Source organism: Schistosoma mansoni, chromosome 2 (assembly GCF_000237925.1).
Source record: "Schistosoma mansoni strain Puerto Rico chromosome 2, complete genome".
Lineage (NCBI taxonomy): Eukaryota > Metazoa > Platyhelminthes > Trematoda > Strigeidida > Schistosomatidae > Schistosoma > Schistosoma mansoni.
This window is the reverse complement of record NC_031496.1, coordinates 28,806,633-28,950,811: the sequence shown is the minus strand read 5'-3', so window position 1 is coordinate 28,950,811 and position 144,179 is coordinate 28,806,633. Positions and strand designations below refer to the sequence as shown.

The window sequence follows — 144,179 nt, the reverse complement described above, 5'->3', positions numbered from 1 at the left end:
TTAAGGTCCATTTTTCTGTACAGTGTACATTTTAAATCATGTTTTAGATCATATTTTTACTTATTAACTGTCTCTATGACCCTCAATAGGGCTCAAATCTAGTGCCGTCTGACATATTAATGATTTTGATTATTTCGTTAATAAATAATGCATAGGTGCTAAATACGAGTACTTACCTTGCAGACAGTGTTTTGGTTTGGAGTCATGCAAACATTTGGTACCGACAGCACGATAATATGATTGTTTTGACAAGTTTGAAGAATTTTTCCATAAACATACATTGGTTGTAGCATTAATGTAAACTAAATGGAGAACTAGACAATTGTCTTTTTTTAACCGTTTACTAATCTAATTATGTAATGAACACAGGTTGGGAAAACCAACGTATTACAGGAAATCTTGGTAAAATATGAGAACCATTCAATAAATACTTAATTTGTCTTTCATATTCTGCATGATTCTTCCGATTCACGATTCCTTCCTAATTCCATTCCTGTTTTCTCCAAGTCAACACTCACAGCCTTCTACTGCCAGGTTTTCCACTTCTAGTTGGTGCTACACATTCCTTATGTCGACAGATATAAGTAGTATACATCACAGTTATACGTGCTGTTTGTTAATTGAACGAATTAGGCTTTATAATCATTAAAGCAAACGATTCATAGTCGAGTGTAGCATTTTGTAGCGGCATATCAATTTACAGTTCACAAGCTTCGATCGATTATCTCAACAAAGCCAGTAAAATTACAAACTTCATCTATAATAATGATAATGATAATAATAATAGCAATTCGTATCAAATATTTATCATTGATTCGGCTATCCATTTGTTCACATTTTATCAATAGATCTTTCGAAACAGGTGAACTCAAGCAATTGGCGTCATCGTACTGATCTTCTGTTGCAAACTGCTGAAGCTCATGTGAAATTGCTTTCCAATTTGCTTGATGATCTTAAATCTTATTGCTCTTCAAATGTCTCTGAATTATCAGATAGTAAGCTGTTGTTTTCTTTTTAATTCTGTTAACTGTCTTCGGTTTTTTATTTGCTGCTGCAAAATAAAACATGTTTAAAGGAAATGCAGGTCTTCGGATATGAATATCTCTTATATAATGTTTATTTGGAGTGATTTTTTAACTTCACTAGTAAAAAAATAAGTATTACATTTTGTAGTTTATTCTAACCCAATCGATATCTATAAATATATTCTAGTCTTAATTTAACTGTGATATGAATTGGAAACAGACGAGTTGTAGGCGGATAATTTATTTATTTGGTGGTTAGAGTAGCGGTATACATTAGAAACAAAAATGAGTTGGAAGAAATCGTTGATTTTAAGTGACTGTTGATAGTTAGAGATGTAAAAAGACAATTTCAAGTCCAATTACCACTGATAATTACAAATCAATGGTGCATTTCAAAGCATCGTGCTAGGTAAATGTTCACAACTCTATGGGGGACGAATATTCATATGAATCGAACTTGGTTCCTAAAGTCAGTTAGACCTATGGTGGAAAACTTGTTGTCAGCATTGAATGGATATATTTTATCTTTATTTTTAATACACCTATGACTCAATGAGACCCTATTTCATGTTCTTCATTGTTTTTTTGTCTTATCGTTTGCAATGGCCAAGGTGCATCCACTCTTTATGTTCTGCTGAATTCTAATCTTCTGAATTCTTCAGTCTCTATCTTTTTTCTCTTTCCAAATTTATTTCATTGGATTGTACTCCTTGAATAACATGTTCAAATCCTAATCTTCCACATAATGCTTATACTCTTACTACTTCTACCAATATTGGATTTGAATCGACAACTGCATCTCTGTGCTAATGTGGTATGGCGACTCGAACTGATGTACGTACTTACGAAGTTCTACGTTGTGACTGACTGACTTTTCTTTATTAAATTGGAAGACAATCTAATCTATTCTACATATTTTTAGTTATTTCCACCCAGTATATTTCAGTGCATGGGTTAATTTAAGCAACGCCATAGGTTACAGCTAAATTTATTTATCACTGAATAAATTTAAACATATTTTGTTGTAAAACCAATTTTGAAAATTAAATAAAAACGTCCATTATTTTTTCTTTATCGATAAAGGATTAGCTTATCACTGTTTGACGTTTCGAACTTTCACAATCATAATGTACAGATATCACGACATGTGATGCAGCTTTAATGAAAAGTTCATTTTAAGGATTTCATAAGATTATAAAGTAAATTGAGTAGACATTAGAACATATATTGTATAATATTAAATATCATTATGTAACTGTAAATACGGATTAACTGGGTCTACTTGTTATATTCTCAGTTCTAAAGTAGTGTATTATGTGACAAATATTCTAATAAGTTAATTATTTGAATGAAATTTCTTTTAAAGTTAACAATCATATTTACTAGTCGTGGATAGTTTAAATAAAGACACACTGTACTCATGTTTTCAAAGAAAATCTTGCGTGCAATAGAATAAATTTATTCTTTGAAACTCTACTTCCTTTTCAAAGCAGTTTCATTAGAAACAATCTATTATATGTTGAAAACTTTTTATTATGGATGTAAACACTGGACTTTGTCATGGTCTTACTTATTTCATTGGATAGAAACCTGATATCATGTGTAATAGATATCTCATCAGACCGTCTAATTTATTACATAGTTGTTAATATTAGTAATTGATATTAAACAATTGAAGAAATCTGTCCTCATTGAAGTTTCGATAGATTTTAAGCACATCTTATCTGCCATGATATCATTAAACGAGTAATTTCATATTAAGCGTACACGTCTATGTGAAACAAGTAAATCTGTCGAAAATTTTCAAGTGGTTGATGTTATGTTAGTAAAGTACTACTCTCATTTAAATAAACACTGTGCTTTTTTTGACTAAGAGTGTATTTTATTATACGAAGGTTTGATTTTCATACATTGAATTATGTAGCGTCGAACAATGGTAATATTTGATCACTCAAGAATCACTATAACATCACGATATAATCAATTCGTGCTTTGTTTAAAAAAACACTTTCACTTTGTTGATAAAATAACTTACCTGTGCTAGTATGATGAACTTATTCATAACGAAGGGCTTTTAAGTGCGATAAATTTATGGATTTTTTCGTGAAAACTTTCTTGATATGTTTATTCAATCATCAATTTTGTAATTTTCATCATTATAGATAGATTATCAGCTTCATTTATTCAAGATCTAACACCCTGTGAGGATGATAATAATTATGTTAAAACTGATAATACTGATGATGGCCATCATCACTCACCATATCGTTTAATCATTTTGAATGCTTTAAAATTAAAATCACAATGGATTAATTTCTCATCTACTGTACGTCTTATTTATCAACAATCAAATCAATATGAAGCATGGAAGAAACAGTTATATATTCTTCAATTACGTATGCATGATTTAAGTAGACTAACACGTCAAATTGGTCTGTCAATGTATACAAGTAAAGAGGTGAATAGTGCAAATCCCAGTAACGTCGATACTCAACATATTTCTGATTCGATAATATTCGATGAAAATCAGTCAGATAAAATAACCTGTGGCTTCAAAGTAAGTTGTACAAGACGTGATGAAATACAGTTTTTTCTGAAATAAATTTTCAGAAGAAAATATTTTGCGAAATTTTACAATAAATACATGCAAGTATAACCTCTATATTAGCCGACAAAGAAAGAGAAAGGACTTGTTCAAATCTCACTGGAAGCATTAGTTCCCTCAAGATTGCAGGTATTTATTGTACTAGCAAGACTAGCATGAAACCTAGGTTCAAATTTGATCATCCACCACCTAAAACCATCAAATATCAAAGCTTAGTGCACGTAATGTCGAGTCATTTTAACTAGTGCGTACATTGCAGCTTGATGAATAGAGTTTGACCAGCATTAAAGAGCTAGATAAACATTATTCAGTGATCGACCAATATCACATATATTGTCCAGTATGACTGAAAAGTCTTTTTTAACCCTACATCATCACGGTTATAATAGATATACATTCATGGTTAAGTTGTATTATAATTACGCAGAAGCTCATACCTTAATGATAAAACATTTGCTCATTGATCATTGACTTCCAGAAGTGGATTTGAAAAAAGAAATTGTAATGTTTTGACGTTAACGGTATTAAGAGTATTGTCTCAAATTACTAATAACGTTAAATGGAGATAGGTTTATATCAAGATTTAACTGAAGATGAATATTATGTAGCCAGATCTTGCATTCTTGATTTCATCCTTGTGTTAGATTATGAGTATGTTTTGGTGAAGTTTTTTAAAGGTGGGTAGGATTACTATTCAATGTCTTTTGGTATTTAGAAATTACTCATCTATTTCTCAGTTTATAATAAAAAGTGCTTCAGTGTATATGAAAATAGGTCAACGAAAATAAAGAGAGTTTTTCTATTATAAAGTAAATAGGAGTAGTTTAGGAGAAGGCCATGTGAAGCCAAACTAAGCTATTCTATCAATCTCTGAAGACAACAACTGTTGGACTTAGCCATGTAGGTAGATACAGACTATCTAGTTAGGGTCCATACAGCTGCACTTCTTAAATGAACTTCTCCAAATCAATCAGTGAATATTGCTTGATTCTACTTTACTTGAAAAGATTCAACAATGTACTGGCTTTAATACATTCAGAATCAGAATCACTGACATCATATTTATCCCGTGATAAACACCTTAATATTTTGAATAGAAACATGTATGCAGCTAATTTTTTTTTCAATTTTAAACATAAATCATTTACAGTCTATCTGTCAAATATAATTTGTATCTGATTAATTGATTGATTAAACACTAGTATAATAGTGTAAACATATAAGTTTTATTTATTTCAAAGATCAGTAACAAAGTTCAAATACTTTTAATAGAAAGAAAAATTTTTCAAAGAATTACATTGATGATTGTGTTGTGAAACGGAAATAAACGTTAAATCAATAAATAGTGTTCATTTCAAAGAAATGTGAATAGTTTTTGTTTTCTCACAGAAAAAAAGCATATTAGATATACCTGATTTTTGAGTAGTCTTTTGTTACTAACAAACAAATGACATAGAAAATAGATGGATCATGACTAGTAATGGAATCCAGGACGAGAGTTATGTTCTGTTTGGGACTCATCTGTATGAAGTCATTAACTCAGTAGATAACTTGTTGGTGTTTAAAGCGAAAGATACTGATTTTGAATCCCTAAGTGAACAGTAACGCTAAGGCTCAGATACATCCAGATGGTAAAGATATTCTGAAGTCTTTATATCTTGCCACGATGGCCCTCATATAACAGGATTGCTACATATACGTACTCTACATTGTTTAGGTGATCTATCAAGACAGGATATTAGTCCAAGGAAAATCGTAACCAAATAGTATCACTGTTTTCTCAAATTTGAATGGGTATGGTGATATTTGAACAACTTCACTACTGTCGTCTCAGGTGATACTTCTTTCCAAGACTATGTTTGGCTATGTGTGGTTGAATAGATTGAGTTATTTAGTACTATAGGTGTCTTACCAGTCATTTCGAAGCTAGACATCACCATAAGATTCCTTAATCAACTGGTTCACGTATCACTATGAAATAAAGGCAATTGATATTTGTAATTTTATTCTTAAAATTGTAGAGAGTATATAACGCTTTAGCTCCATCATTATCGTTCACTGGTTCCAAGTCCCTCCATCTATGACATTCTACTCATCTAGTTTAAAACATAACAAACTAGTTGAGTACGTTATTATATGAGTCAAGCACTGAATATATATATATATAATGAGTTTTATATATGTCTAAAATTTAGTGCTTGTTTTAAATCTCCTACTTTATTATCTTTTTTCCACACGAAAACATGTACCCATTTCAAACCTAAGTTTCTTTTTTTTATCTAGAGGTGCTTTCTAGAAGTGGATAGTTTGAATTTTGCTCTGGAGGAAATACAGAGTGAGTTGAATAAAGAAAATTGTCAGATATCAGTAAATAATAATAACAGTTCAGCTACAATCTGTAATACAATTAGCTTGGATGGCAAACTACTTCATGAGATTGATCGTCTTTCAAGTCAGCTGGCTATTAATCGATCAATGTAAGTGCTTACTTATTCCTAACTAGTTATTGAGCTAAGAAAGTCATTGTTTTATTAAAAGCATTTATTGTTCTCTGATGATATGCATTCATAAAAGCGCTTTAATCTTTATTGGTAAGACCGCTGGACACCTATCTGTTGGACGTCGAGTTCAAATGCATTTCATTCAGATCGGCACGTGCAGCCAAATCTTGTTTTATAGTGTTCCTTCAATGATATCTGAGAATATTGGTATCTGCTCATGCATTATTCTCATGCTTCATTTGACAGTCAGTATTTGAAAGTACCTTTTCCAACCACATTAAAAATTAGAGAACATCTAAAGTGGCACTTACAAAACTGTCCAAGTTTTCACAAAAGGATAGTGATCAACAGTGTTTCATTCTTCTTTTCACTTGTGTAATAATATTTGTTTTCTTTAGTGAATCATTAGTGGTAAACCGAAGCTTTGCATTTACTTTTATCTTATACTTGTAACTTGTGTCTGCCTGATTTAACGTTTTAAAAATGAGGCAGACGGCGGCAAAGTTATGTCATTTGTTCGATTATGAACTTACTAGGGTGAACATCTTTCACCGTATAAATGTTATTCGTATTTCTAATTTTGCCGTTTGTTTATTTGTTTTATTGCGCCAATCAGCTTTTGTTGATTAATTCCCAAATTGTCTTCTTGTATGAGTCAGTCAGCTACAACGTAGGACCAGGCACACATATGCATCGGCCAATTTGCCATACCTCATCAGCACAACAAGATGAACACCGAATTCATAGAAGAAGTTAATTTAATGGTGGTAGTATATAAAAAAGAGATTGTGTATAAGGATATAGTACAGGAAGAAAGACAGATATGAAGCAATTTTAATCTCACGGTTTAAGGAAAGTCGGAGAGTGTATACACCTGTATACACCATTGTGATGGATTCTGAGTCATGTCGTCTTGTATGCTTGATGTAAATTCAATGATTTTACAGGAAACACTAAAAATTAAAAATTGTTATGTACTGTATCCTAATTATGTTTTATAATTTTTATTATTACAATTTTGAGTAACTTTTTAGACGTAACCTTTGATGTTCTGTTCTTAATTTAACCCGAAATAAATACCAATTGATTGTATATGTTGGTTATTTAACCAAAGTTTGAATCCACAAAATATGTAAACCTATCTCTTTTTATAATTCCATAAATTAAAATTTATATGATATATTACTAAGACATGAGATATGCTACTGATTATCAGCGATAATTTTTATCTTTTTCTATCTTTTTTGTTGTTGTTAGCCTTCAAAGACTTATTCGATTGTTTGAATCAAGTCATTCAAATAATTCTCTTCCTCATCATCAATTAGATAATGAATATTTAACTGATAGTATAGAAAATCAATTAGAAACTTCTATTGTTAATCCTGATAAAAGTACACTGGAACAACAAATCAATGAAGTCTATACAAATGAGGTAACTTAAAATTATTCCATACGATGTACAATTTTTAAAAAAAAACAAAACATTTTATTCTTATTCTCTTGACAGTGATTGAATACTTGAATGATTCCTAAGTGATTTGAAGAAGTTTTGATACGTTGGTCATCTGTAATTGTCGCTGAGTCATTGAAATACTATGAAATATATATGAATTACAATTATTATTATCATCATTATTATTCTCCACTTTACATTCTTTTAAAATATCTAACCAAGCATTATTTAAGTGAACAAGAGATAGATAAATAGATTATACTTTTACATGTTTAATCATCGTCTTACTTAACATTGTGGTACTGAATAGAACACTCTCACTTAATTGAAGCAATTACATCAAAAATTGTATATATGAAGTCATTGATTAATGATTTGAATGGTTTATATTGTTGCTGCAAAAGTAATCCATTGACATAATTGAACATATTTTTGTTATGATAACTTAGTATCTTATTTTAATCAAAGATAGATGGTAGCCAGCAGTGGGATCTAGAAGGGATGTTTAGTCCTAGTTGGTACTCGTCAGTTGGATGTACCTGCATCCCATATGAATCACTATCCTATTATTTAAGTTCTATGTTTTACTGTGTTCTTTTTATTCTAATTCCATTGTGTTTTAACTTTTTATGAGGTGTTAGGATGTTTGGGATAGTAGGAAACCCTTGGCCTTAGTTTCATCCTACTTGGCATCCTTCAAGAAGTCATATATGAAACTGATGCTTCCTTTAGGGTTTAAACCCGTCTTCCAACCGCCTAACATCATAGCAAAGTCTATACGATATCTATCCACTTGATTTATAGAATTTGATCAACACTAGAAGTCTAGACATATATGACATCAGTTTGGTGATACATCGGTGATTAGTGAATAAACAGGTCCTTATCTACAGTCTTCCTTTCTACATTACGTTGGGATAGTGGTCTTATTCTATTGTAGTAAGTCGTAAGTAGCACTTATTCCACAGTCGTGTCAAACAGTCATACCGACATCAGTATAAGTATTTTTATTAAATCATAACGATTTTTGTCAAATTATAAATTTTCTTTTCTTTCTTATTTTAGCATTTATTTGAACGTAAATCAGTCGAAAATCATGATCATCAACAACATCCTGTTGGTGTTTCAACTTCTACAACTGAAAAAACCCCATCTATATATTCATCCATTTGTAATTTGTTACATCGAATATTGCCATCCACTAATAGTCAGAATTATTTTATTCTTCTAATTAGTGGTTTCATATTCTTAGCTTATTTATCCTGTTATATTTTAGGTAGATTACTTGCATGTAACAATTATTCTCGTCGTCCACCTTCTTCTAATACTGTTTCTTCATTACGATGCTTTTTTAGTTTAAACAATAATAATAGTGATGATAATAATGATAATGTTCAAGGTGCTACCACATTCGGTAGATGTCCATTAGAAAGAGACAGATTATCAAATATCATTGATTATACTAATGGAGCACAACCTTATTAAATCTATAAAGTCAATTATCAGTTTGTGCTCTTTTTCATAATCTGCGCCAAATAAGTTTTCATTTCTAGATTTATAAAAATTAAATGAGAAGTATATTAATGTACTTGATTACTGTACAAGAACGCAATGAATATTTCAAAGACGTTTATCTTCAGTGAACATATTTAAAATATAAATTTCAACAATGTTACTTCATCAGTGTATGCACGTTGTCCATGTATGTGTGTGCATAATGGCTTTCATAGATAGATGTGGCCTTAGACGCCGATCAATTCTCCTCTTTTTTTATTGATCAAACTAGGATTAAATCATGGATGATCACCAACATTTAGGCAGAACATTTTCACTTTTTTTCTAGCCCTTTTTTGTATTCCCAGTGCTATGATGCTATGAAACATTAGTCTGATGATATTTAGTTTGTAAAAACTTCGCTATTTATTAAAAGAATAGGATCATTGTGTACCTCGTTGTAAATATTAAAAAAAGAATGATGTTATTAGTCATAACTACTAGCACTACTATTACTACGAATCCCCCCTTAAAAGTGTCATTATATAATTAATACTCACTGTATAAACCTTTAGTACCATTGTCTATAATTATATTCACAACCATTATCAGTTACAAGTAATTTTGTATCTTGTCTTCATTCTTTTCTCTTTCAATTTGGCATTTGAATTGTGCAATGACAAATGATATATCACTATTATTCATAATATTTCTAAAATAGGCATATATAATGCATGTAATATTGTTATTTAAAGGCATGGATACAATTTTTCTTTCCTCAGTTTTGATATTGATTTTTTTCTCTTCTTTTTTTTTGTTTTTCTATGAAAATGATGATCATTCACTTATCTAAACTTTATATATCTGTGCATGTGTATACTTCACTTTTTCTCATGATTTGAAAAGAAAAAAAAGAAATTATCGGAAATTATATTCTCCTTTTCAAACTAAACTAGATGTTATTATTAGTTATTAGGGTATTAGGTATTTGTAGTATGTCTTATTGAGTTTAGTAGTATAGATTATCTATATTTATACAAAACAAGTGTGTATATGTTGTCTACTATGTAACCTAGTCAAATACACTAAGTTTCCAAGCTTAATGTTATAACAATCGAGTGTTATATGGGTGAGAATTTATTATTCTTCACTATCTGAGGATGGTTACGTAGCAACGCTTATTAATGTAGACTTGGATAGTTGACTGAGTACTAAAGCTGGGAATGATAATCTATCGACTAGTACAGTGAATTTGATAAATAATTGGTCATATTAAAAAGAAATCACTTGATATCAAATCGTAGTTTATGTCTCAATCCCATAGAACCCCTCATTTGAGACTGGGATAAACAGTGACATCTGATGAGAACTTGTTGATTAACACGCTTCACGTGTGTTAGAGATAAAGGTGAGAAATTACTGACTGAATTTATTGTCTTTGAGACACCAGAAGTTTATAGGTGGAAGGAGTTGTGTACAAATAAACTATCCTATGTTTCTTTCAGTTTTCCAAACCGATCGAAAATTGTGTTCGATTAAATGATTCTGTGGGTAATTAGAAGTCATGATTTCAGATAATGTATGATAGGGGAATTGGGGACACTAGTGAATAAAAGCATTCCAGATGGAAACTGTTCCTACGTTGATATATTTTTCTACCACTCGATGTAATTGCTACCTCATATTTTGTGATAGAGATTGTTCATATACTTTCGGAGGTACATATCACAGTAGTAAAAGCTGTATCCAATAGTAAATCCGTGCTGAAAGGAAACAAACTAGTAGACTAATCACTAAAAATAAGAGATCTGTCTATGAATTTGGTATTTGTGGAAAATATCTTTGGATAATGGTGGAACATAGTTCCTGATGTGCTGGGATTTGTAGTGCGTTTGATAATCGATGTTTAGTGTCACTGTTTGTTCGTTGTTTTGAATTCATACCTCAGAAAACATGTAAAAGCTATATGAATTGAGAGGACTCAGTAAACAGAATATTAACTGATCCTTGGGTAAATAAATATACCATCTCTGTTCTAATTCTAATTTGCCGTTACAATGTTCTCTTGAATCCAAGGAGGATTATTAGGTAATTGGCTTATGTTAGCTCACCGTTGGGAGGTCAAACGGAGATAAGATTATTGTCTGAAAATACTGTTACCTTCTGACGCTCAGAACTCAAATATTTATCTAGCTGTCAAGAGACCAATAGGAAATGGGAACGACATCTCTTAAACAAACTGATACTGTATATTAATTCTATGACAATGATACAATGTACACTGAATCGATGTATATAAACTGATCATACTTCTGGAACCTTACTAATGACTGATCAATCAGCGTTAGCCTTTTTTGATATAACGGATAGTTTGAAATATTTTTCTTACTCTCAGGTATACTAAGATAATACGTTAATAAGATAACAAGGTTGGTCACTTTATATCAGATACAGGATTCACAACCAAGAATAGAGAACCAGATTAAAACTGGATAATACTTTATTCCACACAATTACAAGCAGTCACTCTCAATGAGTCCGGAATAGAAGTCAGTAATAGTAAAGGAAATCACATATTTGTTAGTCCATAGGCTAAGTGCTTGTTTGTCCACGCAGGAAAAATGAAGATACTGTGTGTTGTTTGTATAGCAAAAGTCCTCATTTGAAGCTTAGCTTTCACTCTTAGTAGAAGTCGTTTTCTGAGAAAACATAATGTTTTTAAATTAGTGATTCTATCACTGTGACGCTTGAGCGCAGTGACGACACAGAACAAAAGACAGCATTGGGTTCAAGTCACATCTCTTTCATTTCAACGATCTTAACCGCCTTGTCATACAGAAGTTATTCCATATTTTGGGTAGCTATGGACGATGGCTTCTTGTTGGACCGGCTTAACTTTGTAGAGTAAATTAAGAGGTTCTGTATATAACACCATTGTCATTCTACTATTCAATGAACCTATTTGTAATCGAAGATGTTTTGATAAGTTTATTGTTACGAAAATTAAAGTAAATTAACTCGATTGTTTATTTCTAAATATTTCAAAAATATTGCCATAACAAGTGAAGTCTGTAGTGGTATTGGCTCTCAGCTATACAAACCCTGACAATCGATAGTCTACATCGTAGAGAAGGCAAGAAATGGTGAACACGGGTACACTTGATCGGTAAGGCATGGCTCAGCCATGCAAGTATGATCACCACTATGTAACCTCTTGCTTCCACATTAAGTATATTATTCTCTTCCCAGCCCAAATGTATTATTTAGACGTCTTCAGTCGCAACCACTTGCTGTCATGTTAAAACGAGTCAGAAGAGTTAATGATATGACTTCCACCTAAGGTCTGATAGATTAGTTAGTCATGTCATGGCGAATCTACAGTTGTAAAGTATATATATTATTCTAGTACTACAGGTAATTGTTATAATGCCAACATAGACCGAAAATCTAACAAATACACGGACACAATTTCGGCTAACATTTGTCCCATATAACAATGATGATTGCACTTCACGTTGTTGCACGCTTAACCCAAATTACAAAGTGCCACAGTTCTTGTGCATTTTGACATTTCAAGTGGAGACGTCTTTAAAGATTACATGCAACTATTTGGAATCTGGTTCACAACTGTAAAAAGAAATATTGATTATGATGAATTTGCATACTAAAGGTCACTTCGGGATGTTAAAACAGCAGGCTTCGAAATTTCTGATACATCACACAGTTGTCAGGATGACTCATATTCTCAGGTCCCCGCAAGTTTGTATTTGTTTAGTGATGATCTTCACGTTATTAAAGGTATACTCAATAACTTGAAAACAATTTCAAATCTGTGTATAGAGGTGAGCACAAATCTTTAAAATTATTTATGCTGTGGTAAAAGCTCATTCTTGGAAAGTATGTAGTGACCGGCCAGTCTCGATAAGAACACTATTGGAATAACAGAAACAATTATTATTGTTGTAACCAATTGTACCAGAGATTGTTTTACTGTATTTGTTTAACTGTATCAGATTCACTTCTTGTTTCGCTATCCGCCTTGTTTGGTTCGAACTTGCTCACGCTCTGCCCATCTTGCCTGTACCCTTTGGCACGTCTCGGTATTATTTCGATACCACGAGATCGCCAATAAATATACTTGATCTGGATTAATAAAGCCTTCTGATTTACGAGTTATCAAAGGAACCCAGTCGTTTTTGGGTGCAAAATCGAATAGTAATGGTGATCATAGTCCGTCTTCGACTCGACACCCACTACATCTGGTAATCCCGACAAGCGAACACGCAATACATCTGGTGAACCACAACTGGTAACCCAATTCATGGAGCACAATTCAAACTTGGCCAATTTTCCAACCCAGATCAATTCGGTGAGTCTGTTTATCTATCCACTTCTGTTGCACATATTCGTATTGATATTTTCAATATATAATATTTTGGCAACTTAATATGGTGGATAACGATAAGAATAACATAAATATAAAAGACTCCGAGGTACAGGCTATTAGTTTTCGACCGGTTCCTTTCATCCCTCATGATCCAGAAGTTTGGTTCGCGGCACTGGAATCTCAATTTGAGATCCGCCGCATAACCAATCAAAGGCAGAAGTACGCCTACGCTTTGGAATCATTGCCCGGGGATCATTTAACAGCTGTTCGTGAGGTTGTCCTCAATCCCAACGTTCCAAACGTTTACGACCGTCTTAAGGATGCAATCCTTCGACATTTCCTCCCATCAAGAGAGGAACGATTGAGGACTCTCTTAGCACGTCACCCTATGAGTGATGCTAAGCCGAGCCACCACCTCACGCGCTTGCAATCCCTTGCAGGAAACTCGACAGCCGACTCCGAAATAGTCAAAGAGCTGTGGCTCGAAGCCTTACCAGCGAGTATCCAACCAACTCTTACGGCTCTGTTCGAGGACACCCCGCTCAACAAGGTGGCCCTCATAGCAGATAAGATTCTAGCACGAGTTAACACCAAAGACGACTATTTGGTTGCTAGTACTTCCCGTTCTAACGTTGATCTCGATGCTAGGCGACCTACGGCTCATGGGGATAGGGATAAGTGTATCCACACCCGTCTCAGTTTTCGAGACCGTTCAAAAGTGCCAGATCCCTACGTCCCCCGACCCAGGTCACGATCTCGAAAAGCCGTAACGACTCGCCCCAAGCGGGCATCTTCCAAGCCACGCCAGAAGGCGGTTTCGGAAGCGAGTCCAGGTTGGTGCTGGTTTCACCGTGCTTTCGGAGCCGGTGCCCGTCATTGTCGAGCTCCCTGCTCATACAAGGCGGGAAACTCCTCAGCCGGCGAGTAAATGCGGCCGTACTCGCCGGCACTTCACCTCAGGTTGGCCGTTTATTTTACGTGCACGATTATCGCACTAACGCTGGGTACCTTGTGGATACAGGTGCCCAAGTTTCTGTCGTACCTATCGGTAACAGTAAGTCTCAAGCCACTATGCTTCGACTACGCGCTGCGAATGGCTCAGTCATTCCCACCTATGGTACACGATAACTTACGGTCAACCTGAGCAATCGACGATAGTATCTGTGTACGTTCATCATTGCCGATGTTCCTACAGCTATACTCGGTATCAATTTCCTACAGCACTATAAATTGCTAGTCGATTCACGTAGGCTGCAGCTAATTGATACTTCGTCGAACAGCAACTTTATGGGCTCTAAAGCCCACACAAACGCGTACCGAATCACAGGTGTATTTCATTCGCGTGACGATTTATTCCACGCTTTATTTCAGAAATTCCCCAAATTAACTAAACCTCTCGAGGAGACTCCATCGGTGACCAATCGTGTGGTACACCACATAGTCACCCGCAGACCACCAGTCACGTCAAGACCTCGCCGACTGGCACCGGACAAATTAGCTTTCGCTAAACGTGAGTTTGACAAATTACTAGCTACTGGTATTATTCGTCCTTCTCACAGTCCTTGGGCCTCACCTCTCCACATGTTGCGAAAAAAGGATGGGGTTAGTTGGAGACCATGCGGAGACTACCGAGCGTTAAACACAGCTACACGTTTCGATAGCTATCCCATCCCCCACATACATGACATCACGGCATCACTCAAGGGCACGACAATTTTTTCCAAGATCGATCTGGTACGAGCATATCACCAGATCCCAGTCGCTCTTGAAGATATAGAGAAAACTGCCATCACGACTCCTTTCGGTTTATTTGAGTTCCTACGAATGCCATTTGGATTACAGAATGCTGCTCAAACTTTCCAAAGGTTTATCGATAGCATAGTACGAGACCTAGATTTTGTTCACGTCTATATTGATGACCTGCTAATCGCATCATCAAACGTAGATGAACATTATCAACACCTGACGCTACTATTCCAGCGCCTTTCGGATAATGGAATAATAGTCAACCTCGACAAGTGTGAACTCGGGAAGAAGGAAATAAAATTCTTAGGTCATGTTATTAAGCATGAGGGTATTTTACCTTGTGAGGATAAAGTACGTACTATAATGGAGTAAACTGTACCGTCCACACTCAATTAACTGAAGGCATTTCTCGGTTTGGTCAACTTCTACCGACGCTTTATTTCGCACGCGGCAGAACAGTTACGACCGTTAACCGATTTACTTCGCGGTAATCCACGCAAACTGGAATGGAACGACGCCGCATGTACTGCATTTTCAGATATCAAAACGGCCCTAGCTCAAGCCACACTTCTCGTGCATCCTGACCCATCAGCCACGCTTAGTATAGCGGTTGATGCATCGGATTTCGCCATAGGAGCCGTTATGCAACGGAATATCTCCGGTAGTTGGCAGCCCCTCGAATTTTTCTCACGACGCCTTACTCCCACGGAGACGGGATTTAGCGCTTTTGGTCGCGAACTGCTAGCAGCCTACTGCGCCATCAAACACTTCTGGCACGCTGAAGAAGGTCGTAATTTCATCCTATTCACCGACCATAAGCCCTTAACGTATGCTCTGCATACCAAGTCTGACCGCTACTCATCACGAGAGTGCAGACATTTGGACTATATTTCTCAGTTCACGACAGACCTTCGTCACGTCAAAGGCGAGTCGAACTGTGTTGCTGATGCTTTATCACGTATCCAACTGAATGCAGTTACTTTGCCAGTGCTCGATCAACCTGCTATGGCCGCCGCCCAAGCAAACGATACTTCATGCATGGAAGCGCAGCAGTCTACGTCCCTTCAGTGTCGGGAAGTACCCCTAGCTACTAGCTCAGGTACTATCCTATGCAATACTTCCACGGGCCTCCCTCGACCCATCGTGCCCTCGGCTTATCGCCGTCTCGTCTTTGATGCCCTTCATGGTCTATCTCATTCTGGTGCCGCAGCCACACTACGCCCCGTCGCTGCACGATACGTTATTTGAGAATAAATTATTATTATTATCATTATTATTATTATACGTCTGGCCGTCCATGAATAAAGATGTCCGTATGTGGGTAAAGCAATGCTTACAATGTCAACGTTCAAAAGTGAACAGACACGTAGCTGCCCCTATTGGCACTTTCGCTACGCCTGATGCTCGCTTCGATCACGTTCACATAGACATTGTAGGACCATTACCACCATCGCACGGGTATGATCACATACTCACGTGCATTGATCGTTTCACAAGATGGCCCGAAGCTATTCCCATCACGTCTATTACGGCGGAGACAGTCGCTCACCGCTTCGTAGAACGATGGATAGCTATGTACGGTTGTCCCTCGACTGTCACGACTGACCGAGGACAACAATTTGAGTCCGCATTATTCTCCTCACTAACACGGCTGCTTGGTACGGAACGCATACGCACTACCGCCTACCATCCAGCATCAAACGGTTTAGTTGAACGGTTTCACCACCAACTTAAAAGTGCTCTTCGAGCACACGAAAACGACAATTGGTACGAAACCTTACCGCTCGTTTTCCTGGGTATCAGAACGAGTCTAAAGGCAGATATTCAATGTTCCGCCGCTGAACTTGTTTACGGCACGACATTGCGTCTGCCTGGGGAATTTTTCACACCACGGAGCAGCACTAAGTTCGGCGAATCAGGCTACGTCCAACGACTGCATTCATGCGAACACTAACTCCGGTGTCAACTCGTATACAACATCGACAGGTCGCTCTCCCCCGAGAGTTATCTACCTGCTCACACGTTTTCATGAGAGTAGATTTGGTACGCAAACCTCTACAACAGCCTCACGAAGGACCTTCTCACGTGATTTCCCGTCACGAAAAGACCTTCAAGGTTGATCGACATGGCCGCGTCGAAATAGTCAGCATTGATCGTCTCAAGCCAGCACACGTCGATGACAGTGCTATACCTGATAAGCCGAGACCCAATGCTAGACCCATCAAAGCTTCAAGCGGGATCTCTACATCTACTTCGGATCCCACGCTAGATGCACCTGAGACCTCATTCTCACGTCCCAGTCAACAGCACGTGTCATCTGCCCCGTCTACGGACGAGACTTCCGTCTCACGTCCAGACCTGCAGACCACACCGCCCTTGACTGCGGATGAGATTGCAGGCTCACGAGGTTCGAACGAGACTACCGTCTCATGTTCCGGTCGCCGAGTACGCTTACCCGTACGCTTTCGCGACTAACCTCATAACCAACTGCGGATACAGTATAAGACCCTACCCCTATACTACACGAATGCTACACTTTTCTCTTTCATTTTTTTTGTCTACCCCGAGCCTACGCCTCCGACCATCGCTGTTTTGGTATCGTCGACTTCAGTCAATCTTGGCGAAAGCTGGCCTGATCACCCACGCTCTAGTCAACGCACTCAGTCGATCTCTCTGGCTCCAATACGTATGGTATACATTTGGTCCCGAACATGGTTATTCTGGTCGCATCTGGTTCCTTGGCCCAATCTGGTTTCGTCCTACGTCTGCAGCGTTTCTGGTCCGGACCTCTACGAAAGCAATCTTCAGATTCTGGATACAAACCATTCCGGTGTAGCATGCCAATCCAAACAATCAATACAGTACGTTCCTTCTGGTACCGTTCTACGTCAAAGACTTTTGGTGGCAACTCGAGGATCAACGATCGCTTCCTGTTCTGCCAACGCCTTCGTCCTACAATTGCACGTTTCACGATCAGTCCCGCGAACGAAACCGCTACGTATCGAAAGTGTAAACCCTTTCTAGCGGAGGGCTCCTGTAGTGACCGGCCAGTCTCGATAAGAACACGATTGGAATAACAGAAACAATTATTATTGTTGTAACCAATTGTACCAGAGATTGTTTTACTGTATTTGTTTAACTGTATCAGATTCACTTCTTGTTTCGCTATCCGCCTTGTTTGGTTCGAACTTGCTCACGCTCTGCCCATCTTGCCTGTACCCTTTGGCACGTCTCGGTATTATTTCGATACCACGAGATCGCTAATAAATATACTTGATCTGGATTAATAAAGCCTTCTGATTTACGAGTTATCAAAGGAACCCAGTCGTTTTTGGGTGCGTAATCGAATAGTAATGGTGATCATAGTCCGTCTTCGACTCGACACCCACTACAAGTATATGCGTTTCATGGTAGTAAATATTTTAAGTATGACAAAACTTGGTATATCAAGTCTCAACAGAGCAACTACTATTTCCTCTGTCAGTAGTGATAAACACTACAAATTTTGGTTCATTAGGGCGTCAGTTTCTAACAATTACATGATTCCCTGTGTATTACCTTTAATTATTCGTACTCATACAACTACACGTAGCCAATAATTTTTCTTATGGCCTCATGGTCGACACAGAAGGCATAATTACATTGTTTCAACTAAACATTTAGTCACTGTGAGAAAACCTGATAACATCGTTAATATCACTAAATGTACATCCCCTGCTTTCGAATGTAGCAATTAACTGAATAAAAATTAACATGCCCCGTTAAACAACTGTGAAATATAATCACCAAGAGTGAACCACATGTACTTGGGTCACAGAAATCAGGAGTGATCCAGGTACGACTTACGTCTTTGACCATAAAAGATATATCTGAAAAATCTTTAGTAATATAAATATAACGTACGAAGTGTAGTCCATAATTCCAAAACACTCTCACTCTAAACAAGAAAGCTGTAAAAACATACAAGCTGTCTCGTTTTCGGCACAAGACATAAAGAAGTGGACTGAGTGAACTAATTCATTCAGTATACAATAATCAAACTTTAAAAAGCACGAAGAGGTGGAGAATTCATCAAGATAACTGCGCGCATAATTTTAATTACGCATTAGAGTGCTTCCAAGTATGCTTACTGCTTCCAATCTGACTTGAATGCTGGTTCATTCGAAACTTTTAAAATGAGACTCGGGTGTCCTCAAGAAATACTACGGTCAGGTTATCTCGCGTAAACTTGTAGGTCCACAAAACCTTGTTGTGTCAATAATGTTGTAGAACATTTTCCAAGGAAACAGAGCTGGAGGAATGTTCCAGTTTTATTAAACGATGAGAGTAGAATGTGATAATAATGTCAAATACTCAAACGTTGAAATAAATATTTCATAGGTCAAGCAATCTCGTAACAACGTTATTTCCTAGTTAGTTTAAGGATGTCACGACTATGTAAGTTTTGATCGGTATTTTGTCGATAACAACTCCATAATCGAAAGATACCAAAATCAGTCAAGCCAGAATTAAGAACCCGATCTCCTGATTTTGGGGAAATTCTGTGGAATTTTGAAGCGAAACCCCAAATCCATGTTGCGCAGCTTTTTGAACAATAATTAATTATTAATGATGCTATCTAAACCTTTTCAGGAATAATTACAACTATTCATACATTTATGTTACACGATGATCAAGTTTACTACTCATCCAGTACTAATGTTTTGATCTTTTAGCATGTCAAGTAGACAAGACACATAAAAGCATCTGTTCCACGACACTTTTTATAAAAAACTCCGCTCCATGCAAGTGAGTTGTGATTATTGTTACAAACTTCGACTGCTCCCTTGGTGAAGCCTAGCTTAAGCCAACTGTTTATTTCGTAGTCAGTATCAAAGTCTTCATCATCGTGGTAGGAGTTCGTTATAAAATCAGTCAATAGATATGTTGAAAGTGCTTCCGTCAGAACCGAGTAACTATATACACTTGGGCACTTCTAAAAACGTGATTTCTTTGTGGAATAATGAAGCAAACATGTGACTAAAGCGGATGAATTCATCTATTTTCGCATTCATATGTGTAGCCGTTAGCTGCTGTATGTAACACACGACTAGTAACTTTTAATGAAAATGTCCTTCACTGCATGAGGTTTCTGTTTCAAAAGCAACTGAATGAAAGTTGTTTTTAATATACTTAGATCCTGTAGTTCTGCATGATGAGTTGCCAACGTCGTCAAACATAGTTGTCTAAAATCATTCTCAGCTTTTCCTTTTGAGTCGCATGTGAGAGGAATTAGGTGTTCAGTACACTGCGGATTCGTGGCAGCTAAACAGGTCGCAGGGACATGTCGAAGAAATTTCTTAAAACTCCACTGAATCACGGCATGTCACATGATATGAATGGGTCTAAAGTTAGTCACGATTTCTCGAAGGAGATCAATGCCTGCGGAGACTAGAAATTTTCCGCTACTAAGCATTATGATGGGGTTATTGGAAACGGTCTGCCTGGGTTCACTACACCAATTATTGAGGCGGAAGGATTAGGTTTCTGGCATTCAGGTAACCCCTTGAAGTCATTTCTCTAGGCCCAACATTCATAGAATAGTTCATTGTAGTAGGTCTGCATGTTAGTCTGTGTTTAGGTGTCGTTCACTGGAAAGTTATTACGAATGTCATGGAGCTGCTGGAATAAGTGTTTTAAAAATTTCTAACGCCATTTCACTGACTTATGATTTATTATACCCTAATTCGAGGAAGGGAAAAAATCAAATGTTAGTAGTCACTGACAAATGACTGATGAAAAGCAACTGTTTGTCTCCAGGGATGATCTCACTCTGACCTGTACTGTTGATTGAATCGACCCTGATGGTCACTTTACCTTGAGATCATGCGTCGTTTTGTATCATTTCATTAAGTTGTCACCATTTCAAAATCGTCACATTCAGATGACTACAAGATAGCTGAGGAACTGAAAGTGTTATTCACTGGAGTACTTCATTAGGGAAACATGATTCTACACAATGATGACGCGCTTCCGTATGGGACGGAGAAGCCGGAAAGGCTAATTTATAGACATATTGTGATGTTTAAATAAATCAATGACTTCTTCGTATTGATGACTGTTGTAATTTTGAATTCCAAATACAATACATTCGTTCGGGCTCATCTAATACTTCTTGATTAAATTGCGTTATTCCTGAGATTACTAGTTTATACTACAATTCAAATACTTCTGATTATCATTTTGGCGTCGCGATTGAGCCTGTAATGGAACGGTTGAATATAAATTCAGGTTTTAATGCTTTTGAGGAGTACATGGAGAGGTTCGAAATCTGGGCTATGACCAAGGAAGATGATGAAAATTTTAATATTGTGGCCCATTTCCTTACATTCATCGGAAAAGAAGCATACAGCCTTATAAAGACTTGGCGCTTCCAGATAAACCGATTTCACTCCCCTATACAACTCTCAAGCAACTACTGTTGGATCGTGTAAAGTATACAAATTCTGGATGCGGTAAGAGAGAAAAATCCGATAAAATGACTTGACAGAACATCAGGAATTCCACTACTTTATTAAGTCGTCGCAGTTCGATGCGTAATAAAAGTTATCCAGACAATACTTCATTGAGCTTTGAAACAGTCCATGGAGATGAGCACGAGATTAGTAAATGCGTGTTCTGTGGCAAGTTTTACCCACGTAATTCATGTATATTTCGTAATTCTAAATGCTTTAACTGTGGTGAAACTGGACACATTCAGTCAGTTTGTAATACCACGCTTCATTTCGCCGAAACTAATGCTAAGATGGATGCTTCTAATGATCAGTTATCTTTATTTAGAAGTGATATAACGTCACATAACAGTTCAGAGTTGAATGAAACCCAGAATCATTGTGAGACAAAAATTTTTAACTAACAAACTTATCGGATTTCTCGTGTCATTGAACCAGATGTGGTTTGTCGTAATAATTCACATACTTCTGATGGAATTTCTTACAACTCTGAGAATAGAATGTTAAATGAGTCAAATCATGATCAAAAACCAAATTCAGTCATGGAAGATGCTGAATTCCCTGATGATCCATTATTCTCTAATGAAACTCTTAATCAATTTGAGGAAAATATTTCAGAGAAATCGAATTCTGATATCATATCAAGTGTCAGTGGTCCTCACAATCAATTTATCTCTAATGATATTCCTAATGAATGTGAAAAATATGTTCCGAATGAGTCGAATTGTAGTCATATTTCTGATGTTATTGTAGCAGATATTGGATACTCTCACGAACAATGTATGTTGAATAGAATCCCTAGTCAGGGGTATAATGAATCAGAGGGGATAGTAAAATTTACCGAAATAATCAGAGAACCAGCTTGCCCAGAAGTGAAGTTTGCACAGACAGAGAATCCAAATCAAGTCCAAGGTTATCCTAATGAATATGAGGCAGATGGATGCTTTCTATTCGATTGTTTCGCAGGTAAATCAAGCCTAGTTGAATCACATGTGTTAATTACATATATCAATGCATACCCATCTGTGTATTCTAATATGAATAACAAAAAGAACATGTATCATGATTTTTATTCAAGTCAAAGTCACATGATGGAATACCTCGAATTATACATCAGTGTTTATCCCAAAATACTCACATACAGTAGTCGATGCGTGAGATTTGAGAAGATACTGCAAATTGGGAATGTCATATTGGCTGAAACATTGCGACCTAAGGACCCAACATTATTTCGTGGGAGAGGATATTGTTGGAAAGTCTATGATGCAAATTCTAAATATCAATGGTTTCACTACACAACCGACATTCTGATTGTATACAATTCCAGAACCCAGGTGAGTCTGTCCCAATTTCCGTTGTTAATTCTAATACTAATGAGTGCATTCTAGATAATACAGAGTGTACATTCAATACACCATCGGACAGATGTAAGATGAACTTAAGAAGAAGATGAACAATCGATTACAGACACTTACACTTCAATTCGAGCTGTGGCGGATGTGATGTTTAAATAAATCAATGACTTCTTCGTATTGATGACTGTTGTAATTTTGAATTCCAAATACATTACATTCGTTCGGGCTCATCTAATACTTCTTGATTAAATTGCGTTATTCCTGAGATTACTAGTTTATACTACAATTCAAATACTTCTGATTATCATACATATGCAACTCACTAATTGGTACGGATGTCAAACGCAAACTTAATGACTATTTTTGCACCTCTGAAAAATCAGTGGTTGTTGAAATGGATGTGTTCGAGTTGAGTTTCCAGTTGTGAACATTTTGACTGAGGACCTTACACCGACAGCTATACAAATATCATTCAATACATGTTCATGAAGCAGTTCACCCAAAACAAGGTTTTCACCACTGCTTCCGCCTTCTATGGCTGTTGGTAACAGGTACAGTGAAATATTAGTAAGCACGATACCAATAGGTTGCATACTGATGACAGTAAAATACTGAAGACGATTCTGAAAGCATTCACTGATCTGTCCAGCAAGATCGACAAACTACTTACATAAGAAGTTCATACATCACTGTGAAGGACAAGTGTAACGACAGCATATACACTCTGAGCCACGTATTCTCATTGCAAACACCTGCAGAAATGTGCAACATCAATAATAGATTGAAGGAATAACCGTTAGTCAGCTTAGATCGAATGCTTCTAGAGATATAGATAGCCTTTCAAATATAACTCCGAACCTTTTCGCTTATGACTTCCTATTTGGCTGGGTTATTAAACCACGATTTTAGAATTCGTTATTGATAACGGCGTTGTCAAACTCAAAATGCTTGTGGAATCTTTAGAACTATTTATTATGCGACTTATTTCACACCACAAATTTATGGTACACAGAAAGCATACGTTCCATATAGACTTCTGTGAGTGTCATGGATATAGTTTGTAAGCCAACCTTTTCGAAACGACGAAGCACCCAACAAAGAATTAAACCGCAAGTATTTCGTAGCTTACAGAAAACTTATATGCATCTTGTATATATTGTTTTTCTTTCCTGTCTACCCTAAGTGTCCGCCCTTTCACTCCGATTAAGTGATACGACCAATAAAACGTAGGATAATGTTGACCCATGATAAAGATTCCACAAACAACTAGTGAACAGACTATCTCTTTAAAGTTATGATATATTGAATTTTCGATGGTATTTTCACAATGAAGTTCAGTTAGTGGAACAGTCAGATAACAGAGATGATCTATTCTACATGGGTTTCAAAACAAACATTCATGCTCGACTAATTTATTGCGAGAGATGATTGGGCAGCAACCCCAGATAACGGCTAGATGTCGATGTGATATTCATAGACTTTAAGAAAACGTTTGACAAGGTTTCATTCTTAGGTCTTATGAAGAAGCTCTTGAGCTTCGGAATAATGGGTGCTGTACAGGAATGGATAGGAAACTTCTCATGTAACTGCTGATAGAGTGAGGGTTAATGTAGTGTTTATATGAACTAATGATTCCTTTGTACTTGGTTTCCAAATCCAAATACAATAAATTCGTTCGTGTTCATCTAGTATTTCTTGATTAAACTGCGTTATTTCTGAGATTCCTAGTCTATACTATAATTCAAATACTCCCAATTATCAAAGTTAATGGAACGCTATCTGAATGGAAGCCGTTCAAAAGTGGTGTACCCCAAGGCACAATCTTAGGTTCCTTGCTTATCCTTCTATATGTCAATCAATTAACTCTATTGCGTAAGTTGTCGACATTATTGTTTGCAGATGATGTTGAAGTCTGGAGAACAGTAAGATGTGAGGCTAATCATTTTAATCTTCAAGCTGACCAAGACGAATCAATTTGAAAGGTTCAAGGTTGGGGCTCAGAAGTTTATTCTAGAAAGAGTGTTCTCATGAACATCGGACACGGTAATAGTTACTATCACACTATTGATAGTATATCTCTTCCATGTGTTCGGAAACATAAAGATTTAGAAGTAATAATAAGTTCTAACTTGAAAACAACTACACATTGCAACGCGACCTCTGCCAAATAACTTCGTACTATGGTCACTTCGTCGAGCATTCAAATGCTTTGACAAGATGTTTCGGATTTTATATCCCACCTATGTAAGACTACACTTAGAATACTGTATCCAAGCAGCTGACCCATGTCTGATCATGGATACTACCTCATTTGAGCGTGCTCAGCGTGTGAAAATAAAATTAGTGGAGGGTCTTTCTACGATGAACGCATAAAAACGCCTAAACCTTTTCCCCTTATCTTATCGTAGGACTCGAGGTGACCTTATACTGGCATTTCGCATCTTTAGTTATGATTTGGGTGTTAATATGTCCTATCTTTTTGCTCCCTCCAGCACTAATAATCTCCGAGGTCATAGCAAGAAGGTTCACAAACCGCGACTTAATAAACTTAAAGTGGGTTCTGTTTTTCACATCGAGTGTTCAATGACTGGAACGCCTTACCCGAACAAGTGGTATCAACCCTATCAGTGAACATTTTCAAGGAGAAGAAGGACCTCCACTGGAGAGCAAACTGTCAGGATTAACACAGGTTCATCAACCCACTATCCTTATTACTGAAGACTGAGGACTGAATGCCATAATGATGACCTTGGCGACATTTTAGTTTTGTTGTCACTGTTTGCGATCGCTTTCGTAGTATAATATAAATAAATTCTATGTGGTTGATGGTTCATTGGTTAGCTTTCTTCTTGTTATTTTGTAGTGATTCTTTTATTACGGTACTCTGCACAATTCTTTCAGCATCTAAAGTACTTTCAACCTTCGTGACTGCTTCATAGTTTTCTATGATTTTGCAAAGCCTTACCATTTTTTCCTACATTACAGAGTACCCTAATCACTTATTTATATTTTATTCTTCAGTGAAGTGTGCAGAGAACTAATTTATAATATGGCCAAATGTTAACTGAATCTTAAGAAATATACTGTACATTATTTTTAGGTGCTCATAGGCACCTAAGACTTATTTAGAAGTTATTCACTAAAATTGCATTGATCAATAACACTGACAGATCATAAACTGAATCTTTTCAACACAATACATGTTTGTATTCATAGTTATCACTCAACCCTGTTCTCATGAAAAAGCTGAAAAGAACGGAGTGACATCTTAACCTACCTTTTAATCATCGGTCTGGCCATGCTTTAATACTTAGACTTGTGTCTACAGTGAGTTGATCGCAACATCAAACCAAGTCTCCTATTAATAGGCTTATGGAAATACCTTTATATCTCCAAATTTTCAAATAAAATTTGACATTATTTCTAGCTTTAGTAGTTAGCCAATACCACGCATGTCAACTTCCTACTGACGTTAGGTGATATGAATCAAAGTTTGTAGCACTGACTCAGTTGTGGCAGCTCTCTGTATTTCTCCGATACTTGAGGTGTATCATATTTTTTAAATCTGTGTTTCGAGTTATTTTAAAGGATATCTCCCGTGTTTAGAGTTCTTTTGAGATTAATATTATTTTTCGTCCTTCGTCAATACTCTTACAGGTTTCACAGTCTCCTGAACTTTCCAAACAGAATCTCAATGTGAATGTAGCTGTAAATAATTCCCCAAAACCAATAGCTCTTTAAGTGTTCAACATTGGATGCTGACCACATTGTTTTAAGTGGACTTGTTTAACTGAAGGCTTTCGGTCATGCATCCGTACCACATCACGTTGCGACCCATCGTGGGACACATCTCCTACGCTCACTAGCCAGATTAGAGTAAACGCTTCTCGATATATTGATAACGTATCAAATATATATTTCCGATCTCTTCGCATCTGACTTCTGATTTCAACTGGTTGGGGAACGCTTCGAATATAGAAGGTGTTACTGGTTGCTAGTCGCCAAACTACAATACCAGTCGTATCTTCATGAATCTCACCTTAAAGGTTCCTCTCTAGCTTTACCGATGAGGTTTGACAACTTATACTGTTATATTTTTGTGCCAGGTTCTACATTACTTTTTACTATATAGTAGAAATTACAGTCCATTGTTTTTTTCAAATCTTACTTTGCGTTTCACTTTCCCATTTCTTACCAAACGACTTTTTAGCTGTATCATTAAATGACTCGATCCAATTATTATGACGAAATTTCATATTTAATAACACGAATCCATGAATGGTAAATATACACTTTTTCAGTATACTTTTCATCACAAACACTCATTAGCAGGGAAAGGCGTATGGAACTAATGAAAGAATATGCCCTAATTCAACAAACCGACTCTTCTGGGTAAGTAAAGAGATAAAAATAATAAACTCAGGTTTTTGATGATAGTTGACAAAGAACTCATATCTAAAACATAATTTAAAACGTGTGGGATTCGATTTTTTGTTAGACATTCTAATTGTCAAACTTTACTAAATAAAAGCATCGAACCATATATTCCTTGAAACCTGCTTTTGAGTTGTGGGAGAAGGTTCTTAAAACCAACTGGTTTTAATCCTATAGGGACCTGAAAAGTTAAGTATTAAATACGCATAAATGATAGGGCAGTAACACCTTGGCTAATCTCCATCATTATCGCCCTAACTAGTGTAAATATTGAGGCTTTTTATTAAGGAATTACCGGAACCTAATCTCCCTATTTTTAATGAACGGCATAAAATCCCCGAAAATTTGCAGATGTCTCGAATATTTCGTGGATTTCCTCAGAATATTATAACACTTTGGGCGAATGTCTTTATTCATTGATAAAACTCAGAAATTCACGGTTTTCCCCTAATATTTTCGACAACCTTGGGGAAACCCATCTACGTTCTGTCACCAAACCCCAATATTTTTCTCGCACTTTGAGGACGTTTTGCACAATTTCGGGTTTTCTCCTATACCGTATTCGGAAAAACCACTAGATTACAGATTGTACAGAAAAGCCTATCAACTTAATAACAAGTTCCCAAAACTTACTGCTCATATATCCATCTTTTTTGGTTAACTTCGCAAAGTGAAAGCAATTCCAAAGAAATATAACCACAGTCGGTAACAGAAACCCGCCTGTCGCGATAGATAAGCATTACCGCTGTTAAAAGAATGATGCGTTAATGATATTGTTTATTTAAGTTTAAAAAAGGAAAAATGATTGCCCATTCGCAATTGAAGTCTTTCAATTCTTAATGATTGTTATTGCGTTTCCATTTGGTGTATCAAGTTGATATTGAACTTTCATTCAGTATTCTATAAAAATAAGGAAAAATTACTTTTCTGCATTGCAAACGCAGCATCAAAACAGCCTAATTGCTAATAGCAGACAAACAAATGCCCAATGTCATAGCAATCATCCAACCTATGAATCCATAATTCCATGTGGAACGTTGATTATGCACCAATGGTATGGGTCCTGGGATTTACCTTTGGCTTTCTCACCGCTAAGTTAAATTCCAATGTGTCTTTTCAGTATGGCTTTTCTGAGTCCAGTGAGATGCAAGTAAATGCATGCTCATATTGAAGCATGATCAGAGTCTGAAAATGCATTCTAAAACGAGTGGCAGTCTTCTATCGAGCATCTCCATTGATGACTGAAGGCAATATGGTCTATTTAAGTGCATCGTTGGTTTGGTGCAGGAGGTCGCTAAGTTAGGTGATGTTTCTCTTTATGTTTACAATTAGTGCTTGTTAGAAATAAACGATTGTCTGAGCACAGCGGTAGTAGATGACCACCATTACCTGTTCTCTGAGCCAGAATGCCGAAACACCCACCTAAACGTCTTTCTGTTTGGTTTAAGTTACCTACCTGGGCATTAAAGACACCTGCTATGAGTACTATGTCTGAGTGTTTGGCTTTCTGTAAGATCCATCATTCGCTTCATCTGTGCTGCAGTCAGTGGGAGCGTAGGTAGAAATGACAAAAAGACAACTATGTGTGTCCCTATCCTTCCGAGTTCTTATGGAGCCGTTTGGCCGAACAGCTCATGGACGACTGTTACACAGGGTTCCATTCTAATAGTGCTTGTTCTATTCTCATACTTAGTGCTATATCTCAACCCTCCAGTTCACGAGAACTAGCCATCGGGTTGCTAGATACACGGAGGGTCTATCTCGTCGGCTCCTTTTCTAGGTTAGGTGACGTCAAGTGACCACACTAGGATCATGTGTGTTTCGAATGCACAGCATACATCATTGGTATAATATTCTAGGGTCTTAGCCAAGGAGACCTCGGACAACGTATGAATGATTGAACTAAATCATTGATCGGTTGAAGTTAGACTCTAACATTGTTGAATGCCGGCTCAGTGGTCTGGCGTTTGAGCCTTCGCTCGCGAGACCGAAAATCCTCAGTTCGATCGTGGATGTGCACTGCTGAAGAGTCCTATACTAGAACTAAACAGCCATCCAGTGCTTCCACATTGTCAGTGGTGGTCTAACACTGGTCGATTTATGATTTCAATAAAAACTCTACATTCTCCACAATCCTATACTGACACCTATGAATAATTTAGGAGTCAGGTTACCCAAGATGTTAAACAGAAACCTTATTTTCGAGTGTGTACTTTGTTCTCCCCAGAATGTCAGTTGAAGAAATATCTTGTGCATCTCACAGAATAATACCTTGGTCCTTTATCATCGAAGTAAGTATTTTTGCAGAGTTGTCCAGAAATCGATGCGTCGAAGTATCCTTACTATTTACCTCTGGCGTTCTGTTTACCGGTGCTCATAAAGAGGATGATGTTGGTGTCACAGTAGTTTTGTCTGTTCGAACATTTCTGAGCAGAAGAGATAACTGTGATACATTGTAGCTCTTTTCTTACCCTCAAATAATTCGTAAAAACAATAAAAAGAAAATTTAATTGAGGTTAAAACTTTGTGGTACTCTACTTGATAGTATAGACCGATCCGACAACACAGAGAGAACTTTGAAGGCTTGTAATCTTTTTTATTATTCAGTCCTATAGCCAGTTCATAGAACATCCGTTGGTACTTAGTCATTTCAAGCAAAGAATTTTATTATCAACTAATTTGAATCCTTTGAAGAAATTCGGTAGGCCTATTTACACAGAACAGGTATGCTCCATTAGCATTGTTTACCCATTCCAGGTAGTTAACTGGTTTTATCATAAGATTTACAAGAAAGAATATAGCCTCGTAGTTCAAACGGAGTAGTTTTTAAGTAGAAAATCTTTGAAAGATTCATCTATGTACCTCTCTTGAGCTTTCGAATCCTATATCACTTGATAATTTAGCTAGAGATTTGGCCATTATAATGCTTTCCATCAAATATTTTAGTAGGCCTAATTATATAAATAAGCCATTGTATAAATATCATATTGATGAAGCAAAGAAATGTTTCTGGTAGTATGAATGATAAAACTGTGATAATTAGGAGTATTTGAATTAAAGTATAAACTAGGGATCTCAGAAATAACGCAATTTAGTCAAGAAATACTAGATGAACACGAACGAATTTATTGTATTTGGAATTCAAAATCAAGTAGTCACCAAGCACAAAGGAATCATTAGTTCATATAGACACCACAAAAATCCTCAGTCTCATTCATTATCTATGCCAAGAAATACTGATTTTTTTCGTATAAAGTTCTTCATCATTAGTTTCGGATTTAAATATGATCATATAATGACAACCTACATGTTTTGATTATCTCATAGATTATTACTTCTATCTACAATATATTTACTTTCTGTTAATGAATTTTAGTGGATATGAAACACCGGTTTTGTATTTTCTATTGATATTGAAAAAGTCTCCATGACTTTCTCGAGTCACCTGGAACTTTCATTCTTGTTATATCTTGTGATGTACGTCTGTGCCCTGTTTGATATAAATGGCGTGATGATCCCCGCCAATCAGAGAGGAGTGAGTTATCGATTAGAGCAATGATACACGGAAGCCGTATGAGCAATCTTGAGTACTTATCAGTCCTGCTTTCTGCCTAGCCCAGCCAGTTAAGTCCAAAACACCAATAACATCCTCTGCAATATGAATCCTTATTCTCAAACATGCTGGGTTTATATACCAAACAAACTGACCACATCGTACCATAAAATAGAAAATAACATTTGTACAAGATTCAACTAAATGTGGTTGTGAATAGGGGGGGAACAGTAATTAATAGACATGGCATAATTCAGGAATGGTAAATCGTACAGTCGTGGTTTATGGGTCAAAATAAAGATCATAATAAGAGGAACACGAATAAGAATAGTTTAGTTACTTTAAAAGCATACAATAGGAAATATACGTATCATATTTGTCCATAAGCAGTCCTCAAAAGTTACCATTCATAATTCTCTTCGGGATAAATTTGATCAACAAGATCCAATCAGTAACTAATGTTAATAATAAGGACATATTGTTTTTCTAAACATTTACAGGAAGAATTCCCTTTCAACTCAACTAATTCAATATAACATAAATTTGAAAAGATTAGATGAAAATGTAAGAAAAGTAGAAAGAAAACATGAAATCTTAAAATGTCAATTTGAAAAAATTAAACAAAATACTAGAGAAGAATCTATATTGGATATGAATAAAACATTGAATAATTCATTTAATAATCAAGAAGTTAGTTTGATTTGTCATATAGTAGTTATTTTATATTTATTGTTGTTTATTAGCACTTATCATTTTCAGTATCATCTTTGTTGTTAAACTTAGTTAACAAAGATATAATCGTTGAAATCATGAGCCAATTGAAGCTGGACCACCATGCAAAACCTGGAAGCACTGGACGGCCGTTTCGTCCTATTGTGGGACACCTCAGCAGTGCGCATCCATGGTGGTCTAGCTTCAATTGACTCATGATTTCAATCATAAAATTACTGAAATCTCCACAAAACCCCTTCTGATAAAGACATCATGATCGAGAGATCAATGAAAAGCAATTTAAAATTATAATCTAATAAAACATTAAAACAAAAATTTACTAACAGATATCATGCTGAAATTCACTTTGAATGTTGTAAGAACAATACTGAAGTATTAAGCTTTCAGAGATTATTTTTGCCTACGACATATTTATCATACAATAGGATAGATATAATAGATTTAAATGATTGATACGATTGATAGAGTGTAAGGATTTCAGAAGAAATTTTAAATGTTGATAAATAATTCTATAAATGAAATCACTCAAATGATATTAACCTATCAATTTTTAATAAAGATTAGTGTTATACATTCATAAATAATAATCTAACTGTTCGATAGAGAGTGTAGTGCCGTGCGTCGTTCATCGTTCACCTCGATAACCGTTATAATACAAATCTTAACGGTGTATAAAATCAGAAGGCAAAGAGAAGCGGCAACTACAGTTTTATTAACAAACGACGCAGGCCAGAAATTGATAACCAAATATCAGCGAGCGAAACAAAAATGACATGCATTGGAGATGGCGGGTAAGCCAACTCACTTTATTCAAGCGTTAATCAATATTTATACACAGATAAAAATAAATGACAGATATGTAATAAATAGGATAAGAAGTGTATACTCACATACACTCATAGAAAAAGTAGTCAGGGTTAGTAAGTGAATAATTAACAAGGTGAAAACATGACTCAAGATGGATAGGTAAATTGGCTTGTCCAGAAGCTAGAATAAAGTATATGAGCTTAGCATATCAATCGATGCTACAAGAGTCAAGTATAGGCTAGAACAAGAGTTCATTAACAGAAGATATGAAAGGTAGATTAACACATGATAAAATAAATCGTTAATTATATATGATTCAGTAAACATACCTTTCTGCATTCTTTGACTAATCACAGATTACTTCAGTTAAATAATGTCAAGTAGAACTAAGTTTCAGAAGACATGTTTATTTTACATGAAACTAATCATTTAGATTTGTCTGCATTCTAAATTTATTATCTCCCTTAAGATTCAGGTAAAGTACTAGTCACTTTAGGTGCACAAAAGTTTGGAATACATTCAACCCACTTTCGACACTGGAAATTATATAAACCTATTTTTCAATAGACTAAATAATAAGATAAAACAGAAAAGAATCAGTAAGTAGTAAGAACTTTTGAAATAAAAAGATAGGATGGAATCATGTGTATTAAGGAATCGGACTTGCCGCTTTTTGAACAGGATTGGACTGGACAATTACTAGAGCATCTGCTGTGTGTAAATTACTGAACCATATTCGCTTCGTGCTAGTTTGATTTCCATTATTTATCTTTTGAAAGTCAGGCTGATAGTTACTTCAGACACCATTAATGACAACTTTCACTGCTCACATATCTGGTGTATAATTGTCAGGCTATATCAAAAATTAATTTTTATGGAAACAGAAGCATTAGATACTGACCTAGTAGTTTTAATAATCAAAGGTTATTTGTGAAACCTGTTTGCCCTGAGTTCTATCCCTGGTTGAGATCTTGTATAATCTCATACAAGAATGAATCATGTATACAGTGCTCCTTACTCTTCAATGTTATCTCAACTGAGATCAATCTGTGATGAATACAATAGACAAATTAAATCAGTTTTCATGAAACCTCTCAAAGTAAAAAAAAAACAGTTTTCCATCTTTGTTATCAGCTTCAACAGGTAATTAAAAGGACAAAACAAATTTTAGATGCACAAGAAATAACGTTGAAATCTATATCATTTAATAACAACGATGATGATGAATATGACAGTGTTGATAATAATATGAAACATGAAGAATTATACAAGTTATCGTTTATTAACAAAACCAGGATCGAAACACCACAAAAAGATGGTGATAATAACGAGATGAAGAATAAGGAAGAAAATGACAAAGAGCTAAGGAAGGATGAAGATGAAGAATTGGGACAAAGAAGACAAATCAATGAAATAACAGATGATGATGAATCATCGAGTCATGTTGTCCATAAAATTAGATCACCAATATTTTCGGAAGATCTAAATTATTCATCTGATGATTTTTATAAACAATCTAGATTGTTTCATTCAAATATTTTATCGAACAATAATAGTAATGGTGTGAAATCTAACAAGAATAATGATTCACAACAAATGGTCATAGAAGAAGACGAAGAAACGGAAGATGATAATGATACTCAAGAAACAGAAGATGAAAACAAGGTAGAATTAAAATGGGAAAATGTTTATCCAACAGTTCCAAATAAAAATGAAATAATTCAAAAAGGTAATGTATAGCTACTGACGAATGTATTCGTTGTTATTATTATTACTGGTTTTAAACCTAGGTGATATTTGGAAGGTTGATTGTTTAACCAATGAAGGAGTATGATTGTTTATTATTTCCGTTAGTTTATTTTCTATTTACAGGGATGCTAAGCTTATGTGTAGATTAAATGATAGTTGAACTGTTTGATAAAGAAACACTTGAAGAATTGATTTAGGTATAAGTTCAGCTATAATATTTACAGCTGGACGATAACCTATCGTGGCTTGAACATTAAACTCCTTAAGGTTGTTCTGTTTTATTGAAATTAAAACAATCAACTTGAGACTAGGCGCAAGTTTGTATCGATTCCAATTCTTACACTTCACAAGAGCAAAGCTGTTAAGAAGCATAAGAATAGAGCAGTATTAAATACAATAAAAATCTCAATATAAGAATTATGTTTAACAATCAAAAATTCAAATTGGATAATAGAAATTTTGTAAACTCACCAAACTCATTTTAAGCAAGATAAAAAAGGGAATCTAAATGTACCACTAAGACACTTCGCCCAGCATCTCCAATTGGAGATTATAAATACTGTTCAGATCCTAACACAAAAATCCCTAACTACTGATACCAACTCAGTTCAACAGTCTACGAGCATGCTCATTGGTGCTATGTTTTATTTGCTCACTTTTGAAGATCATTCAGTCTGCTCATATGACAGTCATCAAATGTCTAGGTAGGTGGTAGCTAGTTACGCACAAAAAATGTTACAATCATCTTGCTCAATGAATCTTTATAGGTCAATCAATCATTTACTATTTTAAGTAATATTCTAGAATTAAACTCAGCATTACTTTATCAGACAAGAATGGTGCTTTAATAACACAAATAATAGAATACTTACCACATAGATAGGAGAAAAGAACATTTGATTATATAATCACTTTTGAAACACTTGTATACTTGTGGTTCACACGATGACCAAGCTCAAATAATAATAACTAATTTGAAATTGAACCTTGGTTGGTTACCAGGTGTTGGGTCTTAACAGTCGGTAGTAAACCTGGTTCGACAGCCTACTAGGCTTTGTAATTAAATCCTGTATTGAATAGAATGACCATTTCGATTACATACTTCCGTTTTCTAAAAAAACACGACGCCGTTGTATTTTTTCTTCTTGAAACTAGAATTTTACTTGGTGTTGAGTGAACCATTTTTGTATCATACCACAAATAGGTTAGATAGTAAAGTTACACAATCATGAATTGAAGGAGCGCACAGGTGTAACAGCTTCAGATGAATTCATTACCTAGTAAGCCATCATTCTGAATGCTGTTTCACCTGATTCTAGTGAGAGGAGAAAACTGTCTTCGAATGGACGTAATATCCCTGGAAAGATTTAACTTAATAAAATAATAGGGCATATATAGTGATAGACAGCGAGGAACTTCCTGGGATTGCTTTTTATGGATTTCGATTATAGAAGATATTCAATGCTCGGATTCAATAATTTTCTTTATGATTATTATTACTGTTATTTCTGTTGTTCCGATTGCTGTCCTATTTATGCTTACTATTATGTTATAAAGTGCAAGTATTCCCATCTTAATGCATGATCTGGCAATATAGATTAACATGTGACAAGTCATTCTATAATTTCGAACATGAAATTATTGTTCAAGTAGACAAATATACTATCTGCCATACCTCTGTATTTGTTGGTTATTTCCTAGCTACTTTGTTTCTTTAGGGTAGTAACAATTTCGATTGGATGTATGCTAATTTATTATTTCTCTTGACACATTAATTTCGAATACTTTGCTTGAGTTCACGAGATACTGAAAAAAAGGAGGAATTTACATTCGATCAATTAAATGTTTACATTGTTTGAACGGTGTCTTTTATCCATCTAGTTTTATGTGCATAAATGTGAGTATTGAACATTGATTACCCTGCCATTTCAAACATTCCTTTATCTTACACAATTAATATACATGAAAATGAGTTATCTTTACCGAACTTAGTTCTTATTTATAACTTCAGTTATCAGTTTTAACTGATTTCGCAAGGATACAGTTGATGAAGATTTATAGTAAAAATTTAAGAAAAATCATGAAGAATTCAGGCAATATAACAACCTGATTATCAAATAAATGAACCATTGTCCTGAAAACAGTATTTCTTCTCAAAATAGTCTCAATTTATGACAATACATTTCATTAACACTATTCAAAGCATCTATTTACATTAATGTAGAATAGGTGAGATGTGGCCAGTAGTAGAATTCAGGATCTCGTTTCGTCCCGTTTGGGACTCACCAGCCGGATGTACCTGTATTCCAGAGCTAATGTTTGGTCCTGGACACGGAAGCAGTACCATTTGCTTCAAACTCTACCACATCATCCACTTAGCTACTGAATCCAAAAAGCTACTCACTTGTAAAGTGGGTATGAGTTTTTAATTCCATTTGAAATGGTTTGAATAACCTCGTTGATATTTTTTAACTGAAATCTGGTCAGTCGGCGTTGGTATAGATGCATTCTGTGCAGATTGCCACGACATAACCATTATGACATAACTTAGTATGCAACAGATTGAATGCGGCTAGTAGTGGTATCCAGAGTCCACATTTTTCCAATTTCGGACTCGTCAGTTACATCCCAATTACAATGCTTACTCCAGGATATTCAATATAATCCATATTTACTTGTATCGTAGTGGTTAGATTAAAGCAGTCTGCACAGGATGCATATATACCAATCGGGACTGATCAAATCACAGTCGAAAATATCAACAGCGGGATAATCCAAACCGTGTCAAATAGGATCTGTATACATTTTTTGAACTTCTTACCCGTTAGCCCAAAGTTGATTGTTTTAACCGTTCATTCCTTTGATACTACTATATATTCAGGTATATATAATGTTAACTACAAATTAAAAAGTCTAAGCAATCATCCCATACTGATAATTTTTATCTTATCATATTACGTGATTTTATATGGGTTTAATGTAATGCAATTTTCCTACCAACTACATCCAACCACCTGAAATTTCAGCATCGTATAGTTGATTCATTTAAACTAGTGACCCCTTTGCAATTAACTAGGAAGGAACTTAAGTTCAATGTTTTTTTTCCTTTAGATATCATCCTACCACCCAACAACTTAAAAGAAATTTACAATATAAACTGATATTGGTTGAATAAACATTAAAAATCTTTTAGTACTGGATACCCGTTTAAATCTAATTCGGGATTATTAAACTAACGACTATTTGTAATTAGTAGTTATGACTACAAATTACCACATACTTTCACTTCCATTACAACCATCATTATCACGTAAAGTAAACAACTAAAAATATACTGAAATATTTCACAAATTAACATTAATAAAAAGCCGAATACTCAACATACATTTTTCCACACTTTTTTCCCATCGCACTGAATAATTACAAATAAGAAGAATGTATAGTTGAGTTTAAGTTGATAGCTTCTTAAAAGTTAGTTCATCAAGAAAGGTTTCATTAGTAATCAGTACTAGCTAGATAATCAATAAAAAAGATCCAATAATTTAGTCCTGAGCAATATAAAACCTATCACATATGTCAATCAGCACAAGTTACCACACAATGTTAATATAGTCAAATAAAATTATTCATACAAATGCCTAAGTGGTAGTGTAGTGTGGTCTACATATATCCTCATAAGTAGTATATGGTGATGGTCAGACATAAAATGTATTTGGGCAGAAGATCGATAAGGAAAGAGCAGGAATGAAGCGCAATCAGTAGGAAAATGCAATGAAATTAGAGAAGATGGACTGATATTTGCGGAAGGAACAGTCAAGATTGAGACAATTGATTGTTATTTTGCAAATTAACTGTTGTCAGATTTCAGTGAGATAGTCTGTAATTCGTGCTTAAATACATTCGATTGTCCCCACCCGTGTTCTTGTTTACTACAGTAGAACTATGAATAATATCAGTGGAAGTAGGAAATACAAAGCTCAATTGATATGATTTGAGAAGAAAAAATGAGTATTAAGATAATTTCAAAACTCAAAATCTTAGGGAAGACAAGCAATTTATTTCCGATATGTACTTTCTAAGTCAGGGTAATCTAATCTACGCGTGATTGAATCCACAGTTTTCAAGTCATATGATAATCATACAAACATTACATTACAAATCCAAAAAAACGTGTGGTTGATCAGTTATCAATTTGCAGCCATCGTTATTCATGATTTGCATAACCCGATGTATATGCCTTTATTTTACAAACTTATTTATAGTTATATCATGGTGTATTCATGAATTGTGACACCTTATAGCAATACATTAGGGTGATTCTTGCTTATGCAGCAATATTAAAGTTTAAGTATTTTCATTGACATCATGATCTGATCAATGTTAGATCACCATTTAAAATCTGGAAGCACTGGATGGCCGTTTGGTTCTGGTATGGGGCAGCTCAGTAGTGAGTATAGCAGAATCTAACCCAGCTCCTTCGGTCTCACACGCGAACCCCAAGTCTTTGGACCACTGAGCCGGCCTCCACTGGCGTCGGGCACATATTTCGTTCTGTTTGGGACCCGTCAGCTGGATGTACTTGCATCCCAGAGATGGTGTCAACTCTGGAGCTCCAACCCACGCCGTTTGCTTCAAATACCATTGCGTTATTCACTTAGCTGCTGGTACATCCGGCTGACGACTCCCAAATAAGACAAATTGAGCTCCTTGGATTTCACTGCTAGCCACCATCCATCTCTGCTTAAAACTGCTTGTGACTCAGTGGTAATATCGAGACAATCCGCACAGGATGCACATATACAAAAAGGGACTGATCGATTACAGTTTTAAGCAACAACGGCAATAATCAAACACCTAATATATTTGAAGTAACAAAAATAGTTTTCCATCAAATCACTCTACTTATTTCATGTTTTATTAATTAACTTTACAATAGTTTAGGTCAATCTTATGAAGAATTTTTAGCAAAAGCAACATTCAGCATTGAAAATTCAACTTATGATCCAGTCAATGAGTCCAATGAACATGAATCTGAATATGATTCAACAATATTAAGAAATAATATGAATATAAATGAAGATATGAGGGTTTCAAATAAGTTATTTGGTATGTTTATTTATATAAATAGAAGTTTACATTATCCGTTTTATATATAATATAAGTTTATGTAATAATTTATTAATAAAGACATCATTACAAGAGAAATGAAATAAGCAAAGATGGAAAATGGCTAGCAGTGGAATCCAGGATCCCCGTTTCGTCTTACTTGGAACTCGTCAGCTGGTTGTACCTGCATCTCAGAATTGATGTTCGCTCTGGGACTCGAACCCAGTACCTTTTGCTTCAAACGCCATCACGTTATCCACTCAACTACTGATTCCTAATAGCCACTTGCTTGTGCAATGAGGTGAAGTTTAAATCCACTTGGTATTGTTTGTTTGGATCTTCCCATTGATGTTTAGGACTGCAGCTGGTCAGTCTCTAATTGGCATATTTGCATACTGTGCGTATTGCCTCGATATAAAATTAATTCACCGGCATCGTAAGCAAAGATGGATTGTGGCTAGCAGTAGAATCCAGGACGCGCGTTTCGTCCTGTTTAGGACTCGTCAGATGAATGTACCTGCAATACGCACAGTATGTGCATATGCCAATTAGAGACTGATCAGTTGCAGTCCTAAACATCAATCGGAAGATTCAAACAAACATTACTAAGAAATAAAATAGTTTATTTTATAATTAGTTTGGAATGTTAAATGAAATTATATAGAGAATTACATTTTTTAGGTTAGCGTTTTTTTGGCGGGTTAGTTTTCTACGAGATGGGGTCGCTAACCCCATGCCTAACCCTCTTCCTTTATCCGGGCTTGGGACCGGCAGCAGCCCCCGGAGGAGCTACAGGCGGAGTTATATAGAGAATTATTGAAAACAAGTACAAATCAAGATGTTTTAGATAGATATTTCATTTGAATTTTGAAATTATTCATTGACGCTAGTTCTTGATGTTAGAAGACTAATTACTATTAGAATACACCTCCATATGTCTCCATAAAATTAATTTAAACAAAAATTGCAATAAAATTAGTGTTGTGTAGTAATGTAATAATTTCACATGTAATTAATTGCTAAATCTTGTACCCGCCTGTTAGAGAGCAGCGTTTTATTGATTGGACCAATGATACACGAAACCCGTACGAGCAGTCTAGAGTACTTGTCGGTCCTGCTATCTGCCTGGCCCAGCCAGTTAAGTCCAAAACACCAATAACATCCTCTGCAATATGAATCGTTTATTTCAAACATACTGAGTTTATATACCAAACAGACAGACCACATCGTATCATAAAATAGAAAATAACATATGTACAAGATTTAGCCAAATGTGGCTGTGAATAGGGGGAACAGTAATTAATAGACTGGGTGTAACTTAGGAATGGTAAATCGTATAATAATAGTCTATAGGTTAAAATAAAGCTTATAATAAGAGAGACATGAATATGAATAGTTTAGTTACTTAACAATTATACAACAGGAAATATACATATCATCTTGGTCCATAAATAGTCCTCAAAAGTTACCATTCATTATTCTCTTCGGGATATAACATTAATGAAATAATGTTAAATAATTCAGTAATTAGAAGAGGGAGGATGAAGTTTAGAATAGAAAACTTAAATATAGAATTGCTATTATTCCAGTTTGTATTTAAATGAATGAAATCGATAATATAAAGTTCGAATGTTAACAAGTTTGAGTTTAGAATAGAAGTAAATGTGACTGTGAAAAGAAGTTTGGATATGTTTATGAAAGGATATGAAATAGTGAAGAACAAGAGAAAAATATAAACTGATAACTTAATATAAGAACATAGATTGGACTTAAATTTAATGATCAAAAACAATCAACCCTATTTGGTAGTGTGCATACGTGAACTCAAGATGATCTAGCAATTGAAACTAGACATCGAGGATAGGGAATTTTTAAATAGATTAATGTATTTTTTCTTAGGTTAATGTTTGATGGTAGATTAACTAAGTTTTTAATACAGACTAGGATAACCGGGTAGGTAATAGTGAGGTTAGACACAGGGTATTAGGGAATGATGGTAAATCAGTTGATGAGGTTGTGAATCTTCATCGACTGAGATGGTTGGGCCACATGTTACGTATGCCTGAACACCGATTACCACGACGCGCTATGCTCACTAGCATTGGGAATGGTTGGAAGAGAGTTAGGGACGGTCAAACCAAAACGTGACATCAGTGCTTGAAGTCACTAACTTCTAGTCTGTGCCATGTTGGTAGATGCAGATTACTTGGTTGAGGTCCGAGTGACTATCGTAACCAATGGTTGGAGACTCTAGGTGACATGGCTCAGAATCGATCACAATGGTGCAGTTGTATACACCCTTTATCTTCCCTTAAACCTTGAGATCAAGATTGCTTCATATCTGTCTTCCTTCCTATACTATATCCTTATATACAACCTTTCTTTTATATATTACCACCACTAAATTAATTACTTCTATGAATCCGGTGTTCATCTTGTTGTGCTAACGAGGTATGGCAACTTGTACCGATGCATATATGTGCATGGTCCTACGTTGTAGCTGACTGACTAATACAAACTAAAATTGGTTACGGGAACTACAGAAAAACGTAGAATTAATTGATTAGTTTTTCATTCTAGATATGAATTAGCTTATATTCAACTTCATACGTCATAAAACTTATCTTTATCAGCCAGCGGATACTCATGTCAACTTTCAGTAAGTCAGAAGGAATTCAATACTAAGTTATTTTCGATACTGTAATATAACTTAACATATTCGGGCTTATGTACACTGTTACATCCCAAGGAAGAAGTAAGTACGGATAATTTACGGGACCTAATATTGGACTATTATTCTATGTATATTCCTATTGCATAACTATTCAGTAACTAGATTATGTATATTTATATTCATCTTATTATAAGCTTCATTTTGACCTATTGATTATTATTATATGATTTACTATTTCTAAGTTATACTCAGTTTATTGATTACTGTCTCCCACGCTCACAGACACATTTGGCTTGATTTTGTACAAATATTATTTTCCATTTTATGGTGTGATGCGGTCTGTCTGTCTGGTATATAAACAGAATGTGCATGAAATAAATGATTCGTATAACAGAAGCTGTCATTGGTGTTCTAGACTCAAGTGGAAGGTCTAGGCGGATAAACAACCAATAAGGACGCTTGATTACTCATACTGATCGAACGTCATTGATTGTCACAGTGTTAAGGTCGTAGAAGTCGTATTCCCATTGGTGGATAATTAACGCGAATAAAAGCCGGACATAAAATCGATAACGAATAAGCACACGTCTTTTGTTTATTTTGATAAGACATAACATACACTACTTGGGTGTACAGGCCAGCTGTTCAAAGAGAAATAGGCTCATCACAGTTTGGAACTCGAAATTGTTTGCTGAAAGCCGATTATTTTAGTCACAAGGCCAGTGTAATAATGATAATTTAAACCATTTACTAAGTCCAGGTTAATGTGCTAGCCTTCAAAATACGCATTTTGAAGTCAGTCTACAGAATACACAAGACAATAATTCTTCGTTTAGTCGTTGTAAAATGTAAACAAATAAACTTGTGACTACTAGTTAGATGGCAACCTACTTATTATGAACCTAAAGATTCTATGTAGATTCTTTCTTATGGTGTTAAATGTGAAAATTACTGAGAAGTTAGTTAATATGGATTTATGAAAAACCAGAATAACATAGAGTGTGGATAGTCTTTATTTTGAAGATAACTTACATCAACCTCCTCAAACTTTCAGTGCTAATGAAGGCCTTGTACTCACTGATAACTAACTTTGAAGAAAATCCATAAAGCTCTAGTACGAAGCTGTAACCGGTGGATTTCAATTGTATCGGGAGTCAAATAGTCATCATTGATGACAAACACTAGTACACTACCGTAGCTTCTATCTTGACATCGTGGTCTAGTTTCCTTATCGTAGTGACCTAATCGAGTTATTTTACCTGTGATACTTTTCCTTTTAGGTCCTAAAATGCTGGCCAGGTCTATCGGAATGTAGTTGGACTGAAGGGTACAACTTAAGGTTCGAGAGAAAAGTTGAATTTTAGTTCCTAGTGGGATTTGACTTCAGTAAGGCTAATTTAGTGGTCTAAAAATAATATGCCCAATGCAAGCGTTTGGGATGGATGAGGAAAAAAAATTAGTCCAATGCTTTGTGATTTTGAATGAATGTCTGTCTAAAGTATTTTCATAAAGTGTAGACTAAGTGATAAAGATGATTATTTTGAGTACTAATTACTTGTTTTCTCAGCAGTTTGAACCTTCTTATACTGTTAGGGACCAAGCACAAGACCGTCAGGTTTCCTAGGTTATCGCATTAACTTTAGAATACTGGGTTGAAATCATACCCAATGTAATGTAATCCATATCTTCAGTTCTTTTGCCAATTCGCAATATTAACAAGACATCATCCAGCGATTTTCTTTTCAGTAAACTGTGCGGTTTTCCCGGCTATTTTAAACTGTTTTTTTTAGAAAGTGGAAAAACTAATTAATCACTTTATTCTTCAATTTTAGATTCTACAAATGCCAATCTACTTTCATCATGGACAACATATAAAACGGACGACTTAGAAGATGACAGTTTCTATGATTGACAAATAAAAATGTCTATGTAACACATTTCTTTTTTGTTGGGATAATGACGATAATGTCAGTGAAATAACGCTCATATTTCTCCTTTACACCGAGAAACTAAATTGCTTGAGACTGGCAACAAATAATTTGTCTGAGTATACAATCCACTCGCTCTATACTACATTCCCATTCAGCACTGTTCTACAAGGCCTCAAAACAACTCAAATTACGAACACGTGATTCACCTGACCAGTACGCGTATTGGTCAGCAATTACCAACCTACAATCCAGTAAGTACCCGGGTAGGGAAATACATAAAACATATCAATTACCTATCAGACTAGCTGCCAATCTGTCTAGGACAACAACCAATCACCATTTTCTTTCACCCAGACTACAATCGGTGTGAGTGAAATTTCGTCCCGTGTAACAATGTTTAGTGAAGAATAAATTATATTGCAAATGAACAGACCGATACAATTCCATATCCTAAAAAATCTGATTTCCGGAGTCGATCCATTACTCGTGTGTATAGATCTGCTTATTTGTTTTAGATTAAGAATATTAATCGACTATCTAGCTTTATCATTAACAAATCACATGATATCAAGAAGTTTAGTTGTACAATAATGAATATCTGACTCATGAACATGAGAACATTTCTGTTAATAGTTAAATCACCAAAAGTTTTTTTCCAGTCTTAAGTACCAAGGAGTAAGAAAGTCACCTAGATAAGTGTATATTAACTTGTTACTTGTGGAAACAGTATAAGGTTTATTGAAGTGGCTGACCACCCTGAAGTAAAAAAATAGTGATGATGTGTCTCTCTATATATAAACTTGCGGAAGAAACGAATATTTTGTGTAATGCTCTAAAGAAAAATGAGTACTCGATGGAATACTGTAAACAAACATGACCATGAAGGTAAGCAATAGACAAAGTCCCAATGAGTCAATTGAAGTTAGACCTATTTTACTGATCTCTGAAAAATTCCCATCATATTAAAACACAATTATATGAACGAAGAATATTCTTTTCAATAATTTCTCATCAGGTTCTACAATTATAAATTAATAATCCATAAAAAAATTGGCCAAGTTTAAGGCAGAGTACATCATTTAAGAAACTGTAATATGTGAATCAAGGATTGTTTGTTTTAGCCCATTTAGTTCAGACGGGACATAGAGCTGACATCGAGCAATCTTTCACAGTAATCTATCGTGTTAATAGCAGTCTACCTAATTCTGTCATACAGAGAATCCTGCAGACGGCTGAGGCAATTGCTATTCGGATCAAAAAGCCAGAGCTCTGCATCCAAAAGAAATATGTCCAGCCGCTCCTTTTACCCTAGCCAACTTCAGGGTCAACTTGTTAATAATCAATTTTGTAATATGGTGACAATTTGACTAATGTTCATTTTTATATCTTAAACTCAGTTTATCTACACATCTTGTCAGTCATTATTCTCATTATTTTTCAAAGTTGAAATCATGAGTCAATTGAAGCTAGACCACCATCGAAAACCTGGAAGCACTGGACGGCCGTTTCGTCCTATTATGGGACTCCTCAGTAATGCGCATCCACGATCCCGCACTCGCGAGATTCGAACCCAGGACCTACCAGTTTCGAGCCAGAGCACTTAACCGATAAACCACTGAGCCGGCATCCAACGGTGTTAATGTCTAACTTCAACCGATCCACGAATTATGAGCGACCATTCACCAAATGCCTTCAGTGAGTTGTTATCTCACAACAGACGTGGTTATTAATTATTATTATCGCACCTGCTAACCTTTTAGAGAAATTTATTCATCATCCACCCCCAATCTACCACATCTGACCTAATTTATATTATTCTACATATTACATAATTTCTGATTTGTAATCCCATTTTTTTATCTCTCACCCCCATGTCAACTATATATATTCTGATAATTTATCTTACGATTTTATTTCACCTATAAACTGATTCAAGTTAACACTTCATATTAGTCAGCTCCAACATTAATGATTCGATCTTATTTTTATTTTATATGACAAACAATCCTTGATTCACATATTACAGTTTCTTAAATGATGTACTCTGCCTTAAACTTGGCCAATTTTTTATGGATTATTTATTTTACTGATCATTTTAAAATAGAAAAGTTTGTTATTATTTAGAACTTAGAGATCAAGAATAAATTTGTGTAATAGGGGTTGAATACACAATTAATGCTTGAAAACTACTAAAATACTGTTTGGAAAGCGCTGTCCGATATCTTATCATTTTGATCGTATTATACGTTTACCTATTGATTCTTATTCACTTCACTCTAGTATTTGACTATAATCAAAGTTGCGCTTCACTATTTCGTTCACAAAATGTGTTGTGTGATTTCTCAACCCATTCCTTTAATGGTACCGTGATTATGGGGTGGTTACATTTAAGTAGTTCATCTGTACATGTTTCGTAGACATTCAAGGAATTATCATTAATGTAAAGTAAATAAAAAGGAATGATAAAGATATGGAATACAGTTGGTTATTGTAAGTAATCCAACTGATTGTTTCACTTTCAGTTGTTTAGTATCTGCCTCATAAAATGAATTCATATCTGGTAGTTGATTTGAAGAGATCAAGCTAAGATTATGCAGCATTAACGAAATAATCCAGGAGATAGATAAATATCCACCAGATTAATATTTGTCTAGTTAGTTGGTTTTGGCAACTCAAGAAGTGTTTTTAGCACATGATGCAATTACCTACATAGATATGTTGATCCGTATTCCTCATGAACAAAACTGGGGGAACTATAGTATACGGACATGCCAATCAGAATGAGGATAGTGCCTCTTAGACGTGAGGGAAATTTAAGGGGACATGACGAATAGTTTGTGTCACACCAGAAGCCGGGTAAAGGTTCCCTATATCTAGTTCGAAGGATACTCAGAACCAATAAATATATCTGCTGTGCAACCACACGGCAGACACTTGGTGTGAAAGCTCCTGCGCAGATTGCGTCACCAATAGGGCGCACTCGATGTGATGACGAAAGTATATTGTTCTAATGGTCTCGAGACACTCACCAGCCAATCAGGAAACAGTGTTTGGTTATAAAACAATTACCAATAAAATCGCAGTGAACAAATATGCTTGTTATTATTGGTAAACCCTTACATCAGGAGGATTAAACCATGTTGATGGTCTTGGGCGATTCTAGAAAGGACAGTGAGACTCACCAATCGGAGTGTAGTCCTTGGGAATGAAATAGACATCTCGAAAAAAGACGATAAGATTACAAATATAATGAAGTCATGGAATGCTAGTAGCATAATTCTATTATCCTATAAGTAAGCCTGACCATCCTAAACTTAGTTCTTTAATAACATCACTGGACTTTACAACTTACTTTGATATTTTCAATGGTCAAACATTCTTCAGCTGATCTACCATCATCCAAATTAGCTGAAAGGCCAAACTTCATCACGAGATGATATCCAGAACCAGACTATTTATGATTCCGTCTTAAGTATTGTGTATAAGCTCGACAATCACTGACTCCATCTTGATTGGGCGGTTCTAGTTGTTTCAGGGTCATAAGGACAGTTTGGATAAGCAGCTATGTTTTACGGCACCTTCGATTTCGTGCGAAAATCCGAGGAGATCTATATTGGTTGTGATTGACTTACTCAAAGTCGTTAGTATAGTATACTTCTACTGATGTGACTAAACGCATAGTTGAGGGTGTTTGTGTGGTTTCCCAAGATCATGGGTTCATTATGACCTAAGCGATACAGAATTATTCAGAGACTACCATATATAGGGATGTTATATCCCCCGGTGAATTACGAATGTTAACTTTTAGGTCTATTTATCGACCAATGTATTATGCCTATTTCCTATCGTACAATTGTTACGTAACTAAACTATTCATATTCGTGTTTCTCTTATCATGAGCTTTATTTTGATCTTTGATTTATTATCATACGATTCTTGAGTTATACTCAGTTATTGATTACTTTGGTTTGTATAAAAACCCAGTATGTTTGTAAATAATGATTCATACCACTGAGGCTGTTATTGGTGTTTTGGACTTAACTGGTTGGGCTAGGCAGATCGCAGGACCGGTTAGCACTCTAGTCTGCTCGTACGGGTTTCGTGTCACTGTTCCAATCGATAATTCGCTGCTCCCTGTTTGGCGGGTCTTATCGCGTCACACATCAACTAGTCATCCAACTCTTCCACTCTACTACAAGACATAACAAGGGATGACTGGAGAACGCAAAGATTACAATAGTCATCGTTCACAAGCGTTCTTCTGTTAATCCTAAGACTGGAGACCACAGTAACAGTGCTTACGCAGTGTGGTGAAGACTATAGAACTATCCTCGACCTTACGAAATCTCTAGAGGTAAACTAAACTGAAGTCATATAGACGAACTTTTGTATGGCACCTGCGTTGCACACTGATGAACCTACTGCGAACCTTAACCAGTTTAATAGAAAAATAGCAAGTATAAATATATTCTAATTTTCGGTTTTCGATAACAAATGACTCATTTCTGTCACCTACATTCTGATTGGATAAAAAGTCTCTTACGGTCTTCCATACATTAAAGTTTGTACTGTATAATGACTACTTACTGAAGTAACTCACCAAACACAGAGTTGTGTAATTGGTCTTGGGTCATACTTTGAGTAAAGACTAGAATATTGACACTGTCTACTTAACCAGACCGAAGTAAGTGGAGGAGGATTCAAACCTGAAACCTAATGGTTGGAAGGCAAACGCTTCAACATTTAAGCCACAGCTCAACCACTTACTGACGTGCTATATGGTTAGTCATCATCAAAATTACAAGGTAAAGTAGTAAGTTTAGTCTACTTTTTGTGAAGCTGATCAATATATGGTTCCAAAACTTTTAAGCAGTGTCAAGGTGTAGTATATTACCATGAACAGGAATTGATTGAGATGATTTTATTATAGGCTATCAAGAATTGATAAGCAGGGTACATATATAAAGTGAAGAAAACAACCATTCTCCACCACTAATTTTATTTACAGAGTATAAAATTAAAACACTAGATGTAATATATATATATATATATATATATATATATATGAGCTATTTAGTGGTTTTCGGTATATATAAAATAGTGTTAAGAATAAAAGTTTGAAGCGAACTCAATATCAAATATTCAATATAATCACAGTTACAACAGGAAACTGATGAACACATCCAAACACTATATATATGCATATATATATATCTTCGAAGTAAGTAACCATAGTATTAAGAAAGGAGCTTTAAGTATAGAAATAGTTAAGAATTTTTACGATTGCGATGGTGTAATGATTCTCCTGACGTAGAAGGACTTGGATTACGTTGATTACGAGGTCCAGAAGAAGTAGATCTGGAAGGATCTGGTAAGTCAGTGAAAACACATTCATCTCCAGACAAATATGGTGTGCTTAATCGGTTGGCATTTACTATTTCCCTAGCTTTTGATCTGTCACTTTCTAAACAGCCATAGTTGGAAGATTGTATACACGGTAAGTTGGAAGATAGATTATTATTTGAATCATCATTAAATCCATTTGAGTTGGAATGAGTCGCTTCTTCGATTTCTGACTGTTTACACACTGATGTTGTACTATTGCTAGATGACTGAATTGTGGACATTTTTATTCCAGCTACACCCTTTTTTTCGCAGGTTAGCAAATCCCGTTTAATTCGACGTAAACGGCCAGAACGATCTTTCCGTATCTTCAAAAACAAGAATGTGTTACAAACATAGTAAAAAATGACAACTGAGACATTCGATAAGCTAAATGTAAGGTGAATAAAATATAAACTACAAAATGTACCAAATGTATTTGAAAAAAAGTAAATAAACTAACGAAATGCGTTTTTTAAAAACCCTATGAGCAGTGTCTATGCACACGAAAGGAAACATATGCATAAAAAATATAAATAATTTAATTTCAGTAATTAATCCAACTTAATAATCAAGTCCACATCTTTGTACTGGGCTTTACACTTTTCATTGCAAGAGCGAGTAATAATCTATTCAGATTCCTAAAAAAATCTGAATTGGCTTTGAAATTCAAACTTAATAGTAACAAATCGAGAGCGTAAACAATTAAGCCACTAGCCCATGAAAGAAGTATAACAGGCTGTGCGATAAGGAAGTACATGACAGTCGACAGCCATGGTGGAACGAATAAGGTCATGGCCAAACTTATTTATTAAGTTGAACACATAAATATTGGTACAAAGGGGCACCGAATACATATGTGCCACACAAGTCACTTGATTTGTGTGTCGGCTATGATACTACCCGGGTGCCCAGATTGAAGCAGGTGGTTTTCTTAGAGGGCCACACCTTGAGCCTTTGACCTAAAGGTCTGACCCATAAGGCAGTGGAGCAACACCAGAAGATGCAGACCCATGGTAGCCGGTGACCAACGATTGGTTCACACACCATTTGTTCCTTCAGGATCCTGAAGCCCATATGCACCATTGGTTTGGATTAAGGGTTTTCCAACTCCCCTAGGTAAACCCTCTGCATCTACTAACCCGGTAAGAGCGCCTGATATTCGCTTTTTGTCTTTCCGATTTCGTGAACAACACTCTTGCCGCGAGAAGGCAGTGAGTGGGACTTCTCTTTCAGTGGCTGTATACGCGTGGTAATGTGTGAGTATTTCGAGAAGGAGAGCGAACTCTCCCCACCCTCGGCCGTATTAGGGTATTTGATCAAACAACAATGTATTGGTTTATGCGGACCGAGATAGAAATGACCAAAAAATGATATAATCAATATTAATTTCCTTCAGTAAACAGGACATAATGCTAGATCTTAGATTTATTATTATTTGTTACAGTTTCATGTGTTACATTCGATTACTCACTATATACTAAGGAACTAAAAGGATGTATAATTCTCACAGAATTTTATTTTGAGTTACTTTGTTAACAAAAGTAGGATTCAGATTTGAGAAATCACACAGCAAATTAATAATCATAATCAATGGACAAGTTCTACAAGAATGGAGAGATTTATTTAATTTTATTTAGTTTTTTGAGCTCATTAGTGAACTACAAACAATGGTTACATTAGATAGCTTAGCTTCATAAGAAAACTGTATAAAGCATTAACAATAAACTTTTATTTACTAGTTACATTTAAGTGAAATAACGGAAATATAGAGTTGCCTCCACCGGGAGATACAAATAAGCAATTGTCTACCAAACTATGCCAAAAATACTCATGTTATTTATAGTTGATCCTCAACATAGAGATACGTTGAAGTGTCATGTACCTCAGTAAGTCATATCTTAATCGCGCTTACAGTATAAACTGAATTAGTAAAGGTCGAAATACTTTGTAGATTATTATGAAAATTAAATTATAATTACTAAAATATGAAAAAGTAACTCTTAAGCAATTCTTCTTACTTGAGTCATATTTTTCAAATCTATGCTGTATACATAACCTGCAATGGTCAATTCATATGACGATAATTGTTTATTAAATGCATTCTCCAATTCGTTACACGTACGTTCATCGTATTGCCACCAACCTTGAAAACCTTCATAGAACCAAGAATAACTTGGTAATTCATTAGAGTTTGAAGCATTGACTGATTGAGGTAAAGTTGACAAGCGTTCACATAAATCAACAATATGACTTAATTTATCTTGATCGTTTTCACGTAGATCGCAAACTGAAATTTAAAATAAAATCTTCAACATTAAGCATAAAGCTTAATGATTGACTTATTTCTGTAATAACGGACAGTTTAACATTGAACTATAATTTGATATCATACAGACTGATGGAATCCCCTTTAAATTGGTGACTTAACGGCTAAAATATTTAAGTTTTAATCACTGGATCACAGATTCAAACATCATTTAGTCTACTTTGCTGCCTGATAGTATCACTAACACAATGAAACGTAGCCTGGAAGCCGACTTCGTAAATTTAGCCTTGATTACAGAAATGCATTACACTTTTGAATCAGCATTTACATTTGATTATTTGAATACAAAACGCTGGTAACCATAATGTCTGCAATGAGTTTTGAATACATTCACTTATTGTAAAGTATCAAATTATCTCTTGAGCCATGCTGGTAAGTGTAGACTACCTGGTTGGGATTTGCGAGATGATAGCAAACGACGGTTAGATACCTTGAATGACATGGCTCAAAATCGTTTACAATGGCGAAGGTGTATCCACTCTTTGTGTTCTCCAAAATTCTAATCTTCTGAATTCTTCATGTCTCTATCCTTTTTCTCTTTCCAAATTTATTTCACTAGATTATACTCCTTGAATAACATCTTCGAACCCTAATCTTTCACATTATTGCTTATACTCTTACTACTTCTACCACTATAGGATTTGAATAGATGACTGCATCTCTGTGCTAATGTGGTATGGCAACTCAAACTGATATACGTAAGTACGAAGTTCTACGTTGTGACTGACTGATCTCTTGAAAACGGTGTAGCTAATTTGTTGGTCCAGATAAAAATAATGAATGGTAACTTTGGGATCCATTTATGAAACAATAATATGCATATATTTTTATCGTATAATTGTTAAATAACTAAACTATTCATATTCATGTCTCTCTTATTATAAGCTTTATTTTGACCTATGAACTACCATTTTCGAATTATACCCTAACTACCATTTACTATCACCCACATTCACAGTCACTTTTGGTTAAATATTGTACAAATGTTGTTTCCTATTTTATGGTACGATGTGGCTTGTCTGTTTAGTATATAAACTCAGTATGTTTGAAATAAATGATTCATACCGCAGAGGCCGAAATAAGTGTTCTGGACTTGACTGGCTGGGCTGAGCATAAAGCGGGGCCGACAAATACTCTAGACTGCTCGCACGAGTTTTATGTGTCATTGTTCCGATCGATAATTCATTGCTCTCTAATTGGCGATATTACCACGTTATACATTAACAGAGTATCCAGGCCATAAGTAATAACAGTCACCAAACGACAAGATAAATCTGGAGAAAACCAGGGCATCATTGCAATCCAGATGGGTACTTTAGAAAAAGCGAAAATCTTATATGCATCTGAGCCAGCAGTAGCTGATCACAAAGCGACCAACTTGAGCTGTAGAAAAGAGACTTCTAGTACCACATCAGTGATAACTGTGCTGCAAGTTGGTGTTAAACATCAACAGGTTGTCATCTGTACGAAGCTGAAGGTGATCACCGTTATCTGACCTGAGACCATCGAATCCCCTTGGTAACCCTAAAGACTCACTTCAATGCCGAGATCAGATATGTGAATTTAAGTACCGAGGTAGTGTCACGGTATCTGCTGAAAAGGCTCTTTTGAGCAAGTCAGTTAACCAATGATAGAAATCATCACCGATTTCATCCCAAATTCTATCTGTCAGTAAGTAGGCGAAGATTACAAAATATCGTTTCTTACTCCAGTTTCTCACATTGACTGAGGCTCCTAGTCTAACACATACTTGATTATTATTGGGGATCTAGCCGATGAGTCCCGCCTCCGCTCTAGAGTTTGTAGAAAGTCGACGTTAGAAAACTAAGAGGTGATATTACAGTATACCCAGATAAACTCGTATAGAACGAGCTTTTTGAGAAGAGAAACGAGAAACAGATTTATAGTACACCACTAGTGTCATAAATACGCGTTCCATATATATATATATATATATATATATATATATCACACTAATACCAAAACTCGAAAGACAAAATCGAAATTATCTTCTGCATCAAAGTGCAGACGTCGGGGAAGGAGAGTTCAAATGCTAAAAATAGTCTCGTAAAAGTGCAATAGATTCTTAATTCAATGACAGCATCTATAAAAACGACCGTTTAGCGACTTCAGACTCCTTACGCAGGACAGGAAACCTAGCAATTACGGCATAGGTCAATCCAAAGACATTAAGGAACAAATTCTCTTGGTATTGTTTGCTTGTATCTTCCCATTGTTGTTTAGGACTAAAATTGATCTATCTCTTAATGGCATATGTACATTCAGTGCGGATTGCCTAGATATTGCCTTAAGTCACAAGCTTTATAAGCAGCCCTAAACAACAATGGGAAGATACAAGCAAACAATACCAAATGAATTTAAGCTTTACCTCATTGCATAAGTAGGCGACTATCAGGACTCAGTAGCCAAGTAGATAACGTGATGGCGTTTGAAGCGAACGGTACTGGGTTTGAGTCCCAGAGTGAAAATCAACTCTGGGATGCAGGTACATCCAGCCGACGAGTCCTAAATAGGACGAAACGCGCGTCCTGGATCCCACTGCGCGCCACTATCCATCTTTACATATTAAGGAACAAATGTTTTAAATATCCTTAACTAACCAACATAGAGGAATCTGTATTGAGGTTTTGATTAGTTAAGAACAAAAGGAAAGTGGTGGAAACCCAGGTTACTAATACCCTAAAATTGTGATAGTGAAATTGACGGTAACGATTAATAAACTTACCATTTATTAACTTGGGATTATCGAAAAAACGCGATGAGAATCTACTGCGGCACATAGGACATTTTCGCCTGTGGAAGGCACAACCTTTAATGCACAAAAAGCAAAATATATGACCACATGGTAATTGAGCAGGATGAACAAGGTTTTGCAAGCATATGCTGCACTCTAGACTATCAACTGTCATAGAGCGGAAGAAATTCGGAAAGTTGGTATTCAGTAGAGCTACAAAAGAAAATCAGATAGTGAGGTTTTAAACTGAGGTAATCTATGAGGATTTATTTGTTTATGTAAATACAAACATTGGTACACGAAGGCAACAAATATATATGCCCCACACAAATCATAAGGAAAAGATATATTTGTCTGAAAACCCAAGAAAACTAAATTTCAAGCAAACTAATCAGAAACTGTTCATATTAATGGAAAAATTGATGGTGAGAACTGTTGAAAAACATATCTATGGTGGTGTGCGTCCCTGACTGGAGTAGTTTCCGAAGCACTGGTCCAAGAACTGGGTGATATAAGTGTTCACCTAGGTGGTATGAGTTCCAAGAAAGTTGACATCGTTCTATGTTGTGTCGATGATAAGGATTCCCAACATAAATAGATTTCGTTTCCAAGTATAAGATGATGTTGCACCAAATCTTTTTTACTGATGTTTGGTGCACCAATAACTGGCGCAAATTACTAGCAAAGTAGAGGTTTATGGGTTCAACTTTGGAACAAGTCGTTCGAGGGTTAGTGATGCTATCTGTTTGGTGAAACCGAGACAGGCGATACAAAATATCCTAACGAACAACCATTACGTACAACACCAGTTATTTCATAAAAAGGTTTCGAAATCAGTTGCTTAACCACATTTATTTGTTTAGATGTACAAAATGGTAGTGAGGTAGCAATTTATATACGCGCCACGAAATAGGAATGAAATTGTGGAGATAGGGAAAGGGAAGTGAATATAGTAAAATGAGTACATGGAACAGAATAGGATTGAGCGTATGAGTGGAAATATGATGGGAGAAGCATTCTAGTTAAGAAAAATACAATCAGAAAGGCTTTTTAGTCAAAATTCCTTTCTTGCCTGTAAGAGGAAGGAAAAAGAAACTTGCACCAGGATCGTCATTGGCTTCTATTCTGAGCCATGTTTGATAACGTCTCAAGCAACTGTTGATCAGTCTGTAGGACATCAACCAGTCACGAACGACCAAGTTCTGCACACCTTTCATACCATGATACTATGTCATACAATGATCACCTCTACGGTCTTAAGCGGTCCCAGCGCCGACATTTAAAGCATGACGTAGAATTCGTTGGCACAACATAAGCAGTAAGTTTTCAAACCATCTAAGTGGGTTCCGAAATCGTGACACCCAGTGAATTTTAGCGCAAACACACGTCATTGAACCTCCGCACCACTAGCTTCGGATTGTCAGTGAACGTCGGTGATCCTTTGAAGACAATGATGTCCAAACATGAAGAGTTACTTAACACGTCACTGAAGAGAACTTAATGTAGTTTGATCACGATACCTATATCATTTATTAGCGTCTCTAGTGCTGATGCACGTTTATCCTTGTTTTTACGACGGCAGTAGAGATGTAAGAGAGGTTTGACTTAACTGGGAGACTGGCCGACAAGACTAATAAAGCTTTAATTCATTAGGAAACTGAGCGATCTCTACCTCAGCCACTACAATAAGTAGTCTCCCCAACTACAATTAATTATTAAATATTAAAAACACTGCTTATAAAATGAGCGCAAAGTATTTTGACTTCCGAGGCGAAACATGACTACGGACAAAGTGGCACGGTTTGGTAATTACGACGGCAAACAGGACGTGAATACACAAAAAAGAACACATTAAGAAAGCAATTGGAACTTTAAATTCTATGGTCTGATAAGCAAATATTATGTTTATAGTAAACTGATGAAGGGGCTAAAACTAGTAGGAAAGAAATAGCAACGACATACAAACCCCTCTTCCTGAATGTTCAAATAGTTCAAGCGGTTCGTAGTGAGCGCCGCTGTTTAGCCTAATTGTAAATTTTCGAAAGATTTTCCGCAGAAAATGCAAAATTCTCCATTGTAATTCTATCCTGTTAGTTATTTTATGAATTTTATGATTGTTGTTTAAGTGTACTGTTTTTCAATGGCAGCTCCTGCGTTTATGTAAGTTGGTTGTATATCTCGTTTTCTGTTTTATCCAAAAAAATAAGATAAAATTTTCAAACCTTTTAAAAGCATGTAGCCCATATTAAAGCAAACGTAGTTGGTGCGGTTTCTTTTTGTCATACCAGGCGTTTTTATCGGTCCATAAGTTTGTTTGAGTTTGATTTCGTGTTTTATTGACTTGTATAGTCTGGACAGTACATGTTTTTCAATAAAACACTACAACTTTTAGTATGACACTTTTACCGTTATTCAGAAAGATCGGTTTTACTGACTTTATAGGTTACTCTGGTATTCGGTCAGTTTCGGGGTTGTATCAGTCCTCACTAACAAGGACAGTTAATCAGCTGACCTGTGCCAATGCTTAGAGCAAGTATTTGTAAGTATCGACTCAAAGCGATGGTGTATCTATGAGTGGGGTGTCCTGATTATTGATAACAAGATTCCACTCTTCGGTCGTGGTTATAAAATATTTTCGTGATGGAGATGACTATACTTGAAGGGCTGAGAAAAATTATGAGGTTAGGAGCTCAAAATAACATTGCGCCCAAGATCATATGAGTGGTTAAAGTGAACTGTCTGCATCACTGCGACTGTCTCTTAGTTGTCATTTAGCATCAACCAGGATGTCTGACCACATGATGTGACTTATCGAGAACATGTTCTATTACTGATTATAAGTCACGTTTTTGTCTACGGAGACTATGGACTTTGCTCGAATTCCCATATCAATATAAATAGATGAACTATTTCAACATTTCTTTTTTGTTGGGGTTTTAATGTTTAGTAGAAATAATTTATCCTTAATTATCTAATCCGGAGTAATGCTTAGTATACAACGATACGTGTCCGAATGGCAAATTGTTTATGTAACTGGGTCGCTAACGTTGACCATGGTGGCTTGTTGTTAACTGACCACTTTTTTCACCTGGCCTCGGTATATAGTGCCATGTGTGGAAGCCACTTCGGTGACGTTCGTAACGTTCAAATCACGGTAGCATGTTCCAGTCTAGTAATACTAACTGATCTATTGTCATCTCACGAACACATGATCAGACCTCTTCATTTATTTATTATTTATTTATTTGAACACAAATATTGGTAATAGGGAGCACCAGATATATATGCGTTACACAAAAAATTGTCATTTAATTGTGTGAGGGCTGTGGTACTGCCCGGGTGACCAGACCGAAGCAGGTGGTTATCTTAGGGGGCCACACCCTGAGCCTTTGACCTAAAGGTCTGATCCAAAAGGCGGTGGAGCAACGTCAGGAAATGCAGTCCCATTGTAGCCGGTGGCCAATAATTAGTATATACGCTATTTGTTCCTTCAGGATCCTGGAGCCCATGTGCTCCATTGGTTTGTATTCAGGGTTTCTCAGCTCCCATAGATGAACCCTTTGTATCTACCAACCCGGTTAAAGCGTCGGACATTCACTTTTCGTCCTTTCAATTTCGTGAACAACACCGCCTCGAGAAGGCAGTGAGTAGGACTTTCCTATCAGTGGCTGTATACGCGTGGGCATGTGAGAGCATTTCGAGATAGGGCGGGCCCTCCCCACTGGGCGGTACCAGGGCATTACTAGTTGTCGCTGAATGTCAACAACCCTTTAGAGAAAACGACGATCAAACACAGAGTTGTCTGACACCCCCGTTCCAAGTAGGTCATATTTTACAAGCATGAAACAAAACTTTCCTCATTGACATATTCTATACCCAACCCTTTACATCCAAATTAACATCAGCCATAGATGGCTGAGATCAGCATATTCTCATCTGGGTTTCCAAAACGTCGTCGATGGTGAAGTTGTGGTTCTATCAGACGGAATGAAACAATAGAGAAATGTGTTTGTCTACAGAATCTTTAAAATGTTAGCAAACTTCGCAAACACCCTTTAACATGCAGTTCCAGAGCACGGTTCTATCCAACTAATAGAAGTTGATTCTGATATCAAGAAACAACCATTATTGGCTTGCAAGAGGTGTGGCGTCTTAACATTCTGTGAAAAGTGAAGATGTGACTGCTACGTTCATTTGATCAGAAACCAGTATGCAAAATGTCATGTGATTAAGATAATAATGTCTCGCCCGTTTTGCAACTCTACATCTTAGCTACTTCATAAAAACTAAAACTTCTGGTTTCCCCATTGATGGTGCATTACATATTTCCAATTACCAATTGTTAGATTCTTTTTATTAGTTGCTCATTGTTAATGAATTTAAATCTAATTAAGTCCAGTGTTGTTGGTAATCTTGTAACTTACACCTGACCGTCCTGTCTTTAATGTAGTCCTTGAAAGTAGGAAGTGTTGCTGACTAATATTTCACCATATCGTCATGACATCGCTTGCAAATGGCGAAACAGTCAATCGACATTGCTTAATTTAGGCCAAAAGTCGAGTGCCTTATCCGCCGAAATATGGAGAACTGGTTGATGTCCGTCTGTTGAAATCCCCCGCATATAAGTGGCTCCAATAACCGTCTACCTCGACTGCCAATTCTGCCTAGCGTAGGGGTAAACTGAAAATATTTACGAGCGACCAAACTCTTCTTCCAGATCTTGTGTTTCACTATTAACTGATACTTTTTATGCCGTTACTTTATTCCTGGAACCATATTACCAGTCTTGCTATCACTGACACTATTATTTCAACTCTTGCTACTCTCTTTGTCGACTTCACCTCACTGTTTTGAAATGGTGTAACTCATTGAACCGAATCACACTTATTTCATATCCTACGTTTTAATAAAGGTAACTTATGATTATAACTTACTCTGTGTAGTGCTTTTACGACGTATAGGATATGTTTCTGGGGCTTCATGTGTTTCCATTTTGTTTTAGAGTATGAATTGATCTCAAGAATGGATTACTCCAAACTTAGTAGCTATCGACACGCCGATCCTTTAAAAGTACGTCAGGTTTGGGATGCTTTCGGTGTACTTAAATCCAACCGACTAGCAGTACCAGCAGACAAAATTAGCAAAATTCTTCGCAAGACATTAGATCTCAAAGACGACCAGATAAGGTTACTCCTTGATGAAATTGAAGGTGATGGATTAATTGAAAAAATAGAGCCTCCGTTCGGTAAAAATGGTATGGTTCGTTACCAGCTTCCTGACTTTTCGAAACAACATCCTAGAGGCAAACATGATTGGTATTGCTTTCAGTGTCATAGACCGGGTGAAGTTTTACGCTGTCTCGATTGTTTCCGTGTATATCATTCTGATTGTGTTCAAGAAGCATCTGGTCCTAATAGTCCATCAAGAAAGTCTATGCGTTCACCGACTCTTCATGATGGACAGGAAGATAATTTTACTTGTCCTGTATGCGAATCTCGACCAAAATGTGAATTCTCCCGCAAACAGATAAGGAAGCTATTGGAATTTGCAACCCATCAATTGAGGAAGCAGCCATTATGGAAAACATTTATTCAAGTTGGTTATAAAGGTGAAATAACAAAAAATGAGTACCTTGTGTATAAGTACACTGATCTAGAGTTATTGCAACGCAAGATAAAAGATGGTCGGTATGCTGCCCTAGAGGAATTTTCTATGGATGTACAATTGCTTGTTCATGATGTCTGCATTCTTCATGGCCCTTATAGTAATCAGGCCGATGAGATACGATTTTTCTTTCGATCTGTTAATGCAGAATTAAATGAAATTCAACTGTGTACTGACTGTTATATCAATGCTAAGGCTCGTGTAACAGACTGGATTAGTAAACCCTGCAAACCACGTCATGAACTGATATGGGCACGCAATCGCACATCAGCAGGCGCTGGCCTGTTTAACGATACTTCAGTCTCTCAGTTCTATTGGCCTGCAAAAGTTTTGTTGGAGCGCGATGATGGATATGAGGTAAGTTACTTATTTTATCATGAATGTTTTCTAGCTAATACGTAATCGCTACTGATAGCTTAGGGAACAGTGCTTAATAATTACAAGCTAGACCGATACTTGAACTTACGTTACGTTTCATTAGAATGTGGTTAAGGTTAGATTCCTGACTAGTTTATTTATCTTCTATATAATACACGTTGCTTGACCTAGCACATGTATTCGAAGTTTCTATGAAATATACATATACATGCTCAACAAATAAGTATACATAGTGATATTTCAGTCCCAAGTAACAACTACATGGCTTAGACAATTTGAGTTTATTTGATGCATACTTTGTTGTTTTCAGTTGAGTCATTCTATTTGTGGATACAAAAAGTTGATTTTGCTAATCATTTTATTTTACAATTGTACAGTAGCAAATCTCAAAGTTGTCTTTAGTTTTGGGGCTCTTTAAGTTAGGTTTATTCACTTCGGACTGGTATAGTGAATTTTGGATTTAATTTTATAGATTTTATCGTTTTGTTTTTTGATGCGCGTTCTAGATACGCTTCTTTGGAGGCTCCCATGAGCGGATGTTCGTAAAGAAAGCCCATACTCGTGCTTTTCACCTCCCAGCTGATGAAGTTGGTGTACTTCGACGTTCAAACGCGACGGGTGCGATCTCAGGTGGAGGATTTGAGCGAGCTTGGAATGAAGTTAGTAAATTACAAGCTAACATCGATAGTGGATATTACACGCATTCTTCTGGTGAAAGCGATCTTCCGCCATCTGATGATGATTATTCAGATGAAATGTATCTTGGTCCGCGGCGTAAAACCCTCATCCAGAACCAACGTTCACATCGTGCAGATAGTCCTAGATCGTCTCTTACTTCTGGCAATACCAAGGCTAATAAGAGAAGGTAATAAAACTACATTTTCTCACGTTCTATATATATCTTTTACATGACACTAACTGGTTCTCTTGTGTAGCTGGTACTACTGTATTACTCTTCGCGGTTATTCGCCATATCATATAGACTTTTCTCAGGTATTTTTGAATTCTCTGTAACATTTTCTTTGTTGCCTTCTATGTAAGCTTGGCTAGTTATATTTGGTTGACTGTGCCGGTCGATTAATACTAAACTTCATCGATCTTATTGTTCAGTTGTACTACTTTTTCTCCTGTTATGACTCTCCTATCTATTTAAATATAATCATCTAACCGAATTTTATCCTCAGTTGCCAGGGTAGAGATCGAACTCAAAGTGTAATGTCAGTCTATTATATCATAGTTGGTTCAAAACTTGCTGGTGTCAGGTTACATTTTCTCCAAACCAGATTTGAGTTCCTTACTCATATCTACTTACCTAACCAAGAAGATCATTACTTGTTACAGTAATTGGTGTGTTAGAACAGACCGTAGATGTAAAGTTGTGGTTTTTGCTACTTCATAATAGATGTTTATGAATTCAAAGTATTGTAAAACACTTGTTTCCATTCTTTTCCTTTCCACATTGGTTTCAAATTTTAGTTTTGCTCGTAACTTTATATTCACCTCACATATGAAGTATTCCTAAATGGGATTTCGTAAATCCACTCAAGTAAACGAATAAATATGTTTACACTTGGAAGCTGCTGACGACAGTTTAAAGTTATGCATACCCACATCACCTTTATTAAGTACAGCTGTACTTCATTTTTTGCCCGTGGTAGTAATACTACCGAGCTGCCTAAATAAACCAGACTGCGTTGAGTTTTAAGGTGTGACTTGGTGATTCCATGCTAACTTTTAACTTCGAACTGCTCATCACTGTACTAATATTAATATTTATTGGTATTTACACATATATGTTGAAAGTTATTTTTTCTTTTGTTAGAAATTAATCAAATATTAGGAGGTCCTGTGCTCTTCACATTTCGATTTCTCAACAGTTTTTCGTTTAATTTGGAAGGTGAACAATTTTGCAGTCTTAATTGTCTTTTTTTATTTTCTATACAGGCGTCACACTTCTTCAAGCAGTCATCAAACAACTACTAGTGATACTCCTACTGGTGGCTCACCCGCTCGTGATGCCTCACCATGTACTCATGGTGGCAAGCACTTCAGAACTCATGGTCTTTTGCTTAATTCGCACACCGATCCTACTGACAAAAGATTGGCGAGTAATCGTCTCCCAATGCCGGTTGTTCAACCCGGTACTCCAGGCGCTGCAGCTATATCCGCCTTAGCAGAGACAAAAGCAGCTATGGCAGCTGCAGTTGGGTCTGGTCGTAGGCCCGCTGGATCATTTACTGCTGACCTCTTATCTTTAACCCGTCGTAATCATGATAAACCATATCGAAAACAATCAAAAGAAAATCATTCAAACGTTCCTATTCGTGGTCAACGGGGTCGAGGGAGACCCCCTCTTCGAGATAGCAAAGGAAGACCTATTCGGCGGTGCAAATATCAAAGTTCGTCCTCATCACCCCATTCTTCAGATAGCCCATCTTCGTCTGTTTCATCAGGTTCCTTGTCAGGAGTAGATGTTCCTCGCACCGCAAATAATGGTTCTCAAAACAACTGGTGTTCTAATGTGAGTACTTTTTCTTATTATGTTGTTTTTATAATTTGCCTAATGTAATTTTAATTAGTCGAGGCATATTTATTCTCCAGGAATCTAACCAGTCAACTAAATTACTTATTATTCTGATATAATTTGATGTTTAAGACCTACCAAATCATGTCATAAGTTAATTAGCATTGTACAAGCTTTCTGTTGAATGTAACTAATGGTATTCACAAAGATATGTATTAATGGAAAATTTGCGTTCATATTTTGAGAGATAAAAAAATGTATGTCAATATTTAAAAAGTAGTTGTTTTTATTCTTGTTAGTAAGTGAATAATTTCCTGTTAGTAAAATAAATCTGATTAAATTCTCTGTTAAAGGTTTTGGTTATATTTTATGCCTTCTCTATTTACTAACAGTTTAGAATTGAAAGTACACATGGTTTAAATTGACAAATTGTAGAATTTTAGTGCTAAGCATCTCACTTTACTAAATCTCTGTTATTGATTTAAATGGGTTACTTAAAAACTTTGTAGGCCTGATTGCAACCGTGTTCGTCATCATACGTATTTTACACAGGCTATCTAAATGAATGAACATTGTAGTCATAATATCCTTACTTATTATAAGTAAAATATAGTATTATCCATAATACTAAGATAAAAATTTATTTATAGGATTTCAGTGCACGTATTTATCTGATATAGGCATTCCATTAATGTCATTAGTTTTTAACTCCCATTCAGCAAAAAAATTATATAAACATATCAACGTAAAGCCTCACAAAAATGCGCATACATGCAACTTGTTAACTTCAAAGCAGCATGAAAAGAGGACAACTAGAATAATATCAAAACAAATGGAATACGTCTAAGTGAGGAAATAAATAAATAGCAATATAATAATCAGAACTCTAAAGATAAGGTTTGTTAGAGAAGGCTTAGGCCCTTGAGTGATTAAAAACCAAAGACAAAACCACTAGCCAGATCAGTAGTTTTCCATGTAATAAATAACACTTATGTACAAAATATAAATACGAAGTAAATATGATGAAATATCGTAGGTGATTGTAGGAAATCAGCTTGTAGGTCACTCATTTTCCAATCAATCAAGACCTGACTGTGAATTCTAATCTTTGAGTATCATATCGCGGTCGAAAATATCTGTCATATTGTAAGCCATATAGTCGTTATGTTGATCTGATCCAGAACGTCATCGTTTGTTCACACAGATCAACAGTTAGTGTATTAATGGACTAATACCGCATCACTTATATTGGAAGTGTGATCACCCCTAATGGGTTGGGGTCTGACGAAATCTCTGCGTGGATTCAAACATCTCGTTTCGCTTTTGCCAACTTACGTCACCTATGGCGAAGGCGAGATATCAGTCTATTAATTAAGGGACGAGTATACTGCGCGACAGTTCGTTTTCTACTACGTTACGGCTGTGAAACATGGCCAATAAAAATAGAAGATACTCGTAAGTTACCAATATTTGATCACAGATGTCTTAGAAATATTGCTCGCATCTGCTGGGATCACCGAGTAAGTAATAATAAGGTTAGACTCAGGGTATTAGGGAATGATGGTAAATCAGTTGATGAGGTTGTGAATCTTCATCGACTGAGATGGTTGGGCCACGTGTTACGTATGCCTGAACACCGATTACCACGACGCGCAATGCTGACTAGTGTTGAGGATGTTTGGAAGGGATTTAGCGGCGGTCAAACCAAAACGTGGCATCAGTGCCTGAAATCACTAACTCCTGGCCTTAGCCATGTTAGTAGATGCAGACTACTTGGTTAGGGTCCGAGCGACTATCGTAACCAATGGTTGGAGACTCTGGGTGACATGGCTCAGAATCGATCACAATGGCGTAGGTGTATACACTCTTTATCTTCCCTTAAACCGTGAGATTAAAATTACTTCATACCTTTCCACGAATTAATTCTTTCTCCCTGTATCATATCCTCATATGCAATATTTATTTTTATATATTACTACCATTGAAGTGACTACTTCTATGAATTCGGTATTCATCTGGCTGTGCTAACGAGGTATGGCAACTTGGACCGATGCATATACGTGTCTGGTTCTACGTTGTAGCTGACTGACATACGCACAGGTTCTCCGATGTGACTGACTGACAAACACTAAGGAGTGTCTGGGAATATTTCCATATGCCCGAACCTCTACTTGCTCTTCGAAGTTCTGTACTTCAGACACTGCTTTTGTAACCTTAATCTTACATAATATAACCTGACAGTTTATGCTCGACCCAGTAACATTGTATCAGTATTTGCTTCCCGTTTTACTACCCCTCTAATTGACCTTACATTTATGGGAACCAACATTCAGCAAGGGTTGTCCGACTGTCACTATGATATACATCTTAACCAGCATGAGTAGGTAGGAGCTGTCTACCCAAACTCGCTCTGTATTCCTTGCTATAACCTCGACTTAAATAATCGGACATCTTCGCTTGAAAAATGCGTACTTTTGTATAATATTTTGTCCGTTATTCAGATCAGTTGTAACATTTCCTATGAATAATTATTTATTCTCGCTATTCGTTGCATGACTAAATCAGATATTTCTATTTGAAGTTCCTAATAAACTGGTTTCACTGGAAACTGTTAAATATGTTGTTCTCTTTACAATACGGCTTGATTAAGATTCCTTTATTTGGTTTTTCCCACTAGTCCTCTACTGATTGGAAAGTTAATAAGACTGAAATGCCACGTCGTGGACGTCCGCCTAAATCTAGAGGTCGTGTAAAAGCTAGTAAGTTTTTTTGCATAATTTGATTCATATTTGTCTTGGTGACAAAAGTTGTGAGAACTTTCTAACTGATTTAAATTTACTTTTCATAAACTGGCATTTAATGAAATAACCAAAAATCCTAGATATCATTCATCTATCTTAACTTAAAATGTATCATAAATTGCTTTAACCGTTATCTTCAGATCAGACAATTCAGCGACAGTTTCCATAATATTTTTTCCCTTTGAAAACAGTTTAATCTGTGTTTAACAGGAGCCGTCCAGTTCCCTATGGTTTTTAATATTTTTCCAAATGGTTTCAATTCGGTGGAATATATTCAGATATTATTGTACCCAGTGTGTTTCCGGTGAACATGCTAAATAAACAGTCTTCCGGACTTTCTTTTTGTTCTTAGCAGGCATATTACTTACTTTCATGGTGGTTATGTGGCGTTTTTTAGCACTCAGTTTTTAAATCAACTAAATATCAGAAGCGTACTTTCAATCATTAAAAAGTACAACATTGTCGTTTTACCACTTAATTTTCATGTTTTCAAAGCTTGAATGACGTGCTACAGGATGGTTCCGACAGCTAAGTAGTGTATTCAACCGTAATGCTTGCATAACTTTCAGATGTCCACCACTATTCAACGTTCTATGAAGACTAATAATTAACAAATGGGGAAAGGTGTGAACAGTCTGAAAAAAGGAATAGCTTCAGTTCTTACGATGGGTTGGTATTTAGAATGCCTATACCGAGCGGTACTCGTCAAAACTGTCCACATTCTTCGTTTCTAATCGTCTTTGTCATTGATACACTTACGCCTGTTACCCTTCGTGGTGAAGCATAGGCCTCCCACGAACACTCTAGAAAAGTTACAGGCGGACTTTTTGTCATTGGTATGCTTCTGTAATACTCTAGAACTAGTTAAAATACAATAATCCGAGTGTTTTCGTAGTGACAGAGATCTAATCTTTTTTCCTTGTTATTCTTTCTCATTCTCTGTTTTAAGAGTGTAATATTTTGTGAAATCCATCGGTCATTTACTTTCACTAGTAGGCATAATTCACTATGACACAATAGTAGATATATCCAGGGAAATCAATTTCAGTTTTAAAGGGTATTTCGCGATTCGTTCCAACCATTCAAATTCTTAACATTCAGTTTACTGTTTTGAATATATTGTAGATTTCTTCAAAGTAATTCTTATACTTCGTTTATCACTCGTTCTGATGATTTTTATCAGATAACTTCCGATGGTGTATAAACTTCATAAGACAATATGAAGTAGTGACTGCAGTTTATGATCGTATAGGACAGACCACAAGTACACGAAACAAATATGAAAATGCTATATATATATATATATAGGAGCGAGCGAATGAGTCATAGGACGATTTAAGTAACATTTAAGCTTGTATGAGGAATATATATGGGTTGTAACACGACAAAGCATATATGATCATCAAAGGATGTAGATAATAACCTAAAGGCATAAACAAACTGTTATCGACACAGATGACACTGTCTACTGAATAAGTTAACCAGGTAAATTATACTATGTTAATGACCTTAGGCCAGTTATCAGCTAATCAGGAGACTGTCTAGTTATGAAACAATTAACACTTAAAAGTGATAGAACAGTGAAATAATAGCTTTGACCTACCTAATCAACCCTCACATGTCAAGTTACCCTTGTAGTTAAGGAAAAAGACCGAGTTTACATTATAGGAGTCGGGCTAGTGTTGTGAATTAAGACCATCATACCATGAAGTTTTCATTACCAACTGACGTCAGCCTTAATGCTATGTTTTGCCACTCTTCCGTTTACAAACTTAAGATTTAAAGTAAGAGTTAGAAAGGGAGAATGTTACCTAGTTTCACTAAACCCTTGACTACTCATTAAATCATATCAAGCACTTAAACACACAATCTGCCTTTGGAGCAGGTATGTTTCATAATTTAGCTTAAGCATCATCTTAGATTTACTTTCTGATTTCTTAATGGATATTTTCAATAATTCTAAGTCTTTTAGGAATCAACGATTGTCGGTTTTTACTTAGTTCATAATAACATACAAATTACCAGTCACTGCACTTTAAGTTTGGTGCAATTCACGAGGCTATGTTAGTTCTGTTTCGTTAACTCAGAGCCATCTGTTTACGACAGTTTTACCGTTAATCAAAGGGGTTAATAGATTTAAACGTGTATAAACGCAGGTATAGTTGGCTTTATAGTATATATAGAGCTTATTCATATCCTTACATCAACTCACAAAATTACTGAAGCTTGACCGTGAATTTTCTTTTTTTAGGCTTTGATGATATAAAATAAGTTCATTTTTGAGAAGTTAAATTTCTAAGTATCATATTTATCATTATTACTGTAGATTCATTTGCTTTTTATTTCACTCTTCGACATTGTATATTTAACCGATATTTTTCTCGAATTTATCTACGTTTATCAATTCAAAATAATCCACTATTCTATTTGATGTATAAGTCAGCCTGGTTTACTTTAGTCTCTGAATCTTATAGTTATTTGGAGAAATTATGCAAAATAATAAAGTACACGCAAAATGAGATTCTTTCTGTACACATCCTTTCACGTTAACTAAATTTAACCTTTATTTAAACTACATTACTAACGTTTCTTCGTAACTTATATAGTTAATGATGTTGGCCGTTCAAGTTGGTGTTCACCAACAGCTGAAAGTTCAGATGCTGAAGGCAATTCGGAATTGTGGACGAAATTGGGTTCTTCAAGTGTTATAAAACCTGTAAGTGTATCTTTTTTGAGAACGTATGTACTTGTTTCGAAATGGAAAATTTAGTTGTAAATTCCTCATTCTTTACTATTTAGGCTCATAAACTCTTTGACTTATGATGCCTTAATATACAAGTTATATTATTGTTCAGTCATTTTGTGCAACGTTGATTTCGTACACACAAACCATTTGTGCATATTTATCCATTTCTTTCTGAGTAGGACAATGTAAGTCTCTAAAATTCTGAGCCTTAAGTATAGTCTATTAACGTAAGTATAGTTTTTGGAACAACTGAAACCACTAAATGTTTTCCCTCACTTAAATCGAAATGTCTATGTATATGGTTTTTAGGCTGTTAATAAACTTCTCAGATTACTATTTAATAATAATTTAGTTCGGATGTGAATTTCAGGGAAAAAAACTTCAACTAGCATATAGCTGATGAGTTTTACCGAATTCTATCCTAAACAGAAACAGATTGCGTTCTGCACAAATCCTGAAAAACTACGTCCTTACTTTATCCACAAACGAATAGTCTCCCATAGATTCCACAATACCCGTTGAAGGTTGCTGTATGAGACCATTTATTTGGCTGTAGTACCCACTGTTGGTCTCATCCTCACTGCTAATAGATTTTGTATTGATGATATACAACAAGAGCGAATTCACACTTCGTTTAAATCTTAGATGGTGATCAATACACGTCAATAATGAATTAAACTATGATCTTACCGTTCTTTCTATAACCTGGCCTCAATACCTATAACTTTCTAGAATATATCCTAGTCTTTTCATGATCGAATTGTTATTATCATTATTTCCTGCTGACTAGTCGCTAGCACTCCCTAATTGTTTTCCATTTATTTATTGACTTCAGTTTCAATGTAATTTGACTGGTATTATCAATTTTATTGTATGTCGCAATGTTGTCTTATGTGATGTGGTGACCCAATCATATGCAAATTATAGGAAATCAATGATCGATAACGAGTTATCAATTTCACTAGGCTTCATTGCTGTCAATAATATGCTTAAGCATTACGACTCCACTCGAAGTAAGAAGAATGTGATATAATCTCACACGTATTCTGCCTCTAAAAGCAAAGAATATGAACAAAAATATTTTTGTAGGTTTCGCACAGGTGGATTGACCGCATTTTAATCATATTCTGATTAGTCATACTAAATGGTAGTCATGTCAGTTATAATTAAGATTGGACGACGTTGAACATACTTTGAGATCCTATCCTGCCGTTCTGTTTCTTCACTGTTAGACAAATCAAAACAGTTGTAAGCAAAGAAAAATGGCAGCTAGCATTGGGATCCAGGACATATGTTTGTCTTGCTTGGGACTCGTCAGTTGGGCGTGTCTATATCCCAGAGTTGGTGTCCACTCCGGGATCCGAACCCATTACCGTCCACTTCAAACGTCATTACGTTATCCAACACTGTTCCAGCTATTTAAGGGTTGGTCAAACCTATTTGATGAAGCCTGGTGGCCTTTCTGGAAATAGTTTCTGTTTTTCCAGACTCTCTAACCCATTGCGTGGATGTTATTCCCTGGTGAAATCGGTACCCTCGATTCTTGGCTCACAGGCGTCGCACTAGGGGCAAGTATGCTTTACATACATACGGGTAACATATAAGTTTTGACTTATGCATCCCTTGGCATACACAGGTACATTCACTCACTTGGGAGGTTAGATGGTAACCTCTCTGTTCTAACGTATTCGCTACAACTGACTGTCTCTTGAGCATTATATGCATACCAGTGATACAAAGACTTTCGCCCTCGCACTTCATGGCATGCATATAATCACCCTCGGAGGGTTAATGGTTACCTCTCTCTAATATGTGCAATTGTATCTTTTCATTATGTCTTCGGTCTGTTAGTTTAAGCCGCTAATTTTATTAGACTTAAGGCAGACATATCAGTTTATCTTCCTTTTGCAATCCCGGCGTATACCCTCTGCATATACCTACCTACACAACTATACAAACTGAGACTCGTGGAATTCATTTACACAAACACACACATCGGGGAGTCAGCAAGATTTGAGGGGCTCGTTTTTTGAACCCCAAGTAATCCATTTTCAGTTTAGGAGTGATAAATCAGTCCGGTCTCTGCTCACTGTCAGAATGAACTAACAGGGTTTCCCCCACTACCCAGCAGCTCTTCTTGGAGGCTCTGAGTCAAATCTCGCGTTACCTAATAGCTAACGCAAATGGACATGAAACAATCCCTAATATTGGATGAGACTTCGGTTAATCACGATTACTCTCCATTACTGTCTGTATGAAAACCAATTACTTACAGTTTAATAGGTGTTACTGTCCTCTGGCACTCAGGAGGAAACTAGTTTGATGTTCTCCTTCTCTATGTTAACGAAAAAATATTGATAATTACCAAAGCTAAATTTACAACTAGAAAAATCTCGATGGAAATGTAAAAGAGTTCATCCTATTCTTTTGCATACACTTTTCTGCTTAACGTTATATTGAAGTTTTATCATGCTTTGCTAAAATAATTATTTATTTAACCGGAGTAAAGTTCTATCCAATCGTTATATCCTACTAAGTAGTTACAAGTATTACCTTATTTACAAAGTTCACATTAGAATGATAATCCAGACATTTCGAGTAGTCCATCTTTTCTACTGCCATTTCGCTCACAGTATACACTAATTTTTCAATAGGCTTTACTTACTATGCTCATATGTTGAAATTTTCGCTAGGTCTACATTACATTTGTAATGACGCGTAATCAAGCTAACTCTTTCCTCGTTTCCAATTGTTTCTCTAATTATTAGTCTTATTTGACCTTTTTAGAGTCCATCTCGAGGACGACCGAAGTTAGCTGCCTCAAATAGCTCTCTTAATCGTATTGAAGATGCTAAAAGAAAACGGTTAACGATTCCAAGTAAAAATCCGATCCAAGATACAGCGAATTCCGGTAGTAAACGTTCTAAAAGGTATTCCAAACAAATGGATAGTTTTGGTAATGTTCGAGATGAAGATGATGAGCTCACTGACCGATGTGATTCTCCCATTGGAAACGACAGTCAGAATTTGAGGCACTCAAATAACTATCGTTGGCATTCGCATCATTCATCAAGTGTTTACAACGCATCGGGCACACCTGTTTCTTCAGTGAGAAAATCTGGAATTAACGATTCGAGTATCCATAAAACATCACCATCTAAGAAGGCATCTACTGCTAAACAGCGTTCTTCTCATTCTAGCAATTATAGTACATGCTCTTCGCCCTCTTCTTCTGATATGGATGACAACGATGAGAGTGGACGCAGACATCGTAATATTGTCAAAGTTGACGATGAAGATGATGACCGTAGATTCCGTAGTCCAACTCGCAGTGGTTCAAGCAACAAGGATAGAACTTCTGGAGCAAGCAGTACAATGTTACGTCGACCACCATTCGCTCCCCCTTTGAATACATCTGGATCCATTAGTAATTCGAGCGCCGCTAATGATCGGAACAGTCTATCTACTGCTACAAACTTATTTTCTCATACTGGTCAAAATCTTTTTTCTCCATGCAATGATTCAGTTGTTACGATGAATTCTTCAGTGAATTCAGGAACTTCATCCACTAATAACAGACTAAGTGGTTCCATTCATCCTACTACATCTAATGCTAATCTTTCTTCACATTTTATATCTTCAGGTGCCTTGTCTAGCAATTCAAATAATGTTGTTACTACTCCCGGAATGTCTACTCTTCCACGTTCACACTTACCGCCAAATAAACGTGCTGCTGCTGCAGCTACAGCAGCAGCTCTAAACAGAGACTCAGTTGGAGGAGGAGGAAATGATGTTTCAAATGAAACTAATCAACGTCAAGCTTCAGTGAAAAGTCCCGAAATTTCTGTGACATCCTCTCCAAGAAAACAACTTCATAAAGGAATTCAGGTAAGCTGTTATGATCTGTCAGAAAACTTCTTTCCTTTTTTTATAATTTTTAACGAGTGATTGTATAATTTGAAGCTTTTTATTGGTTTTAATTTATTTTTAGGATGTCCTACTTCTAAAGAAATTTATTAGTAATGTGAATTTCCAGTTATTATATGTGATAGAATAAACTTGGTAGTTTAATTTCCTTACATTTTAACTTATTTGTGCTATTTTAGTACTTATATGGGTGTTGATTTTTTTCCAGAGCAGCTTAATAAAAAAGACATCTAACTTTGTCAACATAGGTTATAGTGTAATGTGATAAGATTTTCGTTCATTTCTATTTAGCGCTCATTGTCCAAGAAGTTTGATTTTATATATTTTCTTTATTCATTTTTTTCGTTACTTAGACCCCAGCCAGTATGGAAATGCCAACATCATCTCAACAACCATGTTCACAGTGTAAGGAACGTGAAGCTGAACGGTTGACTGCAGCTAATGATACTAAAAGAGCTTTGCGAGAACTTGAAGAAAAACTTATAGCTCAATTTAAAGAAGAGAAAGCTGCCGCTTTACATTCAGCTCTTGAACAAGCTCAAGCTAGTGCTCGTGAGGCTATTGAACATGAACGCAAATTAGCTCATGATACTTTGGAAGCTGCTGAGGCAAGATTTGCAGAAGTTATTGTTCAAACTAAACGTCGACAATGGTGTCGTAATTGTCTTATGGAGGCTATCTATCATTGTTGTTGGAATACTTCCTACTGTAGTACACAATGCCAACAAGAGCATTGGCAAAAAGAACATAAACGTCAGTGTCGTAGAAAACGATGACTTTCAATCATATGCATACCTTATATATATATATATATATATATCTTGTATATAATCTTGTTATTTTGTCTATTCCACATACATGTACATTACTTTTGCCTTTGTTATAATTATGATCGCTGATTATGCCACATCAATATTCGTTATGTTTTTTTCGATTTCTGTTTACTTGTTATTCACAATCATGGACATAGTCAATCTCTTTACTACACCTTCAAGAAAGAAAAGCATTTCAGTAATTTTTTCACTTCAAATCTTTTTTTGTTTCTCAGTGTGTTTGTTTGTATGTATAGGCAGCTGTTCATTTCTAATTATCTTTCCTTATTATTATATACAAATTAATTAAATCGTAAATAATTCAGCTTACAATGCATAACCACTATTGATACTCGTTTGTGTTTATGTATGATGTATTTTCAGTTTAATTTCCTTCTTCTAATTTACGTTTATCTAAAATTGTAGTAGTCCAATTGTGACTGCTTTTTTTTTAATTCTTGTATTATAGTCGTTTTAATTATTATATATACATATATATATATATATTTATTTATTTATTTAAATATAAGTTTACATGTGTTGTACAGTACTATCTATTCATTTGTATACGATTGATGTGTTGAATACACCTATTTTCAATGATCTTCTATTAGGCATCACTAATACACATCAAATACAATGAAATTTTCAAGAGTTTCCCTAATCATTAAATCATAATTTTTCATTGTCTTAATTGTGAAATTTTTGTGCTTTATTCAATTTGAATTAAGTTATTTCTCTTTTTTTTCAAAAAAAAACAAACACTTTTTACACATTTTGGCTTACACGTCGTATTGTATTGTTCACTTTCGATAAATACTGGTGTTTCACATCTATACAAATATACATATATATATATATATTGTTCAATTGTGTTCATATCTTCAATTTTTTGTTGTTGTTGGAATGAATAAACAAGGTTGTTGGTAACGTTAGATGTTAGTTAACTCTCATTAAAGTGATTAAGTTGTATCATTTGATAATAAGTCTGAGCTTTTTGGTCTTTCAGCATGCCTACAATTGAAGAATTAAAAAATAGTAATGTGGATTTATCAATAGAAAACAATAATTCTAATTTACGAAAATTATTATTAGAGGATACTCTTGATGTTGCTCCTATTGGTCTAACATTCTGTTTTGATCGTGAATCATTTTTAAATGTAAGCTTTTTTTTCCAAACTATTATTGAATACATTTCTCTGCTGTATGAAAAAATGATTTTGAAATCTTTTTCAGTTCATTCCTAATAGTGATACATACATATACATATTATTATGAAATAATTATTTGCTAAACCTGGAAGCACTGAACGACCGTGTCGTCCTATTGTGGGACTCCTCAGCAGTGCTCATCCACGACCTCGCCTCGCGAGGTTCAACTATGAAAACACTGAAATCTCCACACAAAAAAACTGATAATTATTTGCTAGTTAAAGAATTAGAAATATTTGACTTTCAGATTATACTTACCAATATCTTTAGATTAATATGCATTTATTTCACTGAATAAGAAGTAATGGATCCGTTCATAATAAAATGCTAAATTTATTTGAAATTCTCAAGTTAAACCATGGTAATGAAACCTATAATGGATCAGTTATGTTTCTTAACTTTCTCAGTGTATTTGTGTAAATGCACTGACAGACATAAATAACATAACTAAGTTCTAAAGATATTCACTTCTCAATAATACAGCAATGCTATATCTAGCTCCTGACCGTTTAGATTCTTATCAAATTGGGGTGGTTATTGAATATCGTTCATTTCTTTGTTCTTTTATGGTAGGGTACACGTGTTCGTTATTGTCCATTCTAACAATATTAATTGGAGACTCAAAGTATATTCTACATAGAGTCCTGTTTATTGTCACTGTAGCGAAAGTTTCACTATATACTTTCAAAATTTCCTCACCATATAATTATTTTCGTCTAAATTCTTGCATAGTCTGGTCTTATTCGTTAATCCGATGGTATATATGGTTTTACTGCAAAATTTGTTTGTTATCCTACTATAAGCTTGTCGTCTGGTTTATACATGTCAAATATGACTTTCATTGACTAACTAAATGCTTTTTATAATTAAAAGTTTTATAGTGTATAGTATCAAATTTCACATGTATTTATGTTGTCGCACATTACGATGAGACAGTGATATCTGATATCTACTCAGACTCTTGGGTCACCTATTTCAAATAAACCTCTCTGTTTCAGATTTGTTTGAAATCAGCAATTGTGAACGCTAACTGTATGTACTACTGACACAGCTACCACAAGAAACAGCTTGTAAATTATTGCTATACTAATTACTGAAAAGCTCAAACAAAATCACCTTAAAACAATTAGTCCCTTTGATAAATTTCGATAATGCAATGAGAAGATGAAATTTATCAGAGTTAATTTCTTTGTATGTTTTTTCCCTTTTCCTATCATTTGAAGAAACAAATATATTGAAATCCGTTCATCCTGTATATGATGTATGAGAAAAAGAACTTAGTTGTAGCAGCTAAATTAGTAGAGAACTTTCACAGTTGTAGATAAATAGCGAATACTGAGATTTTCGGAATATTTATAAAGTACTCTTAGACCAATTATAATTCGAAAGTATAGTGTACAGAAATTTGTCGCAATATTGCGCAAATGATGCTGAAAATTCCTTACTGGTATTTAATGCACCAATTATTCATATCAACTGGAAATAGTAATGGTGCTTACACAGTACAAGATGAAAAAATTAAACAATAAAGATTTAGAAAAATGTGATGATTATTTCAATTAGGTAAATTAATAATTTCATTTACTTCGCTGTAAAACCTACAATCGTAAAAGGCTCTTGCTACTACAAACTTACAATTGTCATTTCAGAACGATGCAAACCACCAGACTATAGTGTGGTTTTCTCTCGTACTCCGAGTAGCTTTCCGCTTCAAAGTAGGGTTTTAAGGACAGATCATATATCGTTCAGTGAATTGTCTCGATTTGAACCACATTTGATGACTGCTTTTAATGGGATGGTGGATTAGATTTTTTTTGTATATTTATGACTCATTAACTGGATAAGGTTGTCAGGGCTTCCAAAATTTCTTACCTAGCTGTCATTTTTAGCAACGCCTGTGAACTCAATATATATGCATATTTCATACCTTATGTAATATATTAACACAAGTTTAGTGTTCTACCCGTTAAACTATAACTTTTTGTCTGATCATTCCTGTATAAAATCGATAGCTTTTGATTGTGTGGTATAATTGTTAATATCTGAGTTAAATCATATATGGTGTGTGCATATTGGTCGAATAGACCCTATGTGCTCAACATATACTACTCCATGTACACAGTGGAAGATTAAGAAGTTTTTGCAATAATTAAAATGTCCACTACTCAAATACAGATTATTGTTGCATGTATATGTATCAGCAAGTAAAATCAGTTATTCGTTTATAACGAAAAGCGTACAGTTCAATCGCTCCTATTCATAATCCACCATCCATTGAACCTCTGGGTATAGTTGATGACTGGTTCGTTGCAATATATGTCGCAAGTATTCCATCACACGCTAATGACCGGTTTGTCCCTAAATACCCTCGTAAGGTCGAGGGTGGGGTGGATCCGCTATTCCTCTCGAAATACTCTTACATAACCTCGCGTATACAGTCATTGTCAGAGAAGTCCTACTCAATGCCTTCTCGCGGCGGGGTGTTTGTGAAATAGTGTGAACGAGAAGCGAATGACTGGCACTTTAATTGCGTTGGTAATGGGTACGGAGGATCCATCTAATGAAGTTAGAAACCCTGACTCCGAACCCATGTTGCACATGGGCTCCAGGATCGTGAGGTAACAAATGACATATGAACTTATTGTTGGTCACCGGCTACCATGGAGCTGGATATTTTAACGTTACTCCACTGCCTTGTGGATTAGACCTTTAGGTCAAAGGCTTGGTGTGTGACCCCCTAAACAAAATTATATCCAGAAGGTTTCTAATTTAGGATCGTCTATTGGTTGGGAACCGAATTCCCTAACCACTAAATGGTACATATGTAACCTTACCATTCATATGGATGTCTTGTAATCATTGCGTAAATATGCAGAAATGATGATTAAGGAAGTTTCATAGAAATGTTTTGTGGTATTTGAGGTATATGAGACAGTATGTCGATCTGTCATCAAGTTTTTCCAACACCTATCTGGAAAGTAATTTATATTCACACTACTTCTCTTTTTAAAAAACTTCTAAGAATGACTTTAAACCGGACGATTTTATTTTGGAACAACATTGTCGTGGGATATCATTAGAAAAACTTCATGATGATCTTCTTCAATATTCTAACATTCTTAAGTCCAGTTTAATTGAATTGATCAATCAAGATTATGCTGATTTTGTAAGTCTATCAACAAATCTTGTTGGTTTGGATAAATCAATTGATACAATTGTTACACCATTGAAACAACTACAATCTTATGTATCGGTAAGCTTTTTTTATTATTTTTTTGCATGTATTGAATGTTTGTGCGATATGGGGTTTTTGATTTATTGGATTTAGGTATTAAATTTTATTTATTGTAAATTTATATCTATGTCTATCGAATCAGCTATTATTCTGTCACTAGTAGTAGTAGGGCACAAGTTTAAACTGCAATCAATCTATTTTAATTTTAATAGCCAAATTCTATGGTTTAAAGCTAATTACTTAGTTGGTCAGTGATTTACACTTGAAAATTTATGATTGGAGACGTTGAATAACGTGACTGTAAATCACTCATAATCGGGTAGTTCCATTCATTTTTCTTATACTTTTTTAGTTTGTAAGTTAGGTGTCACTTTGATTGGCTGGACATTTCACTTTCTGATTCTCACGTGCCATCTTAAGGTGCGGTTATAAAAAATAGCGTTCCATTGGAAAAGGACAATTATGGGCCTTATCAAAGGTTTCGGTCTAGATATCCTTGTCTGAATCAGAAGGACAGATGTATGTGTGTCTATAATATGTGTGCACGCTATTTAATTTGCGAATTAAAGCTTCCATGTCATTTCTAAGTCTATTTGAGTACACCGTTGGTTTGGTGTAGAAGGTCGTCAAGTTAGACGATGTTTCTTTTTATGTTTACAATTAGTGCTTGTTAGAAATAAACGATTGTCTGAGCCAAAACACCTACCTAAACGTCTTTCTGTTTGGTTTAAGTTACCTATTTGGGCATTAAAGTCACCTGCTACGAGTACTATGTCTGGGTGTTTAGCTTTTTGAGGAAGTTTATAAAGCTTTCTGTAAAATCCATCATTCACTTCATCCGGGTTGCAGTCGGTGAGATCGTAGGCACGGATGACGAAAAGGCAACGACGTGTGTCATCCTCCTGAGTTCTTATGGAGCCGTCTAGCTGAATAGCATATAGGCGACTGTTAACAGGGATCCATCCTAAAAGTGTTTGTTCTACCCTCATACGTGGTGCTATGTCTCAACTCGCCAGTCCACGAGGACTAGCCATCGGGTCGCCAGATACACGGAGGGTGTGTTTCGTCGGCTCCTCTTCTAGGTTAGGTGACGTCAAGTGAATGACCACACTAGGACTCTGTATGTGTGTTTCGAATACACAGCATACACTAACGGTACGAGATTCTAGGGTCTTAGCCAAGGAGACCTGTTGGTCGATTTGACATATGGTGCTTACGTATAAGGCTCCAATATGTAGTTTGGAGTGAGGTTTCAGTAGACCTGAGACAGTGTTTCGCACACTAGAATTGTTGGTCATGGTGACACTTGAGGAGGAATTCGAAGGAAGAAGTTTGGAGTTGATAGTTAAGGTATGAGTTGAAGGGGAAATTGATTATGAATACAGTGATTTGAGTGCTGTTATCGGGTCGCCAGTTACACGGGGGATGAATCTCGTCGGCTACCCGTTTTGCTAGGCAAGTTCACATGAATGACCACACAAGGAGACACGACATGCATTAATAATAAGAGATTCTAGGGTCTTAGCCTAGGAGGTATGAGGGCGGTTATCACTTCCTAGTTCTTCTAGTCCTTCTAGATGCACCTGAAACGAAATTGGGTTAGATTTGGTCTTAGTGACGTGAGATCGTGACCGCACTGCCTAAGGGACAACTACTTGAGACCCGTCACACAATATATATACTGTGGTAGCTACGTACTTGTTAAGACTTTACTGGATATTTTGTGTATTAATAAAATTGGTTTAATTTCCTAATATACATTCATATACTCAGTTTGTTAACAAAGTGATTTTATTCACTTGGTATTGTTTGTTTGAATCTTTCCATTGGTGTTTAGGCCGGCAACTGGTCAGTCTTTAATTGGCATATGTGCGTATTGCCTCGATATAGCCTTAATTCACCGGCATTGTAAGCAAAGATGGATAGTGGCCAGCAGTGGAATCCAGGACGCTCGTTTCGTCCTATTTGGGACTCGTCAACTGGGTATATCTGCATCTCAGAGTTGATGTTCACTCTGGGACTCGAATCTAGTACTGTTCGCTTTAAACGCCATCGCTTTATCCACTTACCTACTGAGTCCTGATAGCCACTTGCTTGTGCAATGGGGTAAAGTTTAAATTTACTTATTATTGTTTGTTTTAATCTTTCCATCGATGTTTAGGACTGCAACTGGTCAATCTCTCATTGGTATATGTGCATACTGTGCGTATTGCAGGTACATCCAGCTGGCGAGTCCTAAACAGAACGAAACGCGCGTCCTGGATTCTACTACTAGCCACTATCCATCTTTGCTTACAAAGTGATTTTATCTTCTAAAATTTGGTTCTATGAATAGAATTATCATCAGTTCAGTCATTTCTATTCCATCTTAGTAACTTTAATAAATTAAATACTGCTTCATAATAAATGTTGACTAGAATTGTTATACATAGTTTTTTATCCACTATATCGTTTAAAATTGTAACTACTCATGAAAGAAGATCATTTAAGGATTTCCGTTTTTACTATTACTGAATTAATGTCTTTTGGTAAAATTTATTTAAAATTCTACAATTTTTAAGAAAGCACTAATCAATTTTCCATTAAGTAGTTTGATCATGGGAATAAACAATTACTTTTGATTGTATGAATACATTTCATATATATATGCATAGACACACACACACACTTACCGTTATTCATAGGCATGATTAGTTTAATAAAACACCTAACGTCTTTATTATCCACAGTCTATTTTAATCATTATTTGAAGTGTTCAATGCAGGCTTTTTCCTCACTTTCATTACAAACCATGGGGTTTTTTTTAAGAAACTAGGACTAGACATGTTTTTAGTATACGTTTTCACATTTGATAGGGTAGATAAATAGGCACATACTTCCTTACACAGAAACATGAACTTACTATGCGGCATCCATAATGTGTGCTTTCATCACAGGATTTTCAATAAGCTATTATGAGATTTCTTTTTTTTCAAAATTGCTAATCAGAATAGTAAAAAAAAAATCTCATGCCTATTTTTCCTTACTCTGGTTCATAAACTTTGTGATTGAAGAAGTGATGCATGCACAACATACTTTGATTTTCAAATTCTATTAAGGAAAAAAAATTTAGAAACTTTGATACCAAACTTGCTGTGAGTAGCAGTACACAAGTTGCGTGCATCGAAATATGTAAGTCAAAATAGTTCTTGGAACACAAAATTGCTTAAAATAAGTTTCCTTTTCTTAAAAAAAGGGCGATCCTTTTGATCTTAATACATTTTGTGATTTTATGTGCATACAAGCTGATTAACGAAACAATAACTTATCAAATTGCATAATTTCCCTTTGCTGACATGTAGTTGAAAGTGAATGGGCAAAAAAACATGGATCAAGGTCTCTGGCTAGATTAGAAATGTACACCTTGCTGACGAGTACTAGGTTATTTTGCTGATTAACTCCAATTGCCTAGTACCGTTATCAAGTGATTGTATATTTTTTAAGCTTCTGTTTCTTAGTGGTTGATTTCGTGTTCTCCTATTCAGCTCATTTGCCATGTATGACTTTGTGCCCTGTGCTTAGAATCATACTACGTTAGTGCTACTAATACTGCTTGGCTGCCCAAACTGATGTACAAAATGCAGGGTTCGAACCTGGGGCCTGTTAGTTGTAAGCTTAGTACTTTAACTGTTAGGCCACCGCACCACACCGTTATCCTGTGTTCTCCTTTAGCTTCAGTCAGTAGACTTTAATATACACGATTTTATAGTTGCTTAGAGTTGGTTACCTTTAGTTATATTATGGTATATATTGATTTGTTTTCCTCTGAGATTCTGTCCATCACGGAATCATAACTTCCTAAAATAAATAATTCAATATATGTTGAGTATTGATTTCACATTTTATTTTATATTTTTATTATTTAGTCAGTCGTTGATGAACTTGAATCTACTGATCAAGAATTATCAGCCAAGTTGAAATCTCTTCAGCATATAAAAAATGAACAGGTATACATAAGTTTCATTTCTTTCTACTTTATCTGCAAAACTGAGTTGATTAGGTTGTGAATCGCTATTTTTCTAGAATGTTTATACATATTTTTATGATTACTATACGCTGTTGGAGTTGTTTCCCATAATTACTATTGTTTATAATATCGTCCACCTTTGCGTATCAAATTACAAGTAAACCACGATTTCTACGTAACCGGATATATCCATAATTTAAAGTTGCCCCTAAATACCTTAATATGGCTGATGGTAAAGTGTCCACTTTTTATGTCAGAGTGTTTTCACATGGCTGCGCGATTACCATGTTCGCTAGGAAAGTTCAGTTCACTCCCTTCTCATAGCAAGAGTGTTTTTTGAGAGTGAAATTGAAAAACGAATGTCCGGCACTTAAAACCAGGTTATCGAATATGAAAGGTCCATTCACACGAATTAGAAAGCCCTGATTTTCGAATTAATCATGTACATGGGCTCCAGAATTCTAAGAGAACGAATGGCGTTTGAGGCTAATTTGATCACTGAGTACAATGGAATTTTAACTTATTGGGTTGCTCCAATATACATTAAACAGTACATAAACAAAGTGTTATTCAATAGTAATCATTTCTATCAACTGATTGAAATGTTCTATTAAAATAACTATATAACAAACTATTTATGTATTCAGCGGGGCGTAGTAGTAGTAGTTAGAGAGAGTAGCAGTTAGTAAACATGCAAATAAAATGTTTTGAGATTATAAATAAGTGTGTTGTGTATCAGAAGGAAACTGTTATCATTCTCACTATTTCTTTTATTTTACACTAAATTAATTTTCTAAACACAGTTCTATGTTTTATGTTTTTATTATTATCCATATTAAATAGGTTTTCTTTTATTATATCTTTCCCATCACTTCCTCCTTTTCTCTTTTTATATCTAAATAAATTCCTTTGTTTTATTTATCAATAAGTAATAGTATGTAACCAACAATTCTTATGTTAACCTACTTGTTACTACGGCAACTCGATGTAACAATGTCTTTTAATTAATGCTATACAACTTTGGTCAGTAATAATTGTTGACAGTTAGTTATATGTCATTTCCACCTTATTCTTTTGTTTCTTCCATTCGCATATTTACGTTAATTAAGATGTGTTTATCACATGTAGTTAAATTGGTGTTTACTTACTTACGCTTGTTACCTCTCGTGAAGGAGCATAGGTCCCCCACCATCTATTCTATCGTATTTTATTAGGGTGTAGAGCTTTTGTTTGTGTTCAAAACACTTTATAATCATTATTCATCAAATAGTTTGACAACTAATGAACATACTGCACATTTTGATGTAATGTAACTGGTATGAGCTCGAACATTTGTCTATGTGCTTGTTGTTTATTATTTTGAGCTTAGTTTACCGAGTGAATAGATGATTACTTCATTAGTAGCCATCGTTATTTGTTTAATGGATGAAATATTGACCAGATACCCAAACCCGAAGTTGACAGGCTTACATAGGGAACCACCTCACAAACCTTCAACTTGAAAGTCTAATCCATAGAGCAGTAAATTAATGTCAGATGATGCGATCCAATAAAAAACTAAATGATCCTGGATCCCACATTCATCACTGGTTTAATATCAAGGACTTCCAGTTTTCTTAGATGAGAGGTCCACTTTCATCCACTTAGTTTTGTAAGAAAGCAACACCATCGTGGAAAGGTAGTGTGTATGACCTCCCTGAAATAGGCCTCAATTGCATGACCATTTAATTGGACTTGGAGAGAATAAGCGGACCTCCGCTTTCAGCTGTACTGTTACTTCCTTGATCTGTCTATCCAATAATATACTGGAGAGAAATTGTCTCGATGTAGGTTAATGTCTTGACATAATAGGCTAACCTGTTCAACCTTGTGACCAGAAATGCATGAGATCAAATTGAGACTAACGGGCTTAGTCAGAGAGACGAAACCGATTCCATTATCTGATTGCTTGACAAATGAATGAGAGGACGTGTTGACTGGAACACTACTCTATTCCTGATTTGCGATTCAGATTAGTGCAAAAGAAAATATATGAATAAATAGAAGACTAGCACAATCACAATGGACATACAGTTGGAAATATACAATAATGTCCAGACCAGGTATTGGGGTAGAAAAAGAGTATGGTTGTGAATCATGTATCAAACAAAAGCTTATGGTTTATAGAATAACCTAGGGACAATACTAAATGTTAGCATCTTACAAACTTTGAATTAAGTGAATTAATGTTCCAAAAAAATAGCTTCGGTTGGTCGTCATGACTTCGTTATTTCTCTGTTCACATCATGTACCAAGGCGTATAGTGATTGTATCTAGAATAACAATATTAGCAGTAGTAAAGACAAGAAAGATTGTCTCAGCGAATTCATCACCAGAGATTTTAATCCTACAAGAAGCATCAGTTCTGATTACATCATATATATATATATATATATATACCTTAATTCTTTTCTTACAAATACTCTTATTTATAGGATTATGCAGATAGTTTATTCACATTAGATGCATGTGTGTCGCGTTTAGAACGTTGGCTAACACAATCAAATCAACCATCAGTGAATAAAGAACAAACTAGTGATCAACTACTTCATAAATCTAATAACATCAAGTTAGATGACAGTGATAATAATGATAATGAAACGTCAAAAGATATTAATAGTGATGGTGATGAAAATGAATTAGATATATGGCCAATTGAATTCTATGCTGATTGTTCGTAAGTTGTTGTATTTCATTTGTTATTATGTTGTTCCATTAGATTTATACTGTCTTGTTGTTATATAAACTTAACCCTTTAATTACCTTAAGCACATGGTTGTGTAGTGATGGGAAATATTTGTAACTCAGAATGATGATGATTTCGGTGTATTTTATTCTCCGTATTGAATGATTTAGTTGTGAAGCTTTCATTATCCTTCTAGACAAAATTATCAGTACGTACTTCAAAGAGTAGTGACCTTTTTGTGTTTCTTCATAATTTACCAAAAGCTTGGTCAGTTGTTCATAACTATCTGGTCGTTGTTTGTATGTAAACGTCAAATTTTTTAGGTGTACACAGTTTATGATTAAAACACAAACCTTAACCTTTACCTTAAATACATATCCTTAACTAGGGACAATAGAGGATCTCTTAAAAGTCTATCTGGGTCCTGATAAATGTTCGAGCAAATGAACAGTCACTGTCCCTATAGCTTCTGCTATATGTAAGAAATGAGATTGAACTGCATAAGGAAAGATAGTAGGTATATTATAAATTACTTCGAATTATTTATTCCTACCTATTACACGATTGCTATCGATCAAGTGTAACACAACGGAGTTGTTTATCATACCTTGTCCTAATCACGAAGAGATGCGTTCACTAACTCGTTGACTCAGTTGTCTGGATGTACACTCAATCTAGCTTTCTCCACAGGAGCATCTATATATTCGTAGATACACATGAATGTGATGCAGAATACTTCATAATACGTAATTTTTGTAATTTTTAATGAATATTATCTCAGTGTCTATTTTTCCAAGCCGGTGACAACATATTTTGTCAGAATGCAATTTAGCACTATAAACATGTGGATTGACCAAAAGATAATTACTACTCTGCAACGTTGATAATACAATAATTCTCTTTTTATTAATTTTTCTCTTTTAAAGTCTTCATGAAGATATTGGACAACGTATGGATCGAATTGCTAATGAATACATCAAACTTCAATTTTTCAATAAAAAGTGTCGTGGTCATCCAATTTTAAATTCATTAAAACCAGTACGTGTTTATAAGTAATTTTAATTTTTACGGAATTTCGTTATCGTTTCATCTTGTTATCTGATTTGTATAATAACTTTGTATTTTAATGAATTAAGCATCTTGATGTTTACCCTATATGTCTAAATCGACGCATCTGCAAAAAAAATGCAACACCCAAGTAATTTTTGTTACTCGCTGTACTAATTATTTTTAATTCCAATCATCAATTGACCTAAGTTAGACATCTATTGAAAACTTGGAAGCACTGGGGAGCTATTTCATCCTATTAGAGAACTCCTCGGCAGTCCTTGTCAACAACCTCATTTCGAATTGAACCTTCAGATGTCATAGAGAGAGCTTAACGTTCAGATCCATGAGTCGGAATCCTATGGTTTGTATCTCTAACCTCAATCGATTCGTCACATTGCTTAACCATCTTCATTGTTTTTAGTGGATACCTGCCTCATACCCAACACTGTAGAACGCCCCTGGTTACAGCTCACTAGAACGTCGAAGATTTTCTTCCGAAGTTAGTTACCTGTGATCACGTGGTAATTTATCAGTACGGGGATTTGTAGAGATTATTGAAGGTTACTATTATTTTGACTTCTTTTTATTATCCATCTTATTCACTTCACTTTACATTATTGTATAATGCAGATTTATCCCAGGTTCTCTGTTGTCGTTGTCATGACTTCATATAAGATTTTCAGGAACTCATCTTGATAAAGGAAATCACTAATAAACTGACTTTCATAGTTTAGTTGGGATTTTGAAGATATCTGCATAATTTGTAGATTGTACACTGATTTATAAGTTGTATAATATTCATATATATCCATTATTTGCCTACTTATTTGTTTTATTTTACTTATTCAATATGATTTCTTGATTCCCAGTAGATTGTTTACACATCAATGTCTTTTCTTTTCTTTTTTTTTTTAAAAAACAACAAACATTTGCTTTTAGCGTATTAATTGGATTACAGTAAATCTTCAGGAACAATTAGAGATACGTTTAAAGGAGAGTTTCAAAGCATGTTGTTTAACAGTAATTGATACAAATGTTGATTGTACAATACCTAAACATTCTATTGAACAATTAAGACAAGTTCTTTCCATATATTTGGCTATTGATAAATTATCTGATTTATTGATACTATATCGTAAATTTGTACTTCATGATCAACTTAGTCAGGTTTGTTTTTATTGGCCTATTTTGTATTCATACTATTGTTGTTGTGATCTTTTATTACTTATTGATTATATGTTCTATTGGTAAATGTATTAACATTTTGGATATAGGAGAAAGAATCTTCAGAGAACTTTGTTTCTAACCGAGTTTTTGTACTACTTATCGACGCGTATCATTATATCTTTTCTATAAGCCTGCGAGGATTGGTTTGCTGTCTCGTAGGGCTCCTTTTTACAGTTAAGCCTTAAAAATAACAGTTAAAGGTTGACTTTCTTCTTTAAAAAAGGAACAATGGATTCTTAAGTAGATTCATAATCGACCACATCGCGAAATATGGATCACTCGATTAAAAAAAAACCCAGACGACTCACCGTTTAGAATTACCTGAAAAGTAGATAAAAACCTGTCAAAGACAGTGAGCTTTTGTCTTTTTAGCATTGCTGAGACTTTCGTCATACATTTAGAGGAGCTAGAACTGCGTGTAGAAAAAAGAATTTACTAACCGACTTATTTCTGTTTCCACATCCTTTCTAATTATATTTCACTTCGGTTTCAACAGTTTATCGTGTCATATTATGCAACTTCTTTTTTCACAATACCTTATCATTATTTAAATCTTATGACATTATTCTCGAGTGAATATTCAAGTTTCTTGGTAAGAATAATACTTTTTTTAAAGTATGATTCTGTCTACTTTACTTCTCTGTCACACAATGTTAAGTAGTAGGTTAATGTAATTTTATTGCTATGAAAATGAATTCATCGAATAAAGTAGGTTAACTCTTCACTGAACCACTTTTTTTCCTTGTTCTTATATCTCCACTTATTTATAGAAATCCTATTAAGTTTGATTTTGTACTAAGACTAGTTTAGTTGATTGATTAAATAGCTAGCTGATCAATGATTAAATTACAATCGGTAGTTTGTTTACATAATTACTTAATAATTAAGAAAAAACAGTTATTAGTTTTGTGTATATGTTTATTTGGTAGCATAGAATTCAGTGACCATCGTAACCAATGGTTGGAGACTCTAGGTGACATGGCTCAGAATCGATCACAATGGCGTAGGTGTATACACTCTTTATCTTCCCTTAGACCTTGAGATTAAAATTGCTTCATAACTTACTCCCTTCCTATACTATATCCTTATATACAACCTTTCTTTTATATATTACCATCACTAAATTAACTACGTCTATGAATCCGGTGCTCATCTTGTTGTGCTAACGAGGTATGGCAACTTGTACCGATGCATATATGTGCCTGGTCCTACGTTGTAGCTGACTGACTGATAGAATTCAGTAATTTATACATCATCTTATCAAATTATTGTCCTTTTAAGTTTCCTCATAGTTTAAAACATAAACTGATCTTAACTAAACTACCATTAGAAAACCTGAAAGCAATAAACGGCCCTTTTCTTTCAAATTCTCGTTTTATGCTAATTTCGCACCTAGAAATTATTCATTATCTATTATTTACCATCCAATTTCATATCGTTCAATCTCTTTTCCCTTATTATATTATTTCGTTTTTGCCATCTTTAATAATTTCATGACGAAACTGTAACATTCTAGATGTAACACTTACTGAATGGAATAGAACAAAAGCAAAGATTTAATCAATATAGCATGAATTTATCTTAGTTCTTTGAATCCTTTCCCAACTGCTTACAATCTCTATAATATTTTAATAATCAAAATTATTTTAGAAGTCGATGTAGTTATATGAGCAAAGTTGACTAGAGGTGTAAATCTGTATCATAATGATGTAGGAAAAATTTTTAATAAAGTTAATAAGAATTATTATAATGGGGATTTGTGGAGATTGTAGTAATTTTAATAGTTAAATTCATAAGTCGATCTAAGATAGACCACCATTGGAAACCTGGAAGTACTAGATGGCTGTTCCGTTCTACTATGGGACTCAGCAATGCGCATCCACGATCCCGCACGCTGGACTCAGAGTCCCATACTGGGACACAATGGCCGTCCAGTACTTGCAGGTTTACAATGGTGACCTATCCTAGATCAACTCATGAATTCAAACACTAAAAAAGAATTGTTTGAAACAGACACAATGTAACAAGGAAAATTCCAGAAAATCGAAATGGTAACTAAAGTCCATAGAAATGAAAAAAATTGGACTGAATCCGTAATGAAGTAATGATGGTAACAAAGAATAAAATGATTTTGAAATCAGTCAATTATGAATAAAATCATGAATTCTTAAAAAATGAAAATGATGTAATCAAAGCATAAGAAAGGGCTAAAATAAAAGTTAATGTAATAAAGTGAGTGTAATGTTAAGACCATGAAGAAACACTTATCACAGTTTCATATGTTTTATTACTATTGTTTCAGCAAATTCCAGAGGACCATTGTTTAACTGTTTGTTAATCACTATAAAAGACCTCACTCTATCAATTTGATGTCCTGAGTCAAGAATCTGTCTTGAAATAGCACCGCTGAAAGTCTTGAAGCCATTTGATCCTAAACGTTTTTGAAATGTTCTTTGAATCAAACGTAGACCTTTCGGTCTGTTTCGCCAATTTAATTTCTTTCGGTTTTGTATGTAAATTTGTACACACAGTTGGCAGTAACATGAAAAGTGTATCTTTGCTGGCATTAAAGAATTTGTTGTTTTGCATAAAATAGGACATGTTCTAATTAATTCAAATTTTAGTCTTCTGTTGTATATCCCTGAAACATCATCACTTTTGAATTTAAGTTGAACAGAAATAGTTTTTTTTATTTATTCTAATCTATTTGATCTTTCTATCTTCAAATTTTCCGTATTTCTCGATAAACGTCTGCAGATACTCGATGTTCCTTAGGTGTTTTTCAACATTCACTTCTAGGACATTTTTGGCAACATATTTGTGTAGTTTAATGAGAAGACAAAAATTGTCAGAACTATGCGCTAATATACCACATAGTTCTGATCATTTTCGTCTTCTCGTTACATTATTCAAATTTATCAAAGGGACTAATTGCTTTAAACATATTTATAGTTAAATTGACTGTAGTTTATAAACAGTTCAAAATATTCCAGTTAAATAGTGTATGAAAAGTGAGATTATATTTAGCCCCTAAATGCCCTGGTACGGCCGAGAGTGGGGAGAGTCCACTCCCTCTCGAAATGCTCTCATACGGCCACGCGTATATAACCTCTGCCAGGGAAGTCGTACTCACTGCCTTCTCTTGGCGGGGTGTTATTTACGAAATTGAGAGGAAGAAAAGCGAATGTCCGGCTCTTTAACCGGGTTAGTGGATACGGAGGGTTCACCTAGGAGAGTTGGAAAACCCTGATTCCAAGCCAACGGTACACATGGGCTCCAGTATCCTGAGGGAACAGTTGACTTTATATAAAGTTTCAATTTAATGTTTAAAAATGATTTAGAAACTATTCTATGAATTTTTTCGGAAGATTTTTTTACATGATCAAAGAACTACACTTATATATCTTGTTTATTTCTCTCCATCATTATGACATGGTTAATAGCTTCATGATAATACAGATTTATCTACTATCATTATTATAGGTTGAGACAATAAAACTAAACATTTTAGGCCAGTTATTCATTGTCAATTAAATTAATTCCTATTGACTTATTAATCATTAAATAATACTCTGGTATCTAGTTATCAGTAGTAGTTAGACTTTAAACATCAACTTTCCAACGTTTTGATACTAAATCCGAACAAATTGACAATCTTGTCTCATAAGGTATATTACCGAATTTTGTAAGTCTAATTTATGAAGTGGGTCAATAGACTAAGAATCAGATTGAATGATGTTTAGCACTGCTTAACCATAGGTTGTTTGTGTACGTTTTGGAAATATTTTTACAGTTTCCACAAGAAAAAAGCAATCTCATTTATTTATTCTGCTTTTTTGTTGAAATAGATATTTACTCCTCGACCTGAATTGACCCATGCAGGTTCTGACATTGCATTAGCTGCTGAGACTTTGAACTCGATGTACACCAGAGCACTGAAAGTTCTTGATTCACAACTGTATTATGTGAAAGAACAGATTATTAGATACTCACCTGAAGGGTAAGTAATATTTATTGTTGTATTTAAGACTTATTCAAATTTTTATGCGATTTCGAGTTCAAGACAGTTGTAAATGTGTCTAACCACAGTTTCCACATCGATGTAGATCACAACCCCAAAATGAGTGGTGACTTTTTCCAATCTAAAAACTATATTCCGGCTGATGAGTGCTATAGAACGGGAAACTTTCCGGGTTTTCAATCTTTAGCTAAAATATACAATTCAGACTACTTGTACTCTACGATGAACACATAACATACCTATCTGATTGTTTGTAACATGGTGACATATCCATAGAAACGAACCAACAATTCAAAACAATCATCCAAAAAGACTTTTTTATTATGGAAGGTGATTAATTAATTTAAGTTTGATTCCAGCATGTCATGCAAACTTTTGCCTTTTGAGTCTCATGAAATCACGAATGTTTCAGCTTACGAAATAAATTCTTGCTTTCCCAGTTTGATATCCAACTGGCAGAATAAGGTCTAGAACACTGAAAGAAGGATATTATGTGTTAATCTTTAACTGTAAAAGAGTATTTGAATAAAGTCAGAATAATATGAATTCATTATATCTCATCGTTTCTCTTCAGCTTCTTACAACCGTATTCGTATTGAAGCGTGACATTGAAGTACGATATAATATACAGTAATAGATATTCCTATAGATTTTAGGCATTTTATTACATTGCATTTATTTTCTCTCATCAAGTTATGTCTTTTTGTACCGTGTTTGAAATGCAACAAATTATGTTTGATATTCCTACGTAGTTATACGTAGTCTATTTTGCCGATTTGTCTTCAAGTTGTTCACAGCATAACTGTACTTTTGTTCGTGTATGCATGCTTATGTACAATTTGTGCATTAATATATTGTGTGTAATGGTCTATTAATGACTTTGTTACCTGTTTATGACTCGACGTACGATGATTACTAGTTCAAAGTATTATTTATTTTTATTTATTTAAACACATAAATATTGGTACAAGGAAGCACCAGATACATATGCGCCACACAAATCTCATTCGATTGGTGTGAGGGCCGTGATACTGCTCAGGTGCCCAGACTGAAGCAGGTGGTTTTCTTAAGGGACCACAACCGGAGCCTTTGACCTGAATGTCTGATCCACAAGGCAGTGGAGCATCATGAGGAGATGCAGTCCCATGGTAGCCGGTGATCAACGGTTGATTCGTACGCCATTTGTTCCCTCAGGATACTGGAGCCCATGTGCACCACTGGTTTGGAATCAGGGTTTTCCAACTCCCCTAGGTGGACTTTCCGTGTCCACCAACCCGGTTAAACCGCCGGACATTCGCTTTTCGTCCTCTCAATTTCGTAAACAACAGTGATGCCACGAGAAGGCAGTGAATAGGACTTCCCTGACAGAGGCTATATATTCGCTGGCCATATGAGAGCATTTCGAGAGGGAGAGCGGACACTCCCCACTCTCGGCCGTACCAGGGCATTTGGGGGTTAGGAGTGGTCAAACTAAGGCGTGGCATCAGCTTAGCGAGATAAAATCAAAGAAGATTAATACCGAAATTGTGGTTGTATAAATGATTTTAAAAAGGAATTCTTAGAAATGTTGTTTACATTAATTGTTATCTGAATAATGATCGGTATCATATTTGTATAGTTCTTAGTCTCGATCGAATTCTAATAATTAAGTTGCAATATGGACGCTGATCTAAGTGATTTTGCACCGTGTAGATTATATCTTGGTGATAGATGGTTTGAAGTAATCGGCGAGAAACCATGTATTTATGTTTCTTTCTAGCTGTTATGTGTCATCAAGATGTGTCCGGATGACCCAGGTTCGAACTCGCTGGCGAGCATCATTTCCTTCAGGATTGCAGGTATACCTTGTTGAAAAGTGCTAATGAGCATGTAACTTAGCTCTAGGGCCTCATACCAACCACCCAATAACGGAAAGTATGAAATAATACTGAGTTCAGGGTCTAGGGGTATAAAAAAAATCCAGTCCATCTGTGTCCCTCCAACCGAGTTTGAGCTATATCAACCAATATCTTCAACTACTGATCACAAATATCACGCATATCCCCAATTGGGTATTCTGCATTTGTCAAAGTGGTTCAGTTCAACAGTCAATGATTTCATGAACTGATATCATGTTTTGGTTTGGACACCCCTACTTCTGCTCCATCTAGGACTACACATCAAGGTAGACGATATGTGGATTATATATTTTAATACGTAAATTGATTTTGTTTATCACTCATGTTTCGTTTCATATATTGGTTTTAGTATAATAAGATGCATTATTATTCTTTTTCATTAAAATTCAACTATCTAGCTCTGAACCTTTATCGGATTTCGATTGTCTAGTCGGTGGATTTTGGCCTGAAACAATTGATCTTATCTGTAATAATCTATCGGAAATATTTTCTCCAGGTCATCCAGACAGATTCTATTCCGTAAGCAATTGTCATTTTGATTTATATTTTTGTGTTTTTATGCATTTTTAATTTATTCTTTCATTCAGCTACAAATTCCTAGTACAACCTAATTGTATCGTTTAATTTGTTTAAATAAACATAGTTAACAAAAGACTACCATGAATCATAACATGATACCAATTTATAGCAGTTTTTCTAAACTATTTTTTATATGCGTTTTGTCCAAGAGTCGGTATTGATACACCAACTTCCCATATACAAGTCCCAACCTGCTAGTGCGTGAGAAGCCTAAGAATAAAGAAGGAAGTTTATTAGGCTAAACCGATTCACATGCATAAGCCACTTATATATATATATATACTCTGTAGTAAATAAATCCTTTTTTTGCTAATCACATGCACTTGTTAACGTGATTAAATTTTCAACTTAGCTCGAACAACCTAAGTAAAATTGCATTCTGTAAAATACAATCATTTCATTGTATTTATTCTCGTTCTCCTAAACTGTATACAAGCTAATGATTTTGCTTAAAACAATAATGCTCATTCTAAATCCCATTAATTACCACAATCCATCTATTTTCCCGCATTTGTAAAAGAAAAACTAGCTATATCGAGGGAATCCACACAGATTGCGCTTATACTAAGACTGATCAAAATTCAGTCTTAAATATCATCAACGAGATAATTTAAACTTTTACTAATAATGATACATACACCATACCCGTTGAACAAGTTAGTGATCATTTAGAATTTGTAACTCAATGGATAACTCATTGACGTTTGAATCAAAATGTTCTGGGTTCGAGCTTCAACGTGAACGCCAACACTGGATTCCAAGTACATTCTACTGATGATTTCCAAATTAGAAAAAAGCGCGGATTTCGGATTTCACTTCTAGCCACAATCCATCTGTTTTGCTGTTGTACTTACTTGAAAAGTTTGTAAAGGGAATTAGTTACATAAAAATTCTTGCTCAATTAGTATACACACAAGAATATTCTGTATTGTGGAAACACATGTCTAAAATATTTTTCTGATTATTAATCTCCTTGAAAATGTGAATATTTGGATGTTGACTTAGTGGTCTAATTGGATCAAGCATAAGGTACCATATAAGGTTTGGAAATTGGTTGATGGGATAGTGAACCTTGAGGTGGTCAGGACATGTTTTACGTATGCCCAATCATCGCCCACCTCGACGGGCGATGTTTGCTAGTGTGGGGCAGTTTGATAAAAAGTTATAAAGTGGGTAAATCAAAAAGTAGCATTGTCTACCGAACCGAGCTATGTAGGTATAGGCAACTGACTGATTAGGATCCATACGATTATCTCAACAAGCAGTAAGAGGCATTGAATAATATAGCTTTGAATCCGCTTCAATGGCTCAGATTATTCCTCTTTTTGTATCATATTAGATCATCAGTCTCAAAATCCTACAATTCTTTTTCTTTTAATACCTAATAGTTTCTACTGATACTGTCGCTACTTCTATTATTATTATTATGAGATTTGTCTTAATAATTTCGTCATTCTATGCTAATGTAGTATGACAACATGAACCGTTGCACATATGTGCCAATTTCTACGTTGCATGTGACTGACTGGTCTAATTTAGATACATTCATGACGGCCTAAAAGTCCTAGACTCGGCTCCTGATGAGATTGTAGGTTTCCAATGGACCAACATATGTTATATACTACAATGAAACAGCTATGTAGTGCTCCTCAATTATCGAAGATTGTCGAGCTAAAGTAAACTCGTGATTGTAAACTACAAAAATAATCTCAGAAATGTTGTGAAAATATTATCCATTCGAATTTATGACCAAGAATGCATTTTCCTCCCTATTTTGTATTCACTTTTCCAGTTATATACTATCAGCATGAATTTTATTAAGACAGTTGAAACAAAGACTTGGTCAACTAACCAACTTGTCAATTTACGCAATCATCCATCTTATTCAATGTTTATAGATAAATGGAGTTTACCAGTTTACTTTCAAATCAGGTAATTTAAACTGAAATATATATGTAGTCTAGTTTTTATTTCGAATAAGTGGACTATTATTACTTGGACGATAATTATGATTTTTCGGTTGTTTTGTTTAGTAAATTTTTTACATAATGAAAACAAAATTGATTTAAAAAAAAAAACAATAACATGTTTATCAGAAGGGGTTTTGTGGAGATTTCAGTATTTGCATAGCTGAAATCACGAGTCAATTGAAGCTAGACCACCATGAAAAACCTGGAAGCACTGGACGGCCGTTTCGTCCTATTGTGGGACTCCTCAGCAGTGCGCATCCACGATCCCTCCTCGCGAGATTAGAACCCAAGACCTAACAGGCGCTCGCGTCAGAGCACTCAACCGATAGACCACTGAGCCGTCATCCGATGGTGACTGGCTTCAAGAGATATTTCCTGGAGTTCTAGTGAGAAGCAGTAACCAGTGGAGTTCAACTAGGTCTGTTGTGAGATATCAACTCGCTGAAGACAAACGGTGAACGGTTGCTCAACCTCATGGATTGGTTGAGTGCTTCCAGGTTTTCCATGGTGGTCTAGCTTCAATTGACTCATAATTTCAACTATGCGAATAACATGTTTATTATCATGATTATTCATGAATATGAAGTATAGGTTAGTTCTAGAGTCAATTTCTTTCAATGTCTCATCTATGATAAATAGAATGAACTGATATTATCAATGGATAATTCACTTTGTAATTGTGAAATACTGAAAGACATTTAGGTGTTTACGTCATGTTGTAAGCTTAATAATTATAGTCTTTGAAATCACACTGAATGAAAACAGCTTGAAGGCTAACTACATTTGTTATGACTCTCTTTTTTTAAGACTAAGACTTTTGCCTTCAGCTTAATCAGACTGGGACTGATGTATTATGATTAAGAGCGTATGGAAAACATGTCAAATATAGATACTATGCACTTTATATTTTTCAACATTTATTAAATTGACAACAGAAACCTATTGGGGATTATGGTATCCAATCTGTTATATTTAGGCTTCAATCGATATATATATATATATATATATATATATATATATATATGTCTAGTTTTCATCATCCGACATTTTACCCACTAGATTAACTACTATAGTTGACGTAGGTGCCTGGGCATGAATATGTAATCAGTTCAAGTAGGCATACTTCACATAAGCATCATGAAAAACAAATTTAGCACTAGGTGAGAAGTAAACGACAGGAATTAGTTTTAACTGTTTCTGTGAACGAACATTCAGGTGGGGATGACCAATTTATTATTTAACGCAAAATCACAGAGTTCTTTGATAAATTGTGAAAACCATACATTAAATTCTTCAATTGCAAATCCTCCATCAATTGTCTCAATCTTAATCGTTCCTTCATTGCTATTACAATTACTCTCTGTTCCTGTTCCCTTCAATTCGATCTTCCCAACCTTCTGCTGCCAGGCGTTTCACTTTTGATTGGTATTACATATTACTTATGTCTGTCGACAGAAATAGCATACACCACACTGTGGTGGGGATTTTAATCTGCCAAATACGTTTCAAAAATTAGTGGTGAGATTGAGAAATGACGAGTGATCTTAAACTAAAGATCAAACTAGTTATTAAAATAAGAATTCTGGGTCACAGAATTGTACTAGCTGTGACCTTTATAGGCCAAGTGTGTGTAAATTCGGAGCCTTTTGAATATTTGAATATTCAAATGAACTCCATCTTTGTACTGATGAACAATAACTAGCTGTCAAACGCCATCATACATCAATGCACGTGAAGAATTGTGGACGCACATTTAACTGGGGATATTTTGAGATGTCGTACAAAGGAAGTACGAAGAAGACCAGAGGACTTCTAGGAGTTTGGCACTCAAGTAAATTAGTAATCAACATGCACATCGAAAGTGACCCAATTCGCCAACATGTTAGAAAAGTCATAGACAAGTCTTAGGTAAAAAGCAAGTAAATGGTAGAGGCAGTTAGGAAGAATATGCAGGTAACGACAGGTTAAATGTCAACAATAGCCAATTAATATCGAGATCAACGGAATAAGCTGTCAGTCATATGTGAAAAATCCGAATAATTCACTTCTACGTGAAGTTTGGTTTGATGATGTTGTCCAGAAAGACAATGAAAGCTTCATGATTAAACTATCTAGCTCTCAGAGAATGAAACTCCACCAAAAGTACTCCGTTTATCATCATATGTCAACACGTTATCTCTGATAAACTGGTGTGTTTTCGTGTGTCAATATACAAATATACCACTAAGCAGTAGTCTAGCCTATATTATACCAGTAGTTCACACTCTTTGAGGATAACGCTAAAGAACTGAAATCCCAAATTTCAAAGAAACTGTAAGTTTACCAAGTGTAAGAAAGCACACCTATATGACAAATACCACCATCACTTACGAGGTTTGTGCCTAGAGTTGCTTATTGTTTGTCAGTAAATGTTAAACAAACTCTTTCATGTGTTTCAATTTCAGTTCACTATGAACACGTTTTCATGAAACGTTTGTGTAGAGCGCATTTACTTTATGAGGCCTATCTAAATGCTGCTATCCTTGTAAACAGTACATATAATCTTCCGTCTTGTGTATTTTAGTGGAAGTTTTTGATTAGTATCTAACCATCATTGTTACTATTGTTTCCTAGGTTCCAAGAAATAGCTGGAAATGTTGAAAACGCTATGAAAAAAGGTCTGATAGAGATTAAAGAAAGTCGAAAATGTATGTTTATTTATTTTTTTGTTTAAAGTGGAAAATAAGTATCCTTCACTTTTTTTCCTTTAGGGTTTCTGCATTACAATGTTGATATTATTATACTGCTTGCAAAAGCTCAAATTTAGCCTCTTATAGCTTACAACGTTTCGTAAATTACTCTCAAATGTACACTGGATTCTCTACCCCACGTCCAACTATGAAAGGAGCATAAAGTATATACTATCTAGTGTTTGTTATCTTCTCAGTTGTTAGGGATTTGGGGATAGTAAATAATACAAGGTTAATACTTTGATTATGGAATCTTATAGTACCTGTACATTCCATAATAGCACATACTTGTTATTCAATAAATAGGCGTTTAATTCACTGCAATATAACTGAAGCACTGTGACAGCAAAGCTAAAGTCCAGTTACACTATCTAATCAACAATTCGACAGATAGACAAAATCATTGCAAGACCTGTTACAGTATGCGGTAGTCTAATCTGTAACAATGTACAGAAGCTCAGAAAGTGGGGATTATTCTAAGACTGTTATGTAATCTAAAGCCTCCGACAACTGACTCTGATGTTCTTGAACTTTAATCACAAAGTTTATAATCTTTGAAACTGTTCCGATCTCTAAATTCTGGTTTTTCGAATAAAACACCTTATCGCTGTCACACCCTTCACAGTCAGCAGTACGACTTCGCTCTCGAACTTTACGTTGCTTCTTTTAGTCTTACTGTTCTTCAGTCGACATGCCTGGTATTGTAGAATGTACAGAAACATGTCTTCCTGTGATTATAACTCGGTTGAGCCATCACAATAAGGAAGCTTGACCACCGAGTCTAGCTAACAGCTATAATCGAGGAATACTTACAGTTCAACACGAAACCTATATCCAGAGTTTTTTTGCATATATATCTTTATACACATGTAAGTATGTATTTTTTGAAAAGCATTAATTTTGTCTTTGATATCGTTAGTGAGTTAACCTTCAATGTATGTATTTACACATACGTATTTTCATTCTATAAATTTACAGCTTGTTTAATTGAAGTTACCGAAGTAGTTATCTGTCAGTTGAATCGCTGTTGGGAAAAAGGAATTTATTTAGATAAGTTAATCCATAGATTTTGGAAATTAACTCTACAAATATTAAGCCGTTATTCAAGTTTTATTGATGAACAAATAAAATCTATCCAAGAGGTAAGTGTAGTATATATATATATATATATATATATAGAGAGAGAGAGAGAGAGTACACGAAAACTGTTCACAATTATCATGCATAAGTCAGTTTTCTTATGTTGATTACCAAGTATTTTGATTTAAATTATGGATTTTATGTTTGGTCTGGCGTTTTTATCTAGAATATGCTTGTTATTAATTTTTCTTTTTGCGACCCAGATATTCCTATTGCTTAGTATTCTTGGACACCGATTCACTCGACAAGTCCCCAAATCAGAACACGGTTGAATAGGAAGAAATTATATTCCGAATAACAAGGGTAGATAGAAGTAAAAGGCACAATAAAGAGATACGTTAGTATATTTATAGTTTTTACATGAGAAGATTCTAGAGTGTTCTCCAAGTATCGACTAGCGCTGATTGGATAATAATTAGCCAGTCAGCGAGTGCAAATGCAATCGTGCACGAAACATGCTTTAATCCGATCTATGTCCCACTAACAATGCTCGTTTTTAATAGTTGAAAATATTTGACTTCATTACCATTGAGTAGCATGTTCGACTCATACTGTCTATCTACTTCAGTTTTAGCAAGTGCATAGTGTTGTCATTGATCTTGGCATAGAAGCCTAGATACACTAATATGAATTACATTAAATTTACTTCGTAAATAATAGATTCAGTTCACCGTTCCTAATATACTGAGCAGTATCATCGGCTCTTGTATTTTCAATGTGGCTCGTAACCAAATACCTGTTGTTTAAATTTCAGTGTACATTTTGTTAAAACAGCTCCATTTCTTTCTAAATTAATTAACAGGAAAATAGTAGAATTTGATCTTTATTCATCCTTAATGTTTACTTCAAGTCTAATCAGAAGTTTTCATTTATCTTCCCATAGAAACATTATATATTACTTTGTCAGTTGTGCTACTTTCTCTTATCTTACCTATCGAATGTTCGCAGTCAATCAGTTTCGTTTTTTACAGAAGAGACTAAATATACACACTCACGTACTTCGATTCAAGCCATTACTTCTCGTATGAGTCTTATAGAGATCCATAGTTTACATCTCTTACTTATCTTAGGTAGGTAGCCATTTAAAATCAAAAAGCACTAGATATCTGTTTAGTTCCACTAATGGATTCGTCAGCAGTATGCGTCCGCAATCTCACCGGCACAGGACCTCGGTCCATTTGATAGCCACTCAATGGTCTAAAAGTTAGCCACTCGCTACGATACTTGAAGCTACCGGGTTCAATCACTGGTTTGGTCGTGAATGGTCATTCCTAGGAAAAATTAGCTATTCAGTGCTTCCTAGTTTTCACTGTTGCTCTCTTAACAGAATTCATCTACGAATTATGATAGCACTTAATAAAATTGTAATATTCAATTCATGTTTGTTTTTCTTTTACTAAAAGGCATCTGGACTTTACAGCTCAGTCTGATCACTTTTAAATTGATACTTCTCTTCCTCTGTATTTTGAAACGACCTATAACTTACACCTTGTGTTAACTGTTTTCATGGTTACGTTTCCTAATTCTTCCTTCTTCACACGCACACACTGTTGTTTTTTCTCTTAACTTGCTTCATAATGAATTGTTTTGTTTAACTTATTAAGTACAAGTAAACGTCCTTCCCTAGATGATTTTTATTTCTTTCTTTTAAAAAAACCTGAACAACTTTTCTGACCTAGAATTTCACTAGTATTTCTCACCTGTTAAGTTTCGTTTCATGGATGTTATTAAATAGTTTTCTATACAGAACAATCGGTTCCCAAAATGTCTTGGTGTTTCATACAATGCTCCTATTATTGTGACCAGTTAAAATGAATTATTCAGTCTTTCTTCTCAAGATTAAAACTTCTTGTATGAATTTTTTTAGTATTTATGTTAACTTTTCCTATAGTTTGCGTTTATTGATAGTAGTGACACCCCAGACGTTTTGTGTGCTTCTGTTAAATACTTTGTTCGCTCACTTAAACTGAATATATTTATTCCTGTTAGAATTAGTATACTGTTATCTGCTTAAGCAATAAATGTTCCCAATGCAAGTTAAATCATAAGTATGTACCTATAAGATATATCATTTTAAGTGTTTGGATTGTGAACTAACTTTAGCCAGGCAGCTATTGGAAAACAAGGAACTCTGAACAGAACAGTTGTGTTTCGTCCTAGTTCAGAACCTGTCCCCGTCATTTTTTTATAACATCAAAATGTTACAGTTTGATTTTTTGTATCTAATAAATATTCACTTCAATCTGATATTCTGAGGAAAATATCATACATGTGACACAATGTATTGAATGAAAATTCCTGTAAATTATCTCACTATATCCTAAAATCTACTGTATGAATGAGGAAAAGTCACATTAAGCATTCCGTTTAACAGTTAATATTATATTATTCTTAAATTTACATATTTTTTTGTAATTAGAATAATGATTACTAATGAATGAAGGTATACTAACTATTTGGTATTGAAGCAGAGATGGATAGTGGCTAGCAGTGGAATCCAGTTTGACGCGCGTTTCGTCCTATTTGGGACTCGTCAGCTGGATGTACCTGCATCCCAGAGTTGATGTTCACCCTGGGACTCGAACCCAGTACTCTCCATCTCTGCTTACCATGCTTGTGAATTAAGGCTATATCGAGGCAATGCACACAGTATGCACATATGCCAATTAGAGACTGACCAGTTGCAGTCCTAACACATCGATGGGAATATTCAAACCAACAATACTAAATGAATTTAAACTTCACCCCATCGCACAAGCAAGTGGCTATCAGGACTCAGTGGCCGAGTGGAGAACGCGATGGCGTTTGAAGCGAGGGTACTGGGTTCGAGTCCCAGAGTGAACATCAATTCTGAGATGCAGGTACATCCAGCTGACGAGTCCCAAATAGGACGAAACGGGGATCCTGGATTCCACTGCTCAGCACTATCCATCTCTGCTTACCATGCTTGTGAGTTAAGGCTATATCGAGGCAATGCACACAGTATGCACATATTCCAATCAGAGACTGACCAGTTGCAGTCCTAACACATCGATGGGAATATTCAAACAAACAATACTAATTGTATTTAGTATTTATGTAAAATATCACTAGGAAAAAGGTCTTTTAGACTACTGAATTTTATAACCAGCTAATTGTTATCTTATAATAACTGATATCTACAAGACTTTCAATGTGTATATATTAATTCGAACAAAAACAAGAATAACATAGTTTGGAGTATACAATCAATTTATTATTATCTTGTTACTTTAACTCCAGCTATATACAAGCTATACAAGTTTCATTATTTCAAACTATCAACATAATGTTCAACTTCACGTAGATTCATTGTTATTAACAACTAAGTTGTTTTAAACGTATTAGACATTGTGAAATAGACTTTTCTAACAGCTTTTTTTTTCTAATAATTGTCTAAGATGATTATTCTAGAATATTTAAGATAATATTATTGCCAAATGTAACAAAAGTCTGGGAAGTTTAGAAATGAAAAGAGAATTTTTGCGTTCAGTTCACTAGATTTTGATTACAAATAATTGAGAAAAAAACAGTGAAAATGGGTCGAAATGTTTAATTTGCTTTTGTTAACAAGGCTTACTCACTCCTGTTACTCTCCATGGAGGGATATAGGCCACCCATCATGATACTCCAACCAACTCTGTCCTCGGCTATCTTTTCCAGTTCTTTTCAGTTACTATTCATCCTTTTCATATCTGCTTCCAATGCCCGACGCAATGTGCTCCTTCGACTTCCTCTTTTCCATTTCCCCTCAAGATCCGAAGTTTATGCTTGCCTCGTGATACAGTTTGATGATTTCCTCCATGTGTGTCTTATCTATTCTCAACGTCTTTTCCTAATTTCCTCTTCATCTGGAAACTGGTTTGTTCTCTCACACATTAGGTTGTTGCTGCTGTTGATGGCATCCGGTCAACGGACATTGAGTATCTTGGGTAGACAATTGTTTATAAATACTTGTACATTTTTGATGATAGTTGTGGTGGTTCTTCAAGTTTCAGGTCCGTGCTATCGAATTGTCTTGACGTTCGTATTAAAGATTCTGACTTTAATGTTGGATGACAGTTGTTTTGAGTTTCGTATGTCCTCCAATAGTATGAATACTGACCTTGTATTGCCATCGAATCCTCCTTGTTCATCGGTGATGTTGACGAGGTACGTGAAACTGCTCAACTCTTCCAGAGTTGCAATTTAAACTGATTAGCCTATTTCATAATTTTTGGAAATCCTCGATAATTTCTTAATAAAGTCCCTAGAAGTCAATAAAATTCTGGAAATACTTCAATCAGTTAACATTCATTAGGAACTTTCAAGAGAATCCTAAACAGTGACAGATTATGTTTTCTTTATCCTGATTGAATAATTGCCTATGTTGTTTGCAATTTTTACATGTTTTCCACAAGCTAAAATCCCATGCTCATCTCATAATTACCTTCATTTTTTCATACATGGATTAACCTTCAAAGTAGTTTCTTGTATACTTTTCGCCTTTTTTCTGTTTGTGGTTCTTGTTCAAGGAATTTCTAAGGGCTGTGGAAGTGATTAGGAAATCAGTCAGTATCTAAACATCCAATTGTTAGTGATATACCTATAACTTACTATACGTAAAATACTATTCAGGAAATTTTTTCTTTGATTTCCTTTATTATTATATGTTACTTTAGAATAACGCTACTGCAAGTCAATCGTCTGATTCAATTTCACTGACAAAGTCAACTGATTGCTTTCCTGAATTGTTAATATACTTTTTTGTCGATTGTCTTCGATTGGTCGATTATGTTCGTTTAGAATTGAAGGGAGAAATTTTCACTTGTCTTAACCAACGTCTAGTTCTACAAACAATGAATAACGACAGTAATGATGACACTGTGAACTATGAAACTATATTAAGTGAGTGTTTGGAGCAGTCATGTGAACGCTTAATTACATGTACCAATTCAATAATGGATCTTATCATTCAAAAAATTCAAGTAAGTAAAATGCTAAATGCTATGTATGGAGATCAAGTTCTATTATTTCTTTAAACATGACTAAAATTTTAGCTATATATATATATTTCTTTGTACTGGTTTTTGTACATGTTATAAACAGCGTATGGAATTCTACATATTTATACGGAGCTCGGTAGATGAGCCAACTGAATAACATATAATAATAATAATTTGTTTACTGTTAGACTTGTATGTTACTATAGATGTACCGAATGACTTTTGACTCGTTACCGAGTAAATCCTTGAGATCGGTCAACTTTTTAGGGATCATATGAATGACGTAAGGTGTCAAGATATTATACGTTAGGCAACAATAAATGGAGTCTTCTGGACACTTTGGATAAGAATTTAAGAGTAGGATAGATTTCACACCTGTCAGATATAAAACGAAGCCAATCTACATTGATCCATACTGTAATGATAGAAAGAAAAATAGTTGGATGCAGTGAATACAGTATATAGATTGGATTAAAGCATGTTCCGTGCAGGATTGTTGGGGGCGCGCTGATTGGTTGAGAAATAACCAATCAGCGCTAGCGGATACTTTGGTAAGACCCTAGAATTTTCTTGCGTAAAATATACTGACCTTTTTCCTGTTATGTTTCTTACTTCCATCCAACCTTGTTATTTGGAATGCAATAACATTCCTGTTCAGCCGCATTCTATCCCCCAAACGCCCTGATACGGTCGAAGGTCGGCAGAGTCTGCGATTCTTCTGGAAATGCTCTCATGACCTCACGTATACAACCACTATCAAAGAGGTCCTACTCAATACCTTCTCACGACGGGGGTGTTTGTGAAATTGTGTGAACGAGAAGCGAATATCCGGCACTTTAACTGGGTTATTGGCGGGTATGGAGGATCCATCTAGAAGAGTCGGGAAACCCTGACTCCGAACCCATGTTGTTCATCGGCTTCAGAATCGTGAGGGAATAAATGGCACATGAATCTATTGTTGGTCACCAACCACCATGGGGCTGCATCTCGTTACGTTGCTCCGCTACCTTGTGGATTAGACCTTTAGGTCAAAGGCTTTGAGTGTGGCCTCTTAAGAAAACCACCTACTTCGGTTTGGGCACTGGGGAGCATCAGATCCCTCATACATATCGAGTGATTTGTGTGGCGCATATCAATTTAATGCCTTCTTGTACCAATGTTTATGAGTTTAGGTAACAATAATAATAATGTCTATGTAAAGGGCCTTCAGAAGGTTGATAAACCTTGCTAGTATTCCCTTTAAGAGATTCAGCATTTCCTCAAGATGATCTCCCGATTGACATATCATCTTGCTTGCAGCTTGCTAGGATGAATTTTCAAAACATTCATTAATTCACTGGACCCATTCGTTCAGTCATAAACGATGTAGAATCTGACACAAATACACATCAAACATAATTTTCATATCACAATAAGTATAACGAGATTGAATATCAAACCAAACTAGTTGGAGTAATGGTATCAATGATAATAAAAAAAGATTAAGGTTGAAGAATATGATTTTAGACGAATAAATGTATGGATCAGAGTGTTTTTTTTTGTTTTAATCCAAAGGTCGATTGTTTTATATTGGTTGAACCGTCGCCTTAACTAATTAGCATCAAAATAGATATCTTGTTCAAAATTTGTTCACCCCCTTATTAATTAGAACTCAGGGTAAATATTCAGTTCATAGACAGTTTTGGAAAACGTTACACATTACTCTGTATTCTAAACGTCTCTTGTCTTTGCTGTGTACATAAGACTGAGTAAACTTATGGGACATACATAACCAAACAGTATTCCCTTTCTCTCTTTCTTATTACACTGTAACAAATGTCAATAAAGCACTGACTTTTTATTACATGTTCTTAATCTGTATACTTATTAATTTTCACATGCTTACGTACACACATACTCCATCTACACTCACTAAGCATGTATATACTTTATAACAATCGATATAACATTTTGTTTGTTTATTTTCTAATTATCGTGTTTATTTTTAGCAAAATTGTTTAAATAGTATTCGCCAAGTACTAGACATACCACGTCAATATCGTTGGACTAATCGAGAGTTTCCTTCTAATGCATCTTTATATGTATCAAATATCATACATCCTTTAATGAAACTCGATAGTTTAGGATTACATTTATCTCAATCAGTCCCTAACGCTCAACCATTTTTATCTACTTTAATAAAAAAATGTATCACAACTGTTACTCATGAGTAAGTTCTGTTTTTTTTCTAATGTATTTAAAATTGAAAGTATTTGGTTGTGTTTTATTGTTGACAAGTTATTTTAAAGTTGGTTATTCATTAAAGAACTAAGATCATTTTGTGAAAAAATTGAAGAATAGAAACAACTACAAAATTGATTTTTATTGTAACTGAAGAGCCTTCAACGTACTAATTTAACTAAACTAGGACACCATACATTTTGTATACAGAAAAGTATCTTCTAGTAATTATTATACCCCAATGACTTTATTAATTATATTTATGTATATCTTAAGAGGTGAATTCCAAGACATATTATCATTTTAGAGCAGTATATCAACTGAAGGTATATTTATTAAGGTTTTGGTGGCCCTGAATCTGACTTCAATTAGATCATATGATTATCGTTATTGAATAGTTGCTGTCGAAATATACATCCCGGCTATTGTCGTATATAATCATCGATTTAACTCGTGTTAGTGAATAACGGAATTAAGTAAGTCAGATACGAGAATGAAGTTTGGATGTGCATATTTCATACAATCATTGATCCAGACAGACGATCAAAGAAACAAAATGATGCGCGCTGGAAAAGGCGTGTGAACCAACTCGATTTAACTAAGTGTGAATCGTTACTTATAGTCAGATGAAAATGAGTTACAGACATATAATGAGTAAGAAAGAAATGTCCACACATACGCTCATATAAATACAGTCAATGTTGATAAGCCAATAATTAACAAGATTAAAATGTGACGAATAAATTAGCCTTTCCAAAAGCTAGAATAAAGCATTATTTATTTATTTATTTAAACACATAAATATTGGTACAAAAAAGCACCAGATAAATATGCGCCTCACAAATCTCATTTGATTTGTGTGAGGGCTGTGATACTGCCCAGGTGCCCAGGCTGAAGCAGGTGGTTTCCTTAGGGGGCCACACCCCAAGCCTTTGGCCTGAAGGTCTAGTCCACAAGGCAGTGGAGCATCGTAAGGAGATGCAGTCCCATGGTAGTCGGTGACCAACGGTTGGTTCATACGCCATTTGTTCCTTCAGGATACTGGAGCCCATGTGTTGGGGATGTCAAATCCCCAGAACTTACTTGATAAGTGACTCAATTTTGTAATTTTATTTTGGAAATTTGAACTTAGCTGTTTTCGCGCCAAACGCGCTCTTTTTACCTTCACATCATATTTCCCACTTGTAACTATCTTAAGCGCTATTGGTCCATTGTTTCTTTGTGTGTGCTATTTATTAACGATGCCCAAGGACAATTTGTTGCTGTATAAATACGCTTGACTTTTCCCTTATTTGATTGCTGTGCTTCTGGCTGCTACGGAATATGACTTCCCCGCTCCAACTTGGACTTCTTACTCTAGTTAGCTGGGTCTGGGTCGCGTCAGAATAGCTAGTTATCGGTCTCTGGTCACGTGTCTTTGTTCCGTTCGCTACTAGTGAATTCGCAACGCTTCAGATATATCAATTGGCGACGGTGGTTTGGAAACATGGATCCTGCAAAAGTGGAATTATTGCTCGAACAGCAGATGAAACTTATCCAGATGCTAACAGAAACAAAAATTACGACCAATAGCCAATCAAGCAGTTCTAATCCTACCACTACTGCACCTTCAGTTGATGGTATCACCAGCAGCATTTCTGAGTTTCATTACGATCCTGAATCTAATGTTACGTTTGATATGTGGTTCCGGCGTTATGAAGATTTATTCAGATTTGATTTTGCCAATCAAGATGATGCTTGGAAAGTCCGTTTGCTGCTTCGAAAGCTGGGTCCTAGTGAACTTGATAAATATTGTAACCTGATTCTACCTCTAAACCCACGCGATCGCTCATTCTCAGACACTGTCCAGTCATTGAGCCAACAGTTCGGAGATAATTCCTCGCTGTTCAACACACGCTACCGATGTTTGAAGCTGACTATGAACGAAGACGCCGATTTTCTGACGCATGTGGGCATTGTCAACCGCGAATGCGAACGCTTTCGGTTGAAGTCGCTAACTGAAGATCAGTTTAAAGCTCTCATTCTCATCTGCAGCCTCCAATCGCAAAAGTTCAGTGACATTAGAACACGGTTGCTCAGTCGATTGGATCAAGACCCTAAGCTGACTCTTAATGATATTGCTAACGAATATCAACGTCTAATTAATCTGCAGCATGACACTACTATGGTTCAACGTGGTGTTTCTGATCGCCCTGAAGTACATGTAGTCCAACAACCAACGAAACCTGTTAAACCCGCTCCAGCTATACCTAGTTCGTCTCACTCTAACTCAGTCCAACGAGCAAAGACGAATCCTCCTGCTCCATGCTGGCACTGTGGTGCATGGCATTATGTTCGAAGCTGCCCGTATAAACAACATCGTTGCAGGAAGTGTAAAGCTGTGGGCCACAAAGATGGATTTTGCCAAAATAAGAAGCCGAATCGCCCCAGAAGTACTAGAAAGTCTGCTCCCAAGCCGTGCACAAATTCGTTGAGTCTTGTAGCAACCTGTCAGAACTCAACCCCAGGTGAGAGAAAATTTATTACCATTAATATTAACGGGCATCCATTTAGATTGCAAATAGACACAGCATCAGACGTGACGATTCTTTCACAAAAATCTTGGATTAAAATGGGCAGACCACTTATGGCGACAACAACATAAAAACCTCGTACAGCATGCGGTAATTACTTACGTTTGTTAGGTCAACTACATTGTGAAGTGTCTTTTCGCGATTCGACGTTCACTGGGGTATGTTGCATTGCACCGGTTGATCTTAATTTACTTGGATTAGATTGGTTTGACCAACTGCATTTAGCGGACGTCCCGTCAAACACCGTGTATCAACTAGTAAAGCAACCCCATGACCCGGAAGCCTATTCAAAGGAACTAGTTACGAAGTTTTCGACCGTCTTCCAGCCTGTTTCGGGTCGGTGCTCAGCCATGAAAGCAACGCTTCGATTGAAACCTGGGGTTAAACCTGTTTTTCGTCCGAAGAGACCAGTACCGTATGCTGCATTACAGAAAGTTGAGGAAGAACTTAATCGCCTTCAACGTGAAGGAGTTATTACTCCTGTCTCTTATTCCGCATGGGCAGCACCCATTGTTGTTATCAAGAAGGCTAATGGTACGATCCGAATATGTGCAGATTTTTCCACAGGTCTCAACGCAGCCCTAGAACAGCATCACTACCCGCTGCCAGTCCCGGCAGATTTGTTCACTATGCTGAATGGCGGAAAGTTCTTTGCGAAGCTGGATCTTGCTGATGCCTACCTACAAGTAGAAGTGGCTGAAGAATCAAGAGAGCTACTCACTATTAATACTCATCGTGGCCTGTTCCAGTATAATCGACTGCCGTTTGGAGTTAAGACCGCCCCATCTATTTTCCAGCAGCTAATGGATACCATTCTATCGGGTATCCCGGGGGTCGCAACTTATCTGGATGACATCCTCATTGTTGCCACAACGTCGGAACAGCTACGAGAACGCACAACAGCCGTACTCCAACGCGTCAGCGACAACGGATTCCGGTTACGTCCGGAAAAATGCCAGCTTTTCTTGAAGCCCGTGAAGTATTTGGGGTTCATCTTCGATGCTGCAGGTCGCAGACCAGATCCCGAGAACATTCGAGCTACAAAAACTATGCCCACACCTACCAATATCTCTGCTCTACGATCATTCCTGGGATTGGTTAGTTATTACTCAGCCTTCGTTCCATCGATGCATGACATACGCGCCCCACTGAATTATCTTCTGAATAAGGATATCAGCTGGAACTGGACAAAGGAGTGTGAAAATGCCTTTTGTAAGCTAAAGACAATTATTAGCTCAGGACTACTATTAACGCACTACGACCCGTCTTTGCCAATCATCGTGGCCGCAGACGCTTCAGCCTTTGGGCTCGGTGCTGTCATTTCACACCAGTTCCCCGACGCGACAGAGAAAGCCATTATACATGCATCGCGAACATTAACCCCAGCAGAAAAGAAGTATGGCCAGATAGAGAAGGAGGCTCTTGCCCTAGTCTTCGCAGTGCGTCGTTTTCACAAGTTTCTTTATGGTCGGAGATTTACTCTCCTGACTGATCACAAGCCTCTCCTTGCGACTTTTGGTTCGAAGTCTGGCGTCCCGGCCCACTCTGCAAACCGTCTCCAACGATGGGCCTTGATCCTCTTGGGTTATGATTTTGACATTCAGTATCGACGCACCCAACATTTTGGTCAGGCAGACGCATTGTCACGACTCATCAGCGAACACTCTACGACCGATGAAGATGCCGTTATTGCTCCTCTTTCGACAGAAGACCACGCGCAGTGCTACCTGACAACTGCTGTTCGTGCTTTGCCAGTCTCAGAATCTGAGATACAATTTGCTTCCAGAAACGACCCCATCATTAAGAAAACGATGAACTACGTCACCAATGGCTGGCCATCAACTGAACTTGACAGTGACATGAAGCAGCTTTACCATCGTCGTGACTCATTATGTGTCGTAAATGAATGCTTGATGTTTGGAGATAGAGTGGTGGTGCCAGAATCCCTACGACCGAGGGTGCTGAAGCAATCCCACATTGGTCATCCAGGCATAAAGCGTATGAAATCCATCGCCAGAAGCTATGCTTACTGGCCCCTCATGGACCAGCATATCGTGGATTTAGTAAACAAATGTGTTCAGTGTCAACAAGCTGCAAAGTCCAATGCGAAGGTGCCGCCGGTTCCATGGCCACAGCCTGAGCATCCCTGGTCTAGGATACATGTCGACTTTGCCGGTCCAGTCAACGGAACCACTCATCTTGTCGTGGTCGACGCCTTCTCAAAATAGCCGGAGATTGTTCCCGTCACTCCACCAACGACCACCCAGACTCTGAAACATTTGACTGAGTTGTTCGCACGGAACGGATTACCGGAAGTGATTGTATCCGACAACGGTTCGCAGTTCCAAGAGTTCTGCAAACGCCTAACCATCAGGCATCTTCGCGCCCCACCTTATCACCCACAATCGAATGGGCAAGCGGAAAGGTTCGTGGATAAGTTCAAGAGGGCTCTGATTAAGTCAAAAGGGGAGGGGACGCCAGTGGAAACACTGCAGAATTTTTTATTCGCCTACAGAACGACCCCCAACGACACGCTGCCGGAGCAGAAGTCCCCCGCAGAGATCCTCATGGGAAGACGGTTGAGGACCATCCACAACTTGATTCTGCCGAAAACCACACCACCAGTAGTACAAACCACGTCCCGGAAGCTACCCACGTACAACGTTGGATGCCCAGTATTCGCTAGGGACTACAGAGCAAATCGTGATCCTTGGATCGAAGCACGTGTGGTTAGAAGGGTAGGAGAAGTCATGTACGAGGTTGAGGTGGGAGCGGACAGGTGGACCAGACATCGAAATCAACTACGCAAGCGGTTAACGCCAGAGCGCCCATCGACCGAAGTAAAGATTCCGCTGGACGTACTATCGGATACATTTAATCTGCCGGCAGTCCCAACGCATGAAGAAACACAAAAGGTCGACCTACGGTCCCGAAGATGGTCACTGCGCCAACGGCGAGACAGTCAGAATGCAAGTGGACCCGAAGAATGTGCGTTATTAAAAGGGGGAGGTGTTGGGGATGTCGAATCCCCAGAACTTACTTGATAAGTGACTCAATTTTGTAATTTTATTTTGGAAATTTGAACTTAGCTGTTTTCGCGCCAAACGCGCTCTTTTTACCTTCACATCATATTTCCCACTTGTAACTATCTTAAGCGCTATTGGTCCATTGTTTCTTTGTGTGTGCTATTTATTAACGATGCCCAAGGACAATTTGTTGCTGTATAAATACGCTTGACTTTTCCCTTATTTGATTGCTGTGCTTCTGGCTGCTACGGAATATGACTTCCCCGCTCCAACTTGGACTTCTTACTCTAGTTAGCTGGGTCTGGGTCGCGTCAGAATAGCTAGTTATCGGTCTCTGGTCACGTGTCTTTGTTCCGTTCGCTACTAGTGAATTCGCAACGCTTCAGATATATCACCATGTGCACCATTGGTTTGGAATCAGGGTTTTCCAACTCCCCTAGGTGGACTTTCCGTATCCACCAACCCGGTTAAACCGCCGGACATTCGCTTTTCGTCCTCTCAATTTCGTAAACAACAGTGATGCCACGAGAAGGCAGTGAATAGGACTTCCCTGACAGAGGCTATATATTCGCTGGCCATATGAGAGCATTTCGAGAGGGAGAGCGGACACTCCCCACTCTCGGCCGTACCAGGGCATTTGGGGGCATATGGGCTTAACATAGTGCCAGCTTCTACAAAGTGTCTATTAGTGATATCTATGATGAGAGTAAAAGATCTATTCATGAAATATCACCCTTGTGCTCCAACCAATTAGTCTGAAGTTCGAGTTCTATTCCGCCCACATCATTTTAAGCAGCATGGTACCATCACTAGTCTTTAAACAAAACAGCATGACCTAAAACCACCGTCTACATAGACATGAACTTGGTTTAGATGAGTTGCATCAATCACATAAAGAATCCTTTCAACGCTAGCCAAGAAAAGAAAAATACTGTTAAGCAAATAGAGTAGTATATACTAAACTATTGTCGTTTTATCATTCATGAAAAAAAAATTTATCTATCTGCTTATATTCAGAAAAATTTTCTTTAGCTGATCCCCGAACCCGCTCCAAACCCTATAAAAAATTTAATATGGTGGTTGATTGAGTAGGTTTGTTGTGAACGAAAATTCAGGTGGGGATAACAAATTATGTTATTTAATGTAAAACTACACAATAGATTAGTAAAATATGAAAATCTAATTCTGTGTAATGTGTGAAATGAATTTGAGATTCGGATTGATAGTGCAAAACAGTTTTATTTTGTTACACAGAGATTATTTAAAGGGTAGCACGTTTGAAACTAACAACTGGATGATCTCGTCAATTGTTTTCTACCATTTCATAGTTTTTGTTTTCAACACCACCTACATTCTTCAGAACCACATTTTTTTCTGCTGACAGGATGGAATTTTTCTTGATTATCACACTTTTCTCCATTCACAATAATATTATATGTAAATCAACATTCAGTTCAAATCTTGTATTCTCAAAGCGTATTTATTCTTTATACATTATTTTTAGTGCTAATTAGTTAGAGGTAGTCGACAGAATACCCTGGACCTAGGTTTCGTGCTTGTTGGCACTCGTCAACAGGGCGTATGTTCAATCCTGAGGGACCTCATGCTCCGGCATCCAATTTCACAGTTTGGGACGTTATTACTGAGCTATTCGGGCCGCGACTGACATTCTGTAGGAGTGATATTCCCACTGATCGACCGCTAAGTTGTAGGCAATATAATATTTGTCTAGTCCTATGTGCCGATCGGATTCTATCGACCAAGCTGAGATGTGTTTGTATGTCCAGGCTTTCTTTTCGACAACCTCTAACCAATTAATGTCTCAGTATATAAAGTACATGCAGACAGTTAGTTATACGCAACATAGAATCTGGTACATATATGTATCTGTTTAAGATGTTATTTGATGTCGAGTCACTTAGACTGGCGGCCATGTTGAAACGTGATCGATAGAATTCAACTGGCACTAAATAATCAGACGAAAATAATACTTACCACTACACTCAATTATCAACCAGTTGTAAACATTTTCTATACAGCTGGTAACTTATTAATTTTTATTTAATAGGTCTAGTTTTTCATGTATTATTTTTCTCACATTATCAAATAAAGCTATACAGCTCAACTCTCTGAAGTGTCTACATCAGTACGAAAAATGGAAGATAGCTTACGGCGATTACGTGAAGTTAGGCGTGGTAGTTCACAAATTTCCAATCAATCTCAATCTGTCAATGGTAGTAGTGGATTTCACTCAGATGATAAAATTCGTCATCAATTGTACTTGGATGCTAAAGCATATATTGATGAGGTTAGTGATGTAACACTACTGCGAGATTTTCTTACCATATTTCCAACTTACTTATTCCTGATTTTGTGTTGCTTAGAAATAAAATACGTGTCCATGAGTTTGTGGCCTACCCATTTCTCAATGTTCAATATGTGTGCAGTAATAGGCATTGCCGGGTATTTTTCTTTTTATTTAGTGAGTTATTACTGCGTATAAGGGCATAATTCCCACTGAGGATTTCATTTTAAGCTTTAGCTCCCATTTGATTTTATTTTTTTAATCCGGAAAGTTAAGATGTGCTATAGGGGCACATTCATCGGTGACAGTACGGCTTTAAATGACTGAAATGAAATTCCTATTAGAAATCATCCTCTTATATGCAACACTTACCTATCAAATGAACGATATTGTAATTTTATTGAATATTGAAAAAGGGACGGTTAATCCGCAGACAAATGATTATAACTAACCTTTCTAATGCTAAATAATATAAACATTGGTATACGTATATGAACTGCTAATCTCTGAATTAATATCGGGAAGTAAAATTCTCCTGATTATGTTAGGGGTAAACAACACAATAAAATCGAACTTTGAATAGCATAATTAACAATCTGTCTATGATTTAGATGCCAATCCATTTCTACTCATCATTATTATCGTTTGTCTAAAAGTCCTAAACGCTGTACTAATTGCTACTTTTTTTACTTCTTATTTTCATCTGTTTTCTTTCGCATTTTATAATCACCTCCTTACCAATGTCGTCGATAATGTTGTGGAGATAGGTTTGACAAACCTATTTTGTGAATAATCTTTGATACATTTTGCATTTATTTTGTCAATTTTCACAATCTGTACATTTATCACTAAACGATTGTATTTGTTGTTTAAGTGTATGACCTTGATTACTTCCTTCCGTTTTTGAATACCACATAGCACGACACTGTTAACTGTTCATAAATAAATACACTCTTATACACACACCTCTCGTTCTACAATGCTTGTGGATATGATAACCGAACTATTAATTAACTATAGACTGTTGTAACATTCCCATTGTATTCTACGTTTGGCTATCTTACTGGAACCATATCAGCCTCACTGGAATTATTAATTATCTATAATTGTGGATTCTGGTACCAAACGCAACAGAACACGCACCAGCCAGTTGATTTAAGTAACGTCCCTTAACTTTTATTTGTGTTCATAACTTATAAGTTGTCTATTATTATACTGATTTTTGGACGTAATAACTTTATTGTTATTTTTGAGTTAGTATACATTTTTGGTCCGTCACAATTACGTGGTGAGTCTCGAGTTTATTCTGGTTGTTGTATCGCTTATTTTTTACCTCATACATTGGTTTATTTTTCATGTAATGCATTCTCCAACTAAACTTATCGATATGGACTCTCCTCCAATAACCACTCTTAATTCATTATCAAACTCTGCTGAAAACATTTTAAGTTCAGTCAACGATATCTCTGAATTTAGACTCCCAACATGGAGCTAATAATTCAAGAGTCTGGTTCGCCCAAATAGAAGCCTTATTAATGGTCAGAGGCGGACCAAAAATGTATACTAACTCAAAAATAACAATAAAGTTATTACGTCCAAAAATCAGTATAATAATAGACAACTTATAAGTTATGAACACAAATAAAAGTTAAGGGACGTTACTTAAATCAACTGGCTGGTGCGTGTTCTGTTGCGTTTGGTACCAGAATCCACAATTATAGATAATTAATAATTCCAGTGAGGCTGATATGGTTCCAGTAAGATAGCCAAACGTAGAATACAATGGGAATGTTACAACAGTCTATAGTTAATTAATAGTTCGGTTATCATATCCACAAGCATTGTAGAACGAGAGGTGTGTGTATAAGAGTGTATTTATTTATGAACAGTTAACAGTGTCGTGCTATGTGGTATTCAAAAACGGAAGGAAGTAATCAAGGTCATACACTTAAACAACAAATACAATCGTTTAGTGATAAATGTACAGATTGTGAAAATTGACAAAATAAATGCAAAATATATCAAAAATTATTTACAAAATAGGTTTGTTAAGCCTATCTCTACAATGTAATCGAGTTATCCTATTTTATCATCTTTTTTCTACCTATCCATCTGATCTTCCTATGCTGGACCACTGATTCATAAATAATTCAGGCTTCTAACCCTTTTCTACTGTTAATTATATATAGTATTATTTGATACTCACTTTCGAAAAAAAAATTTCAGTCTTATGCAAGCCAAGGGATGGAATGGCAAAAGACAAAAAGCTGAACATCATCTATAAAATAAACTGGTCCAACTACGAAAAACACTACATCTGATAAAGTGTCACCTTCGTCTTCATAAACACAACTTGATAGTTGTCAAATCCCATCGCACATCCTCACTTATATCAATGCCTGTGAAGCATTGTGGGCGCACATTCAACTGGGGATATTTTGAGATGTCGTACAAAGGAAGTACGAAGAAGACCAGAGGACTTCTAGGAGTTTGGCACTCAAGTAAATTAGTAATCAACATGCACATCGAAAGTGACCCAATTCGCCAACATGTTAGAAAAGTCATAGACAAGTCTTAGGTAAAAAGCAAGTAAATGGTAGAGGCAGTTAGGAAGAATATGCAGGTAACGACAGGTTAAATGTCAACAATAGCCAATTAATATCGAGATCAACGGAATAAGCTGTCAGTCATATGTGAAAAATCCGAATAATTCACTTCTACGTGAAGTTTGGTTTGATGATGTTGTCCAGAAAGACAATGAAAGCTTCATGATTAAACTATCTAGCTCTCAGAGAATGAAAACTCACCAAAGTCATCCACCTGAGCTACAAATTCCCCTTATCGATTCAAGGACCTTCGGATTCGATCACTAGTTTAATTGACAGGATGCAACAATTGGTCCCACCACAAACTGGTCTTACTGCTCATGAAGGCAGTCAAAAGCTAACATGCCCTTGTATTATGTTGCTTGCAGTCGTATTTACCAGTATTGATATTTGTCCCGAGGCAAGTACAGGAAAGCAGGCTATTGTTCGCATTTTCGACAACATTCTGCAGGATTTGGAAACATAGGGTCAACATTTTTTCAAGTGTGGTCGCCTGTCATATGCTTCGTTGTGGATACAACGTTGATAGCTCAAAGATCCTTCATAGGATCCAATAATCCAATAACTGGATTTATCGCGTCCTATTGCAGCCACAGTTATCGAAAAACTTAAACCTGGTGAATACAGTAGGAGCTAGAGTGAAGGAATCACCAGGTACCCACACTGGTTGATCCGACTAACCTAATAGTTTACTATAAGTATAGTTCGTTTGAATGGAACCACGCTCGTAGATGGAAACAACGAAAACCTGCCAATACTTAAGTGGCACTTTTCAGAAGTCAGTTTAACACTTTTTAGTATTCAATCAATTAACAACTCGATTTTTTCGCTCCTGTGAGACGAGCATTAAACTTTAGGAACTCATTGAGTACCTTAAACAATCGGATCCCCATGACTTTGTAATATGAAGAATTTCCATACTGTAAATTATAACATATTTTTCTAACTCTGTATGGGAATGTCTAATACCTCTTAGTATGCTTCGAACTCGAGCATTTTGTGATTTGGTATATCTTTAATCTTTAATTCAATCGTTTGTTCGCCGTTTGCTTTAAAGTGCAGTAACGCCACGTGGATATAAGTAACCCACACCACACTATTAGTCTACGTCTTAAAATAGTATCTAATCAATGGATGTTTTTCATGAATAAACACTTTATTGAATTAGATTAGTTCAAAAGAGCACTACTTGCTTAGAATTTTTGCATCCCTAGTGTAATTTTTTACGTAACGGCTACATGTTTTATCTTATTTGGACTTGTGTTGCTCATTTTTTGTTTTTAAGGTAAGGAAGTTTTGGAGTTTAGATCGTGAGTATACATGTGAGTTGGATGATTTTATAGAGCAAATAGACACAACTCGAACGGAACCAAATATTTGCAATATGAATACTATTCCAGCAGTTAGTCAAGAGTGATCAACAAAATTGAATTGTGATAACTTTTATGTACATTAGATAACATGGGTAGATATACTTGACAATATTTCTATGCTTTTTCAATCAAATAAACTTTGTCTGTATTGGTCTCCTCGTTTTGTGCTTGAGTAAACTTTTCATTTGTAGATACTAACCTTAAGATCTTTTCTTTCGATTTATCAGGTAGTTGACCAATGTAGTCAACACCGTCAATGTACAACTTCGGTAGGTGATCTTCCAGTAGGAGGCAAACTAATTCCTTGTCTTCAATCTGCGGGTTTCCACTCACTATTAGGCGGCGTAAAGCTCTGGAAAAAAATATAGAAAAATAGTTTATTGACTGGAGAACTTAATCTTATTAATGTAAACAATAACTTCCGGTTCGTTTTAAGCAAATTACCAAAATTTCATTGGACCACTTACTTTAACTGTGCCAGTGTCGCTAGGCCTTTTGAAGTAATAGTAGGGCATTCACTGACATCGAGAAATTGTAATCCTTTGATACGTCCAATTCTTGATAAGCAAAAATCATCAAGATGTACACATCTTTTCATTTTTAAGTACCTTAGATGGGTTAAACAGGCTATAAAGTAAATAAGTTATGATATATATACATTAGTGCATCAAACTAAAATCAGTACATAGTTATGAAACACCTCTTCGTTAATTTGTGCCGCTAAAACCGATTACTAGGCATACAAACTAGGATCTGTGTGATCACTTGTCAACGTTTGAACGAACAGTTTAAAAACCTACAACCTGGAGTTTTCAACCATAGATTTCGAAGACCTGAGAAAGGAAGTTTGCAGAACACTAAACTTAGTTTATGGATAAACTGCTTGTCTTGACCAAGCCACACTTAGCCATTTTGCGATCTACACCTGTGGTAATATGGGCAGTGTTTGGGCGTAGATCGTTTCTGAAATTACACAAACTTTTCAGTTGCTTTGGTTATAGTACGAAGAACTCAGTAGGACAAAACTTCATCAGCACTACTTAAACTATAGAAACAAGTGAGATGGTTAACACACTCAACTACTTTCATCTCTATTGATAATTAGACTAGGCAATGACACGTCAGTCAAGATACATTTCGTGTTCATTTGGTGCAGAAGTCACCTGAAAAACTAGAGCGTTTTATATGTGCCGAAAACCATATGGATATTTGTTATAACTTGTGGTCGAGTGGATGCCCTGATAATGTATAACGTGGCAAAACCGCCAATCAGGGAGCAGCGAATTATCGATTGGAACAGTGATACACGAAAACCATATGGGCAGTCTAGAGTACTTGTCGGTCCTGCTATCTGCCTAGCCCAGCCAGTTAAGTCCAGAACACCAGGAACAGCCTCTGCGGTATGAATTATTATGTTTCAAACATACTGAGTTTATATACCGATCAAAGTGTCCACATCGTACCATAAAATAGAGAATAACATATGTACAAGATTTAGCCAAATGTGGCTGTGAATAGAGGAGATAGTGAATAATAGACAGGGCATAATTCAGGAATGGTAAATCATATAACAATAGTTTATAGTTCAAAATAAAGCTTATAATAAGGGGAACACGAATATGAATAGTTTAGTTATTTAGCGATTATATGATAAGAAATATACGCATAGTATTGGTTCACAAATGGATCCCAAAGGTACCATCCATTATCCTTATCGGGGCATAACAATATTCCATCTCCATCAGAAATATGTAGGTAAAAGATCAATCCCTGAGAAGTGAAACGGCGTCAAACACTGTTACAACGCATCTTGATCGATAGACATAAGTACTTCCTTCATACTACGGAGGACGACTACATTCAAATTTCCGACTAAGATATCCTCAGCCGAGTCCAAGAGCAGCTTGGTTTCCTGGGGCTCGAACTCAAACTGACTTAAGACGGGAAGCGAGAGTCCTAAACTACAGATTAGTTACCCAATAATCCTAGAAAACTTTTCTATCAAACTGCATAATCAGTCTCTGATGCTCTCGTTAGCCTTAATTTAAATACAGCTTTTCTAGTTTTGCTAGGAGTTGCACGTAAAGTTCATCGACGGCTATTAGAAAACTGAAGATAACAAGAGTTGCTTGTACAAATTTCCTGCTTACTGCTTCAGCCAAATGGACTGAACCAACCAGTATTTTGTTCTCTATATCAAACTATTAAATCCGGTCTTCTTGAGTCTACTGTTATTCATCGTTGCTATCTACATTTTTCTACTTATCTCGTCCAACACATCTAACGGTCACTGTGTAGACTATCTTGTAATCATTTAGGTTGTTACGAACTTTTACCATTTATGAAGCCTGTCAAGATCAGTTTTCAAACGTCCATTGGTTTAGAGGATAATCCTTTCTAAGTTTATCCTGAAGATTACCGACAAACTTTGCTGGAGTTCTTATAACAACATTGAGGTCATATCAGGTTATCGCGGAGAAAATATTCCCTCTCGTGTTCGAACGCAGTCATAACTAACGTGACACCTGGCAGAAATGTGCATCAACCTCATTGGACACCAATTCATAGAAAGATGAACAGCAAGAGTCAGGATAACAGTAATACCGATCATGATAAAGCGAGACATAGAGAATATGAACTGAGAAAGAATGGAATAAGGGAATAAAATGTGGAAAGTAATAGTGAGATTAAAGATTTGAGATACAGATAATGTGTCTGTACCATGGCAACCGACTTTGAACCACGTCAACTAATGTCACTTACCACCGATCATGAACATATATCATGCTAAGACACATCAGAATGAACATCATCTTCGTGATCGGCTAGGTACTTTGTTGCGTTTTCATAGCTACTATGAACGACAGAAACATTAGGTGGAAATGAAATAACGGTAACTCAAGTACTGTTATAGATGTTACGGTGGTTACGGTTTCTACACCACAGAAAGATATATTCTCTAAGTGCACCAGACACTCAGTTCAAACAGAAACTGAGACGTATGTACATCGATCATGGCTGCTGAATCTCATAAGTAAGCATTATTTATTTAATCACGTGCATATTGGTACAAAGGGCACCGGATACATATGCGCCACACAAAATAATGAGAATGGGAGGAGAAAGGGGGAAGATGCGTATATATAAAAGAAGAAGAAAAGGATGAAAAAAGAGAAGAGTAGTGATGTGAGGAGCTGAAATGTACAACCGGAACTCTTTTAGTTAAGAAATTTACAACCACTCTTTATGAAGAAAGTAAAAGAAGGTTACAGCAGGCTCGCCACTGGCTTCTATTCTGAGCCATATCTGATAACGTCTCTAGCCACTGTGTTGCACCATATCTCGGACCCCAGCCAGAGAGTCGTGAAGGACCAACAGAAGCTAGTCTTTTGCAGCTTTCTTTCATACCACGACACCATGTTGTGTAAGCAAATGCAAAATGGTTAGCTAGATTGCTAAACACAGTCGGCAATAAACTGTGCAAGTTTTGCCTAAAAGATACATTTGAACAATTTGACCTTATCGATGGCATGAATATTAAAGAAAATAATATGCATTCTTTTGATGTAAACTTTCCTTTTACGATTGTATCTTTAACCAAGACTATTGATTCCCTTTGTGACCATACATCGAGTAACTTCCTCCTTTTTCCTATTCGATCAACACTGTTGAAAAAACTACTTTTATTATGTACTGCAAGAATGAAATTCACGTTTGAAGGTGAACATTTCTGACAAGTTGATGGTGCTGCTATGGATAGCCCTATAGGATCTCTATTTATTTATTTATTTGAACACAAGTACTGGTACAAAGAGGCACCGAATACATATGCGCCACACATGTCCCTTACTTGATTTGTGTGTGGGCTCTGATACTGTCCGAGTGCCCAGACCGAAGCAGGGTACCGAATACATATGCGCCACACAATAGGATCTCTCTTAGTTGATGTATTCGTCATATGTTGGAGATATGATGAGTGAGCTCATCAGCGAGGTAAAAATTTTGATGCACCTGTTATTAGATAAACTCAATAATGTACAGAATCGTATCGTAATGAGCTATGAGGGAGAAATTAATAACCGATGGTCCATCTTAGACATACTTTTGAGTCTAAGGGGAGATTGAACTATAAGGTAGTCAGTTTATAGGAAGCCGACATGGAGTGATCAGTTCAAACGTCCAGTTTTTGTCTATTGCAACACCAACAAGGCTTGGTTAATTGACTTTAACAAGAATCAAAGAATGTGAGCCATAGATATGGTTGAAGATGCAAAACTGCTAACTGATACACTAATACTAAGTGGCCAGCCACTAAAGTTTATAAACTGATGCAAGTTAGTCAACACCAAAACCGCTATTTAATTCTGTTCCTAAGAAAACTGTTCATACCTTCACCATTTGGAGGTGAATCTAACAGTATGGTTCTAAAACAGAAACTAAAAGCAGACATAGAGAGAAAATATTACGCTGAAAAACTAGATGTGATTGAAAGGATTAAGCCCATGATTCCAATTAGACCTAGACAATGGATAAACGATTACACCACATTCCATTACCTTTACCAATTTACATGTTTGTTTGGAAACATACATAGGGAGTAGTCGAACAATTCGATTGAGGGTTATAGAACATGTGCATAGATGGTTTCATAGTCAGTTAATGTCAAATGCTCCGATAAACGTGGGAGGTAGAAAATCATGTCCATCGATAACAAAGCACATAATTGGAACGGAGCACAGAACTAACATAAATACAGCTCTTAAAAAGCTGTATGGAAATTGTCAAGGACGAGTCCCCAGGTTTATAAAAGCCTTGGCTATTAGTAAATTCGAACCCCCTTACGTGTACAGAAATAATGTGTCGTAGCCTTGAATTTGCCCTGGGAATCCTTGGGTCAGTTTACGGCTAAGGGTAGTGCGACAATTTCCTATTCTTTGTATACGATGTTGATTTCCCCTTCATTTTATTTACAACTATCACTTTGTTTACTTGGACCTTCATTGAATTGAGCTTTATTAATTTTCGTATAAGAATGCCTTGACAAGTATGTGAGTGCCCAGATTGTTCGAAATGTTTAGCGCAAATACATCATACTTTTCAGATGAACTTTTTCTCCTCATTGTTCTATTGAAACTTATAAAACAGATTGATTACTTCAAATAAACGTAAAGATAATTAAGTCCAAATCATTTACTTACGTAAAAACTCTAATCCTTCGTATACAATATTGGTACCTGACAGGTCAATGGTTTCAATTACAAAACTATCGACGTGTTTATTTGGTAGTATAGGAGGGATCCCAGCATATGGTTGAATCCAGTTAGTGTGACCGATGAGCTGAACGCGACCGCCCAGACGGCACACCATATGGGCTATAGCAATATCTAGTCCTAGGTTTTCGACCTCTTTATCAGAAATTCTGTAAGTAAGAAACGAAGGCGTTACATTTGTTTTTGTCGGTTTCGTTCCCTTATTCGCGATAGTAATAATGTTCTGAGGCTATCCACTGTCAGAGTTTCTCTACTCCACGCCTTCTGGAGAAGTTCACGATATTTATCAGCAGGATTAAATGCTTCTGCCACCAAACCAGTATATATTTTTACAGATTTCCCGTCACGTACAACATGTTTATACTAAGTCAATAGGACCTAATCCTTACAACTGACGTACCTTAGGTTTGGAGTAGACTGACCGCGTGAATCCACCTTGCTCATCAGCTGGCTCACTGGAAGCATAACGGATCAGTAAGTTGTGACGGGAGATAATTGACTTTGATAGACGACCAACTGTAACACGCAGAAACATACCGCAGGTTCTCTGACAACCGAGATTGGGAACGGCAAAAAAATCGGAGTCTTTCAAAGCCGTCCGCCGTTTTTTTCAACGACCTTGAACGGCCTGACAAGAGGCGGTCATACCGTATTTGAGTTGTTGAGGCTCTGTTGGGTGTCCGTTAGATCACACGAATATCGGGTTTCTCATACTTTATCTGTGTTTCGCTGCAGTTAATTTCTCAAAATCAATGAGAAAAGCGTTAATTTAGCTTTCTCTGTTTTGTAGTGTACAATTTGGCTCTTTTGTTGCTTAGTAACTTGACCTGGTACACCAATTACCTTACTAACCCTCACTGTCCTTGTTTAAAAATTTTGGGGTCCACAAAGCAGCGTATTGAGAATAACCTAACAGTCAAAGATACTCTGAGTTTGTGTGACTCGTTGTTTTCCTCAAGAATTAAGACGAAATCTTGAGTAACCGGTAAGTCTTAGATGTTTGTAGTACTTTCTTCAGTTATTAAAGTATTATCGCAAGAAATAACTTTTTTTAACAATTATTAAGTTCTGTTTGTAGTGATTCATGTTCAAGAGACATTCCAGTGGACTTTTTGTGCATGGGCTCCAGGACCGTGAGGGAATAAATGGTGCATGAATCTGTAGTGACCGGCCAGTCTCGATAAGAACACGATTGGAATAACAGAAACAATTATTATTATTGTAACCAATTGTACCAGAGATTGTTTTACTGTATTTGTTTAACTGTATCAGATTCACTTCTTGTTCCGTCATCCGCCTTGTTTGGTTCGAGCTTGCTCACGCACTGCTTATTCGCTTGTACTCTTTGGCACGTCTCGGTATTATTTCGATACCACGAGATCGCCAATAAATATACTTGATCTGGACTAGTAAAGCCTTCTGATTTACGGGCTATCAAGGGAACCAAGTCGTTTTTGGACGCGTAATCGGATAGTAGTGGTGATCATAGTCCGTCCACGACTCGACATCCACTACAACTGGTGAGCCGTATTTAGAACACGCAATACAGCTGGTAACCCAATCCATCGAGCACAAGTCAAACTTGGCCAATTCTCCAAACCAGATCAATCCGGTGAGTCTATTTATCTATCCACATCTGTTGCATATATTCGTATTGATATTTTTCAATATATAATATTTTGGCAACTTAATATGGTGGATAACGATAAGAATAACATAAATATGATAGACTCCGAGATACATGTTATCAGTTTTCGACCGGTTCCTTTCATCCCTCATGATCCAGAAGTCTGGTTCGCGGCACTGGAATCTCAATTTGAGATCCGCCGCATAACCAATCAAAGGCAGAAGTACGCCTACGCTTTGGAATCATTGCCCGGGGATCACCTAACCGCTGTCCGTGAGGTTGTCCTCAATCCGAACGTTCCGAACGTTTATGACCGTCTTAAGGATGCCATCCTTCGACATTTCCTCCCATCAAGAGAGGAACGATTGAGGACACTATTAGCACGTCACCCTATGGGTGATGCTAAGCCGAGCCACCACCTCACGCGCCTGCAATCCCTTGCAGGAAACATGACAGCTGACCCTGAGATAGTCAAAGAGCTGTGGCTCGAAGCCTTACCAGTCAGTATCCAGCCAACCCTTACGGCTCTGCTCGAGGACACCCCGCTCAACAAGGTGGCCCTCATAGCAGATAAGATTCTAGCACGAGTTAACACCAAAGACGACTATTTGGTTGCTAGTACTTCCCGTTCTAACGTTGATCTCGATGCTAGACGACCTCCGGCTCATGGGGATAGGGACAGATGTATCCATACTCGTCTCAGTTTCCGAGACCGCGCAAATGTGCCAGCCCCCTACGCCCCCCGACCCAGGTCACAATCTCGTAAGGCCGTAACGACTCGCCCCAAGCGGGCATCTTCCAAGCCACGCCAGAAGGCGGTTTCGGAAGCGAGTCCAGGTTGGTGCTGGTTTCACCGTGCTTTCGGAGCCGGTGCCCGTCATTGTCGAGCTCCCTGCTCATACAAGGCGGGAAACTCCTCAGCCGGCGAGTAAATGCGGCCGTACTCGCCGGCACTTCACCTCAGGTTGGCCGTTTATTTTACGTGCACGAATATCGCACTAACGCTAGGTACCTTGTGGATACGGGTGCCCAAGTTTCTGTCGTACCTATCGGTAACAGTAGGTCTCAAGCCACTATGCTTCGACTACGCGCTGCGAATGGCTCAGTCATTCCCACCTATGGTACACGACAACTTACGGTCAACCTGAGCAACCGACGACAGTATCTGTGGACGTTCATCATTGCCGATGTTCCTACAGCTATACTCGGTATCAATTTCCTACAGCACTATGAATTGCTAGTCGATTCACGTAGGCTGCAGCTAATTGATACTTCGTCGAACAGCAACTTTATGGGCTCTAAAGCCCACACAAACGCGTACCGAATCACAGGTGTATTTCATTCGCGTGACGATTTATTCTACTCTTTATTTCAGAAATTCCCCAAATAAACTAAACCTCTCGAGGAGACTCCATCGGTGACCAATCGTGTGGTACAACACATAGTCACCCGCGGACCACCAGTCACGTCAAGACCTCGCCGACTGGCACCGGACAAATTAGCTTTCGCTAAACGTGAGTTTGACAAATTACTAGCTACTGGTATTATTCGTCCTTCTCACAGTCCTTGGGCCTCACCTCTCCATATGTTGCGAAAAAAGGATGGGGTTAGTTGGAGATCATGCGGAGACTACCGAGCGTTAAACACAGCTACACGTTTCGATAGCTATCCCATCCCCCACATACATGACATCACGGTATCACTCAAGGGCACGACAATTTTTTCCAAGATCGATCTGGTACGAGCATATCACCAGATCCCAGTCGCTCTTGAAGATATAGAGAAAACTGCCATCACGACTCCTTTCGGTTTATTTGAGTTCCTACGAATGCCATTTGGATTACAGAATGCTGCTCAAACTTTCCAAAGGTTTATCGATAGCATTGTACGAGACCTAGATTTTGTTCATGTCTATATTGATGACCTGCTAATCGCATCATCAAACGTAGATGAACATTATCAACACCTAACGCTACTATTCCAGCGCCTTTCGGATAATGGAATAATAGTCAACCTCGACAAGTGTGAACTCGAGAAGAAGGAAATAAAATTCTTAGGTCATGTTATTAAGCATGAGGGTATTCTACTTTGTGAGGATAAAGTACGTACTATAATGGAGTAAACTGTACCGTCCACACTCAAGGAACTGAAGGCATTTCTCGGTTTGGTCAACTTCTACCGACGCTTTATTTCGCACGCGGCAGAACAGTTACGACCGTTAACCGATTTACTTCGCGGTAATCCACGCAAACTGGAATGGAACGACGCCGCACGTACTGCATTTTCAGATATTAAAACGGCCCTAGCTCAAGCCACACTTCTCGTGCATCCTGACCCATCAGCCACGCTTAGTATAGCGGTTGATGCATCGGATTTCGCCATAGGAGCCGTTATGCAACAGAATATCTCCGGTAGTTGGCAGCCCCTCGAATTTTTCTCACGACGCCTCACTTCCACGGAGACGAGATATAGCGCTTTTGGTCGCGAGCTGCTAGCAGCCTACTGCGCCATCAAACACTTCTGGCACGCTGAAGAAGGTCGTAATTTCATCCTATTCACCGACCATAAGCCCTTAACGTATGCTCTGCATACCAAGTCTGACCGCTACTCACCACGAGAGTGCAGACATTTGGACTATATCTCCCAGTTCACGACAGACCTTCGTCACGTCAAAGGCGAGTCGAACTGTGTTGCTGATGCTTTATCACGTATCCAACTTAATGCAGTTACTTTGCCAGTGCTTGACCTACCTGCTATGGCCGCCGCCCAAGCAAACGATACTTCATGCACGGAAGCACAGCAGTCTACGTCCCTTCAGTGTCGGGAAGTACCCCTAGCTACTAGCTCAGGTTCTATCCTATGCGATACTTCTACGGGCCTCCCTCGACCCATCGTACCCTCGGCTTATCGCCGTCTCGTCTTTGATGCCCTTCATGGTCTATCTCATCCTGGTATCGCAGCCACACTACGCCTCATCGCTGCACGATACGTCTGGCCGTCCATGAATAAAGATGTCCGTATGTGGGTAAAGCAATGCTTACAATGTCAACGATCAAAAGTGCACAGGCACGTAGCTGCCCCTATTGGCACTTTCGCTACGCCTGATGCTCGCTTCGATCACGTTCACATAGACATTGTAGGACCATTACCACCATCGCACGGGTATGATCACATACTCACGTGCATTGATCGTTTCACAAGATGGCCCGAAGCTATTCCCATCACGTCTATTACGGCGGAGACAGTCGCTCACCGCTTCGTAGAACGATGGATAGCTATGTACGGTTGTCCCTCGACTGTCACGACTGACCGAGGACAACAATTTGAGTCCGCATTATTCTCCTCACTAACACGGCTGCTTGGTACGGAACGCATACGCACTACCGCCTACCATCCAGCATCAAACGGTTTAGTTGAACGGTTTCACCACCAACTTAAAAGTGCTCTTCGAGCACACGAAAACGACAATTGGTACGAAACCTTACCGCTCGTTTTCCTGGGTATCAGAATGAGTCTAAAGGCAGATATTCAATGTTCCGCCGCTGAACTTGTTTACGGCACGACATTGCGTCTGCCTGGGGAATTTTTCACACCACGGAGCAGTACTAAGTTCGGCCCCAAATGCCCTGGTACGGCCGAGAGTGGGGAGAGTCTACTCTCCCTCTCGAAATGCTCTCACATGGCCAGCGAATATATAGCCTCTGTCAGGGAAGTCCTACTCACTGCCTTCTCGTGGCGGGGGTGTTGTTTACGAAAGTGAGAGGACGAAAAGCGAATGTCCGGCGCTATAACCGGATTGGTGGACACGGAGGGTCCACCTAGGGGAGTTGGAAAACCCTGATTCCAAACCAATGGTGCACATGGGCTCCAGTATCCTGATGGAACGAATGGCGTACGAATCAATCGTTGATCACCGGCTACCATGGGACTGCATCTCCTCACGATGCCCCACTGCCTTGTGGATCAGACCTTTAGGTCAAAGGCTCGGGGTGTGGTCCCCTAAGAAAACCACCTGCTTCGGTTTGGGCGCCCGGGCAGTATCACAGCCCACACACAAATGAATGAAATGATGAACTCTACTGACGATTCTATTCCTGCTCATATTATAAGCAAGACAATTTACATTATTATTATTATTATTATTATTACTTACCATATCGCTAATTCACCCCCTTTTATCCCCAATTTGTGTAACCTTACTTTTCAACTTATGCAGCAGCTCGCCCATGGTGGAAAATCTGTCCTATCTAAACGATCTCCAGTCACTGTCTGGTTGAAAGTGAATGCTTCCACCGATTACGAATACTGAAGCAGTCTTTCTGAAACCACGTACGCCGTTCAAGCTGGCTTCCTTCAACGTTCGCACACTAATGCATATCAGACAACAGATAGGGCTGGCTATGTCTTTGGAAGGTCTTAATGTTGACGTTTGTTGTCTATCCGAGACCCGTATTCAAGACTCTAGTGAAGTACTACAAATCCGCTCTCCATCTGTCGCCTCGAAAAGCTTGTTCCACGTGCGCTTATCCGGGGACCCTGTGGCATCTTCGTCTGGTCTTGCTGGCGTTGGTGTTGCACTAAGCGCTAGGGCTGAGGCAGCACTAATCGATTGGATCCCCATTAACAGTCGGTTATGTGCTGTTAGATTAGAAAGTTCCATCAAAGTGAGAAGAAATCGGCGTGAGAAACGGTGTCTTTTCGTCATCTCCGCCTATGCCCCGACAGATTGCAGCCCGGATGCAATCAAGGATGAGTTTTACCATCAGTTAACAGTTCTTCTCCAGAAAGCGCGTTCGACAGATATTGTAGTACTAGCCGGAGACTTGAATGCACAGGTCGGGCGTCTAGGCACAGAAGAGAGTCGTCTAGGTGGCCGATGGGGACTTGTTGGTCGCAGGACAGATAACGGGGACCGTTTGCTGCAACTGTGCACAGACCACAACCTGTTTCTGGCCAGCACTAACTTCCGGCACAGTCATCGCCGGTGTGCCACCTGGCGTCCTCCCTCTGCATCCCAAGCCTGGACTCAGATTGATCACATCGCGATCAGCTACCGCTGGCGTGGTTGTGTACAAGACTGCCGCTCCTTTTGGAGTTCCTATCTGGAGTCTGATCATGCCCTGGTCTGCGCCAATCTCACCTTACTTTTCAGTGGCCGAAGGATTGACCACCACCAACGGATTGATGTTAGTAAACTGGCTGCAACTTCTGTTGCAAGTAAGTATCGAGCGGAGCTAGCCTCTAGGCTAGCTACCACCCCACCGAAAAGTATAGATGAGCATTGGTTGCATCTTCACGACGCCATGAAAATGGCGAGTAAAGCCGCTTGCGGCTTCGCGAAACGTCCCGCTTACACGCACTGGGTCTCTTCTGGCTCCTTACAACTGATGGAAGCCCGTCGGTCTACTCCGGGTGACCGTGAGTTTGACCACAAACGAAGGCTGTTACGCAATGAAATCGGGCAAAGCTTGCGTAAGGACCGGGAAGCCTGGTGGTCGGAGCGTGCTAATGAGATGGAAGCAGCAGCTGCATCTGGTAACTGCCGGAAGCTCTTCCAACTCATCCGAGCCACTGGCAGCAAGTCTGGTGTGAGTGAAACAATCTACGAGGATGACGGGATGCCAATCACTAACACCTCTCGACGTCTTGGACGATGGGCGGAATTCTTCGAAGGGCAGTTCAACTGGCCTGCTGCTCCGGCAACATCAACCAGCTTGTCCTGCCCCTCATGGCCGGTGACGACTGTTCCACCAAACGAGGCGGAAGTCCGCAAGGAACTCCAACTCTTGAAACGTTACAAATCACCTGGCCCAGATGACTTACCTCCGGCTCTTTTTAAAGATGGTGGTGACCTTCTGACTAAGGAATTGACTGTGTTGTTTGGAAAGGTTTGGGAGCAAGAAAGTGTTCCAACATCATGGAATGAGTCAATAGTCGTCCCTATCTTTAAAAAGGGTTCACGTTGTTCCTGCAATAACTATCGGGGGATAAGTCTACTTCTGATTGCGTCCAAACTATTGGCTTCTGTCATTCTTCGTAGGTTGTTTAAAACCCGAGAACGATTGACTCGCGAGGAGCAGGCTGGTTTTCGTTCTGGTCGAGGATGCATTGATCACATCTTCACCCTCCGCCAAATGTTAGAACACCGTCATACTTATCGCAGGCCAACAATCGTAGTGTTTCTTGATATCAGGGCTGCCTTCGATTCGTTGGACAGGACTGTTCTCTGGGATTGTCTATTGAAGAAGGGTGTGCCTGAGAAGTTTATTAACATCTTAAAGGCCCTGTATACGAACACCTCAGGCAGAGTGAGGGCATACAACCACCTTTCTCCCTTGTTCCATTCGAGCAGTGGGGTTAGGCAGGGTTGCCCGATCTCACCATTCCTCTTCAACTTTGCTATCGACGACATCCTGGAAACAGCTCTGATGGATGTAAGTAATGGCGGTGTGGATATGTTGCCTGGAGAACGACTTCTCGACCTTGAGTATGCGGATGATATTGTCTTACTGTGCGATAATGCTCAAGCCATGCAATCCGCACTTAATCAGTTGGCAATCAGTGTCCGCAGGTACGGCATGTGCTTTGCACCCTCCAAGTGCAAAGTACTCCTACAAGACTGGCAGGATTCTCATCCTGTACTCACCCTGGATGGTGAGCAGATTGAAGTAGTTGAGAAGTTCGTGTATCTAGGTAGCTATATAAGTGCTGGTGGTGGCGTGAGTGATGAGATTGGTGCACGTATAATGAAAGCCAGAGCGGCTTATGCCAATCTGGGCCATCTTTGGCGCCTTCGTGATGTTAGTCTGGCTGTAAAAGGTCGGATCTACAACGCGTCGGTGAGAGCAGTTTTGCTCTATGCTTGTGAAACCTGGCCTCTCCGAGTTGAGGATGTTAGACGACTCTCTGTGTTCGATCATCGTTGTCTCCGAAGGATTGCTGACATTCAGTGGCAACACCATGTTAGTAATGCAGAGGTTCGGCATCGTGTGTTCGGGCGCAGAGACGATAATTCAATTGGTGTCACCATCTTGAAACACCGACTTCGGTGGCTTGGACATGTTTTACGAATGTCATCCCAGAGACTTCCACGTCGTGCATTATTTGCCGACTCTGGGACTGGTTGGAAAAAGCGGAGAGGAGGTCAGTGTATGACATGGTGTCGTGGTATGAAAGAAAGCTGCAAAGGGCTAGCTTCTGTTGGTCCTTCACGACTCCCTGGCTGGGGTCCGAGAGATGGTGCAACACAGTGGCTAGAGACGTTATCAGATATGGCTCAGAATAGAAGCCAGTGGCGATCCTGCTGCAACCTTCTTTTACTTTCTACATAAAGAATGGTTCTAACTTTCTTAACTGAAAGAGTCTTCTGGCTGTACATTTCAGTCCGCCTTATCTTTTCATCCCTTCTCTTTCTACTTTCATTATTTTGTGTGGCGCATATGTACCTGGTGCCCTTTTGTACCAATATATATGTGTTTTAAATAAATAAATAAATAAACTAAGTTCGGCGAATCAGACTACGTCCAACGACTGTCTGCATTCATGCGAACACTGACTCCGGTGTCAACTCGTATACAACATCGACAGGTCGCTCTCCCTCGAGAGTTATCTACCTGTTCACATGCTTTCATACGAGTAGATTCGGTACGCAAACCTCTACAACAGCCTTACGAAGGACCTTCCCACGTGATTTCCCGTCACGAAAAGACCTTCAAGGTTGATCGACGTGGCCGCATCGAAACAGTCAGCATTGATCGTCTCAAGCCAGCACACGTCGATGACAGTGCTATACCTGATAAGCCGAGACCCAATGTTAGACCCATCAGAGCTTCTAGCGGGATTTCTACATCTACTTCGGATCCCACGCTAGATGCACCTGAGACCTCATTCTCACGTCCCAGTCAACAGCACGTGTCATCTGCCCCGTCTACGGACGAGACTTCCGTCTCACGTCCAGACCTGCAGACCACACCGCCCTTGACTGCGGATGAGATTGCAGGCTCACGAGGTTCGAACGAGACTACCATCTCACGTTCCGGTCGCCGAGTACGCTTACCCGTACGCTTTCTCGACTAACCTCATAACCAACTACGGATACAGTATAGGAATCTACCCCTATACTACACGAAAGCTACACTTTTCTCTTTTTCTTTCATTTTTTTGTTTACCCCGAGCCTACGCCTCTGACCATCGCTGTTCTGGTATCGTCGACTTTAGTCAATCTTGGCGAAAGCTGGCCTGGTCACCCACGCTATAGTCAACGCACTCAGTCGATCTCTCTGACTCCAAATACGTATGATATACATTTGGTCCCGAACATGGTTATCCTGGTCGCATCTGGTTCCTTGGCTCAATCTGGTTTCGTCCTACGTCTGCAGCGTTTCTGGTCCGGACCTCTACGAAAGCAATCTTCAGATTCTGGATACAAACCACTCTGGTGTAGCATGCCAATCCAAGCAATCAATACAGTACGTACCTTCTGGTACCGTTCTACGTCAAAGACTTTTGGTGGCAACTCGAGGATCAACGATCACTCCCTGTTCTGCCAACGCCTTCGCCCTACAATGGCACGTTTCGCGATCAGTCCCACGAACGAAACCGCTACGTATTGAAAGAGTAAACCCTTTCTAGCGGGGTGCTCCTGTAGTGACCGGCCAGTCTCGATAAGAACACGATTGGAATAACAGAAACAATTATTATTATTGTAACCAATTGTACCAGAGATTGTTTTACTGTATTTGTTTAACTGTATCAGATTCACTTCTTGTTCCGTCATCCGCCTTGTTTGGTTCGAGCTTGCTCACGCACTGCTTATTCGCTTGTACTCTTTGGCACGTCTCGGTATTATTTCGATACCACGAGATCGCCAATAAATATACTTGATCTGGACTAGTAAAGCCTTCTGATTTACGGGCTATCAAGGGAACCAAGTCGTTTTTGGACGCGTAATCGGATAGTAGTGGTGATCATAGTCCGTCCACGACTCGACATCCACTACAACTGGTGAGCCGTATTTAGAACACGCAATACAGCTGGTAACCCAATCCATCGAGCACAAGTCAAACTTGGCCAATTCTCCAAACCAGATCAATCCGGTGAGTCTATTTATCTATCCACATCTGTTGCATATATTCGTATTGATATTTTTCAATATATAATATTTTGGCAACTTAATATGGTGGATAACGATAAGAATAACATAAATATGATAGACTCCGAGATACAGGTTATCAGTTTTCGACCGGTTCCTTTCATCCCTCATGATCCAGAAGTCTGGTTCGCGGCACTGGAATCTCAATTTGAGATCCGCCGCATAACCAATCAAAGGCAGAAGTACGCCTACGCTTTGGAATCATTGCCCGGGGATCACCTAACCGCTGTCCGTGAGGTTGTCCTCAATCCGAACGTTCCGAACGTTTATGACCGTCTTAAGGATGCCATCCTTCGACATTTCCTCCCATCAAGAGAGGAACGATTGAGGACACTATTAGCACGTCACCCTATGGGTGATGCTAAGCCGAGCCACCACCTCACGCGCCTGCAATCCCTTGCAGGAAACATGACAGCTGACTCTGAGATAGTCAAAGAGCTGTGGCTCGAAGCCTTACCAGTCAGTATCCAGCCAACCCTTACGGCTCTGCTCGAGGACACCCCGCTCAACAAGGTGGCCCTCATAGCAGATAAGATTCTAGCACGAGTTAACACCAAAGACGACTATTTGGTTGCTAGTACTTCCCGTTCTAACGTTGATCTCGATGCTAGACGACCTCCGGCTCATGGGGATAGGGACAGATGTATCCATACTCGTCTCAGTTTCCGAGACCGCGCAAATGTGCCAGCCCCCTACGCCCCCCGACCCAGGTCACAATCTCGTAAGGCCGTAACGACTCGCCCCAAGCGGGCATCTTCCAAGCCACGCCAGAAGGCGGTTTCGGAAGCGAGTCCAGGTTGGTGCTGGTTTCACCGTGCTTTCGGAGCCGGTGCCCGTCATTGTCGAGCTCCCTGCTCATACAAGGCGGGAAACTCCTCAGCCGGCGAGTAAATGCGGCCGTACTCGCCGGCACTTCACCTCAGGTTGGCCGTTTATTTTACGTGCACGAATATCGCACTAACGCTAGGTACCTTGTGGATACGGGTGCCCAAGTTTCTGTCGTACCTATCGGTAACAGTAGGTCTCAAGCCACTATGCTTCGACTACGCGCTGCGAATGGCTCAGTCATTCCCACCTATGGTACACGACAACTTACGGTCAACCTGAGCAACCGACGACAGTATCTGTGGACGTTCATCATTGCCGATGTTCCTACAGCTATACTCGGTATCAATTTCCTACAGCACTATGAATTGCTAGTCGATTCACGTAGGCTGCAGCTAATTGATACTTCGTCGAACAGCAACTTTATGGGCTCTAAAGCCCACACAAACGCGTACCGAATCACAGGTGTATTTCATTCGCGTGACGATTTATTCTACTCTTTATTTCAGAAATTCCCCAAATAAACTAAACCTCTCGAGGAGACTCCATCGGTGACCAATCGTGTGGTACAACACATAGTCACCCGCGGACCACCAGTCACGTCAAGACCTCGCCGACTGGCACCGGACAAATTAGCTTTCGCTAAACGTGAGTTTGACAAATTACTAGCTACTGGTATTATTCGTCCTTCTCACAGTCCTTGGGCCTCACCTCTCCACATGTTGCGAAAAAAGGATGGGGTTAGTTGGAGATCATGCGGAGACTACCGAGCGTTAAACACAGCTACACGTTTCGATAGCTATCCCATCCCCCACATACATGACATCACGGTATCACTCAAGGGCACGACAATTTTTTCCAAGATCGATCTGGTACGAGCATATCACCAGATCCCAGTCGCTCTTGAAGATATAGAGAAAACTGCCATCACGACTCCTTTCGGTTTATTTGAGTTCCTACGAATGCCATTTGGATTACAGAATGCTGCTCAAACTTTCCAAAGGTTTATCGATAGCATTGTGCGAGACCTAGATTTTGTTCATGTCTATATTGATGACCTGCTAATCGCATCATCAAACGTAGATGAACATTATCAACACCTAACGCTACTATTCCAGCGCCTTTCGGATAATGGAATAATAGTCAACCTCGACAAGTGTGAACTCGAGAAGAAGGAAATAAAATTCTTAGGTCATGTTATTAAGCATGAGGGTATTCTACTTTGTGAGGATAAAGTACGTACTATAATGGAGTAAACTGTACCGTCCACACTCAAGGAACTGAAGGCATTTCTCGGTTTGGTCAACTTCTACCGACGCTTTATTTCGCACGCGGCAGAACAGTTACGACCGTTAACCGATTTACTTCGCGGTAATCCACGCAAACTGGAATGGAACGACGCCGCACGTACTGCATTTTCAGATATTAAAACGGCCCTAGCTCAAGCCACACTTCTCGTGCATCCTGACCCATCAGCCACGCTTAGTATAGCGGTTGATGCATCGGATTTCGCCATAGGAGCCGTTATGCAACAGAATATCTCCGGTAGTTGGCAGCCCCTCGAATTTTTCTCACGACGCCTCACTCCCACGGAGACGAGATATAGCGCTTTTGGTCGCGAGCTGCTAGCAGCCTACTGCGCCATCAAACACTTCTGGCACACTGAAGAAGGTCGTAATTTCATCCTATTCACCGACCATAAGCCCTTAACGTATGCTCTGCATACCAAGTCTGACCGCTACTCACCACGAGAGTGCAGACATTTGGACTATATCTCCCAGTTCACGACAGACCTTCGTCACGTCAAAGGCGAGTCGAACTGTGTTGCTGATGCTTTATCACGTATCCAACTTAATGCAGTTACTTTGCCAGTGCTTGACCTACCTGCTATGGCCGCCGCCCAAGCAAACGATACTTCATGCACGGAAGCACAGCAGTCTACGTCCCTTCAGTGTCGGGAAGTACCCCTAGCTACTAGCTCAGGTACTATCCTATGCGATACTTCCACGGGCCTCCCTCGACCCATCGTACCCTCCGCTTATCGCCGTCTCGTCTTTGATGCCCTTCATGGTCTATCTCATCCTGGTATCGCAGCCACACTACGCCTCATCGCTGCACGATACGTCTGGCCGTCCATGAATAAAGATGTCCGTATGTGGGTAAAGCAATGCTTACAATGTCAACGATCAAAAGTGCACAGGCACGTAGCTGCCCCTATTGGCACTTTCGCTACGCCTGATGCTCGCTTCGATCACGTTCACATAGACATTGTAGGACCATTACCACCATCGCACGGGTATGATCACATACTCACGTGCATTGATCGTTTCACAAGATGGCCCGAAGCTATTCCCATCACGTCTATTACGGCGGAGACAGTCGCTCACCGCTTCGTAGAACGATGGATAGCTATGTACGGTTGTCCCTCGACTGTCACGACTGACCGAGGACAACAATTTGAGTCCGCATTATTCTCCTCACTAACACGGCTGCTTGGTACGGAACGCATACGCACTACCGCCTACCATCCAGCATCAAACGGTTTAGTTGAACGGTTTCACCACCAACTTAAAAGTGCTCTTCGAGCACACGAAAACGACAATTGGTACGAAACCTTACCGCTCGTTTTCCTGGGTATCAGAATGAGTCTAAAGGCAGATATTCAATGTTCCGCCGCTGAACTTGTTTACGGCACGACATTGCGTCTGCCTGGGGAATTTTTCACACCACGGAGCAGTACTAAGTTCGGCGAATCAGACTACGTCCAACGACTGTCTGCATTCATGCGAACACTGACTCCGGTGTCAACTCGTATACAACATCGACAGGTCGCTCTCCCTCGAGAGTTATCTACCTGTTCACATGCTTTCATACGAGTAGATTCGGTACGCAAACCTCTACAACAGCCTTACGAAGGACCTTCCCACGTGATTTCCCGTCACGAAAAGACCTTCAAGGTTGATCGACGTGGCCGCATCGAAACAGTCAGCATTGATCGTCTCAAGCCAGCACACGTCGATGACAGTGCTATACCTGATAAGCCGAGACCCAATGTTAGACCCATCAGAGCTTCTAGCGGGATTTCTACATCTACTTCGGATCCCACGCTAGATGCACCTGAGACCTCATTCTCACGTCCCAGTCAACAGCACGTGTCATCTGCCCCGTCTACGGACGAGACTTCCGTCTCACGTCCAGACCTGCAGACCACACCGCCCTTGACTGCGGATGAGATTGCAGGCTCACGAGGTTCGAACGAGACTACCGTCTCACGTTCTGGTCGCCGAGTACGCTTACCCGTACGCTTTCTCGACTAACCTCATAACCAACTACGGATACAGTATAGGAATCTACCCCTATACTACACGAAAGCTACACTTTTCTCTTTTTCTTTCATTTTTTTGTTTACCCCGAGCCTACGCCTCTGACCATCGCTGTTCTGGTATCGTCGACTTTAGTCAATCTTGGCGAAAGCTGGCCTGGTCACCCACGCTATAGTCAACGCACTCAGTCGATCTCTCTGACTCCAAATACGTATGATATACATTTGGTCCCGAACATGGTTATCCTGGTCGCATCTGGTTCCTTGGCTCAATCTGGTTTCGTCCTACGTCTGCAGCGTTTCTGGTCCGGACCTCTACGAAAGCAATCTTCAGATTCTGGATACAAACCACTCTGGTGTAGCATGCCAATCCAAGCAATCAATACAGTACGTACCTTCTGGTACCGTTCTACGTCAAAGACTTTTGGTGGCAACTCGAGGATCAACGATCACTCCCTGTTCTGCCAACGCCTTCGCCCTACAATGGCACGTTTCGCGATCAGTCCCACGAACGAAACCGCTACGTATTGAAAGAGTAAACCCTTTCTAGCGGGGTGCTCCTGTAGTGACCGGCCAGTCTCGATAAGAACACGATTGGAATAACAGAAACAATTATTATTATTGTAACCAATTGTACCAGAGATTGTTTTACTGTATTTGTTTAACTGTATCAGATTCACTTCTTGTTCCGTCATCCGCCTTGTTTGGTTCGAGCTTGCTCACGCACTGCTTATTCGCTTGTACTCTTTGGCACGTCTCGGTATTATTTCGATACCACGAGATCGCCAATAAATATACTTGATCTGGACTAGTAAAGCCTTCTGATTTACGGGCTATCAAGGGAACCAAGTCGTTTTTGGACGCGTAATCGGATAGTAGTGGTGATCATAGTCCGTCCACGACTCGACATCCACTACAAATCTATTGTTGGTCATCAACCACCATGGGGCTGCATCTTGTAACGTTGCTCCACTACCTTGCGGATTAGACCTTTAGGTCAAATGCTTAGGGTGTGGCCTAAGAAAACCCCCCACTTCGATTTGGGCACTGGGGGAGCATCCCGTCCCATACACAAATACAATAATGGTTACTAACGCCTGTTACTGCTCGTGGAGAAGCATAGGCTGCTCACCAGCTGGGAGCTGATTCGTTCTCTCCAAGAGTAGGGTGTTGCTGATGGTATCTTGCGCAGACAATTGTTTAAAAACACTCATACTTTTTTATGATGGATGTGGTCGTTCTCGAAGTTTCAGCTGCGTACAGTAGGACTCTCTTGATGTTCGTATTGGAGATTTTCACTTTGATATTGGTTGACAGATGTTATGAGTTCCATATTTTCTTCAATTGTAGAAATGCTGACTTTGTTTTGCCCAACCCTTGTATTTAAATCTGCATCAGATCCTTCACGTTCATTAGTGATGCTTCCTAGGTACGTGAAACTGTCGAACCCTTCCAGAGTCTCTTCATCAAGTATGATTGAGTTTTGTAGTGAATGAGAACACAGGTGAGGACAACGGATTATGTATTTAGCAAAAATTACAAAGATGCTTGGTAAAATAGAAAAACCATACTCTGATACTTCATTTGCAAAATGTTTGTTAATTGTCTCAGGCTTCATTGTTCCTGGATCCACACACCAATTGCTTTTTGTTTCTATTCTTCCCTTCTCAATCCTCTGCCGCCAGATATTCTATTCCTGACTGACGATATGTACTACTTATGTCGATATAAGTAGCCCACCCCACAGTTTCTGTATACTTTATTCAAATTAGCTGAAAGTATAGTTTATCTGACTAATGAATTATTGTGCCTAAGTAAGAGAAAAGTCTGGAAGAATTTCTTCTGTATATAATTCACCGGTGTTTCAACCTTTTTCATTGATGTTTCTGCCACTTTGTAGATTTTGGCACATAATTATTAAAGGAATAATCCACTCTGCTACCCTTTTTAACTAAATGGAGTAGAAAAGAATTTTTTGTTGTCTTAATTACTCCATTTCTTGGCCACTGTGGAAGGTGCTTGCAAATACGGAAAATTAATTTCTTAAAACATCTGTCAACGTAAATTTCTCCACGGATCGGTTAAAAGTAGTTTATCTTCCAATATTGGTGACGCTATCTGATGCGTAAAAACAACTAGTTGTAGTTTTCCTGAATTCAACATTACTTGATTTGTCCTGCGCAAACTCAGCATCAACATTTCGCTAGATCCTGTAACAACAGATTTACATGCAGTGAATTTTCGTTAACCGTTTGAAGTTTATCAGAATGGGGTTTTGTGGAGACTTTAGTAATTTTATAGTTGAATTCATGAGCCAATTGAAGCTAGACCGCTATGAAAAACCTGGAAGCATTGGACGGCCGTTTCATCCTATTGTGGGACTCCTCAGCAGTGCGCATTCACGATCTCGCCTGGAGAGATTTGAACCCAGGACCTGCCAGTCTCGCGCCAGAGCACTTGATCGATATACCACTGAGCCAGCTTTCAACGGTGTCAATGTCTAACTTCAACCAATCCACGAGGTTGAGCGACCGGTTCACCAATATCTTCAAATGGTTCAAATGGTTGAGGACGGAATAGAAGTAACTTCCGCTTGACGGGCTTCCGTGTCTAGTTGCAGTGGATCACCAATACCTCCAGGCAAAAACCTAGGTATATTAACGATAATAGAGGAAAAAATGAATTTGGTAAATCAAAATAACAAGTAATCCTTAGTCCTTAAGAATAGGTCAAGTTTCCTCCTAAAGGGCTATTGGTAGGCCGCTTGGACTAGCTCAGTCGGCAGAGAATTCCAGCACTTAACAACTCTAACGGAGCAGAAGTTGTGTCTGCAGTCTGTTCTGCTATGTTGGGTCTCCAGTTTCTGGGTGTTACCTCTTAGGTTAGTGTTTTGACTAAGCTTAAGATGTTTAAGGGGATGACCAGAAGTATTAAGGATACTGTAAGTCATTAGAAGGTCACCTCTAAAACGCCTATACTCTATCGGGTAAACGTTAAGTGATTGAAGGCGCCCGTCATAGGGTTTGAATTTGAGTCCCCGAACTGATTTCGTGGCTCGACGTTGGATACGTTCCAGAGTGTCCTTATGCTCTTGGAGGGAGGGAGGAAATACTGTTTCCGTACTCTAAGTGGGGACGAATAAAATTGTTGAAGATTATGTGGAAGGTTCTACCGTCAAACTGGCCGAAAATGAGCTTAAATGTTACCAGTGCAAGGTTTGCTTGAGAGGCGTTTTTGTCACAGTTCGCATACGATTTCAGGTCATAGGGTACCAACACTCCTAAATCTTTTCGACTTGGGAAACTTCGAGAGAGGAGTTACCTAGGTTGTAACTGTAGTCTGCAACATGTCGCAGATGAACTACTTTGCACTTTGAATTGTTGAAGGTAAGTCAGTCGCCGTCTGCCCAACTTTGAAGTCGATTCAGATCCTCCTGAAGTGCTAGTATGTCCTTATGGTTACGTACCTCTCTCCAAAGTTTCACATCATCAGCAAAAAGCAATAAGTCAGATGAAACTTGTTGAGGGAGATCATTTATGTAAATCAAGAAGAGAAGAGGTCCTAGTATTGAGCCCTGGGGGACCCCACTAGGACATTCCATAGTCTGAGAGAGAGTGAAGTTAACCCTGACCTTAGAATGTCGATTTTCTAGATATGAAGTGAGCCAGTCAATCAAAAGGGGTTCGATACCCAATTGTCTAGGCTTATTGATAAGACATACGTGGTTGACCCTATCAAAAGCTTTTGATAAATCCAGGTAAATGACGTCTACCTTCCCCTTGCGATCAAGGATGGTTGTCCATATATCCACCGCAGTCAGCAGGTTGGTCATACAAGAATGACCTTTTCTGAAACCATGCTGTTGAGTGGAGAACTTCAAGGATGATAAGTATTATTGTATACCGTCGCATATTAGAGATTCCATAGTTTTAGAAGGTATGGAGAGAAGGGCCACTGGTCAGCAGCTTGAGGGTTCACTGCGTCTACCTCCTTTGAAAATTGGTGTGATGTGAGCCAGCTTCCAAATTTCCGGCAGTTTGCCCCGTCTTAGCGAGTGTATGAGCATCACGCTAAGTGGTGTTGCCAGGATTGAAGCTGCTTCCCTCAATATAGCAGAATGAACCATATCCAGACCGGGAGAACTGTCTTTTCTTAGGTGCTGCAGTTTACGGAGCACCAGGTCAGCACTCAGGTCCACTTCGGAAAGTCCTGTACAGGTGCAGGTGAAGCTTTCGTCAGTATAGTTGACGTAGGTCGGCTGAAATGTCTGGGAGTATTGTTCAGCCAAAAGGTTAGCGGCATAGCGTCGTTGTTGATCGGGCCATTAGGACCTAGCAGTTGGGAAACTCCAGTTTTGCCTTGTCGAAGGGAAGCTGCGTGACTGAATAAGCTTTTCGGATTGGAGACGAATTTATCGATAAGCTTGGTCTGGAACTGAAGCCTGTCTTCTCTTATTGCCTTTGAACATATGTTCCTTATATATTTGCATTGCCTGTATGCGTCGTTATTGTCGGTTCGTTTATATTCAGCCCAACAGTGCCTTTTGCGGCTTAACAAACGACGAGTGCGGTTCTTGATGATTAGAGGTTGTTTGTAGCTTTTCGGGACCATTTGAGGAATTGAATGCTCAGTAGCACATAAGATCGTATGCAGTGGGAAATCCCAATGAGCATCCACTTCAAGTTGAGGGTGAACGTCCCAATCCACCTGTTGTAGATAGTCCTGTAAAGCTAACACATTCAACCGTTTGAAGTTCCAGCGCTTGTTGCTAGTAGGATATCGTAGCTCCGTTTTGCTGACAAAGCTGAATGATAAGACGGCGTGATCACTTTTCCCCAGGGGAGCCAGGATTGAGGGGTCGTCGACTAGGAATTCTTCATTTGTGAATACCCAGTCTAAGCGCGACGGCGTCTGACTGTTTCTCCAACGAGTTGCCGACTTCACATTTTCGAATAATCCCAGGTCACCGATGAGGTTGAAGAACAGAGCTTCAGTAGAGTTGTCACCTTCAATGTAGGTATGTTCCACGAAGTTGATTCTAGGGAGATTGAAGTCCCCTAAAATCAGGATATGAGAGAATCCAAGACGCGTAGAGCGAGTTAATCCTTCCAGCAGACGTTTGTCATATTTGATGTCGGCAGTGGGCTTCCTGTAGATGACCCCAACTAGACACATCGAGGTGGTAGACAATCTTACTGAACACCATACTGACTCATCAAGATTGAGAAACTCTTGGTTGTGAAGTTGGTGCGCCTCCAGGCATGACCGTATGTGTAATGCTACCCCATCCCCTATTCCAATTTTCCTGTCGTTGCGAAATAAAGACATTCCAGTTATTGCTAGCTCCTGGTCCGTAAACTGAGACGTTGTCCAAGTTTCGGATATTCCTATCAGATGAACATCATTAGCGTTGCTAAGTTCACGTAGCTCGTCCATTTTGTTTGGTAAACTCGCGGCGTTCGTGTATAAGCAGTTTATGCTTTCAATTTGGAACGCGTGAGCTTCTTCCTGTGTGTTTATATGAGCCTTGCGTGAGTGGACAGGTAGCCTACCTATACAATGTTTACCGAGTTGGTAGTCCCTGTCCTTTACACGTTTTTTTATGAATAAGACAGTCCATGAGTGGAATTGTCAGCTCAAGCTTTCGTTTGTGCTTGATCCTGCTGTCGTGGGGCCTATCCGGATGCATATGGATGCCAGTTGGCAACCGACGTTTGCTGGCACGA

At 37.4% G+C, this 144,179-nt stretch overlaps 5 protein-coding genes and 2 non-coding genes across 7 annotated transcripts; 4 read left to right on the top strand and 3 right to left on the bottom strand.

Moving 5' to 3' along the window:
* Positions 1-3,423: 3,423 nt before the first annotated feature.
* Smp_039340 (hypothetical protein) lies at positions 3,424-9,069 on the top strand (the record flags this gene model as incomplete). The annotated part of the gene is made up of 5 exons (XM_018796305.1): positions 3,424-3,582; positions 5,914-6,107; positions 7,389-7,563; positions 8,650-8,875; positions 8,984-9,069. 5 exons carry the CDS (start codon positions 3,424-3,426, stop codon positions 9,067-9,069), a joined length of 840 nt encoding a protein of 279 aa, XP_018650531.1.
* An 18,330-nt stretch (positions 9,070-27,399) lies between these two features.
* Smp_143550 (hypothetical protein) lies at positions 27,400-44,024 on the top strand (the record flags this gene model as incomplete). The annotated part of the gene is made up of 4 exons (XM_018796304.1): positions 27,400-27,449; positions 31,545-31,734; positions 33,718-34,312; positions 43,945-44,024. The coding sequence occupies 4 exons, from the start codon at positions 27,400-27,402 to the stop codon at positions 44,022-44,024; spliced, it is 915 nt and encodes a 304-aa protein (XP_018650530.1).
* A 5,270-nt stretch (positions 44,025-49,294) lies between these two features.
* On the bottom strand, positions 49,295-56,512 carry Smp_143560 (hypothetical protein; the record flags this gene model as incomplete). Its single annotated transcript, XM_018796303.1, has 5 exons — positions 56,476-56,512; positions 54,501-54,722; positions 51,447-51,715; positions 49,507-49,754; positions 49,295-49,325 (listed from the first exon to the last, which is right to left on the bottom strand). Exons 2-5 carry the CDS (start codon positions 54,682-54,684, stop codon positions 49,295-49,297), a joined length of 732 nt encoding a protein of 243 aa, XP_018650529.1. The 5' UTR covers positions 54,685-54,722; positions 56,476-56,512.
* Positions 56,513-59,489: 2,977 nt separating this feature from the next.
* Smp_143570 (hypothetical protein) lies at positions 59,490-118,412 on the top strand (the record flags this gene model as incomplete). The annotated part of the gene is made up of 23 exons (XM_018796302.1): positions 59,490-60,530; positions 61,058-61,416; positions 62,496-63,072; positions 65,753-65,834; positions 68,483-68,592; positions 71,410-72,205; positions 72,266-72,510; positions 72,903-73,302; positions 74,355-74,521; positions 77,595-77,825; positions 81,713-81,793; positions 84,288-84,529; positions 85,465-85,576; positions 86,528-86,755; positions 90,664-90,815; positions 93,133-93,253; positions 95,106-95,245; positions 97,897-97,970; positions 98,991-99,154; positions 103,832-103,945; positions 106,144-106,364; positions 114,087-114,282; positions 118,171-118,412. 23 exons carry the CDS (start codon positions 59,490-59,492, stop codon positions 118,300-118,302), a joined length of 5,985 nt encoding a protein of 1,994 aa, XP_018650528.1. The 3' UTR covers positions 118,303-118,412.
* On the bottom strand, positions 81,418-81,490 carry Smp_tRNA_00461_Pseudo_TAC.1.1. Its single transcript has one exon. It is a non-coding gene (tRNA).
* Positions 101,929-101,994, top strand: Smp_tRNA_01333_Pseudo_TTG.1.1. The gene has a single exon. It is a non-coding gene (tRNA).
* Smp_039390 (hypothetical protein) lies at positions 118,188-124,153 on the bottom strand. The gene is made up of 5 exons (XM_018796301.1): positions 123,929-124,153; positions 123,704-123,891; positions 123,457-123,677; positions 118,726-118,885; positions 118,188-118,610 (listed from the first exon to the last, which is right to left on the bottom strand). Exons 1-5 carry the CDS (start codon positions 124,061-124,063, stop codon positions 118,373-118,375), a joined length of 942 nt encoding a protein of 313 aa, XP_018650527.1. The 5' UTR covers positions 124,064-124,153; the 3' UTR covers positions 118,188-118,372.
* Positions 124,154-144,179: the final 20,026 nt, after the last annotated feature.

Coding starts and splice junctions, on each gene's coding strand:
- Smp_039390 (XM_018796301.1), bottom strand. CDS start 124,063: ATGTTTCTGCGTGTTACAGTTGGTCGTCTATCAAAGTCAATTATCTCC. Junction 118,886..123,456: donor CGAAGGATTAGAGTTTTTAC/GTAAGTAAATGA, acceptor TTTACTTTATAG/CCTGTTTAACCCATCTAAGG. Junction 118,611..118,725: donor GCGACACTGGCACAGTTAAA/GTAAGTGGTCCA, acceptor ATTTTTTTCCAG/AGCTTTACGCCGCCTAATAG.